Source organism: Syngnathus acus, chromosome 14 (assembly GCF_901709675.1).
Source record: "Syngnathus acus chromosome 14, fSynAcu1.2, whole genome shotgun sequence".
NCBI classification, from domain to species: domain Eukaryota; kingdom Metazoa; phylum Chordata; class Actinopteri; order Syngnathiformes; family Syngnathidae; genus Syngnathus; species Syngnathus acus.
In genome coordinates, this window is record NC_051099.1 from 9397356 (window position 1) to 9517809 (window position 120454).

Consider the following 120454-nt stretch of genomic DNA (forward strand, 5'->3'; position numbering starts at 1 on the left):
TAACAAGATCGTGTTTCGAGCAGGTACGGGATTACGTCTACCAAGTCTGAAGCGCAAACGGAACGCTCGTTGTGTTGCAGTTACAGATTCGTTCTTGATAAACGTTTCCACAATGAAAGCGCGATGCTCACCGGTCCAATTCATGTTAGAAACTGAAACGAAACAAAATAACATTATTCAAAAACGAAACGAATATGAAATTAAACGAAATGAAAGAAAACAAAACAAAATGGCATTATATGTACTTTTCGAAAAAAAAAAGTTTCTTTAAACCTACAAATGTGTCAGATCATTTTACCGGACCCTGTATATATATATAGTATATTGTTCACACAATATACGCAGGTGCGGAGTGGAGAGCAGGCTGTGGGAGGAGACTTCTGCAATCAAACTCACTGGACAGGCGTGGACACGATTTGTCAATGACTTATTTCAATGACGTGTTGCCGTCGCGCCATTGGCGTCTGAGAGTGGCGTAAGGAGACTTTTCAGGGAACTTTTGTCTTTTGTTTTTTTACAGGAAGAGACATTACACCATCAAGGTGAGCTAAATGATCCCGTTTTCTCTCATCTTTTGTTCCTCGAGACTTCAAATGACACCAAGTGTCTGCGAGCGTATACCGTTTGTGGACTTGAAATTTTTTCATGTGCTAAAAAGTGGAGAGCAAACACTCGTCATGCAGGTCGAACCGGGCGAACGTGACAACGCCAACTCAGCCGGTTGCGCTCGTCGTTTGTGGAAATTTACATTGCGCGTTCACTATGCATCAAGAAAAGAACCACAACTCGGACAATGTCTTGGCTGTTAGTAAAAGCATTTTGTTGTGCAGTGCTTTTCGAACCTTTCAAACCAAGAACCACTGAAAATAATATTCGCGTTCACTGTGCATCAAGAAAAGAACTACAACTCAGACAATGTCTTGGCTGGCAGTAATAGCACTTTGTTGTGCAGTGCTTTTCAAAGCTTTTAAACCGAGAACCACTGAAAATAATTCTTCGTTCCCCAAGCGCCGGCGGACCATGTCCTTTTCAAAAGCAAGGCAGGTTTCATTCCTAAAAAGAGATAGTTTTTTTCCATGTATAATACGCCCCCATGTATAATACGCACCCTAAAAATGGCATGTCGATGTTGGGAAAAAGCCTGTACCCATGTATAATACGCACCCAAATTTTGACTCCTACTTAAGTCCATAAACGTAAAATTATTTCAGAAAAAAGATCATCTTTGGGAACAACCGGATGTTATTCTGCCGGTCAGTATCACTGCGCATGCAGTAGCAAACTCGATAGCGAAGAAATATGTGAGACTCTCAACGGGATCACCAATATTTGAGTGATGTTCCAGTTATTTATCACAATTATTTATTATTATAATAATAATATATATAATAATTATTTATTTATTATTCACAATTGTCATGGTGATCTTTCTGGTGATTTCTTAACTACGCTGGATGTATTTTTTTTGTTGGCGTTGATTTCTCCGACTGCCCAGAAAGGCACCACCGCGATCAGTTAGACGAAAATGAAAAGAGAGGAAAGTGACGTGCGGACATGTGAAAAAGGCGGCTCTGCATGGGAGAGAAGTTGAAGAGGAATAAAAACACCCTTGGAAACCAAAACTTGCCCCTCGTCGTGACTCGGAGCCGCAACAAATGTTTCGTTTTTGTGTAGGGTACATTGTGACAGCAAACGAGCAGGTGATCGAGCAAGCGTCTGATACGAGAGCATTGTGTTCGTATGGAGCGTGTTTGAAGTGAACAGCAGAGAAGAAAGGAACAAGGCAAAGTGTTGTAAAATAAAATATTACCTGTAATACGCATTTTGTTATTTGCTGATTGAAACTGCTAATTAAACTGTGAATTGAAACTAATAGGAAGAAAACTGAACTCTCGCTCTTTATATAGCTGACGTGTCTTGCGCATCCGTTCTGCGCTTCCTGTAATGGCGGCCTCCATATGATATATGGGGTCTGCGATGGAGATTAAAAAACAAACAATATTTGACAATAACACACCATCAAGGATTGCACCATCGCATCAAACGATGTGTCGTCAATTATGAATTTTACTGACTAAGTGTGTTGGGCAGGATGGCTGAATGCGATGCGCGATTGACAACAAACAAGAAAGGTGATTTCAAGTTTTATTTCGAGGGAGATTTTCTTAAAAAATTGTTGTACCCATGCATAATGCGCACCCCAGATTTTAGGACAATAAATTAGTTAAATTTTGCGTATTATACATGGAAAAAAACGGTATGTATTTAAAGGGCGTAATATCACTTAGAAGGTTGAGCCCGGGCTTCAAATGAGCAAAGCTTTACACATGCACGCGAGTTAGTAAATACATTCAAAAGCCAAATACAACTGAAAACGTCATGCTTCAGTAAGTCATGAGCTGTTTGACAACTGACAACTGATTTTCCCCAGAGGGGACAATCAATCAATCAATCAATCAATCAATCAATCAATCAATCAATCAATCAATCAATCAATCAAAAAAGTCCTGAACAAAGTAATTGAACTGGATTTGTGTCGTCATGGATGAATGGAGCAGGGTGACCAAATGCAGCTTGGACCAGGGTTTATTGAAGGGAGGAGGGGGGTTAGTGGAGACCAGAGACACAGGCCGGGCAGAGGCTCAGGGACAGTGGGCAGGAAACAGTAGAAAACAAACAGGAAGTAACAGTAGACACCGGGCGGGGTTTGAGTAAACAAGAGGGAGCAGGTGATATGGGGGCACGGTTTAGGAAAAGTTGCCGGCTGGGTCGCATGTGGCATGGGCGCGTGACAATTTGGAAAAACAAAAGAAAAAGCTGAAGTCATTTTATGCAGTTTGAGCATTGACCTTGACCTTTTTGTACGTGCCGTGAGAGGGAACCCACACAACGAATCATTGTCAAATATTAGTCATCTTCACCGACGATGAGTGTGAAATGAGATTCCGTGATTTAATGGTGTCATGAATTGGAGTACTTTGATGTGATATATTATTTTACACGTCTAGTTGGATGCAGCGTTATATAGCGATACGATTGAAGTCCGTGTTTGCTCTTTGTAGTTGTCATCATGCGCTTTGATGTCGTACAGGACCGGTTCAGATTGCTTTTGTCTTATGGTCATATTGGCAGTCACTGTTTTGAATTTGTGAGTCTTGACAGCATGTCATCGTTGGTAGTAACACAAGCGGCCTTTTCCTTAGCATGGCAGAGCCGGCCGAGTTGCTGCTGATCAAGGACCAGTATGAGCTGGCCTTCAACTGCATGAGCCGTGGCCTGTCGCTGGAGGAGGGCGGCGATCACTCCAAGGCGACTGAGTGCTACTGCAAGGGCCGCGTGCACCTGGCACAGGGCCTGGCCGTGCCCACCAGGGGGGAGCGTCACCAGGGGCCCGCCTGGGATCGAGCCCGAGAGCTACAGCGGCGGATGGAGGGCGCCCTGGACACTGTCGGCCACCACCTCTCCGCCATGGATGCCTCGCAGACACCCCCTCCCGCCCAGAGGCGACGGCTGCTCATGGACCTGACCCCCAGTCTCGATCCGGCGCGGCACCTGTACCCCTCCGTCCCCACCGTCCTCCAAGTGCCACCGCTCCCGGAGAGGAACGCGTCGCCCGTGGCGGCCAGGCCCCCGGCCAGGCCCCCGGTGTATTCGACCTGGCCCGCCGACGGCCACCGCAGCCTGGCCAGTGGGCCTGAGAGCGAGAGCGAGCTGCTCCTGATCCCCTCGGGCGTGCAAATGTTCTTCCTGTCCCCCAGCGGGCAGGTGAGCGCCCTGTCGCAGCCCGGGTATCTTCGCATCGTCAGCTTTGCTGCCTGGCCGCCCAATGGTAGTGGGCCCGTCTTCCTGGACGTGAGTGCACCTTCTTTTGCTCCCTTTTCGCTCTTTGGGACTAACACTCGTGACATAGTTGAGTGGACTCAAAATTTCTGTTTTCCTCCTTGCATGAGGGGAAGTGGAGCCCCAAATGTTCTTTGTCATTCTGTGCAGTGACTACATTTATTATTTCTTGCTTTACAAAAGCACTTATCATCCACATACAATGCCACCCTAACCCATCACAGACTCACCGTAGAACTGGTGAGACAAACGAACATAAAAATTGTTGCGTTTTGTTCAAGATTGATTGATTGATTGATTGATTGATTGATTGATTGATTGATTGATTGATTAAAACCTTTATTGTCCCCTCTGGGGAAAATTAGTTGTCAAACAGCTCGTGACATTTAAAAAAGAGGAAGACAAACAGAAAAAACAAAGTTCACAATGCAATAAATAACACACTACTGGTCCAATAACATGCAGTGCAAGCTGGTAGTTTACGAAAGTGCATCATTGTTAGGTCTAAATACCATCAGACATTAAACCATACTGGAAGGAAGAGGAGAAAAGAACCGGAACAGGTTTACTCGCGAGGAGAACGACAGAGAGAGCAAACTCAGTTACAATCTCCATCAATTCTGAGTTCTCACTTCACGTGCTCCTCTATTTAATGTTTTGGTTGCCCTGGTTACAGAGGCGTTGCTACACTAAAAAAAGATTAAAAGATTAAAGTCCCAATGATCGTCACACACACACCTGGGTGTGGTGAAATTTGTCCTCTGCATTTAACCCATCCCCGTGTGATTTTAATCCATCCCCTGGGGGAGAGGGGAGCAGTGAGCAGCAGCGGTGCCGCGCTCGGGAATCAGTTGGTGATCTAACCCCCCAATTCCAACCCTTAATGCTGAGTGCCAAGCAGGGATGCAATGCGTCCCATTTTTATAGTCTTTGGTATGACCCGGCCGGGGTTTGAACCCACAACCTTCCAGTCTCAGGGCGGACACTCTACCACTAGGCCACTGAGCTGGTGGGAGGGGAGATAGTGTCTGTAGCAACGCTTATCAGCTAAGGAATGTAGTGTGGTGTGAATTAGCACTTCATTGTCGGCCCGTGACCCCCGCAGACTTTGTCCTTCTTCCTCAACCAGCTGTTCTTCATGGTTGACTGACTCGTCCTCGAGTGGGATCAGATAACTTGAATTGCCGCTTTCCTGTGATTCCTGTGGAACAATGCAACTAAACCTTTGCTAACTTTATCTACTGGGTAAAGTAACACACAATAATAATAATGAGTGACTTGTCCTCTCCTAAACACTTAAACAAACATTGAGTAAATATGGGATAACTTGTATGCAACTACTTCAAACTGTATATAACACTTAACAAAGAAAAACAGTTCTGACCAACAACAATCTATGAACCAAACCTACAGTTAGATAAAAGGAATGAAGTTCTTTGAACCAAATAAGAACATTTCGCCTATGCAAATAAGCTCGGCTCATTGTTAGTGAAGGCCTCCTACAGGAACAAAAACACACAGATAACATAAGGACAGGAAGGAGACATATGGCTGACAGGGATCAAAAGACATCCCTGTCACTAAAAAGGAAAAACCTAGATGAAAGGAAAGTCATAAACGGTAAAGACAAGGCCTCCAGGTCTGGCAGGCCAAGGCTTCACTTAAATTATTCCAACATTTCCCCCCTTTTTATCACATATTTGCTAAATTTTCACATTACCAAAAACAACCACTTCTCTCGATTGTCAGTTGTCGGATCACAAGTATGAGCACAAATAAGTTTACACCAAAAAGGATAAATGTTGCGACATTATCATTCGGAAACACACAGATCTGGGAAGAAGTCTGTAAACTCAAGTGCAAAAATTGCATCATCATCATCATCGTTATCATCAACATGCTGGCGTTCAGACATTAGGCATACCCGGGCCATCTTGTCGTCCATGGGCGATATTGCTGTAGTGATGAGACGATTAAACAGAGCACGGAGACATGGAATATAACAACATCCACACAAGGTGAGTATAGCAGTAATCGAGGACACAAGGGCTTTATACTTCCCAAAAGCAGTCATCCACTTGTAGTGCTCTTTCATCCTCGTGTTGAGGGATTGCAAGCTTGCAATCGCCTTCGTCAGGCTCCCATCAGGGGCGGTGTCGTTCTGGATGAAGGTGCAGCATTGTTCTCTGAACATTGCGCAGACCCTTCCTTTCTCAGACACCAACATAACAAGAGCATTGCGGTTCTGGATTGACATTAGGGAAGGCGTGGCTAGCTGTCCGTGCACTGCCTCAAGTCCCGCTTGTGTCCGTTTGCCCAATTTCTGCATGTTGCAATGGATGTAATTTATCCTGTCAACGTTCTTGTTCATCGTACACCAGCAGCAAATGGAGGACTCCCATCGCGCTGCAATTTGGTCAATTGATTCTTATTAATCAGGAACTCCTCTGGGGACTCTAATTGCATCAATTTCAGTCAGATCATCGTCGCCTCTCAAATTTAAAGACATTTTGTTTTTTGTTTTTTTTCAATTTCCACCTTTTTCCCAGATCTTGGCATGTCGATACATATACAATTTTGGTTGACTACATTCTCTAAAAGCAATGGTTTCTTTTCTTTCTTTCTTTTTTTTTTTTCAACGGATATTATATAGAACACTGTCGCACATTTCACAATCAGCAGACGTGACAGATTTCACACAATCTTTTGTCAATAGCAACGGTACAACATAAAGAATCGGTCGTAGACCCATACATATGGCATTCATTATTTATCTATTTATTTTTTTTCTTTGCAGCTTGTTTTGCCATTAGCAATCAATTGTTTCTTTTACCAGTTACTCTTATAGTCACCTGAAACAAACTATCCACATTCATTTTAGATATATATTAATTCCATTCTACAGCGGTTGTTGACAAAGTATTATTTCTTTACATAACGTTTTTGCCACTGTTAAGGCATTCAGTGTTTATTTTGAATCCATTTTGAGAATGCATCTATTATGACCAGGCATTATAACCCTGTGGATTGTGTTTAGCACATGTTAAACAAGCTCTACAAATTTTTTTTGTTTATAAATGTTTTGAATATGAATCAAATCCATATGTTGTATAAAGCTGACTGACCTGCCCCATTATCCCACCTCTTGAGCCATGCGACACACACCATGGCTCAATATTGCTGCCCACTTGTATAGGTTTTTTCGTAGGATAGGTCAGTCTTCTGGTCATTTTTAGATGCCATTCTCCACTCTTGCCCCTCTTTTCGTCCATAATCGAATTTCAGTCTATGGACTTTGTCGCTGCACATCTTTAAAAACGTTTCAGTAATTTAATCTGCTTCTTGTGTGTATAAAATTTGAAGCGTCTTTTACACTACAGCTATGCGGTTCCGTCTGCAAGCTTGTTACCTCTTAACACCTTATCAGTCTCGTGTGTGTGCCCTGCACACGTGCATCTAGCTATTTTTCGTGGCAATTGTACTGCTTCCACAACTAGCTTAGTTGTGGTTTCTTGTAGTGTCTTTAGTTACTTTTCAATCATTTTCTCATCGTTCATCACAAGAATCTTAGAAATTTGAATAAAAATCAAAATGAATGTTTTATTTTACTCAATTGTATGATTTAGAGAATCCATATGTAGTAAAGTGTTGTATTACTACATATGATTTCATCATCATTTAATTTGACACACCTTTCAAAATGCTTCTCAGTGTCCCAGTGCACACGTTTTGCGTGTGTAACTGGTTGTCTCAACCCGTGTTCCTCATCCTAATTTTTCCTTCCTCAAGGTGTCAAACCAATCAAGACAAAAAGATAAAAACCAACAAAATAACCATCAGTAAATTAATATAATAGTTAATTGTTGTTGTTTCTTAACTTCAACTCAATCGCTCTCATTCTCAAATGTAAAAACTTGTATAGTCTTGACACAACCAATCGACTATTCACTTTAAATTTAGCTTCGAAATGTCGTTATTTCATAATTTTTCTTCATCCAATTCCAGAAAGCAAGTTCTTTCCATCTCTCAAATTTTTTTTCATCAAGGCTAGGCCTTAATGCAGTATGGACCAGTTTCTGCCCATAAACAAATTGCTTGCTTTTTCTTTACTTCCTATTTTTACAAAATCGGTTTTGTTTTGCGGTGCAAATCAGATAGACTACAGTCTAAGAAATTCTTTTGTGCACCTATATTAGCCAATTTCATCCTTTTAACACATAACACTTACAGCACACAGACAACACAAAAACAGCAGAGACACAGCTCACAAACAATACCAACAAACAACGCTGCGCAAACGTCATCCTCTCTTTTGACGTTTTGGTTATACTTTTTTTCATTTTTTTCTTTTTCATCAGTGCCTTTTATCCTTCATGCAAATACTGTCACATCTTCCTTAAGCATCACCCTGCTTCAAATATTCAAACATTCTCTGAGAAACTCGCACTTTCCCTGCTTCGCCCGCAGCCATAGCACCCCCGTGCGAGGGGGGGGGCGCGGCATCAATGTTGATTGGTCACAGGCTGGCCATTTCCTGCAACAACCATGATGCCGGCCCACCACCCACACGAGCATAGCAAAGGCCCAAGCGCACAGCCCCGCCCCACGACTACGCGCGAGCGCAGGCGTGCTTATCAGTCTCACCCTCTCAAAGGGCAGGCCAACTTTGCTGTTGCCCCCTTTATCATGTTCACATTCGACATCTTTCACTGTCTTCTACACAACATTTGCTGTCTCTTATTCTCATCCTATCAAACCACCGTTCTAGTCACTTTCTGCCACACACGTCTTATTTTCTCTACTTCCACACACTGCTCATCTTAGTTTCTCCAACCAACTTAAACACATCATCGTCTACTTCTCAATTTCCCTATTATCGCTCAACAGCCTCCTGAACATTCTCCATTACTGATTTCTTCCATAGGACACACATCTCACTCACACTCATACACACAACATTCATGAGGATCCTCTGCGCGCACACGCACACACACACACCAGCACAAAAAGATGACGCACAACATATAGAACACACATCGATCCCATTAACACACCTTTTTGTTCGTCTTACTTTTCTGATCTATTCTCTATTTCACTTTTAGAAGCTATTTGTAATTCTTTTCCATCTATTTAGCAAATTTTAACTTCAGTGTTTCTTTATCTTTATCCTAAATATCTCCTGTATACTTAAACTACTTTCTCTTTAATTTTTTGCAGCCAGGTTCCCACTTCATTACATGGAAATCTGATTTGATTTGATTTCGGCCTAGTCATAACTGTCTTTGTTCATTTGTGCAGTCACGTGCCATGTGACCGTTTTCCCCGCAACTCCAGCATTCTATTGGAGGTTGCACAACTCCTCTTCCTCGGCCTCTAAAGCCTTCTCCGTTGGACTTTGCTCATCAGATGCCTTCTTTAATTTCTTTACGATTTATTTTTGTTGTTTCGTTTATGGCACCTCTAAGTCCTAATAATTTGTTTGTTTCTAGTTGTCTCTCAAATTTGCAATTCTTTATCTGTTTATCTAAATTTGTAAGTCGGTCGGGATCCTGCCTTTCAATTATTTTCCAATCTTTTCATTTTAGAGTATCACGGATATTGGTTTTACTCTTCCCGTTCCCCATTTTAATCAATTTGGTCCCAACTGTAAAACCATAGGGGTTTCTAAAGTCGGGTGTTTCCAGTGGGATAACGAAAAGATCCTGTGGTGATTCTCACTTCTACCAGCGTTCTGGTGGAGAATCCTTGCCTATTGCGTCCACAGAACCACGTTATGTGTTCCCCACTGCTTTAATATGGAATACTATATCTAGTGATACGTATTCCCATTCACACTCTCAATCACACAGTTTTAGACGGACGTCTCCGTTCTGTACTTTTACTGTTACTGTTAGACGGAATTTACATTTTCAGCTTTTCTGTGGCTCCGCAACCTACTACTTGGACATCACTGTCCTACGCGGAATTTCAGTTATGCAGGGTCTGTGGACTTCCGTAGTCCTACTTACACACCTAGGTTTTTACAGGGCATGACGAGCCCTCGGCCGCACCACACTTTTTTACAAAAAAAAACCTCACCCTCTGGTTCTCTTCACCTCTGCACCTCGGATTGCCTTCAACCTTCAGATCCCAGCTGACGGAGCGGACAGCCAGCCCTTAAAAAGGATTCTAGGACCCCACCTAGGGAGGTCCTGCCGCGCGCGGTCTTTCTGGATCTCCGCTGCCGCCCGCTGGGATCCTCAGGTGTATTGGCATCCGGCTCGAAGGACCAAAATGTTAGGTCTAAATACCATCAGACATTAAACCATACTGGAAGGAAGAGGAGAAAAGAACCGGAACAGGTTTATTCGCGAGGAGAACGATAGAGAGAGCAAACTCAGTTACAATCTCCATCAATTCTGAGTTCTCACTTCACGTGCTCCTCTATTTAATGTTTTGGTTGCCCTGGTTACAGAGGCGTTGCTACACTAAAGGGAGGGGAGATAGTGTCTGTAGCAACGCTTATCAGCTAAGGAATGTAGTGTGGTGTGAATTAGCACTTCATTGTCGGCCCGTAACCCCCGCAGACTTTGTCCTTCTTCCTCAACCAGCTGTTCTTCATGGTTGACTGACTCGTCCTCGAGTGGGATCAGATAACTTGAATTGCCGCTTTCCTGTGATTCCTGTGGAACAATGCAACTAAACCTTTGCTAACTTTATCTACTGGGTAAAGTAACACACAATAATAATAATGAGTGACTTGTCCTCTCCTAAACACTTAAACAAACATTGAGTAAATATGGGATAACTTGTATGCAACTACTTCAAACTGTATATAACACTTAACAAAGAAAAACAGTTCTGACCAACAACAATCTATGAACCAAACCTACAGTTAGATAAAAGGAATGAAGTTCTTTGAACCAAATAAGAACATTTCGCCTATGCAAATAAGCTCGGCTCATTGTTAGTGAAGGCCTCCTACAGGAACAAAAACACACAGATAACATAAGGACAGGAAGGAGACATATGGCTGACAGGGATCAAAAGACATCCCTGTCACTAAAAAGGAAAAACCTAGATGAAAGGAAAGTCATAAACAGTAAAGACAAGGCCTCCAGGTCTGGCAGGCCAAGGCTTCACTTAAATTATTCCAACAATCATGTAAGATAAAGATAAAAAGTCTCTAGCTCCAGGTCTCCCCGTGCCTGCGGGCCTGATTGTAGAGTTGGAGTGCAGCTGGAATAAACGACTGTCCAAATCTCTTTGTGCTCTGACGGGGGAGGACAAATCTGTTGCTGAATTTGCTCCTCATCCCCGTCAACTCGATGTGCAGTGGATGGGAGGGATTGGCCAACATGTCCGTCGTTGAGCAAGGAAAACAAAGATGTGGAGTAATAGTTGGTTCTTTATTTGCAAGATCTTGGGTTGCTTCACGGCAGTCAGTACACAGTGCACTTCAGCAGATGAAAACAACAAGGTCAGACTCCAGATCAGATTTTATACTGCCCGCAAGCAGGAATACAGAAGGGAAGAAAAGGGAGGGGAAAAGAAGGAAAAACATATCCTCATAAGAATGTCTTATCTACTGAATGTTTTGTATCAATGTGTCATGACATTAATGAGCTCTGCCTTATGTGTAATGGAAAAGTTACCAAGCTGTGTGTGCAGTGTCTGTGCTCTGATGGAGCAATAATGTTTGTATAAATTAAAAAGAGTATTTAGACATTGCTGTTGCTCCCTCTTCAAAACTTAGGTTCGCATAACATGCATATCAAATGCAAAAGTAACTTTAAGTACTTAACTGTTTAACTCCTTAACTTTGCGATGACGCGTATGAAGACTGACTGTTTTCTATATTCTCTTCCCCTGGGGCTTGCCTCCAAATCATCCACCTAAAAGGACAATGGTTTGTCGACAAATTTCAATCCTAAAAACAGACTTCAGGGTAACAGGAACTGTGGTAAAAAAATCAGTTTTATTCGAGAAAATAACTAGGCCCATAACAAATGTATCTGCCCCCAAAGCCGTCGCCGCGTCCACATCCCCCTCCACGAGGGTCTCCTCTTCCTCTGCTGCCGAATCCACCGCCACCATGGCCGTCATAGCCACCATAGCCACCATAGCCACCACTGCTGCCGCCTTCTCCCTTGGGCCTGGCATATTCGAGCCTCATTCTGCGACCCTTAAGCTCTGTGTTCTTCATTTTTTCTCTGACTTTCTTCGCATCTTTTTCTATTCATCTTCTAAACCAGGGGTCTCAAACTCAATTTACATGGGAGCCGCTGGAGGCAGAGTGTGGGTGAGGCTGGGCTGCATCAGGATTTCCACAAGAAAAGCACTGATAAAACATTCCAATGTTCTCAAATATCTTTATTTTTTAACACAAAATAATGAATTAAATGAATAAAGAAAAAAAAAGAATAAAAAAATAAATCAATCTGTAATAAATGAATAAAATAATAATGATCATACAGCAGATACAGACTGAAGAAACCACATACTGGCTAGAAAAGCGCTGATAAAACATTCCAATGTTCTCAAATATCTTTATTTTTAACACAAAATAATGAATTAAATAAATAAATTTTCCTGCTTTAGCAATCATCTCACGTAGCTAGCTTCGACTGCTGCATTATTCTCTGTGGTTGCTTTCTTAAAGAAATCTTGTTGCCTCAGCAGATGTGTTTTAAGACTGGCAACCCTTCGCAAACATGGACTGCAAGGCCTTTACAGTGGTGCTAAAGGCTAGATTTATATTTTTCACCACTATCTTTATGGAGGAAGGTTAGGGTTAGGGTCCCTGTTCATTTTAGACCTTAAAACACAAGATAGTTAGAATGTTCGTTTAGTTCAAGTAACAACATTGTCATATCATGCCTGGAAAAAGACAGCAAGTTAGAAAATCCTTACCTTCTCCATCAGACTTTGCCTTTTTGGCAGGAGGCGTGTTCTTGCCGCCAGCCTTCCTCTTCGCAGCTTGTTTTGCAGTCTTTGGAGGGGGGGTCCTCTTCATTGCATGCCCATCCGCCAGGCAAATAGTGCCGTATAATTGACACAAAGAAGAGCCAAAACAAGATCAAGACGGACATTACTGAAGAAAGGAATCTGTTATACACAAACCTTCATTATGGGGGACAAGAGAAATGCATTAGATGCCGCTTTCCAGTTAAAGGCAGTCGATTTGGCTCTTACCATGCACTGTAGAGGTTTCTTCCGGTCACTTGGGGGGCACTGGGCTATTGTTGATGACATCTTGTTGTGTCACCCTTTTCTTTATTTATTTCCTGGTCACGTCTACTCTACGCTATATGTGTAGCTCGCTAGTTTGTAATTTAGCCCTTTGTACATGAATAAAATTAGGATGAACAGACCCTCATCATAGGCGGCTCGGTGGCACACTGGTTAGCACGACCGCCTCACAGTTAGGAGGGTGCGGGTTTGATTCCACCTCCGGCCCTCCCTGTGTGGAGTTTGCATGTTCTCCCCGGGCCCGCGTGGGTTTTCTCCGGGCACTCCGGTTTCCTCCCACATCCCAAAAGCATGCTTGGTAGGCCGATTGAGCACTCCAAATTGTCCCTAGGTGCAAGTGCGAATGGTTGTTCGTCTCTGTGTGCCCTGCGATCGGCTGGCAACCAGTTCAGGGTGTCCCCCGCCTACTGCCCGATGACTGCTGGGATAGGCTCCAGCACGCCCACGACACCCGTTGGGACAAGTGGTACTGATAATGGATGGATGGACAGACCCTCATCATGGAAAATGCTAGAAGAAATGCATAAAAGCAACAACGAAAGAGAGACTGAGAAAGTGTGTGGCGAAGTATATCTGACGCTATTCCAATCGGACACTGAGGAGGAAGACTTCGATGGTTTCAGTGCACAGGAGGAAGATGAAGACGGCTCTCAGTGACTTTTACTGATGTGTGTTTTTTTAACCAGCCCTGTTAGTGCTGTGCTACCGTGTTGCTGCTTTGTTACTGCCGCGTCTCAGTGACCTTTAGCGGTATGTTTTTTTTTTTATCCAGCCCTATTAGTGCTGTGTTAGTTCCATGTTGCTACGGTATTACTGCCGCGTCACAGGCAGTGTTAAGAAAGAAATGTTAAGGTATGTTATTAAAACTTTAAAAAGGCTCTCTTGCTTTGTAAATAACTCGCAGGCACATGCGGCTTTTAGTACGGTGCGGCTTATTTATGGAAAAACCCAAATTTACCCCTAATTTTTTGCTCGTGAGGCTTATAATCAGGTGAGGCTTATAGTCCAGATATTACGGTATGAACATACTCAAGATTTGTTTTACTACAAATAAAGGGTGGTAAAGCACAAGGCTTCCCTTATCCCGTACGTTTTTGGCATGTAAGATAAAACGATTCACCAGACTCATCTTCCTCGTACTCACTTTTTCCTTTCTTGGCAACTTTGCCATTTTTGACCACTTTTGGTGGCGGAGTCTGTAAAATGTGACAATCAGGCAAGTGGTTAATTCTCTGACAAAATATTCATGACAATTGGAGTGAAAAGTGTTCATACCTCCTCCTCTTCACTTGAATCTTCATCCATTTCTTTGGGAGGTGGAGGGGCTTTTTTCTTCTGGTTTGCTTGTTTATTTGCTGCCTAAAATTAGAAAAAAATAATATCAAGTTTCCTTCTAAGTCAGGGGTGTCAAACTCCTTTCCTCAGGGGCCGCATTCCTACATGTTTTCCAAGTTTCCCTCGTTAAACACACCTGATTCAATTAGTCAGGCTCGTGCAGAATAATAATAATCATCCATCCATCCACCTTCTTCCGCTTATCCGGGGTCGGGTCGCGGGGGCAGCAGCTTTAGAAGGGACTCCCAGACTTCCCTCTCCCCAGCCACTTCATCCAGCTCATCCCAGGGTATCCCAAGACGTTCCCAGGCCAGCTGAGAGACAGTCCCTCCGGCGCGTCCTGGGTCGTCCAAGGGGTCTCCTGCCGGTAGGACATGCCCAGAACACCTTGCCAGGGAGGCGTCCAGGAGGCATCCTGATGAAATGCCCGAGCCACCTCATCTGGCTCCTCTCAACGTGGAGGAGCAGCGGCTCTATTCCGAGTCTCTCCCGGATGACCGAGCTTCTCACCCTATCTCTAAGGGAGAACCCGGACACCCTACGGAGCAAACTCATTTCGGCCGCTTGTATCCGGGATCTCGTTCTTTCGGTCACGACTCATAGCTCGTGACCATAGGTGAGGGTAGGAGCGTAGATCGACCGGTAAATTGAGAGCTTTGCCTTTTGGCTCAGCTCTCTCTTCACCATAACGGACCGGTACAGAGTCCGCATTACAGCCGACGCTGCACCGATCTGCCTGTCGACTTTACGGTCCATCCTGCCCTCGCTCGTGAACAAGACCCCAAGATACTCCTCCACTTGGGGCAGGATCTGATCCCTGATCCGGAGAGGGCATTCCACCCTTTTCCGACCGAGAACCATGGACTTCAATTTGGAGGTGCTGACCCTCATCCCAACCGCTTCACACTCGGCTGCGAACCGCTCCAGTGAGAGCTGGAGATCACGGCTTGAAGAAGCCAACAGCACCACGTCGTCTGCAAAAAGCAGAGACGCAATGCTGAGGTTCCCAAACCGGACACCCTCAACGCCTTGGCTGCGCCTAGAAATTCTGTCCATAAAAGTTATGAACAGAACCGGTGACAAAGGACAGCCTTGGCAGAGTCCAACCCTCACTGGGAACGAATCCGACTTACTGCCGGAAATGTGGACCAAACTTTGGCATCGATGATACAGGGACCGAACCGCCCTTATCAGTTGGCCCGGCACCCCGTACTCCCGAAACACCCTCCACAGAACTTCCCGAGGGACACGGTCGAACACCTTCTCCAAGTCCACAAAACACATGTGGACTGGTTGAGCGAATTCCCATGCCCCCTCGAGGATCCTGCCGTGGGTATAGAGCTGGTCCACTGTTCCATGGCTAGGACGAAAGCCACACTGCTCCTCCTGAATCCAAGGTTCGACCTCCCGACGGACCCGCCTCTCCAGCACCCCTGAATAGACCTTACCAGGAAGGCTGAGGAGTGTGATTCCTCTGTAGTTGGAACACACCCTCTGGTCCCCCTTCTTAAAGAGGGGACCCACCACCCCAGTCTGCCAATCCAGAGGCACCATCCCCGATGTCCACGCAATGCTGCAGGGGCGTGTCAGCCAGGACAGCCCCACAACATCCAGAGCCTTTAAGAACTCCGGGCGGATCTCATCCACCCCTGGGGCCTTGCCCCCGAGGAGTTTTTTTTAACTGCCAGAGTGACTTCGACCCCAGAGATTGGAGAGTCCACCTCAGAGTCTCCAGGCCCTGCTTCCACAATGGAAGGCGTGTTGGTGGAATTGAGGAGGTCTTCGAAGTATTCTCCCCACGACTCACGACGTCCCGAGTCGAGGTCAGCACCACGCTATCTTCACTGTAAACAGTGTTGATGGTGCACTGTTTCCCCCTCCTGAGACGCCGGATGGTGGACCAGAATTTCCTCGAAGCCGTCCGGAAGTCATTCTCAGTGGCCTCGCCAAACTCCTCCCACGCCCGGGTTTTTGCCTCAGCAACCGCCGAAGCCGCGTTCCGCTTGGCCATCTGGTACCTGTCGGCTGCCTCTGGAGTCCCACAGGCCAAAACGGCCCGATAGGACTCATTCTTCAGCTTGACGAAGAATGAGAAGATGCCTGACCCAATCCCCTTACCGCCGGTGTCCACCAGCGGGTTCGAGGATTGCCGCCACGACAGGCACCGACCACCTTACGGCCACAGCTCCGGTCGGCTGCCTCAACAATGGAGGCATGGAATATGGTCCACTCTGACTCAATGTCCCCCGCCTCCTCCGGGACGTGGGAAAAGCTCTGCCGGAGGTGGGAGTTGAAGCTCTTTCTGACAGGGGATTCTGCCAGACGTTCACAGCAGACCCTCACAGTACGTTTGGGTCTGCCAGGTCGGACCGGCATCTTCCCCCACCATCGGAGCCAACCCACCACCAGGTGGTGATCAGTTGACAGTTTCGCCCCTCTCTTCACCCGAGTGTCCACAACATGCGGCCGCAAATCCGATGACACGACTGCAAAGTTGATCATCGAACTGCGGCCTAGAATGTCCTGGTGCCAGGTGCACACCCTTATGTTTGAACGTGGTGTTCATTATTGACAATCCGTGTCGAGCTTCAGAAGTCCAACAATAGAACACCGCTTGGGTTCGGATCAGGGGGGCTGTTACTCCCAATTACGCCCTTCCAGGTCTCACTGTCATTGCCCATGTGAGCATTGAAGTTACCAAGCAGAACGATGGAGTCCTGTCCAGCACTTCTTCCAAGAAGTCCAAAGTACTCTGAGCTGCTGTTTGCTGCATAGACACAAACACCAGTCAAGACTCATCCCCCCACCCGAAGCCGGAGGGAGGCTACCCTCCCGTTCACCAGGGTGAACCCCAATGTGCAGGCGCCCAGCCGGGGAGCAATAAGTAGGCCCACGCCTGCTCGACGCCTCTCACCGTGGGCAACTCCAGAGTGGAAGAGAGTCCAGCCCCTCTTGAGAGGGCTTGTACCAGAACCCAAACTGTGTATGGAGACAAGTCCGACTATGTCTAGTCTGTACTTTTCTGCCTCGCACACCAGCTCGGGCTCCTTTCCAGCCAGAGAGGTGACATTCCATGTCCCAAGAGCCAGCTTCTGCAGCTGGGGATCGGACCGCCAAGGTTCCCGCCCTTGGCCGCCGCCCAGCTCACTACGCACCCGACCCCTTTGGCCCCTCCCACGGGTGGTTTCCGTTTCGGGCTGTGCCCGGCCCGGCCCCATGGGCGAAGGCCTGGCCACCAGACGCTCGCCTTCGAGCCCCACCTCCAGGCCTGGCTCCAGAGGGGGGCCCCGGTGACCCGCGTCCGGGCGAGGGAAAATTAAGTCCATATATTGTATTCTTCATAAGGGGTCTTTTGAGCCGTGCTTCATCTGGCCCATCACCTAGGACCCTTTTGCCATGAGTGACCCTACCAGGGGCATGAAGCCCCAGACAACATGGCTCCTAGGATCATAGGGACACGCAAACCCCTCCACCACGATAAGGTGACAACTCACGAATAATAATAATAATAATTATAATAAATTATATTTATTTTGCATTTTACATTGCATAGAATCTCAAAGTTCTGCAGAAATGCTTTTTTAAAAAGAAATGTCTTAAGACCGTTTTTAAAAGTGTCAACCGACTGTGGTGCTCGCATGTGGACTGGGAGGGCATTCCACAGTTCGGGGAAGACAGAGCAGAAAGCCCGGTCTCCTATGGAGCGGAGGTTTGTTTTGGAGGTTTTGAGGAGGTAGGTGTTTGATGAGCGGAGACTCCGTGTGGAAGACTGGAGAGTGACCAGTTCCTTAAGGTAAGGGGGTGCGTTGCCGTGGATGCATTGAGTTAACAAGGAGATTTTATATTCAGTCCGAAAGGAAATGGGAAGCAAAATGTAGTGATTGGAGGATGGGTGTGATATGATATTTGCGCACTCTCATCAGGATCCTAGGGGCGCTGTTTTGGATATATTGGAGCTTTTGAAGGCTCTTGCCAGGGATCCTGATGAGAAGTGCGTTGCAGTAGTCGAGCCTGGAGGAGACAAAGTCATGGACCAATTTTCCCGCATCCTGCAGTGACAGGGTGGGGCGGAGTTTGGCTATGTTTCTGAGGTGAAAGAATGATTTTTTTCAGATATGTTTGATGTGGGCCTTGTAATTGAGGTGGGGGTCCATTCGCACGCCAAGGTTGGTGATGACGGATGACAGCGGGATGTCCTGACCAGCGAAAGTGATGGTTGTTATTGGGGATGATTGGACCTGGTGTGGAGTGCCGATGAGGATGGCTTCTGTTTTACAGCTGTTTAATTGTTTAATTTAGTTTTCTCTCATCCACGCCTTTATTTCCCCCAGGCAGATGGTGAGTGCAGTGGAGGTTGAATGAGGTGTTTGGTTCAGTTTTATGTGTGTCATCAGCATAGCAATGGTAGGAAAAACCATGCTTGCTGATGGCACGGCCGAGGGGTAACATGTACAGGGTGAAGAGGGTGGGACCGAGTACAGATCCTTGGGGGACATCGCAGGTGACAGGCTGGGTCCAGGAATATGAATTAAACAGGTTAAATGCACTTGTTTTGATCCATCCCGGAGGGTGCCGCGGCAATTTTGCCACTTGCTGTCGCCCCAAGATAACATCATAGCCCCCAGGCTCAGGTCACAAGCGATGTATGATGATTACATGTACATGATGATTGGTGCAACAATGGGACAATCATAGACAGTCACTGTTCCCCGGACGTTGAGTACATATCTGGAAAGTGCCGTCCTTTTTTCCTCCCGAAAGAGCTAACCGTTGTGATAGGCACGGCTGTGTATATATTGTCAACGAGCATCAGAGGGCTCTCCCCGACGGTGTTCACATCATTGCAGAGGACTTTAACAAAGCCAACCTAAAGACTGTACTGCCGAGTTTCCATCAGTATGTAAAATGTGCCACAAAGGGAGAGAACACTCTGGATCATGTCTACACCAACATCAAGGATGCTTACAGAGCCATACCCCTCCCCCACCTCAGACAGTCAGACCATCTTTCCCTGCTGCTCTCCCCAGCCTACACCCCCTTCAGACACAGGCCCATAATAAAGACTGTTACGACCTGGCCTGACGATGCACTCACCAAACTCCGAGACTGTTTCCTACAGACAGATTGGGACTTATTTGGACACCATAAGATGGATATACACACAGAAACGGTTCTGGACTATATTCAGTTCTGCATTGGAAATGTGACTGTGGAAAAAAAACATCCGGGTTTTTCCAAATCAGAAACCCTGGATGACCAGTCAGGTCCGCACATTCCTCAGGGCCCACGCCGCCGCCTTCAGGTCAGGAGACAGCTCGGTACAGTGCAGCCAGAGCTGACCCGAGGAGTGGAGTGAAAAGAGCGAAAACAGACCACAGGATGCAGAGAGTCCCATTTGTCTAACAACAATGCATGGAAGGTGTGGCAGGGGATTTATGACATCACCAACTACAGCGGTGGTGATACGTCATCAGCAGACCTGAGTGCACCACTGGCAGAGGAGCTAAACTGCTTCTTTGCTCGGTTTGATTCATCCCAGCAGCACTCATCTGTCCTTGCCCTGCCCCCACCCCGTCCCGGTTCCTGAATCACCCCACTCACTGTCCAGGTGTACAACGTTGAAAAAGTGCTCCTTGCTTTTCAGGCTCCTGCAGAACGTGAGGATGAACTGATCATTTGAATCAGGTGTGTTTAACGAGGGAAACTTGGAAAACATGTAGGAATGCGGCCCCCGAGGACTGGAGTTTGAGACCCCTGCATTAAACAGTTCCTTAAGGGTCGTTATGCTATTCAGGCTATGATGCTATCAACAAACATTTGATATTTAAAAGTGCACAGAAATACATATCAGATCATGAAGTTATAAAAACCTATGTCATCACCATATATATAAAAATGTCTAGTTATGTCTTCTTTATTGGTTTGGTGTACAGGTATAATTAGATGCTTAAAATTTTTCTTTTATTGATTTAATATGTGAATATACTTGTCTGCTTATGTACTTTATTCAATGAGGTTTGAGCTTATCTGTTTTTGTAGCTAGGCAGGATTTTTGTAATTCGACCCCATTCCTTCAAGTGCTTTGAGAGATTGGTTCTTCAGCACATCAAAGACTATCTAGCAGAGGGCGCCATCGCCATAGTGCTACACTCTGCACTGAACCACCTGGAGCAGCAGCGGAGCTACGTCCGGATGCTCTTTGTGGATTACAGTTCCACATTTAACACAATAATTCCGGACAGACTCACCACAAAACTGGTCACTCTTGGCCTCCCCCCTCTCACATGTGCCTGGATTAAGGACTTTCTTTCCAACCGACCCCAGACTGTGAGACTTGGCCCCACCTCTCCTCCACTCGCATGCTGCGCATCGGCTCCCCTCAGGGCTGTGTGCTGAGCCCCTTCCTCTACTGCAGCGGTGGCCAACCCGCGGCTCGCGAGCCGCATGCGACTCTTTGGCTGGTTTCATGCGGCTCTTTTACGTTCATATCAACATTTGTGTTTATTTTTCGTGCGTATTTGCTTCGCTTGAGTTCAATATGATATTTTGGTCAAACGCGCATGCGCGTGAGGTGAAATCCCGCAAAGGAGGAGGGACAAACAGAGCGATTGGTTTTGCTGGCTTTTTAATGAATGGCGACTGTGACTACGGGGCCCATTAGGTCCAGAAAAGCTTAAAGTTGTTTTTTGTTGAACGCTATGGCAAGCCATTCTGCCTGATATGTCGGACGTCATTGGCGCATTTAAAAGCTTCAAATGGTCAGCGCCACTTCAGCTCACTTCATGCCAATATCGATAAGGACTTTGCAAAAGGGACTGAATTTCACAAGCACAAGTTTGGAGACTTTGAAAAGTCAGGCAGAAAAATAGGTACAGTTTTTCAAAAAAATTAGGAAGCACTCAGAGACTGTCACACTTGCATTGTTTCAACTGGCTTGGAACATTGCACGGGCTAAAAAGCCATACAATGAAGTGGAGTTCGTTAAAATATGCCTCAGTGACGTTATTGAAATCTTGTCTCCTGAAAACGACAAACTAAAACGAATGGTCTGTCCCGCCACACATAGTAAGTGAAAAAACGTATTATGTTTTTGTTTGTGGAGTTTGTCTGTGTGAGACAATGCACACAATGTTCATTGTTGAAAATGTGGTCTTTGGTCTGTGGTTTTAGTACTGTAGGAGTCAATTTGTCATTATCATGTTGGTGCGTGACATAATAATGTCACACAATAAATTTGGCTGAGCAGAGGGGTGTGTGTGTGGGGGGGGGTGTTCATGTGTGCTCATGTGTATGATGTGGCTCTTTGCAATGACACAGTAAAAAATGTGGCTCTTAGTCTCTGACTGGTTGGCCAGCCCTGCTCTACTGCCTCTACAACCATGACTGCAGACCGGCCCACAAAGACAACCTTATTGTGAAGTTCACTGACGATACCACAGTGGTCGGTCTCATCTCCAAGGATGATGAGGCTGCCTACAGAGAGGAGGTCCTGAGGTTGGCGGCCCGGTGCTCAGAGAACAACCTTGCCCTGAACACCAAACAACTAGAGAAATGATCGTCGACTTCAGGAAGCACAATACTGTCATAGTCCCCCTACACATAAACGGCAAGCGCGTTGAAAGGGTCCACACTTTCAAATATCTCGGCATCCTCATCTCAGACAACACCTCCAGGTCAGAGAACATCACCTCCATCACCAAGAAGGCTCAGCAGCAGCTACACTTCCTGAGAATTGTCAGGAAGCACAACCTCAACTCCAACCTGCTTTTGAAAGGAGAGCGTTTGGTCAAATATTACCCCGAGATTAGTTACAGTATCGCTCTGAGTTATCTATACAGTGCCTTTCGAAAGTATTCGGCCCCCTTGAACCTTTCAACATTTCGCCACATTTCAGGCTTCAAACATAAAGATATAAAATTTAAATTTTTTGTCAAGAATCAACAACAAGTGGGACACAATCGTGAAGTGGAACGAAATTTATTGGATAATTTAAACTTTTTTAACAAATAAAAAACTGAAAAGTGGGGCGTGCAATATTATTCGGCCCCCTTGCGCTAATACTTCGTAGCGCCACCTTTTGCTGCAATTACAGCTGCAAGTCGCTTGGGGTATGTCTCTATCAGTTTTGCACATCGAGAGACTGGAATTCTTGCCCATTCTTCCTTGCAAAACAGCTCGAGCTCAGTGAGGTTGGATGGAGAGCGTTTGTGAACAGCAGTCTTCAGCTCTTTCCACAGATTCTCGATTGGATTCAGGTCTGGACTTTGACTTGGCCATTCTAACACCTGGATACGTCTATTTGTGAACCATTCCATTGTAGATTTGGCTTTATGTTTTGTAAGTCTCCGTCCCAGTCTCAGGTCTTTTGCAGACTCCAACAGGTTTTCTTCCAGAATGGTCCTGTATTTGGCTCCATCCATCTTCCCATCAATTTTAGCCATCTTCCCTGTCCCTGTCCCTGCTGAAGAAAAGCAGGCCCAAACCATGATGCTGCCACCACCGTGTTTGACAGTGGGGATGGCGTGTTCAGGGTGATGGTGAAGCTGTGTTGCTTTTACGCCAAACATATCGTTTTGCATTGTGGCCAAAAAGTTTGATTTTGGTTTCATCTGACCAGAGCACCTTCTTCCACATGTTTGGTGTGTCTCCCAGGTGGCTTGTGGCAAACTTTAAACGAGACTTTTTATGGATATCTTTGAGAAATGGCTTTCTTCTTGCCACTCTTCCATAAAGGCCAGATTTGTGCAATGCACGACTGATTGTTGTCCTATGGACAGACTCTCCCACCTCAGCTGTAGTTATCTGCAGTTCATCCAGAGTGATCATGGGCCTCTTGGCTGCATCTCTGATCAGTCTTCTCCTTGTTTGAGATGAAGGTTTGGAGGGACGGCCGGGTCTTGGTAGATTTGCAGTGGTCTGATACTCCTTCCATTTCAATATAATTGCTTGCACAGTGCTCCTTGAGATGTATAAAGCTTGGGAAATCTTTTTGTATCCAAATCCGGCTTTAAACTTCTCCACAACAGTATCTCGGACCTGCCTGGTGTGTTCCTTTGTCTTCATGGTTCTCTCTGCGCTTTAAACAGAACCCTGAGACTATCAAAGAGCAGGTGCATTTATACGGAGACTTGATTACAGGTGCATTCTATTTATCATTCTATTTATCATCATCAGTCATTTAGGACAACATTGGATCATTCAAAGATCCTCACTGAACTTCTGGAGTGAGTTTGCTGCACTGAAAGTAAAGGGGCCGAATAAAATTGCACGCCCCACTTTTCAGTTTTTTATTTGTTAAAAAAGTTTAAATTATCCAATAAATTTCGTTCCACTTCACGATTGTGTCCCACTTGTTGTTGATTCTTGACAAAAAATTAAAATTGTATATCTTTGTTTGAAGCCTGAAATGTGGCGAAATGTTGAAAGTTTCAAGGGGGCCGAATACTTTCGCAAGGCACTGTATATCTATATATATATCTATATATATATAGATATAGATATATATAGATATATAGATTGATTGAACACTTATTGATCCCCGGGGGTGGGGAAAGTCAGGCCCCAGCAGTATTCATACCACAGAGCAGGTACCGTTTTTTTCCATGTATAATGCGCAAAATTTAACTACCGTTTTTTCCCATGTATAATGCGCAAAATTTAACTAATTTATTGTCCTAAAATCTGGGGTGCGCATTATACATGGGTACAATTTTCTTTTTTTTTTTCTTTTTCTTTTTATTTATTTTTTTTTTTTTGACACGTCAGCTATATAAAGAGCGAGAGTTCTTTTCTCTACCTAAATGCGTATTACAGGTAATATTTTATTTCACAACACTTTGCCTTGTTCCTTTCTTCTCTGCTGTTCACTTCAAACACGCTCCATATGAACACAATGCTCTCGTATCAGACGCTTGCTCGATCACCTGCTCGTTTGCTGTCACAATGTACCCTACACAAATCCGAAACATTTGTTGTGGCTCCGAGTCACGACGAGGGGCAAGTTTTGGTTTCCAAGGGTGTTTTTATTCCTCTTCAACTTCTCTCCCATACAGAGCCGCCTTTTTCACATGTCCGCACGTCACTTTCCTCTCTTTTCATTTTAACCTAACTGCGCAGTGATACTGACCGGCAGAATAACATCCGGTTGTTCCCAAAGATGATCTTTTTTCTGAAATAATTTTACGTTTACGGACTTAAGTAACCCGGCCGGGTCATACCAAAGACTATAAAAATGGGACCCATTGCCTCCCTGCTTGGCACTCAGCATTAAGGGTTGGAATTGGGGGGTTAGATCAGTGGTCCCCAACCTTTTTTGCGCCACGGACCGGTTACATGTCAGAAATATTTTCGCGGACCGGCATTTATATAAATAAATAATACATTTATATATATAAATAAATAAATAATACATTTATAATAAATATATAAATACGATGAAATAAAAAGATACGACTGACATAAAAACAAGTACAAATGACAAAAATAAAACTCACCATTACGTTGAATTAGTGGGAGCACTGAGTTTGTTTCTCAGAAACGAGCCGGTCCCATCTAGACGTAATCGGAGACAATGACACCCGAAGTGATTAAGGTTTGTCTTTTATTGCAGGATGCTTGAAGCAGTTTCGAATGCTTCATTGCCTGGTTAGTTAGCCTGTCGCCACATATTAGCTTTGCGGGCTCGACTGGGGAAACATGTCACGTGACCGGGACGAGTGTCTTGACCTGAATTAATTGATCGTCGATAATTTTTTTTTTTTTCTGTGCAGCTTGGCGGCCCGGTACCAAGTGACCCACGGACCGGTACCGGTCCGCGGCCCGGTGGTTGGGGACCACTGGGTTAGATCACCAAATGATTCCCGAGCGCGGCGCCGCTGCTGCTCACTGCTCCCCTCTCCCCCAGGGGATGGATCAAAATCACACGGGGATGGGTCAAATGCAGAGGGCAAATTTCACCACACCCAGATGCGTGTGTGACGATCATTGGGACTTAAAAAAAAAAAGAAAAAAGTCAAAATTTGGGTGCGTATTATACATGGGTACAGGCTTTTTTCCAGCATTGACATGCCATTTTTAGGGTGCGTATTATACATGGGGGCGCATTATACATGGAAAAAAACGGTATATAAAAGACACACAGATGGCATGAGCGCAACTCAACTCAATAGGCTCTTATAAGGCTGCCACACAACAGCGCCACAAAGAAAGCCAGTAAGTGCGAAAGTTAAAAGCCATCAAAGCAAAGCAACAAGACACAGGAAAAAAAAGTAACAGGCCCCCCCCCCCCCCAACACCAAAGAACACCCCAAAACACACAAAATATCCTCCACGGGGTCCATAAACAGGTGTAAGGGCAGCCAAGTTCAACGGCGCCCAATGGTCGTGAATCGGTAAAACATCATAAAATAGGCAAACGTGTGAGCAACGTCCTGGGCACCCAGTCGGGGTACGTGCAGATGGTCATCATGGGGCTGGCACGGCGAAGGTTGTTGGTTCAGACGAGCACGAGGGAGCGGACTCCTCACGGTCGCGGCAGTGAGGCCAAGGCGAGGGACCCGGTCAGCACCGGTCGGATGAGCAGGAAGCCGTCTTAGAGTCACGCCGGTCCCGACCGATGTGCGCAGCCATCCCGGACCCAGGGAAAAAAAATATCCGATCCGAAGAGATCTGCACACGCTGAGGTGCGGTCGAAGGCACTAGCATCGCCGAATGGACAAATTTTGCACTGTTGGGCATCTCTAATCTCGTTATACCATGTATAATGACAATAAAAGGCATTCTGATTCTGATCATGGCTCAGCAGTTTTCTGAGCCGGGATCGCTCGTTGCCGGAGACCCGTCAACCCGTCATGTTGGTCAACAGCAACCCCCCCCCACCCCCCGACCGCTCGAGGGCGCCTCTGCGCCAGCACTAATTTGCGTGTGCGTTTGGTTGTGCAGGTTTGCGGCTGGCTGCACCCGCTCACCCCGAACACGCCGGTGCTGCTGGCCCAGTCGGGCGTCTTTATGCTGCCGGATACGCTGGCGCCGATGCCCGGCGCTTACATCGGCGTGGTGCTGTCGGCGCGGCTGCCCGTTGCCGACCGAGAAATGTTCCGGGACCTGGTGGCGCAGCTGGCCGACTTCCGGGTGCAGGTGAGTGCGTCCGAAGTGCCCGCCCATTTGCGGGCGGCCGTCATCTTGTATTGACAAAATTACTCGGATGACTCCAGACGATCCGATTTTGTTCCAACAGAGTCTGGAAGGCGCCGAAGTCATCGACTTGAGCGGCACCGTCCCCCTGGGTTGTCTGGCTGAGAACTGGACCAAAGCGACTCTTCCTACTTGGAGCGAGAAGATGGGCCAGGGAATCGCTTCAGGTGAGCGTCAGAATCGGGTCAATTTTTGTTGTTTGTCAAAACAACTGAAATAAAAGAAAACATTGTTTGTCTCCCTATTTTAGTTTGTTGTTTGCATCCAAGTCATGACTTGTAAAGTGAAATTGCTCGCAAGTGACCCAAAAGGCCACTCGGTCCCAAAATGGCTAACTCTCTGTGCCTTTTGTGGCTGGCGTTTCGGGACTGACTTTTCTGTGGCTTTACTCTGTTTCATGAACCAGCACCGGGGGCCGGATTTTTGGGAAAAGCACCGTTCATTTGGGCCCTTTCTTCTCCAGGGGCGACGCGCTTCGGACACGAGGTGGTCAGAGGTGCTGAAGCCACCACCAGGGCCATTCAGAAGGGGGCGCTGAAGATTCGGGAACACCTGACACCCGAGGAGACGCCCTCCGAAGTCAACCCGCACGTCAACAAGGGCCTGCAGGTGGCCAAGCAGGCCACGGGGGGCGCTCTGCGCGTCAGCCAGTACTTGGGTGAGCTGTGGGAAGGACTCACCCGGCGGCAAGCAGTCGTGAGACGCCACCACGTTGCCGTGATGCTTTGCGCTCATTTCCACAGTGGATGGTGTGAGCACGTTGACCGAACATCTGGCGGAGAAGGTGGCCCCTCAGGTGAAAAAGCACGGCGCCAAGCTGATCCCCGAGTCCATGAAGAGCAAAGAGGGCGAGCCGTCCAACCTGGAGGGAGCCAGATTTGTGGCCTCCAGAAGCATGCAAGGTGACAGTTGTTCGGGTCAGCTGGGCTCGGCTGGCGGCGGTCACCCCGTGGGCGTAGAGACCACCTCCACCGCAGCCTCACAAAATGTCTCTACACCCTAATGTGGTCTGGACGTCCTCGCTTCAGGCTTCACCGCTGTGTGGACCAGCCTGGAGACGGGAGCCAAGCTCATCAGCCAGAGTGTCTCGTCAGAAACAGTCAACACGGTGACGTACAAGTGAGTTGACATCGGTCTTTGTACACCGCTCTTCCTGATCTTGTTCTGCCGGCCTCGCTTCCGATCGGTGGGCTTCGGCAAGCTATTGAGCAAGTTCATACTGAAATATACCCCCCGAGTGCAATAGCCCCTCCCGTTGTGGCTCGGCTATCCGTCTCAATGTAATGAGATAAATGCTCATCGTCAAGTCAAATCGCGGACGACGTCGTTTTGACTTTTGTTTGTACATTTGTCCTCCTCGCGGCTAAGGTATGGCAACGATGCGGGCCAGGCCACTGACACGGCACTGCGCTCAGTGACCAACGTGGGCGTGACGGCGTACAATGTGGACAACTTGGGCCTGAAGGCCATTTTGAAGACCACGGGCATTGAGATGGCTAAAGGCATGGCGAAGAGCTCCAAAGGGAAAGAGACGGCGGGGGAGGACATAACGTCTGGGACGCCGTCGTCGTCAACGCAGGGAGCCTCCAACGATGACAAGCAAGTGCAGAAAGACATAAAGAAGACTTGATCGAGTCCACAGCTGCCGCTTCCACTTCGTCTCTGAGCACACTTTGCTCCTTTGTTGGATTCTTTCGGGAAATTCAACTTGTTTTAAACACATAACTGGAACAATGCTGTTGTTTTCTCTTGCTGTGCCATGTCTTTGACTCGGGACATTCTATGTCAGGGGTCTCAAACTCCAGTCCTCGGGGGCCGAATTCCTACATGTTTTCCAAGTTTCCCTCGTTAAACACACCTGATTATCAGGCTCCTGCAGAACGTGAGGATGAACTGATCATTTGAATCAGGTGTGTTTAACGAGGAAACTTGGAAAACATGTAGGAATGTGGCCCCCGAGGACTGGAGTTTGAGACCCCTGTTCTATGTTGACCTGCTTAATAGGACAACATTGTTCTTTGAAATAGTTTTGCGCAATATCATAAAAAGGGGATATTAATTGTTATTGTAGCTGCTACCATTTGCAAATGGGTCTTTGAAATCAATTATGTGCCTTTAATATTTGAGCACGGTTGCCTATGTAATGATACACTTTATCGGCAAGCTTCCTTTTTCACGATGGTGTTGCCAAAGCTCCACTCGCCGCCAATACGGTTAGTTTACTTCACGTATGTTCCACTATTCATGATTTAGTGACGTGAAATGTTTGAGATGTACTATTAAACATCGAAATAAGTAACAAACGGGCCGAATCTGTATCCCTTTAAAGCGCGGCTACTTTACGAACCAGCTAGGGGGGGGGGGGGGTAACCCTCTTAACATATATCCACTCTTTGTTGGAGTCAAGAGGAGGAGGAGGAAGAGGAGGAAGTGAACGAGGGGAGTCATGTTTGTTCAATAGTTCCCCTTTCTCCCCTTTTGACGTCACCTGCCGCCGGTGGAGGCAGAGATCGTGGCGAGTTTGACGGGGGCGGGCGTCCGGTCGCCTGCCCGATTAGCCGCTTTGTTCGTGTCAGCACTTTGGAGTCATCACCATCCTCCTTCCCAAGAGCTTATCGTCTGGCCGCTGACATGAGCGACAGGCTGGGAGACCTCAGCCCCAAGCAGGTTGAAGCACTGCGACAGGTAAAACGTCCTGCTATTATTATTTTTAATGATGATGAACACGCTGAAGCGGCAAGTAAGACATGAAATTAAATAAATTTTGTATTCTGTTCATTTTTTTAAATGAAAAAATAAGCTGAAGCACTGAACCAGGAAATATACTAAATGATTATTTGTTATCGACCTAAATACTGATATCCATTTTGTTATATTTAAACCAAAATGGACCTAACTCACTGCACCAGGTAATACGATAAATGCTAATAGAATCGAAAATATACAGTAGTTAAAAAATGAATCCTTTTCATTTAAGTTTTTTTTTTATAGTATCGTTGTTTTACCTCAGCATTCATTACAAATGCTATTTTGCAGGCGTTTGTAAAACATGGCCAAAAACGTGATGGGGAAAAAAAGTCTTATGCAATCAGAAAATCCTGCAAATTGGTTTTGGCATCTATCTATCTATCTATCTATCTATCTATCTATCTATCTATCTATCTATCTATCTATCTATCTATCTATCTATCTATCTATCTATCTATCTATCTATCTATCTATCTCATGTGAGTCATTTGCAACACAATTTGTCGGTTAACAGCGCCATCGTGGATGTTTTGCAAGATTTTCAAAATGATCTTTTTGTTGCTTAACACCGGGACACTCAAGTGTGCAAAGTAATTAGTCACCCATGCTGTCACAAGCTTCGACCAAGCACGAGTGAGAACTGGTTTTGGATTTGCCCCGGGGCCTCGCGTCGAGTAATGAAAGCTATCGAAATGTGATGACGTCAAATATGCTTTTCCTCACGTGTCCACTTGTCACGCTTTCTTCTCAGTTCCGGGAGAGGATTCAAGACGTTCTTGCTCAACTTCCTGCCCAGCATGACCACTTTCTGCTCCGCTGGCTTCGAGGTGAGCACTCCAGATTGAAGATATCACACGGGTACAACATTGTTTCAAATGCTCCCAAATATGTTTTCAAAAATCAAATGAACTTTGCCGGCCGGCCAAAGGAGCCGATGGAAGCTTGCGCACGAACCCGTAGCTTTGCTCTTTCCTGAACACTGTCTTGAAATTCAGAACTTGCTTTGAGTCCTAACGCTCACCTTGTTCAAAGTCTCTGAACCGGTTTCTCCTCGGGGCCCATTTCTATGTGACGTCACCTTAAAAGAGCTCACAGAGAAGCGAACCTTTTGCATTGCTGCAGTTGAGTTGAATTTCTTATCCTGATTAGCGGCGCAGCGCACGGAGGTTTACCCTGAGGACTCGCCGTGCTTCGGGCTAATCCGCTAGCTAATCGCATTAAAAGTCGCACTCCACCAACAAAAGGGGCGAAGCAAATGTGAAATTTTCAAAACTGTAACTCTGTTGAATTCCCCTTATTCTTTCTCTCTGTATTCTGCACCATCATGGCAGCGTGTCATTCAACGTCAGCCGCCGTGTGAGCATGTGACGCGGCGGAGGGCTCGTGCGCTTGCTTCCATGTTGGATCGAATTCGTTCCGAGAAGTGATATGAGTGCAGCGACTGTTTCAAGTACATAATGTTCATTTCGTACTTGTTGCGCGCTCGCCTGCGTTTCTTGTTTTCTGATTTGCGAAAGGTTTATTGCAGTTGAAGCGCCAAAGTCAAACACAACCCAATCAAGGATGCAGCTGTTACTAAAATACAAGATGTATATTTGTACATATTCATGTGATTTTTTTAAAAACACTCTTAACATTGATACTACAGATGTGAAAATCAAAAGTTAACCACTGATTAGCAACTTTTATAGTCTGGATTTTTCTTTCCTTTTGTTAGCCAGAAACTTCAACGTGCAGAAGTCGGAGGCCATGTTGCGAAAGGTAACATGCACGCTCCTCTCCACACCGCCACTTTTATTTCCCTGTGTGTAGGTGTGATGTTATTGCGACAATGACACTAACAAGTTAAGATGACCAAATAACTCGGCTACTTTTTAGTGTTGTGCTAACAAGAGCGGCAAATGGACAGCAGAACATGCCGTTGTCGTGATCTCATTTGCTCCGTTATCGTGTGTGTGTGTGTGTGTGTGTGTGTGTGTGTGTGTGCGTGTGCGTGTGTGTGTGGTTACTAGTGTGTCTGTGCACTGATAACACAACGACTCCACTTCCTGTTGACGAGGCGATCTTTCCTCATCTCTCAAATGCAATACTGACAGGCCGGCCACTTCATTAGGTATATCCTCATCCTACCGTTCCGCAGTGCCACTTTTTTTGCATCCGATACGTATGACTGCAGTCATGGTGATCTTTGGATCTCCCGTCCGATGAAGCGCTTGGTCGAATTGGTCTCGCGAGGCGCGGTGTACCTAATGCAATGGCCCATGGATGTCTGTTAACGGTCGCGTGCCTTGTCCTTCCAGCACATCGAGTTCAGGAAGCGAATGGAGGTGGACAGCATCATCAGTGACTGGCGGCCTCCCGAGGTGACCAAACAGTAGCAGCGAGCGAGCGCAACAACAACAAATGCGAGCAAAATAACTCCAGCAGCCCAAATAAGGCCCCGGATGGGAAAGGAAGCAAACTCGTCACGCGTTTCTTGCGCGCAGGTGATCGAAAAGTACCTGTCGGGCGGCATGTGCGGCTACGACCGCGACGGCAGCCCAGTGTGGTACGACGTGATTGGGCCCATGGACCCCAAAGGTCTGTTCCTGTCCGCCTCCAAGCAGGACTTCATCCGCTCCAAGATCCGTGACTGCGAGATGCTGCAGCGAGAGTGCCTGGCGCAGTCGCGAAAGGCGAGTGTGCTGTGGCAACGAGGCGTAAGGCTAACGGCTAACGGCGCGTGTGTTGCCATACAGTTGGGCAAGACGGTGGAGTCCATCACAATGATCTATGACATGGAGGGCTTGGGACTCAAGCACCTATGGAAGCCTGCCATCCAAACCTACGGAGAGGTGAGGCTCCTCGTTTGGGAGCACGCTTGAACCGTCACGCTCATACTCTCTCTCGCCGGTGCGTGTTGTGCTCTTTTCAGATCCTACAGATGTTTGAGGACAACTATCCAGAGGGCCTCAAGAAGCTTTTTGTCATTAAGGGTAAATCGGGACAAGGAGTCGTCACTGCGCTGGCCTCCTTTCCCAACTGCTAATGCTCGCGGAACCAATTGCGCTCCCGTAGCTCCCAAACTCTTCCCGGTGGCCTACAACCTTGTCAAGCATTTCCTGAGTGAGATCACGCGGCAGAAGATCTTCATCCTGGGCGGTGAGACGCGTGCACACAGTCCGAGACGCCTCGCAACATGACTCCCTGTGTGCTCCGCCGCAGCCGACTGGCAGCAAGTGCTCCTGGGGCACATCGACGCCGAGCAGCTGCCCGTCGTTTACGGCGGCAAACTGACGGACCCCGATGGAGACCCTCGCTGTCGGACCCGGGTGAGTTTGGATCCATCTGCCTGCTGCCTTAGGCTTGGGCTCGGTCATTAGATGAGCGCCCTCGGCTTGTTTCGCGTAGATTAGGTGTGGCCGGCAAACGCTCCCCCCCATCACTGCTGGTTTTTTTTTTTTTTTTATTGGCTTGACCCAACCCAACAGTTTGCAACGTGAAACTCAGCGATCTTGATGTCAAACGCCCTCAACTGGTGACCCAAAATAACCTCCACATCGTCAATCTTGGATGAGAATAGAATCGAATGCCTTTATCGTCAGTGTACAACAGGTACACGTATACAACGAGTTCACAAACTGTCAAAGAACAGAACAAGTCTTCCCGACACGAGGGAATTGCACAAGAGCAAAACGAGCAATCTGCACCCGCTTCCTGGCGTAGATGCGTAACAGCTTGAGTTAGCGGTTTGAAGGGGCTCGGCGCTCTCAGCTTGCTTGTACCTCGCAGCTCGCTCACAGCTTGCGCGTGCCGAGACCGTCGACATCGCCGCTCACGCTGCTGCTCTTTCACTGTCTCTGTAGATAATGAGTTGGGCCCGCGACAAGTGAGGCACGGACGGCGGAAGGCTCGCACTTTTCTTTTTTTCTATTGTAACCTCGCCTGATGTGTTGTTACCGTGTGACACCAACCTCGATGAGTCATCACCTTTTGAGAATAGTCTTCATTCAATCTTATCCTTTCGCACAATTACAGCTGATTTGTTTTTGATCATTTGGTTGTTTTCATTTCAATTGCTGAACATGGACTACTCTTTTGTTGGACACAGTTATGGCTGCGCTAAATGAAGGGGTTCTCGCTCTCTCGGTCGTCCTCAGATGAGCTTCCATAGTAGAAGCTATACATTGCGCATTAATAATGACTGTGGGGCGCAGCTCCTCACAGCATCCCCAATGCAACCCTTAATGCTGAGTGTCAAGCAGGGAGGCATCGGGTTCCATTTTATAATCTTTTGGTATAACTCGGCCGGGGATCGAACCCACGACCTCCCAGTATCAGGGCAGACACTCATACCACAAGGCCCACTGAGCTGGTATAAGCTCCCTTCAAGTCAATGTAGTTCCTGGGCACCAACATTCCACAAGATGGCGCCTCAGCAATCCTTTTTTTTTTTTTTTTTGGTCGTCACACATTCACCCAGTCATATGCGGGAATCGAACAAGACAGGCAAGTGCACCCCTACACCATCAGTTACTCCCCACCTCGGCAAAACTTGCTGACTGTGTCTCGATTACAGATGATTAGTTTTTGGTCATTTGATTGGTTTTATTTCAATTGCTGAACACGGACTACTCTTTCCATGGCTGCACTAAATGAAGCGGCTCCCCTCACTTCAATGTAGTTCCTTGGCAACAAGATGCCGCCACGGCAGTACTTGTTGACTGTCTCGAGATGAAGAAAAAATACACATCGTGTAGAATGTAAAGTGAAGACGTGTTTAAATTTGCACTGAATAATTTGCACTTTGTTACCCCCCCCTTTGGTAAAAGATTGTCTTGTTTTAGTGGCACACTAATTGTTAGGCAAACCAAGCCAGTAAAAATGCATACAAATGGCGATTTCTTCATGTGAGTAAAACTTTCTCTTTATACTCCCTTGCCCCTTTCCCACCACGACCACCACCACCATAAAAGATACACTTGCCGATTTTGCAGATCTTTTTTCTCTCCTGCAGATCAACCACGTGGGTCCGGTCCCGCCCTCCTACTACGTGCGGGATCATGTGTCAGTGGAATACGATCAGTGTTTGACTGTCAGTCGTGGGTCCACGCGACAACTGGATTATGAGATTCTCTTTCCGGGATGCGTCCTCAGGTCGGACGTTTCAACCGCATCAGCCAATAATGACGTTTTGAAAAATTCCGCCCCCAAAATCAGCACTAATTTGGATTTATATACTTGATTGTTGTCCTATTGGTGATACGGTGCATGTTTTATACTGGACAGACCCATTTGCATACGTTTTTTACTGTACCGTTTTTCGTTGTATCAAAAAACATCTTTAAATTTGCTTTGTGTTTTCACGTAACGCCAGGTGGCAGTTTTGCAGTGAGGGTGCCGACATTGGCTTCGGCGTCTTCCTGAAGGCCAGAACGGACGAGTGGAAAAAGGCGGCCGAGATGGAGACAGTGGTGCCGAGTCAGCGCTACAATGCTCACCTGGTGCCTGAAGACGGCTCGCTGACATGCGAGCACCCCGGCGTGTGTGAGTGCAGACAACTTTCGTGGCATCATAAAAGTTAACCAAAGTCATTTGAAGTGATTTCACAATTCCAAATGCTGCCCCCGTTGTGTAATTGTGTGTGCAGACGTGCTGCGATTCGACAACACGTACAGCATCTTCCAAGCCAAGAGGATCAGCTTCACGGTCGAGGTTTTGCTGCCAGACCGCTTGAAGACACAACAGGCCGCTGCGACGTCCAATCAAAATAAAGACTCAACAGAAAGCACCTAATCGAAACCAAGAATATCACAACGGAGGAAAGGGGTATTGGACCAGCACACCCGAACAAACAGTAATAACAATATTATAATAAAATGTAACGAGAATACGGTATTTGTTTGATTTGCAAATTTTCATTTTGGTTTGTTTGTTTTGCTACACATTTTACTGAGTCCAAGAGATTTGTTCAAAGTAGTAGTAGTATCCTAATTTTAAATAAGAAATTAAAATGGTGTCCAATTTTTTTGACAAAATGTTCAGTGAACTTTGTTTTGGTTGATTAGTGTCCGTATTTGGTTACGTCATCAACGTTTACAAGGAATGCGCGATGTTTTTTTTTTTTTTTCTTCAAACCACTAAGTTGTGTTGAACTGGTCGCTTTCGGAGCAACAAATAAACGGCTTTGCCTGGAACTTTTATTTTTCTAGCTATTTGCACTTTCACTTGACTAATTGGCACTACGTCTCCATGTCTCCCAAAAGACGGCAGCGCCTCCTTGTGGCAGCACCAGCGCTACACAGCGGCCGTTTCTATGGAAACCAGGTGGCACAAACTTTCTCTTCCTTCTGGTTGGCGATTTTAAAAAATGAACAAAGATCATTCCAAATATGACATGGCACGCCTGCGCATTGAACTGGAGCAAGAACGAAAAATGAAGTGAGTTATTTTTTACCGTTTGATTTCCCCCTGTGTTTGTACCCAAAGAGACTTTTTGCGATTTTACAAAATGAGCAAAGATTAAGATTAATGTCCCAATGATCGTCACACACACACCTGGGTGTGGTGAAATTTGTCCTCTGCATTTAACCCATCCCCGTGTGATTTTAATCCATCCCCTGGGGGAGAGGGGAGCAGTGAGCAGCAGCGGTGCCGCGCCCGGGAATCAGTTGGTGATCTAACCCCCCAATTCCAACCCTTAATGCTGAGTGCCAAGCAGGGAGGCAATGGGTCCCATTTTTATAGTCTTTGGTATGACCCGGCCGGGGTTTGAACCCACAACCTTCCAGTCTCAGGGCGGACACTCTACCACTAGGCCACTGAGCTGGTCATTCCAAATATGACATGGTACGCCATCGCATTGAACTGGGGCAACAACGAGAACTAGCGAGTTATTTTTTACTATTTGATTAACACCGGTGTTTGTAACCCCCCCAGAGGCATGCTGGAAGAGTCGGTACGGGACCTGCGGTGCACCACGAGGGAACTTCAAGACAGACTTCACGGTGTCGACGGGGAAGGTAACAAGTAAAAATGCTTCTTGAGGTCAATTTGCGACGATATTTAGTGGCTCTGCGTTTGTTTGGGCGAGACAACGAGTGGAAGACCAGATATGAAACTCAGACTGAGCTCAACGCACAGCTACAAAGGCAACTCGCTCTCGTCCACGAGAGGCTGCAAGACCTGCGTGGGAACCCAGTGGGTGAGATGACACTGTCTTCGAACGAGGATGGATGTAAATATGTTGATCTTGCACTCTGCGTGTCAGAGTAGTTGGGCGACGTCGCCACTTCTTGGGATTAGGACTGTAACGATTTTTGATTGACATTAACAAATGGTTTTGGGATTACGCTGTTACTTTATGCGCGATCCCGTGAAGTCCACTTTATTCATTATACAATTAATGTTTTCGAGCCCTGTCACAAATGGTGAAAGTGCGCGAATAGTTGACGCTCTCTACCAAAAATTGTTTGTAATCGAACGTGACAAGATGGCACCGGTGTTGTATGTCTAGTTGCTCCCATGTTATCTTGCTCCCCGTATCGAGTTACGACTGTTATGGTAAAGCGATTTTGTGTTTCGCGACTGGAGATTCGTCACAAGCGATTTGGAAGTTGCCTGACTGCAAAACTGTTCAAATTCTCAATAAAAAAAACGCTGAACGAAACGTCTCATTTGCATTTCCGACTGGCTGCAACACATAGCAAACACTAAAAAATATATATATAAAATAGAAAAGTCATAAGCGGAATTTGAACCCGTGACGCAAAGAAATGAAGTACAGCGTACTGATCACCGCCCTAACCACTGTGCCAATGTGGCACACAATAAAATCAATAGAATTTTTTTTATATAACCTAGACTAAATTACCCGGCGAGGGTACGCGTTGATCTGATGCCTTGTGTATACCCGCCCATGTTAACTGGCTCCTCGGAACCAACTTGACATGGTCGCGTTCCAAAGCTTCACGCCAACCTCGCAGCAGGGCATCATGCATTTATGACATGATCAACTTTCTAGACACATAAGGAATGGGTCCAAGTACTAAAGCAGCGGTGTTATATTGATCGGCTTTGCGTATTAATAGGAGTGTGGAGAGAACAAAATATCACAAATGGTTGTCTGTCATGCGACGCGCGGAGGGTGAACGAAAGTTTACCGCTGAAAAGGTGGTAACTTGCACAACCCCTCAGCCAAGGATGAATTATTGTTCTGTTATATTTGACATCAGAGCACTCTTTACACAATGTTGACTTTCAAAAGTCCTTAGAGGCATCTGAATACACGCGCGCCCAATGTTCAAATTTGTTTGCGCCACCATGTCAGGGATGATGTCAATGAATGGATTTTGAAATAGTAGTGTAAGGACCGTTAAAATGTGATGAATAATTTGAGACAAACAACTGTAAAGTCAATAAAGGTGAATTTTACTTTTGTATATCCCAACGCTCACCCTCCGCGCGTCGCATGACAGACAACCATTTGTGAAATTTTGTTCTCTCCACACTCATTACCGTTTTTTCCCGTGTATAATACGCAAAATTTAACTAATTTATTGTCCTAAAATCTGGGGTGCGCATTATACATGGGTACAAATTTAAAAAAAAAAAAAAAATTTTAAATTTTTTTTTATTTTTATTTTTATTTTTTTAAGAAAATCATGGTACAACAAAACCAACAGCAGGACTGACCGACAAAGACGTGGAACAAAAAGACAGGGTGACATTACCAAAGACAGGAACAGAAACCAGACATCATGACAGTAACACATGCAATGATCCGACGGTGAGCGAGGGGCAGACAGGACTTAAATACAAAACACGTTACAAGAACAATAGTGTGTTTGTACTGTGCTCTGGTCATTTCGTCAAAGAAGGGATAATAGTCCTCTTCTCTTCTTGACTGACAATGAATGTGATAGTTTAATACATACAATCAGCAAATAACAAAATGCGTATTACAGGTAATATTTTATTTCACAACACTTTGCCTTGTTCCTTTCGTCTCTGCTGTTCACTTCAAACACGCTCCATACGAACGCAATGCTCTCGTATCAGACGCTTGCTCGATCACCTGCTCGTTTGCTGTCACAATGTACCCTACACAAATCCGAAACATTTGTTGCGGCTCCGAGTCACGACGAGGGGCAAGTTTTGGTTTCCAAGGGTGTTTTTATTCCTCTTCAACGTCTCTCCCATACAGAGCCGCCTTTTTCACATGTCCGCACGTCACTTTCCTCTCTTTTCATCTGATCGCGGTGGTGCCTTTATGGACAGTCGGAGAAATCAACGCCAACAAAAAAAAATACATCCAGCCTAGTTAAGACCATACCAAAGACTATAAAAATGGGACCCATTGCCTCCCTGCGTGTGTGACGATCATTGGGACTTAAAAAAAAAAAAAAAAAAAAGTTTTTGGGTGCGTATTATACATGGGTACAGGCTTTTTTCCAGCATCAACATGCCATTTTTAGGGTGCGTATTATACATGGGGGCGCATTATACACGGAAAAAAACGGTAATACGCAAAGCCGATCAATATAACACCGCTGCTTTAGTACTTGGACCCATTCCTTATGTGTCTAGAAAGTTGATCATGTCATAAATACATGATGCCCTGCTGCGTGATGCTTTGGAACGCGACCATGTCAAGTTGGTTCCGGGGAGCCAGTTAACATGGGCGGGTATACACAAGGCATCAGATTAACGCATACCCTCGCCGGGTAATTTAGTTTTGGCTATATTGAAAATAATCTATTAAAGTTGATGCGTGGCACGATGGCACAGCGGTTAAGGCGGTCCTCACTACGCTGCACTTTAGTTCATTGCGTCACGGGTTTGAATCCCCCTTATTTTTTTATTTTATTTTAGTGTTTGCTATGTGTTGCAGCCAGTCGGAAATGCAAACGAGATGTTTCGTTCAGCGTTTTTATTGAGAATTTGAACCAGGAATGCACATAAGAGGCGGCAGTCAGAAATGTGAAGGGGGCATGTTCTTTTTTTTTTTTTTTTTTTTACACATTTTTAACACTGTTAGTGTTTTCTTCACGGCAGTTAGCTGTGTGTCCAGATCTCAACCTGGAGAAGTGGATTGCACTCTGTCAGGCCTCTACACTAAAACCTGTCCAGCTTGGGTGTCCCACCTGAAGATTAAAGCTTCTGCTGGTATTGCTCTTAGCGTCACTGAGGCACGCAAACCCCCTGACCACAATAAGGTGGCAATCTCTCAGGGGGGGGAAACATATAATATGAATGTTATATTAACTATTATTTGAGTTGTCGTTAATCATTAGTTATATCACGGGTCATTACGACGAGTTTGGTGGAGTTTTTACTGCTTCTTCCAACTCCTACCGCGCTGACTGTAACTTGACACTCTCTGGCTGCGTCTTGCCTCATTTGCATACTCACAGTGATTGGATGTTTACGGAGGGGCGCGGAGTCCTGACAGCAGGCTGTGTGAGGACACACACTGCACCGACATTAAAGTCAAAAAGTCAAAGTCCCAATGATCGTCACACACACCTGGGTGTGGTGAAATTTGTCCTCTGCATTTAACCCATCCCCGTGTGATTTTAATCCATCCCCTGGGGGAGAGGGGAGCAGTGAGCAGCAGCGGTGCCGCGCTCGGGAATCAGTTGGTGATCTAACCCCCCAATTCCAACCCTTAATGCTGAGTGCCAAGCAGGGAGGCAATGGGTCCCATTTTTATAGTCTTTGGTATGACCCGGCCGGGGTTTGAACCCACAACCTTCCAGTCTCAGGGCGGACACTCTACCACTAGGCCACTGAGATGGTAGAAGAGAGGGGGCTGATTAACGTGTGTTTCTATCAGCGGATTTTTCACTTCTAAAAGTTTGATTCGGGGGGCAGGACATCTGTTTGAGGGGGCGTTGCCCCCTCTTGCCCCTGCGTAGAGCCGGCACTGATTTGAACAGTTTTGCAGTCAGGCAAGTTCCAAGTCGCTTGTGACGAATCTCCAGTCGTGAAACACAAAATCGCTTTACCATAACAGTCGTAACTCGAGACGGGGAGCAAGATAACATGGGAGCAACTTGACATGTAACACCAAAGCACCAAAAATGAAGAGGACCATAGAGCAACAGCGCCATACGTCGAGCGTGTCCACAGTCTATGTGGTTACCTTAACAACTGTCTTCGTCGTTTAAATCAGTGGTCCCCAACCTTTTTTGCGCCACGGACCGGTTACATGTCAGAAATATTTTCGCGGACCGGCATTTATATAAATAAATAACACATTTATATAAATAAATAAATAATACATTTATAATAAATATATAAATACGATGAAATAAAATGATACGACTGACATAAAAACAAGTACAAATGACAAAAATAAAACTCACCATTACGTTGAATTAGTGGGAGCACTGAGTTTGTTTCTCAGAAACGAGCCGGTCCCATCTAGACGTAATCAGAGACAATGACACCCGAAGTGATTAAGGTTTGTCTTTTATTGCAGGATGCTTGAAGCAGTTTTGAATGCTTCATTGCCTGGTTAGTTAGCCTGTCGCCACATATTAGCTTTGCGGGCTCGACTGGGGAAACATGTCACGTGACCGGGACGAGTGTCTTGACCTGAATTAATTGATCGTCGATAATTTTTTTTTTTTTTCTGTGCGGCTTGGCGGCCCGGTACCAAGTGACCCACGGACCGGTACCGGTCCGCGGCCCGGTGGTTGGGGACCACTGGTTTAAATTATTCAACACAAACATTTTAAAACAGACTCATCAATGATATCAGAACTATTTTTTTATCCACCTTACTACTACACCCCGTTTGGTGCGACTCCACTTTCGATGACAGTTGCAGACTTCGACAATCTGAATGCTGCAAGCACATTCACACAAAGTTCAATGCGAGCGTTGGGTCGTGCTTGGTGCATGAAATGCAAAGAAGCATATCCAGGTGTTTATTCTTTCTTCTTCAAACGTGACAGAACAAAGGAATACGTGGAAACAGCTCGTCCTTGGATCTAATGAGCTGTACCTAATGAAGTGACTAGTGCGCACGTAAGATTTTCTTTGTATGTGTGCTAGAATTTGTGTCGTTTTCCCCAGACCGCCTGGCCTCTATCCGATCCTACGATGACATGCCACCCGTGAGTGTTGCCTTTCTTCATCCCGCCAGCGGAGGGCGTCAGACGCACAATAAAGGACAGAGAATTTAGGGAGCCACTCTTTTGTCTTCTCAGGAATCGCTACGGCATCGCCTCAAGTTGCTCACCGATGAGAAGTCAGGCCTGCAGAGTCAACTGGCTGACTGTCGCGTTAGCATTGAACTAGAGTCAAAGGTTAGTGGGACCGAGTTGATGCATTCCATCCAACTGCTTAGTACAATCTCTGCACGTTTTTTTTGGGGGGGGGGCAATCAGGCATTCCATAAAACTAATGATGAGAGGCGAGCATACCTCTCGGAAATTGCCAAGGTAAGCGACCTCCTCCGCCCGCATGTTGTTGACAACCAAGCTGCCGTGTGGAATATGTTCTTCTGCAGTTGTCCTCCACTGTTGACGACCAGCGGAGGGAGTACTCCAAGCAGCCACAGAGGGCCCCGGAGAGCAAGCTCAGGTATGACACCAACCTAGGGATGAAAAATTCACTCGTTGACTTTTTGCGATTGCACTAAAGCAGGGGTGTCCAAACTTTTTGCAAGGAGGGCCAGATTTAGTAACGTGAAGGGGCCCGGGGGCTTCTCTTCCGGGAGGGGGGGTGCTAACGGGACGTCAAACGCTGCGCGTTCGCTTCTCTCCCGGGGGGGTTGCTAATGGGACGTCAAACGCTGCGTGTTCGCTTCTCTTCCGGGGGGGTTGCTAATGGGACGTCAAACGCTGCGCGTTCGCTTCTCTTCCGGGGGGGGGGGGGGGGTTGCTAATGGGACGTCAAACGCTGCGCGTTCGCTTCTCTTCCGGGGGGGGGGGGGGGGGTTGGGGTGCTAATGGGACGTCAAACGCTGCGCGTTCGCTTCTCTTCCGGGGGGGTGCTAATGGGACGTCAAACGCTTTGTGTGGCGGGCTCCATCTAGTGTGGAAACTGAGTGCAACAGAGTTGAGCTCAAGCTTCTTGTGCGGGCCATATTCAATTATGTTTTCAGAATTTGCTGCGGGCCAATAAAAAACTGCGGCCCGCGGGCCGTAGTTTGGACACCCCTGCACTAAAGCCACTGTCTGATGTAAAAGTATCACTTTGTCGTCTTGCGGCATCCCTCTGCCAAGGAGCTTTGTTGACGTGAGTCGAGTCGAGTTACATGTCCGCCATCTTGTGGCATCTATAGGACATTGCGAACCTTTTTTTGGTTGCACACATTTTTGGCTTGGTTTTGCACAAATTGCGCAATGCCCAAATCAAATTGATTGAAACTCCTAATTTCATCAATCTGATTGATTTTGAATGAAATGTAACACCAGCCGGTAGCTAACCTTTCCCAATGCTGTGCGCGTGCAGAGCCAAGCAGCCGAGCAGGAAGTCCGAGACTGACGCCAAGAAGGGAAAAGATCTGGAGTGTGACGGGGGAGGTGCTAGGGGCGAGGTGAGGAAAAGCCTCCTCGGGAACAGGTTGCCCACCCTCAAGCATCACGTGAAACGCTGACTGAGGTGGAACCAGAAAACTTTAACGCACACATGCGGCGTCAGAAGATACGACTAAATTAACCCCCCGTCCATATTGCAATTCCGATTCTATCAGTCAAGGTCATCTTCGCATGATTTTTTTTTTTCAACAAGCATAAAAAATAAAATAATCTGGATTAGTCAGAAGGGAAGAGAAGTTTCTCAACGCCGAGTTGGTAAAATGCCAGGGCGTATTTGGACATTCTGTCTACGTGTGTTGCTGTACCATTTGCGAACACCGCCACCTAATCCATCTAGCCTGTCAATAGTATTTTGCATTGTGTTAGCATGAAGCTCGCAGCCATTCCAAGTTGCGGCCTGGTTTGTAATACACGATGTGTATCTCTCTCTGGTTCTGTGTTTAGTTTGATGGTTGACTAATAAAGTGAGAAGAATTGGCCACTGTCTGGCAAATCTATCTCTTTCGCTTTCTCTCTCTTCTCTCTGTCGTGTGTGTGTGCGCGCTGAATGGGAATCACGACACGAGTGACGTGCCTGAAGAGGAGGAGAAGGAGGGGTGGAACCTGCAGCTGCTACTTAGTTGGTGTGGCGCTCTGCTTCTGGTTCTTTCCGTCATCACCGCACATAGGCAGACGCGCTCGCGCGCAGTGTGAGCGGTCGGGCTCGGCCGGCCAAAAACCTTTGCTTACTTTCTGCTTTTTAGGGGGACAATCGTCCAGACTGGAGGTGACGGAGGACCTCGGCTCTCGTGTCGGTAAGTCATTCACACTGAGTATTATGGGAAGGCTGCTTTTGATTCTCTCCATCAAGCCCCGCGCGTGCACACTGGCTGCCAGTGCACCCAGATTAGACTTAATCTGTGTTTAGGGCTCTAATCTGGGACGCGTACCTGCTCGCCTCTTGCTTTGCTATGCTTTCTCAACTTTTGTGTGTATGTGTGTGGCAGAAGGTAGCGCAGCGGCGGTGGCGGCGCCGCCGGGCCACGTTGTGGACATGGAGCACTTTGACGAGCGCACTCAGCGGGCTGGCGCGGGATCCGCTGCCGGGACGGACGCCCGCCTCAATGGGGTCCGCAGCCCCGCGCACAGTGCGCACTGCAGCTTGCTGCTGCGGCGCGCACCGCGCAGCCTCCAGGCCCTGAGTGCCGAAAAGCGCGCTAAGAAGGTGCGCTTCTTCCGGAACGGCGACCGCTTCTTCCACGGCATCGTGTACGCCGTGTCGTTCGACCGCTTTCGCACTTTTGAGGCGCTGCTGGCCGACTTGACGCGCGCCCTCTCGGACAATGTCAACCTGCCGCAGGGCGTGCGCGCCATCTACACGCTGGACGGATCAGGACGCGTGGGCAGCCTCGAGCAACTGGTGGAAGGTAAACCGGGAGAAGGCTGCGTAGTGAAATATGAGACGGATGAAAAACCAGTCCATGCCGCCGTGTTTTCCCACAAACGCAATTAATAATTGCAGTGCGAGAACAATGATTAAAAAAAAAAAAAAATTAGATTTGACTTTTTTTGTTTTGATGTCTTTGTTTTCAAATACCTCATGCTCAGATTTTAATTTGATGCTTCTAATGGGCCAATTTTCTTTCAATCAATGAAAGTTTGTAAAAATGCCTTACGGTCATTCAATGACCAAATTGCGATCCGAAACCTAACTATCTAAAATCCACAATTGCTCTTGTTTCACCGCTATGCGGCGTCCTACTCACCACTTACCGCCCCCCTACAGGCGAAAGCTACGTCTGCAGCTCCATGGAGGCTTACAAAAAAGTGAACTACAGCAAAAACGTCAACCCCAACTGGTCAGTGAACGTCAAGGGCTCGGGTGTGGCCCGGACCCGCAGCAGGCCGCCCGAGAGCCGCGAAAACAAGGACTTTGTTCGCCCCAAGCTGGTGACGGTGGTGCGTGGCGGCGGCATGAAACCCCGCAAGGCTGTCAGGGTCCTGCTCAACAAGAAGACGGCGCACTCGTACGAGCAAGTGCTCAGTGACATCACCGACGCCGTCAAACTGGACTCCGGAGTGGTCAAGAAGATCTACACGCTGGAGGGGAAGCTGGTGAGTCAAACGGCAACGAGGCAAAAGGCCGTGGATGTGCGGGACGGGCTCTGAGGCGTATGTTCTTTATCTTCTGCCAAGAACCAAAGATACTGCCAAGGAATTGTGAAGGAAATGTTTCAGAACTTCGTGAGCGGTCGCTTAAATGTGTTGAAATTCATTCATTTGTGCATCCATCGCTTTTGTGAATGGAGAGTGTGTGTCTCCACCCCCCCATCAGCATTGTTGTGAACCCCCAGGCCGCACAAGTCTGAGTCACACGCCTTTCGAGGTTTACCCACCTTCATTCGAGTCAATGTCTAGAAAAATAGCGCAAACAATGCTTTGTCGGGTTCTGACTGGTTCCGATGGTCTGGCTGATAGGTCTCGCACCACCTGTCGCTTTGGTGGGTACTTGTTCATTTGCCTTCATCTGGACGCTTGTTGTTTGCTTTGCTGACAAATCAGACTCTATTTTAGCAAACGTTGTCCAATACAACGTGATTCTCCTTCATGTGTGGCTCTCGCGATCTCCAAGATCTCCAATATCAAAGATGCAGTGTCGTGTATCTATGCATATATCTGAGGACGGGACCGTTTGTCTCTTGTTCTGTGTCGCCGATGGGCGTTATCGCATCCAGTCTGACCTCTCGCAATCCATTTAACGATCGTCCACGATTAACCCAGCGGGGTGTCGCTCCAGATTCCTGATCAGATCTGCGCTTCTGAAAAATAACAACAAAAAATCTCTCTGAGAATCCTCCTACACAAAATCTAAAGTCGTCTGCTGGCTCTGCCGTTGCCACAGGTTACAGTTGTCTGGGAGCTAGCACAACAAACCCCCCTCCTCTCTTGGTGTGAGTCAGGCTGTTTCAGCCTGGCTATTTTTAGCCGCTCCATCGACCGGGGCCACTTGGCACGCCAACGCCGGACCGCTCGTCCCGGGTGCACTGACCTCCCCCACCACCACAAATTTAGAGCATAAAGGTTACGAAAGCACAAATAGGAGATTATTTTCAAACTCGGTGAAATGTGTGTAATCCATGCCATAAACACGGCTAAAATTGCCTGTCTTGTGGCAAAGACAAAAAGTGGTCTAGTTTGCTACTTCTACCGCATGTCATCAGTCAGACGTTTGACGGATCAATGACGCCTTATTGAACATCAACCGCGTGTCAGGAGAGTTACCGGCATTGGGTTACGTCCCGGGCGCGTCATAAGTAGGTTTTGAGGTCGGCGGTCATGACGCGGCCTCCCGGAAGAACCGACGAGTCCGAAGAGAGAAGGAGAGATGACGTTCCGACACCAAAGCGGCTCGCTCATCTCTTTGCCGTCATTAACATTTTTAATGAGGACATACAAGTGCACATACGCATGCGCAGTCATTCTTGCACAGCTCCACTGGCGGTAAACAAGCCTAGCAAATGTCCTCTGCTTTAAGCATCTTCCAAATATTCTATTGCCCAGTCAAATTGGTTCTATTGTTGACCCTCAAAATCACTTCAACATGGCTGACTCGTGCATTTTTTTAAACATATTTCTCATACATATGTCCCCCTCCACACCCAGGTCACCGCTCACCTCATCCTGAGGCTCCGGTGTCCCATTTTTGTGTGTAACCCGAGCAAGATGTGATCTGGTAGCTCTTCTTCCTCGGCTACCTCGTGCCACAGTTGCCGTGCAACGACCGTTGTGTTTTACTGTACTGCCGTGCTTGCGTGTGTCAGGCTGGTTGTGATCAAGAGGTTGGACAAACTCTAAGTAGCTTAGAAAGAAAGCCCAGCCACGGCTCCTTTCTTAATACTGTGCTAAGCTGTTTGCGCAGAACGATGCGAGGCCTCAGTGGTCGGCCTTGACTGGCACAGCAGTCCAGCTCTGCCCAATCGTCACACTCTAAATGGCTACGAAGGGCACGTCGGTTCCAGGCCCTCACTCCCATGTCCAGACTTGCTTTGTCACTTTGTAGCTTGTTGTAAGGCAGTGACATCATTTTTTACATCAACAAACAGTGAGAGCAAAAGAAAAAAAAAAAAAAAACACCGCTCCTCTCCAGACTCTTCATTACGACTGTCGCTTCCTAGCTGGTGCTCGCCCCTCAACCGTCTTTCAATTTCCTCTTTGAAAGTCCCCTTTTGCACTTGGATTTTATTTGACTCGGCTACACAATGTCTGCTCGTTTTTTGTTGTCATTTGATTGGCACCGAGGCACTTGATGAAATGCTAAGATAACACCAGAAGAAAACCATCTAAATTGTAAAAGTCAAAAAGGACCAATTGCAGCGCTTCCATTTGAAGCCTGATTCAGCACCGCGGCCAGAACAGCTCAGCGAGGAAGTTGCGAGCGAGCGCTGAGGCTGCTTCTGGTGGCTCGCTGCTGTCCGACACCGCCACCTGGTGGGTTCGTGGTGCCAAGCCAGTTAAGGACAAAAGTATTGGGACGCCAGCGAATGCGTTTCTTGAGCAAAATCTTTCAAACCGTTCTCCGTGTGATGCCTTTCCTTTAAACTTTTCAAAATCCCGTCGCACTGCAGCTTTCTTTCTTACCAACCATTATTTCACACAACTACGCTGGGACATAGTCCCGTTTCGAATTATATTTCATATTGAGATTTTGTTTTACGGTGTATATTTTGGTAAAGGTGCCTCTCCTCGCAGGTGACATGCCTGCAAGACTTTTTTGGCGACGAGGACGTGTTTGTGGCATGCGGCCCCGAAAAGCTGCGTTTCCAAGATGACCTGATGCTGGATGAGACGGGTGAGATTTTTCTCTTGCAATATTTATTTATATGTAACTACCATGTTTATATTGTGGCTCCTTTCGGCTTTTCCCCGAAGGGGTCGCCACAGCGAAACACCCGTTTTTCTCCAGATGATTCGCATGAGAAGTGTTTGGCACAGTTTTTACGCCGAATGACCTTCCTGAAGCAACCCTCTCCATTTACCTGGGCTTGGGATTGGCACAGGGGAGACACTGACATGTGCCCCCCTATGGCTGCATATGGTTCCCTGACCGGGAAGTGAACCCAGGGCGGTGAAATTCATTCTAACCACTGGACTATAAGGGAAAATATCATGTCTATATTAATAATATGTATTTAGTTTAACTTGAATCGCAAATGGAAAAAAACTTGAAAGAATATGAATTTAGAATGTGCCTTGGTCATGTTTTGCGCCTAACGTTGTACATAATGAAACTTTTATTCTTGTCAAGAATATCTTGAGAAAATTTGACTGTGCAGGATGTTGTGTCCAAACGCGAATCTTCGTTTTCAGTGTGCTTTGCCTCCATGTCGTGCTGCCAGTGCTTTGACAGCGCAAACAGCGCGGTTCATCATCTTCCCTTTCTCCTCTAAACGAACGAACGCACGCGCTCACTCTCATGATCGGTCATTATTGCACGTACCACTAGAGCAGAGGCGTAGCCAGGAATTTTTCCAGTAGGGGCGCACGCCCACAGGAAAAGAAATCGAACATCACCCACGCCGTTCGCTGATCGCTAAAACAACGTCCGGGAGGCAAACGGTGAATGGATAATCGCGCACATAGAATAGCGCAAGCACATTCGCGCAAGACCGAACGAAAAAAACGGCATGAAAATGAAGAATCGAAAAAGCTCGATTTTTTTTTTTTTTTTTTTCAACCGGGGCGCAGGGAGTCCTAACCGGGGCGCCGCCCCGGCTCGCCCCGGCTTGGCTACGCCTCTGCACTAGAGGGAGACAAAGGGCCCCTACCACCGCACTTGGGGAATCACTGTCACCGCTCCAGTTTTCCTTTACACTGGAATTAGCCCGCGCTCCGTTTTGTGTACGACACGCGAGTGTGTGTGTGTCTCTCTGTCCTCCGCTGCTGTAATAAGTCCTTTTGCATTCTCAACTGGTTCTGTGGCAGAGTGGCGCGTCATGCGGCCGATGAGCTACAGCAAGATGTCCTCCATTCGAAGTTCCCCCAAGGCTTTGATCCAGCACGGCAAGTCACCCGCGTCTGGTAAGAAAACCAAGACATTCAAACGCAATTATTGTTAGAAACAAATGATCAGAACGTTTTTCAAAAAGATTCCATGTCTTTCTTGCATTGCAATTAGGCCAAATGTTAGTTGTCTTTGCATCGCGCTGAAAGAATCTAATGTATTGAATGAATGAATGAATGAATGAATGAATGAATGAATGAATGAATGAATGAATGAATGAATGGTGGCAGTGATGTACATGCGCACTGAAATATTTTGGGGAAACAAGGAAACATGTTGCCTATTGCATTAGACGCTTTTGTGAAACAGACGTCAGCCACGATGTCATCAAATAGACACGTGCTGATGACCATTACGGCACGACAACGGCAGACTAGCGCGGTTGTTTGCATTTCCTGAACAGTGTTGGCAAGCACGCTGCCTCTGCATATTCAGAGTGCGCGCGCATTTGAGTCGCAAAGATTTTACGGAGGGGAAAGGTCACGAGAGTGACTCATAAGATGCACCATCTGATGTGGCTGGCGGCTCATGTGAACGTGCGGTCGCCATGGCAGCACATGACAGCGAGGCGTCCATATATGTCAATAACTTCCTGGCTTGCGTCATTTCTGGGAAACCTTCCTTCTAACCCTTCCTCCTCCTCCTCCTCCTGCTGCTGCTGCCGCTGCCTTGTGTTCCTGGTGCTCCTGCCGTTGATGTTCTCGTGGCTCTGGTTGACTGTTTTTGTCAGTGCGCTACTAATGTGGTCAAATGTGACAAATACGTCATTCCTGGAACTGCTTTCCCATCAAGCTCCACTTGGTTTGTTTTGCCTGTACTGACACTCGCTCGGTGCCGCATTCACGCAAACGACAACATTCTCGTAACGTGTGAGTAAAAAAAATCTTTCCATTCTACTCCGGCGCTCCAGGGGGCAGTAATGGCTCGTATTCCGACGTTGAGTTGTACCTTGCATTGCAGCCGCAAATCATCTCGTCTTGTTTGATTGATTTACAGTTCAATTATAATTGCCACTGACATTGTTGTCAGTGCGTCCTTTTGGTGATAAAAAGCCCTGCTGCTAAATGAGGCTTTCGAGCCTGGATCAAGGCTCTCCATTTGGGTTTTCTTCATATTTCCTGAGCACACGTAAATGATATGAGTAACTTGCTCCTATTTTTGTTTTGACATACGCACGCACGCACAACTTTCGAGCCTGGATCAAGGCTCTCCATTTGGGCTTTCAACATATTTCCTGACCACACGTAAAAGATATGAGTAACGCCTGTGTTTTGACATACGTACGTACGCAATGGAACCGAACTCAGGGTGTCTACTCTGCACACAAGACAGGCAAGCGTACCCCACACCATCAGGGACTCCCAGCAACTTGCTCCTAAATTCAAGTTTCCTCTTTGCCATGACATCATCACTCGCACACTTCCCGCCAGCCCGATGAATGGCCCATTAGTGTGTTCTGCTCTTGTTAGGAAGTTCAGTTGTGACAACAAATGTGGACATAACTTCCTATTCTTGTCGAAGCTCCGTCCTTCCCTCGCTCGCGCTCTTTCCTGGACGGGTGCTCTGCGCAAGCAGCTCACCCTACCTGCCCCGCCCATTATCCCCCCCCCTCGCTCCTTTTTGGCGTCAGTGTAGTACAGCACCGCTGCCGTCTTCCCATTCAATACTTGAGTAGCCAGGCCGCTGCTCATCTTCTTCCTCGTCCACTCGCGCTGAGCTCTTCGTCTAGGTCATGCCGGGGGAAGAAGGTAGGCCGCCCTACAAATACGGGTTCTGCTGCTAAGCTGCGACAATATTTCCAGTCGGATGCGTTGTGTAACGCTCTACGTGTGTGCGCGATCGGGTTTCCTCAATGGGAGAGCTTGTTGTGTCATCAAACGATCGCCTTGTGCAACGTCTAATTGAGTCTGCTGTGGACGGCCGCTGGTGAAGTATGCAGACAGAGTTGGGGTGATCGCAGCTGGGGGGGTGTAAAAAGAATACGATCTCTATCTGCGTGCGCTCCGCTGATGTACATAACGGCCGACAGAAAGAGAAAAGGTACGGATGGTGCCTGCATAATAAGCGTTAGCAAGCCTCAGTTAGGGTCTCCATCCAAGATTAGCATCAAGCGTTAGCGGGCTTTGATGCTAGTGTGAGCCTTTTACATCAGCCTCGCGAGATAGAAGTCCGCTTTCAAATCTGACTTGAGTTCTCGAGTCTGGATTAGCGTTTCGACGACGCGTTTCGACGACGCTGGCTTTAAGTGCTGGGCTTGGGCTGTGAAAAAAAGTGGCTCTGTGAGCTTTGCTTGTCTGTATTTGGGTTGCCAATGAAAGTTTGCAGTCTGAATTGCATTTGAAAAGAGACAGCTTCAAGACCTGTTCGGATGGCATATTAGGGTGCGAGACAAGGCTTGGAGCCTGGGTTGCGATAGTTACCTGGCGGAGCCAAAAAGCCGTCCCCGTCTTTGTGGACACGTACAGAAGTGCCTTCTTGCGGTGTCAATTTGATCGCCGTCTCCCCGGATTGAATGAATAGCTCGTCTTTAATGAGGTCACGTGGGGCTCCTGGCATGAGCACGATGGCATGGAGGAAGCCACTGGCCAATATTCATCAGATGGCCTTCACGGGATGTGCGACTCGTACCATTCGCAGTGTGACGCTCATACTGACGTCTTGCTCACATGCGTTATCGCTGAGCACATTGCTAATACCTACTAGCATAAAAGTGTAAACATGTAAGTTTTGCTTTAGTTTCCTGTAGAGATGCACCGATCCGATATCTGGATCGGATATCGGCCCCGATATCAACAAAATTGATGGATCGGGTATAGAGATGCACCGATCCGACTTTTTCAGTTTCGATACCGATACCGATGCCGTGGTTTTGCGTATCGGTCGATACCCGATACCGATCCGATATTATGGTTGACTTAACAAGCTACATACCTCTACATGTGGAACAGAAAAGACTAAAGGCAATGGCATCAGGCATGACTACACAGTTCATTCCTAAGACAAAATGTAACAAGATAAAGCAGATTCATGCAATGAACTATTTATTTGTAACATAAATTGTGCAACAGCAGCAATAAAGTGTATCAGCATTTAAATTCAAGTAAATTAGGATACAAACTTCTTAAAAAAAAAAATACAAATGTTGCAGCTGAAACTGCACTGGGCAAATATAGAAAGGGTGATCAAGCACACAGTAACCAAATATTAAAATAAATAGTAAACATGTAAACATTAGGTGCCGTTCCACATCACTCATGACCTGTTGATGCTAAATGCTCATTTAAGCAGCAATGAGAAGTGCTCCCTGTAAACAAGCTCCGCTTAGTACTAGTACTATAACTGGCAGTACTACCACCACCCCTGGCAACATTAGCTTTGCGGACATTACAAACTGCCGTCGAGCTAGTTGGCGTGTTCAGTTTAAAGTACCTCCACACAGCTGACTCTTTCGTTCGCTCCATGTTTGCGTTTGTTTAGAAAACTCTCGTGGATGCGGCACACGTGCTGCTGACGTATGACGTAGCCGCGTCCCGCGGCACACGTGCTGCTGACGTATGACGTAGCCCGCGTCCCAATAGATTAAGGAAAGGATCGGCTCACAGATCGGCTGCATTTTCCGATACCCGATCCATCAATTTTGTTGATATCGGGACCGATATCCGATCCAGATATCGGATCGGTGCATCTCTAATCGGGTATCGGAAAATGCAGCCGATCTGTGAGCCGATCCTTTCCTTAATCTATTGGGACGCGGGCTACGTCATACGTCAGCAGCACGTGTGCCGCGGCTACGTCATACGTCAGCAGCACGTGTGCCGCATGCCACGATAGTTTTCTAAACAAACGCAAACATGGAGCGAACGAAAGAGTCAGCTGTGTGGAGGTACTTTAAACTGAACACGCCAACTAGCTCGACGGCAGTTTGTAATGTCCGCAAAGCTAATGTTGCCAGGGGTGGTGGTAGTACTGCCAGTTATAGTACTAGTACTAAGCGGAGCTTGTTTTCAGGGAGCACTTCTCATTGCTGCTTAAATGAGCATTTAGAGCATCAACAGGTCATGAGTGATGTGAAACGGCACCTAATGTTTACATGTTTACTATTTATTTTAATATTTGGTTACTGTGTGCTTGATCACCCTTTCTATATTTGCCCAGTGCAGTTTCAGCTGCAACATTTGTATTTTTTTTTTTAAAGAAGTTTGTATCCTAATTTACTTGAATTTAAATGCTGATACACTTTATTGCTGCTGTTGCACAATTTTTGTTACAAATAAATAGTTCATTGCATGAATCTGCTTTATCTTGTTACATTTTGTCTTAGGAATGAACTGTGTAGTCATGCCTGATGCCATTGCCTTTAGTCTTTTCTGTTCCACATGTAGAGGTATGTAGCTTGTTAAGTCAACCATAATATCGGATCGGTATCGGGTATCGACCGATACGCAAAGCCACAGCATCGGTATCGGTATCGAAACTGAAAAAGTCGGATCGGTGCATCTCTAGTTTCCTGCCAGCGTTTGGCATTGCCATACATAGATGGCGGCTTCCAGTTGTAGCGTTTGGAAGGCTTGCGCTTTGTGGCCACATTAATGTTGTAGCTCTTCAAGTCGCACAAACAATCACCTGGTTACACTCTTGCTCCATTTTCTCCAGTGAACGGGACGCCGGTCAGTCAGCAGTCTACGCCGCAGACGGCCAAGTCCCCCAGCCCCTTCTCGACCAGCCCGGCGAGCCTCGTCCAACAGTGGGTAAGCGGAGTGCTGGGTCACGCGCGCTTACGACCCCCACACCCAACCCGCACCGTGAACCGTGTATTCAAAACAAAGACATGGGACAATAGGACCCTTTGAGCAACTGATATTTGAACACCAATGGTGCAGCCATACATTAGGCGCTCAATTTCTGTTGTCGCCAGGAAGCAGAGAGACGCTTGGGAAACTGTGACTTATTTATAAATAAATAACGTCTTCAACATATACAGTGGTACCTCTACTTACGAACGTAGTTGGTTCCATGATCGGGTTTGTAAGAAGAAATGTTTGTAAGTAGAAGCAATGTTTTGCATAGGAATCAATGCAAAAGCAAATAATGCATGCCAAACTATCCCAAAAGTCACACTTTTTGCCCTATTACTCTGTGTAAAACACGGAAAACCTAAACAGTTTAATTTTTGCTTTTTCAAACCTTTATAACAAAAAATAACTGTCACTTTATTCTTGACCTCCTACCTTTGCTTGAGGAAGAGCAAACCTGTTCTAATTTTTAACACTTGCTAAAAGTACCTCTGAGAAGACACAGAAAAATTCAGGCTAATAAATTCTTGTATGCTTCCATGTACTCCTTGCAATGTGTTCACGTACTCGTCATTACTTTTTGGTGCAATTAAGGAGTCTTCCGACTGTGTGAGTGTTCATTGAACGCACTTTGCGCACAACGCAAGTGAGAACTTAAAAAAAGAAAAGGAACCTAGCTTCTAAAGATGGAAATTGACAAACACAAACGTGTGTTCTTCATGTTTTTATTGAAAACAAGCTGGTACTGGTACTGTCTGGTGCACAGCAACGACTTCTGCCTTTCACTCAATGCATGTGCACTCCTGCGGCAAGGGATACCTACTTTGGCACAACACTGGTCGTACCCCGTCGCAAGCTCGATATGCATGCCTTCGCCTTTATGATTTCGAGTTACATATTGATAGTCTTCGGAGACATACTATTTTGACACTGTTAACGCGCCGAGACGAACAGGGAATGTCCGAGCAAAAGAGACAAGGCAGGAAGAGGGGGAGTGGCTGGTGCGTCAGTTCGGAAGTTGAAAATTGGTTCATAAGTAGACGCAAAAAAATCATGAGGCTCCGGTTCGTATCTCGAGATGTGCGAAGTATATGGTAGAGGTACCACTGTATGTGCGCTTCCCTTAGATACAACCCAATACAACTTTAGTGATACAGGTACAAACACAATACAACTTTAGTGATATAGGTACAATCATCTTGCATACAGCACCAATTTGGTATTAGTACGTTTGTGAGACAAGATGACTGTTTGAGTATCTCAACTTTTAGCCAATCGCCATTCGCGTGTGACTAAACAACGCTCTATGTTAACAGGATGCGGACAAAGACGAGCATAGGCCAACTACATCTTAGAGCGACGTCACACAGCACACCCATGAATATTCTTCTCTTTTCTGTTTTTCTTGTAGTCGTCAATCACAGCGCCAGATCCCTTTACTAACGAGTGTGTATTTGTGGCCAATGTCGTGGCAAGATGAGCTCTTGTGTTTATTTGGTTCTTTGATTGTGCACAAGATGCATCTCGCATGTGTTGTCTCATGTAGCAAAAGGCTAGACAGGAAGTTGCCGGTAGACAACCACTCATTTGAAATCGGGAGAGAGGTGAAGAATGTGTCCAAAGGCAGTCATGCACCCGGATTGATTGATGGCACCCCCCCACGTGCCACTTGAACTGGGCTTGGAATCAAATCATTCCAGATTTGAAAAGTCGTTTGTTTCTTACATCTTAAAGGTGTCATGTATTGATCGCAACACACCACACAACTGTAGACTGGTTGATTTATGGCATCTGATTTATAGTTTAACTCAGTTATGTAGACCGGATCTTTGACAGTTCTGGCCCCCGCTTTGTCATTGAATGGAACCATAAATCCGTCAGTCTGAAAAGTTGGTTGCACTCACTTGAGTCCGTCAACGGATGAAGGTGTGGAGCTCTGGATTTTCTGGCCCCCAAAGGTGAGATATAGTACATTTTATGCCATTTGCAAATCAACAATGCCTTCTCTTCAGCTCAAGGAAAACTTTCAAATGTTGGAACACTTAGCAGGATTTATCAGTAAAGGCCAAATGATAAAATGTTTTCCAAGCTCGCCCGCCACAAACACCACAAAACAAAATATGGTTGTCAACAAAGCATTTGCGCTTTTGTTGGGGTGCCATCAATCAGTCCGCGGCATTCCTGCTCATCTGACAGCAAACGCAGTGATGGCATTTACTTGTTGCAATGACTTATTCATTGTGTCCCGAATGTTGGCAGTCCTTCCTTTGTCGCTGCGCACGATGCTGAGTGGCCATTTCCCAACAAATAGAGTTGCATGTTCTATCTTGTCCTCTTTGAATTCTTTTTTTTTTTTTTTTTTTGCCATTTTCATTTGGCTTTCATCTCCATTTGTTTCTCATTAAAATGTCCTTTCATTGACACGCCTTTTTGTTTTGTGTTTCATTTCATGGACGTTGTCACACACGTTAGATCTGGACATCTTCGCATATGTCACAGAGTAGTATTTGGGATAAAGGACATGTCGTCTCCTCATGCTTGGGTGGCCTGAATCTTTCCCCGCGCGGCCTGGCATTTGCATGTTTTGCTTTGTTTCTCTTCCGGCGTCGGGTCCCGTCACGGCTAGGGCTGTGGACTCGGTCGGATTTTTGCACCGAGTCCAAGTCCGAGTCCTGCCTCTTGACCACGAGTCAGAGTCTGAGTCCGAGTCCGGCTGTCCATTTTATCTGTTAATTCATGTGACTGCTTAGTCTTTATTCAAGGCTAATTTAGATCAAAATCTAAATAATTACAACAGTTTTGTGATGGCTTTTTGGTTTATTAAACATATAAACAAAATACAATAAACAGATACTTTCAAGTTTCAATTCAACGACTTGAGTTTGTTCTTAGGAACAAAATCGCCTCAACCAAGTCAGCCTTCATTGTGCCGCGCTGATCAGACATGATGAACCTGAGCCCGGAAAACAGGCGCTCTACGCTGACTTGGCTGATTGGCATTGCTGTTAGTGTCCGAGTCGCTGCCTTGAGGCCGGACGGATAACGATCAGCTGTAACAAATAGGCTCTCTTTCATTCGACCAAGTGCCAACATTGCCCCAATTTCTTCATCTATGTCGGTTGGCGAGGTGGCGGCCGACAAACGCTGGCGGCGCTCAATGCTGTCAAGTTCTTTTTCAAACTCATCCTTCTCCGTCGATGTGGAGCCATCAACCTCGGCCTTCATCGACGGCCCCTCCAGGTGCTGGTGGGTACGAGACCGGATTCGCCTCACAACGGCACGGAGGCCATTCTTGGCGCGCTCCATCTGCTCTTCGCTGAGGAGAATGCGGTAACGCGCATCGACGAAGACGGCTGCCAGAAAAAAATCATTGTCGAAGAGCTTGTCCACTCGTTGCTCCATTGAATTGGCGATTGGTGAAGCCAGAGGGGGCTGCTTGCGCAACGCTGCCTTCAAGGCCGACCACTCCTTGAGAAAGCTGCCGGGTGTGATTGAGGCCGACTGGAGCTTGACCGTGACATCGTATGGCATCTTGAGGATCGTGGCCAAGGTCTCAAGCTTCTTCCATTCTGACTCGTTAAGGTGAAGTTCCGGAGAAGCAGCCGCCAAGTCCTGGACATGCTCTCGTAGATGAAGGAGCCGTTTTGTCATGAGGTAGGTGCTTCCCCAACGGGTGGGCACATCGACGACAGGGAGAAGACCTCCTCGACGACGGAGGACAGCAAGCAGATTGGGGGTCCGCAGTCTCTTCACCACCCGTCGGACTTTATCCAGTAGTTTCATGACATGCTCCGCCTTCAATCCGTCACGAATTGCCAGTTGCAGCGTGTGAATAGCACAGCGCATGTGATGAATCATTCGAAAATCGGCATCCTGAATCCCAGCGAACTTCTCAAGCTGGACCTCGTCGTCCAGATTGACGCCCCCCTCGTCCTCATCCATTTCGTTTTCAGTATCATCAGCATCTTCGTCGTCCTCATTGATGAGCCGCACGGCTTTGCTCATGGTCGCTGCGTTATCGACGATGGAGAGGACATGCAGGTCAAAATCCTTGATGACGGCGTTGATGACATTCTTGACCGCCTCACTGTCATGCCCCCCGTCGGTGTCCTTGATGGCAAGAGTCTTGATTTTAATCTCCCCGTCGCGGAAGTACTGGACGTTGATGCCCATGTAGTTCCGCATGAGCCTGGTGGCGGCGTCTGCCTTGATGAATACGCATTCCTGGCTCAGCTCCGACTTGATTTCCTCCTTCAACCTGTCGGCCTCAGCCACCACCATGTGGCGGATCTGATCTCTGTCTAGGCTGACAGAGAGCTGATTAGCAGCAGGCCCTAGCAGTGTCCGCATAGCCGACTGCTGGAATGTGACGAGCGAGAGGCCATCATGAACAATCAGAGAAATGACCGCCTTTTGAAACTCCTCACGGTCCACCATGTATTGGATCGTCTTGCGCGTCACTTTCGCTGTCACAAACCTGAGAAAAAAATAAAATCATTAGTGAAATGGCCAAAGTAATAATGTATCTGACGATCTGCAATTTTCGTTTTGAGTTTTGATCGATACATTTTTCATCATTTGTAAAAATGTAAAAAAACATTTCAGACTATACTTACTTCATCATCGATGTCTGAGCCATCTGCGATGGACCAGGCGTCGCTGTCGTTTTTGGCTTTTTGTTCTCCTCTTCCACCTTTGGACAGATTTGAGTTTGAATTCAGGAATTTTTGTTATGTTCGACTATAGTAATCTCAACACAGTATTATACCGGAAATCAATTGTAATCCACTTATCAAAAGCTTACCTTCGCGAATGCCTCTGGGTGCTTCCTCTTGAGATGGCGCTTCAGGTTGGCCTGCTGATTTGCGCCAGCAGAACCCATCGATAAACAAGCATTACATGTATCGTTTACGATGCACACGGCCTTCTCTTCTTGCACATCAAAATACGTCCACACATGACTCTTTCTGGATGCCATGATTATCCGAGGGACAAAATAGCATTCAGAACGAACGCAACTGCTTTCACACTGGCTGGTTCGGCTTATATAGGATCCCTTGCTGAGAGCGCGGACGTAAAAGTGAGGCGACGTTCCAATTGGACGTCGGATCGCTAACATTTTCCCTGCCTGTTGGAATAATTTAAGTAAAGCCTTTTCATTTACCTGTTATGACTTTCCTGTTATTTAAATTCTTCCACTTTAGTGACAGAGATGTCTTTTGTTCCCTGTCAGCCATCTGTCTCCGAGTCCTTACTGTCCTTTTGTTATGTGTGTGTTTTTGTTCCTGTAAGAGGCCTTCACCAACAATGAGCAGAGCATATTTGCATAGGCGAAGTGTTCTGATTTGGTTCATAGATTGTTGTTGGTCAGAACTGTTTTTCTTTGTCAAGCGTTATATACAGTTTGAAGTAGTTGCGTACAAGTTATCCCATATTTACTCAATGTTTGTTTAAGTGTTTAGGACAAGTTACTTATTGTTATTGTGTGTTAATTTACTATGTAGATAAAGTCTAGCAAAGGTTTAGTTGCATTGTTCCACAGGAAAGCGGCAATTCAAGTTATCTTTTTGAATTTATCTACACTGTTTTTGCCATTATTCACATGTCCTGAGTGTTGTTAGTCACCTAAATGTTGAACAGAGGGTGTGTTTTTACCGAAGTCAAATTCCTTGTTTGGCACGCTCAAACATGGCGAATAAAAACTCTTGAATCTCTTATCTGATCTCACTCGCGGACAAGTCAGCCAACAATGGGAGACGAACAGCTGGTTGAGTGCTAATTTACACCACACTGCATTCTTTAGCTAATCAGCGTTGCTACAGACACAATCTCCCCTCCCTTTAGTGTAGCAACGCCTCTGTAACCGTAGCAGAGCTGTGGACAGTATTCCTACGCGCATTCTCAGCAGCATGATGAAAATAAAATTGAACGTATTTTTTTTATTGTCGGACTCGGTGGACTCGGTCAAAATCAGCACCGAGTCCGAGTCCGGCAAAAATGACCGAGTCCGACCGAGTCCCCGAGTCCGAGCCGAGTCCACAGCCCTGGTCACGGCGTCCATTTTTTGCGACGAGAGTGCAACGGGACGTGTTTGCCGTCTAGACAGAAATCAAAGAAACCGCACTTGATTGCTTCAATCCTTTAATGACTCGTCTTCTTGTTTGAGTAACAAAACAAAGAGCAAAAACGTTTCAAGGAGAGCAAGAGAACGGCGCTCGACGGATTGACGGCACCCCGGTCGAACTTTGAAAAGACTTTGAGTCGGGCTCCTTTTATACGACCTTTGACGTTGCGCCGTCGTCAATCGGCTCTCGTTATCTCGGGTTCGGGGGCTTACGTTGGCCTTTTCGCGGTCAACAAGGTCAGCGTTTCCTGTTTTCCTTCAGTGGGACGTCACCTCTTACTGCAGCCAGACGTCTTTCAAAGAGACGAGCCCCTGAGATCCCTGACCATACTCAGACATCTCCTCAGCTGCCTCTCAGCAGTTTCCATGGCGACAGTGGCCGTGGTAGGAAGCCAGCGGCCGCATGTGCGATACGATGCGTCCTCGGGAGAGATGAGGAGCAGTAGGAGCAGAAGAAGAGCGGCTTTTACGCCCAAATTGCCTGCCCAACAAGGAAACAAAGGCCTTACATAAGACAAAACGCCGTCAAGGAGTCTTTTATTCCCAGTAGGTCTGAAAAAGATGACTACCGTAATTTTCCATGTATAATACGCCCCCATGTATAATACGCACCCTAAAAATGGCATGTCGATGCTGGAAAAAAACCTGTACCCATGTATAATACGCACCCAAATTTTGACTCTTTAAGTCCGTAAACGTAAAATTATTTCAGAAAAAAGATCATCTTTGGGAACAACCGGATGTTATTCTGCCGGTCAGTATCACTGCGCATGCAGTAGCAAACTCGATAGCGAAGAAATATGTGAGACTCTCAATGGGATCACCAATATTTGAGTGATGTTCCAGTTATTTATCACAATTATTTATTATTATAATAATAATATATATAATATATATATAATAATTATTTATTTATTATTCACAATTGTCATGGTGATCTTTCTGGTGATTTCTTAACTAGGCTGGATGTATTTTTTTTGTTGCCGTTGATTTCTCCGACTGCCCAGAAAGGCACCACCGCGATCAGTTGGGTTAAAATGAAAAGAGAGGAAAGTGACGTGCGGACATGTGAAAAAGGCGGCTCTGTATGGGAGAGAAGTTGAAGAGGAATAAAAACACCCTTGGAAACCAAAACTTGCCCCTCGTCGTAACTCGGAGCCGCATCAAATGTTTCGGATTTGTGTAGGGTACATTGTGACAGCAAACGAGCAGGTGATCGAGCAAGCGTCTGATACGAGAGCATTGTGTTCGTATGGAGCGTGTTTGAAGTGAACAGCAGAGAAGAAAGGAACAAGGCAAAGTGTTGTGAAATAAAATATTACCTGTAATACGCATTTAGGTAGAGAACTGAAGTCTCGCTCTTTATATAGCTGACGTGTCTTGCGCATCCGTTCTGCGCATCTGTAATGGCGGCCTCCGTATGATATCCGTTTTGCGATGGAGATTAAAAAACAAACAATATTTGACAATAACACACCATCAAGGATTGCACCATCGCATCAAACGATGTGTCGTCAATTATGAATTTTACTGACTGTGTTGGGCAGGATGGCTGAATGCGATGCGCGATTGACGTGTCTTGCGCATCCGTTCTGCGCATACTGTCATGGCGGCCTCCGTATGATATCCGGTCTGCGATGGAGATTAAAAAACAAACAATATTTGACAATAACACACCATCAAGGATTGCACCATCGCATCAAACGATGTGTCGTCAATTATGAATTTTACTGACTGTGTTGGGCAGGATGGCTGAATGCGATGCGCGATTGACGTGTCTTGCGCATCCGTTCTGCGCATACTGTCATGGCGGCCTCCGTATGATATCCGGTCTGCGATGGAGATTAAAAAACAAACAATATTTGACAATATCACACCATCAAGGATTGCACCATCGCATCAAACGATGTGTCGTCAATTATGAATTTTACTAAGTGTGTTGGGCAGGATGGCTGAATGCGATGCGCGATTGACAACAAACAAGAAGAAAGGTGATTTCAAGTTTTATTTCGAGGGAGATTTTCTTCAAAAATTGTTGTACCCATGTATAATGCGCACCCCAGATTTTAGGACAATAAATTACCGTAATTTTCGGACTATAAGTCGCTCCGGAGTACAAGTCGCACCAGCCATAAAATGCCCAAAAAAGTGAAAAAAAAACCATATACAAGTCGCTCCGGAGTATAAGTCGCATATTGGGGGGCAATTTATTCGACAAAATCCAACACCAAGAACAGACATGAACGAGCAACAACAGGCTAAACGATACAGTATGCTAACGTGACAAACACAAACGAGGAGATGAGAACGGGCCTGACGTAACATTCAGAGTTATTTAAAAAAACTATTACATAAATAACACGTTTATAAAACCATCTGTGTCACTCCAATTCATTAAATCCATCCATCGATCGTCCTTTGTCAACAATGCCGTGTGCCGTGCCGCAGTTCAAATTATTCCACAGGCCCATACAACGATATATAAATTATATTTTAAATAACTATCACATAAACAACAATATTATCAAACCATTTGTGTCACTCCAAATCATTAAATCCATCGATCAAATTTCTCGTCCTTTACGTCAACAATGCCGCGCGTGAGCAGCTGACGTCAGCCTCGTGGGTCAGTTGCGACTACTTTTATTCCACAGATGGTATAAATATATATACAATATAAATATATTGTAGCGTTAACAAAGTACAAGGGAAGACGTGGGTTTGGTAAACAGCCCTTTATTTAACAAAACAAGAGTTCAACGAGCCAACAACTATGAACTGTAACGATAAAACCATATAGAAGTTGCTACACGAAATAAAATATATATCAAATAACTAAAACAAAAATAACACTTTTTTCCAAACCTTCTGCGTCACTCCTAATCATTAAATCCTTCAAACTCTTCGTCCTCCGTGTCACTTTCAAACAAAGCCGCGACTGATGCCGGTAGTACGTGGGGCCCTTCGTCATCTCCGTCGCTGACGTCAGACTCCTCGTCAGTTTCAGTTGGAATTCTTCCAGTTTTTCTAAATCCTGACAGAATGATTTTGGGTGTAACCGAAGCCCACGCTTTGTCGATCCATCCATTGACGTCCAGGAATGTTGCACGTCGCATTCTCCCGGTTGCCGTGAAGCTGTGTTCTCCGTCCACCATCCACTGCTCCCACAGGTTACGCAGAACTGCTTTAAAGCTCCTATTCACGGAGACGTCAAGTGGCTGAAGTATTTTAGTACAGCCTCCAGGGATGATGGCAGGTATGGAGTTGAGGCTTTTTAATTTCTCTTTTATCTGTGGCGTGATATGCGCTCGCATGCTGTCCATCACAAGCAGAGCTTTGCTCGCTCTAAAGAAGCTCAGATTTTCGCCAATCCCTTACAAGTTTCTCACTAACTCCAAACTTTCTTTCTGCTGCTCGATTACTGTTTTCGGCTGCATATTTTACAACTTGAAGTTTGTAACCTGCAGAATATGAGTTTCTTTTTGGTGCCATTTTTGTTAAGCCCTTCCCAGTTGATGAGTCACGGCCAACGGTGACATTTAGAGCACCCTCATCCAGTTTCGTCTGAAAATAACAGTTTTTTTTTTCAGCTGTAGTTTTTTGTTTTGTTTATTTGGTTGTTTCATCAAAGTCAAAATCTGCTTTATTGTCAATTTCTTCATATGCCAAGACACACAAAGAGATCGAAATTACGTTCCCACTATCCCACGGTGACAAGACATAGTACACAATATGCCTACAAGTAAACAACACAAAAAAATAAAAACAAGAAGGCACAAACAATGAATAAATAAGAGTGATGAATAAATAATAAATAAACAAATAACATAATAAATATAAGAGGAGCAAAAATGGAGCAAGTGTGCATACAGCAGACAGTGGACTTGGATATGGCGCTTTAAAGTTTTAATTGCTTTATTTGATTTTTTTCTCTCTATTTTTCATGTTTTGAATATGTTCAAGATAAAGATATAAAAGCATGTGAGGTGATCAACTATATTAAAAATAACATGTGAAGTGGTCAACTATACTTGTAAGTAAGTGATGTGTTAATGATCAAGTAAAAATTTGTGAAAAAAAACATATAAGTCGCTCCTGAGTATAAGTCGCCCCCCCCACCCAAACTATGAAAAAAAAACGCGACTTATAGTCCGAAAATTACGGTAGTTAAATTTTGCGCATTATACATGGAAAAAGACGGTACCTCATGTCATTGCATCATACAGAACTATTCCATAACAGGCTTTGTTGGGTTATTAGCTTTATTTAAAGAATTCATTTGAATTGAATTTTGAGAACTTTTCTCTTGATTATCGAACCAATACTGTTACCATACCTATTAGGGTTACTTGGCCATTCTTAGCGTAGTGCTGTTTATCGAACCAATACTGTTATGATACCTATTATGGTTATTTGGCCATCCTTAGCGGTCTAATTTCCTCCACAGGGCTCTCGGGGCTCCTCCTCCTCCTCCTCTTTGTCATCCAGTCAAGCGTCCAGCTCGCAAAACAGTGACGAAGCCGTGACTGACGGTGAGGACTCCAGTTTTTCTTCACCCAAAAACATTTGAGTCTCATTGGATTGATTTTTTGTTTGAATTGATCGCCACATCTCCACACCGCAGAGGAAGTTGTCGCGGATGAGGCTCCGGCCTTGGCGGACCAGGCTCCGGCTGAGGCGCCGGCCTCAGTGGACGAGGCTCCCTCCTCGGCGGACGAGGTTCCGGCTCTCCCTTCCTACATATCGGAGCGCTACAAGGTGGGCCGCATGCTGGGCGACGGCAACTTTGCGGTGGTTCACGAGTGCGCCGAGCGCTCCACGGGACGCCATTACGCGCTCAAGATCATCAACAAGGGCAAATGTCGAGGCAAGGTCAGACACCGATCCCAATTTATTTAATCTGGTCTTGACCTTGTAGCATGTCATCAAATAATGATGGCGAGACTCGGGTCCGCTTGCAGGAGCACATGATTCAGAACGAGGTGGCCATCCTGCGGCAAGTCAAGCATCCCAACATCGTCCTTCTCATTGAGGAGGTGGACACGTACAGCGAACTTTACCTGGTCATGGAGCTGGTCAAGGTCGGTGTAGGTGTAGGTTTACTCCTGTAGTGCCTCGCGCGACACAGTTCTTCCGAGCGATGAATTGCAAAGCGATCTTGATGGCCTCGCGGCGTTTGAATATGAAGGCTAGGCAGGGAGCGTTGGCGCGTCGTTCAATAGGTTGTAAAAGGGGAAAAAAACAACCGTTCATAAGGGGCAGCAAATAAAATGAAAACAGCCGGCGACCCAAAATTGCGAAACAGCATATGCCAGCATTGGTGGGACATGGCGCAACACAAGTCCTGCCTGCCCAGTATGGAACCCTAGACCAACATGACAAACATTCTGGCCATCGTGATACGCTTTGTCCTCAGGGCGGAGACCTGTTTGACGCCATCACTTCTGCCAACCGCTACACAGAGAAGGATGCCAGCGGCATGCTCTACAACTTGGCCAACGCCATCAGATACCTCCACAGCCTCAACATTGTGCACCGAGACATCAAGCCAGAAAACCTTCTGGTGAGGTCGTCCCGAGGTCAGCAGATCAATGCATACGAACTCGGCATCACGGCCACGTTGCCACCGGTGTCATTTTCAGGTGTACGAGCATGTGGATGGTAGCAAGAGCCTCAAACTGGGAGACTTTGGTTTGGCCACAGTGGTGGACGGACCTCTTTACACCGTCTGTGGCACGCCGACATATGTAGCGCCTGAAATCATTGTGGAAACTGGGTGAGGTTTTTCAAAGTCAATGTATTTGTGGATGTAATTTGTGGTATCATTTGTACTTTCAAGTCTGTTTGACTCTCCTTTTTATTTCCGATCATCAGTATTTGTGGCTTCCTTTTCAGTTGCTTGAATTGCTTGTGCCTTTTTTGGCTTTAGCATTGTAGCATTGACTTGAAATGTGAGCGAGTGTGTTGTGACAGGTACGGGCTGAAAGTGGACATCTGGGCGGCCGGCGTGATCACTTACATTCTGCTGTGCGGGTTCCCGCCTTTCCGGGGGTAAGTGGCCCGCCGCCGTCGCTGCTCCCTCTGCTGGCGGCTGACATCGCTGCGCTGCTTTGCTTGCAGGAACAGCCAGGATCAGGAGGTGCTCTTTGACCAGATTCTGATGGCCCGGGTGGAGTTTCCTCTGCCGTACTGGGATGGCGTGTCCGACGCGGCCAAGGTGAATGCGCTTTGAGAGACTCTGTGAACAATGGCACCACACCTTTTGTTTCTGGGTGTCAGGCGCTGATCGAATCCATGCTGGAGGTGGAAGTGGACCAGCGGTACACGGCCCTGGAGGTCCTAGAGCATCCTTGGGTCATCGTAAGACCGTTTATCTTGATCTTTGTTCAGATCTTCCCGTCTGTATTTTGGGTTTTTTTGCGCCTCGCATCAACTTTTGGTTTCAACTTTTTTTTCCCCGTCACGTCATGTGTAACTCCGGTCTCGGCGTCATTGACATTTTTGCATTCTGCAAACTCCTTGTTGATTAAAGACTTACTTACCTTCGGGTCTGCTCGCCGGATGCAGGATGAAGGCCTTTGCAAGACTGACCGTCAACTGTCAGTCGCAGGAAAGATCAAGAAGCATTTCAACACCTCGCCAAAGGGCAGCGACAACACGCAGGCGCACATTTGGGTAAGCGGCCTTGGCGCTGTGGAGTGGGCTTCCCAAGTCGCCTTTCAAATTCCCGCTGATGTTTTCAACTAAGTTTGGTTGGTTTGGACGTCGGGTGCCAAACTGGGCTGAGGGGCTAAAGTGGGCTTCCATGGAGGGTCCATGTTCAAAATAGAGTCAGGCATGCAAATAGTGTGTTCTTGTTATTTGTGTGTGTGACTCTGCCGTCGTGTGATTGTGCTCAGTTGGACGGAACCTTTTCTATGCAGAGATCCGGCTCGTTGGACTTCCACCGGCACCCGGCTATGTATTGGATCAGGTGGGCCGGACCTTCGTCTCTCTCTCTCTCTCTCTCTCTCTCTCACACACACACACACACACACACACACACACACACACACACACACACACACACACACACACACACACACACACACACACACACACACACACACACACACACACACACACACACACACACACACCCCCAAAGGACATTTATCAACCAAAGTCTTCAAGGGCTGAAATTAAAGTCATCTTTTCCCCTTCAGGCCTCCCTTGTTGATAAGGAGAGGTCGCTTCTCGGATGAAGACGCCACCCGGATGTGATGACCTCTGCAAATCTATCACAAAAAATGTCCCGCTCAAACGCCAGCCTCCCACGCGACTCTGATGACATCTCCATCAGCTCTGAAGAGGGCGGGAACCCCTTCGAGAAGTTCCTGTAGTGGTGAAAACTTTGACGCAAAAAAAAAAAAAAACTGAACATGAGAGAAATCTTTTTTCCAAGAGGTGAACTTTTTTTGGTTGATTATATTTCATTTATCCACGTCTCATTTGTCATTCCCCTTTGGTGATGGAACATCCCTGGCAATATGGACCAATGAACTTCATCTTGTTTTTTGTTTGTTTGTTTTTTTACCTGCAGCGTGCGTGCGTGCGTGCGTGCACCGTATTTTCCGCACTATTAGGCGCACTTAAAAACTTAAAATTTACTCAAAAAACCACAGTGCGCCTTATAATGCAGAGCGCCTATATATCGATCAATTGATGAATTTGTTGATCCATACTGGTTGTACACAGCGCTCTGCCAAATGTTTCAGTACGTTTTAGTACGACTAGTAAATTACAAGGTCGCATCGCTTCCCAGCATTACGGCAACCGTGGTCAGGGGGTGTCACTGAATAGCTGTTGTACCCGCAAGGCTATTTCATTTCAAAATAGGCTGTTCCGTTAATGTTTTCGAGTACGTTTACGGATCAATATCCAACGGAATCATAAATAAGCAGCACCAATGTGTTAAATCAGTCTTTAGCCGGTTCCGATCACTTTTATGGGAGAGAGTTTGAGTAACGTGATTGTTTACAGGGGGCTTCCACGACACTTTGCTGAGGCTCATGGGAGTCTGCGAGCTGAGGCTCATGGGAGTTTGCGGGTGGCTAATGCTATAATGATAGCTGCTATACGCACGAGGCTATTTCATTTCAAAATAGGCTGCTCCATTAATGTTTCGAGTAAATTTATGGATCGATATGGAAGGGAAACATAGATAAGCAGTACCAATGTGTTAGATCGAACTTTAGTCAGTTCCGATCATTTTATAGGAGATAGTTTGAGAAACGCGATTGTTTACAGAGGGTTTTATATATATATATATATATATATATATATATATATATATCTATCAGAGATGGGGACTCGAGTCACTATGACTTGGGCTCGAGTCGACTCGAGTCGCTGTTTTGATGACTTGTGACTTGACAAAAAAATGAAAAAACTTGAGACTCAACTTGGAAGTTAAAGACTCGGGACTTGACTTGACTTGAGACACGATGACTTGAATGACTTCAGTGTTATTTAGTTTATGTTTTCAGTTTGAATATAAAATTAATAATACATTTAAAAAAATATTATCGATAACACGGTAGGAGCGCAGGCTGAGAATGGCGTTGTCATGATTGGATCACTACCCTGTCAATCAATCAGTCGTGCCCTGTCGACCTACCGAACGTGTTTATTGGAGAATCACGCCCCTTTATATCAGACATGCGCAAACATGTGGAGCGGTACCGTGAGCCAACACCTTCGGCTATCGCAATTACTTTTACGACGGCAAAAGACGGACAGCACAGTGCGAGATATGCAACAAAAACATTTCGCACAGCCAGACGACAACTTCAAACTTTGTCCGTCATCTGAAGAGCCATTCTGCCAAGTAAGTGCTTTTCATTTATCTAAATAGGTGTGTGTATAGTATATAGCTTTAATGCAATGAATATGATGATGAAACTGAATTAAGTAAATACGACTTAATATGGAGCAAGTTAATAAATAAAAACTACAGTTAACTTGACTTGGACTTGACTTGACCTATTTAAGCACTTGACTTGGACTTGACTTGACCAAGAAAAAAATGACTTGGGACTTGAGACTTGAAGGGTAAGACTTGAGACTTACTTGAGACTTGCACATGTGTGACTTGGTCCCATCTCATGGGACCAAGTATATATATATATATATATATATATATATATAGGCCCCCTTGAACCTTTCAACATTTCGCCACATTTCAGCCTTCAAACATAAAGATATAAAATTTAAATTTTTTGTCAAGAATCAACAAGTGGGACACAATCGTGAAGTGGAACGAAATTTATTGGATAATTTAAACTTTTTTAACAAATAAAAAACTGAAAAGTGGGGCGTGCAATATTATTCGGCCCCCTTGCGCTAATACTTTGTAGCGCCACCTTTTGCTGCAATTACAGCTGCAAGTCGCTTGGGGTATGTCTCTATCAGTTTTGCACATCGAGAGACTGGAATTCTTGCCTATTCTTCCTTGCAAAACAGCTCGAGCTCAGTGAGGTTGGATGGAGAGCGTTTGTGAACAGCAGTCTTCATCTCTTTCCACAGATTCTCGATTGGATTCAGGTCTGGACTTTGACTTGGCCATTCTAACACCTGGATACGTCTATTTGTGAACCATTCCATTGTAGATTTGGCTTTATGTTTTGTAAGTCTCCGTCCCAGTCTCAGGTCTTTTGCAGACTCCAACAGGTTTTCTTCCAGAATGGTCCTGTATTTGGCTCCATCCATCTTCCCATCAATTTTAGCCGTCTTCCCTGTCCCTGCTGAAGAAAAGCAGGCCCAAACCATGATGCTGCCACCACCGTGTTTGACAGTGGGGATGGCGTGTTCAGGGTGATGGTGAAGCTCTGTTGCTTTTACGCCAAACATATCGTTTTGCATTGTGGCCAAAAAGTTTGATTTTGGTTTCATCTGACCAGAGCACCTTCTTCCACATGTTTGGTGTGTCTCCCAGGTGGCTTGTGGCAAACTTTAAACGAGACTTTTTATGGATATCTTTGAGAAATGGCTTTCTTCTTGCCACTCTTCCATAAAGGCCAGATTTGTGCAATGCACGACTGATTGTTGTCCTATGGACAGACTCTCCCACCTCAGCTGTAGTTATCTGCAGTTCATCCAGAGTGATCATGGGCCTCTTGGCTGCATCTCTGATCAGTCTTCTCCTTGTTTGAGATGAAGGTTTGGAGGGACGGCCGGGTCTTGGTAGATTTGCAGTGGTCTGATACTCCTTCCATTTCAATATAATTGCTTGCACAGTGCTCCTTGAGATGTTTAAAGCTTGGGAAATCTTTTTGTATCCAAATCCGGCTTTAAACTTCTCCACAACAGTATCTCGGACCTGCCTGGTGTGTTCCTTTGTCTTCATGGTTCTCTCTGCGCTTTAAACAGAACCCTGAGACTATCAAAGAGCAGGTGCATTTATACGGAGACTTGATTACACACAGGTGCATTCTATTTATCATCATCAGTCATTTAGGACAACATTGGATCATTCAAAGATCCTCACTGAACTTCTGGAGTGAGTTTGCTGCACTGAAAGTAAAGGGGCCACTTTTCAGTTTTTTATTTGTTAAAAAAGTTTAAATTATCCAATAAATTTCGTTCCACTTCACGATTGTGTCCCACTTGTTGATTCTTGACAAAAAATTAAAATTTTATATCTTTGTTTGAAGCCTGAAATGTGGCGAAATGTTGAAAGTTTCAAGGGGGCCGAATACTTTCGCAAGGCACTGTATATCTATATATCTATAGATATCTATATCTATAGATATATAGATTGATTGAACATTTATTGATCCCCGGGGGTGGGGAAAGTCAGGCCCCAGCAGTATTCATACCACAGAAAGGCACCACCGCGATCAGTTAGGTTAAAATGAAAAGAGAGGAAAGTGACGTGCGGACATGTGAAAAAGGCGGCTCTGTATGGGAGAGAAGTTGAAGAGGAATAAAAACACCCTTGGAAACCAAAACTTGCCCCTGGTCGTGACTCGGAGCCGCAACAAATGTTTCGGATTTGTGTAGGGTACATTGTGACAGCAAACGAGCAGGTGATCGAGCAAGCGTCTGATACGAGAGCATTGTGTTCGTATGGAGCGTGTTTGAAGTGAACAGCAGAGAAGAAAGGAACAAGGCAAAGTGTTGTGAAATAAAATATTACCTGTAATACGCATTTAGGTAGAGAACTGAAGTCTCGCTCTTTATATAGCTGACGTGTCTTGCGCATCCATTCTGCGCATCTGTAATGGCGGCCTCCGTATGATATCCGGTTTGCGATGGAGATTAAAAAACAAACAATATTTGACAATAACACACCATCAAGGATTGCACCATCGCATCAAACGATGTGTCGTCAATTATGAATTTTACTGACTGTGTTGGGCAGGATGGCTGAATGCGATGCGCGATTGACGTGTCTTGCGCATCCGTTCTGCGCATACTGTCATGGCGGCCTCCGTATGATATCCGGTCTGCGATGGAGATTAAAAAACAAACAATATTTGACAATAACACACCATCAAGGATTGCACCATCGCATCAAACGATGTGTCGTCAATTATGAATTTTACTGACAAAGTGTGTTGGGCAGGATGGCTGAATGCGATGTGCGATTGACAACAAACAAGAAGAAAGGCGATTTCAAGTTTTATTTCGAGGGAGATTTTCTTCAAAAATTGTTGTACCCATGTATAATGCGCACCCCAGATTTTAGGACAATAAATTAGTTAAATTTTGTGCATTATACATGGAAAAAGAAGGTATGTGTATATGTATATATGTATATATATATGTGTATGTATGTATATATATGTGTGTATATATATATATGTGTATGTATGTATGTATATATGTGTATATATATATATGTGTATGTATATATATGTGTATATATATATGTGTATGTATGTATGTATATATATGTATATATATGTGTATGTATGTGTATATGTGTATATATATGTGTATGTATGTATATATGTATATATATATGTGTATGTATGTATATATGTATATATATATGTGTATGTATGTATATATGTATATATATATGTGTATGTATGTATATATGTATATCAAAGTCAAAGTCAGCTTTATTGTCAATCCCTTCATATGTCAAGACACACAAAGAAACCGAAATTCCGTTTCCTCCATCCCACGGTGACGAGACATACAAGTAGGCGACACAAAACAAAAACAAGAAGGCACAAACCATAAATAATAAATAATAAATAAAATAAAATGAGCGATGAATAAATAACAGACCAATAACCCATTAAATAAGAGGGGCAAAACCGAGCCAGTGCGCATACAGCAAGAACAGGACGCCACGCTGAAAGGGGGAGCGAGTTCAGGATCCTAACAGCCTGGAGTACGAAGCTGTTGGAAAGTCTGGTGGTGCGGGAGCGCAGGCTCCTGTACCGCCTCCCAGAGGGCAGAAGTTCAAACAAAGAGTGAGCGGGGTGACTCACATCACTCACAATCTTGGTCGCCTTGCGGGTGAGATGGGAGGTGTAAATGTCCTTCAAGGAGGGGAGAGAAGCACCAATAGTCTTACTAGCCGTTTTCACTACGCGCTGCAGGGCCTTCAAGTCGTGGTCAGTGCAGCTGCCACCCCAGACAGCAATACAGCTGGAGAGGACGCTCTCAATGGTGCCGCGGTAAAAAGTAGTCATGACGGCCGGAGGAGCCCCCGCTCGCCTGAGTTTCCGAAGGAAGTACAGGCGGCGCTGGGCCTTCCTCGCCAGCGACGCGGTGTTGGTGGACCAGGAGAGATCCTCACTGATGTGCACCCCCAGGAACCTGGCGCTGCTCACTCTCTCCACCACAGCACCGTCGATGGTCAGCGGCAGGTGTTGGGCGTGACCCTTCCGGAAGTCAACAACAATCTCCTTGGTCTTGTCGACGTTCAGCAGGAGGTTGTTGTCCCTGCACCACGCGGTCAGAAGGTCAACCTCCAGCCTGTATTGAGTCTCGTCTCCCTTGGTGATGAGACCCACCAGAGTCGTGTCGTCAGCAAACTTCACTATGCGGTTGCCGCTGCAGGTGCAGCGCAGTCATGCGTAACTGTGATATGGTCAGAAAGTCCAAGATGGGGGAGGGGGCGGCTTTGAAAGCTCCTTTATGCGAAGAGTAGACCAGGTCCAGGAAGCTGTCGCCACGCGTAGGAAAATCAACATGCTGGTGAAGCCTCGGAAAAACAGACTTCAGATTAGCATGATTAAAATCCCCAGCGAAGATGGTGAAACCGTCAGGGTGCGCCGTCTGTTGGTCACTGACAGCCTGGTACAGTTCACTAAGAGCCGCGACCCTGTCGCCTCCAATGTTGGAAGGCGGGATGTAAACCGCGACCAGCAGAATCGCGGTAAATTCCCTCGGCAGTATATATGTATATATATGTGTATATATATGTATATATATGTATGTATATATGTATGTATATGTATATATATATGTATGTATATATATGTATGTATATATATGTATGTATATATATGTATGTATATATGTATATTAGGGATGCACCGAAAATTCGGCCACCGAAAATTTTCGGCCGAAAATGACCCAAAAGTGCATTTTCGGTTTTTGGCCGAAAGACCTAAATCACCGAAACAACACGGCCGAAACTTGTGATGACGTGAGCAAACAGCGCAGCCAGCACGCGGGAAAACGGGATAAGAGCCAGCATGTCTGCGGTGTGGACTGATTTCACTAGCTCAGAGAAAGACCCACGGATAGCATGCAATGCTGAAATTTCAAGAGGGGGTGCATCTGCAAAAAGTTTCTCCACGTCGGGTTTAATTCATCACCTGAAATCCAAACATCCCGATCGCCATTCTGAATATGAGAAGAAGGCGACACAGAAAAGGAAACTGACACCGAGCACGCCCACTCCGTCTGTGGCGGACGTTTTTGAAAAGGCAAGAAAGTTTGTGCATCCACAATTTTTGGTGGATTTGTTGTTGATAAAGGCTATGGTAACCATTGTTTTGATACACTTTTATGTTGTACACACAGAACAAAATTTAAAAGGCACTTGGCTTATGCACTTTGTGTTTTTATAAGAGAACATATTTAATTTTACAGTCTTTCAGCAGGCCAGTCAGTTATAAGCCTGTAAATTATTATTTAATGTACACATGAGTGGGGTCAAGTTAAACATTTTATTTTATTTTATTTTATTTTTGAATTTTAATTTATATTGTGCATTGTTGTAATGTCAGTGCTAAATAAATATTTTCATACTTTTGTAACTGGTTTATTGCAATGCCTTGATTTTAGTGAGGTTAGTACACATGTAGCCATAAATGCTGTGGTTCTAATAACTGACATAATCATTTCTTTCGGTGTTTCGGTTTTCGGCCTTGGTTTCCTCATTTTTGGTTTTCGGTTTCGGCCAAGAATTTTTATTTCGGTGCATCCCTAATGTATATATATGTATATATATGTATATATATGTATGTATATGTATATATATGTATATATGTATATGTATATATATGTATATATATGTATATGTATATATATGTATATGTATGTATATGTATATATATGTATATGTATGTATATGTATATATATGTATATATATGTATATGTATATATGTATGTATATGTATATATGTATGTATATATATTAGGGATGCACCGAAATAAAAATTCTTGGCCGAAACCGAAAACCAAAAATGAGGAAACCAAGGCCGAAAACCGAAAGAAATGATTATGTCAGTTATTAGAACCACAGCATGATTTTGCGTATGAATTGTTATAAATCAGGATATTGTTCTATATTTTTTATTTAAAAAAATAAAAATATCGATCGTGGAGCACTATATCGTGATGTATCGTGAATGAATCACAGCAGGCTTTAAGATATCGGCAATAATCGTATCGTGGTCCTTTGTATCGATATATCGTATCGTGACAAAACCCGCGATTTACACCCCTACTTGTTAACGATAACCTACTGTGTTCCAGAAGGCGGTTCGAGAAGCGAATCGGTCGAATTCCGAATCTATTTTTCCCATTACAAATAATGGAAAAAAATTTAATCCGTTCCAAGACAAAAAAAACCGCGCCTTTTTTAAGCATTTTTTCATTTGCGCATTTTTGTCCGATCGCGCACCTGCAGCGCACCGTCGAAGGCGCAACCGTAGCGCGTCGCCGACCGCGCAACTGCACCGCTCTGGTCGCATTATTGTGACAGAGCCGTCGCTGAAATTTAGAAAATATTTTTAAAGTCCTGATGTACTTTCCAAAATTTAAGTGGACCTAAGTGCGCAGGGAGTTTAATTTTGTCCGATCGCGCAACTGCAGCGCACCGCCGAACGCGCAACCGTAGCGCGTCGACGACCGCGCAACTGCACCGCGCTGGTCGCATTATTGTGACAGAGCCGTCGCTGAAATTTAGAAAATATTTTTAAAGTCCTGATGTACTTTCCAAAATTTAAGTGGACCTCAGTGCGCAGGGAGCTTAATTTTGTCCGATCGCGCAACCGCAGCGCGCCGGGCGCTCACTGTCGCATTGCTTTAAGAGCGTCTTTGTGTTTTAGGATGGCTTTACTGCTCCCACTTACTTTCTTTGGAGGCATGATTAGGGGTTAATGCAATCCTCAAAATAACGAAAATACAATAACAGTCAGTCGGCATCCGGGCCGCGCGGTCGTGTTTTCTCTGGTCCTCCCGGCTCATCTCGCGAGTTTCGGTCTCCGAATTTTGTTCGACAACCGAAGCAAAAAAATCTCGAATTTTATTTTCGAATTCCGATTTGTTCGAGAACCGGGACGTTCGAAAACGAGGTTTGACTGTATACTATACACACGCACACACACACACACACACGCACACACACAATAGTACTATTTCCCTTTTTCACAGAAATAAGTGTAGACTTTGATCCCCCCTCCCAGAAAAAAGTGATGGCGCTTTTCCTTCAACAGTACATCAGAAAATGGAACAAAGAAGGAAAGTATCGGTGTTGCTAATGTTGCATTAAGACACTGGCGAATGTTTCAGTGCCGCTTCACTGTTGGTGTGTAGCAAACCCATTTTCATGATCACCCACCCGACTTCCCCAGCACACTAAAGGCTTCACCCTGAAGCAGACAAAGGTGTAACCTCGCTGATGTCAAACACATGCAAAACCAGCAGCACTCAAGTGGATTTGCGTCACCTGAAAAAAACATCTTATCTTCATTCTTTCTTCCATTGTTTAGTTTAGTATAACAGACACACAGTTGCTTCTAATAGTGTCTTTTTTTAAAGTTTTTCCGGAATTGACTAGCGACAAAAAAGTCAGCCAAGGAGATCATCTGGTCCAGTTTTGTGTTTTATAGCGAAACATCAAACTTTGCCACCATTCTCCACCCACACGCAATGACTTCAATGTTTCGCAAGTTATCGTCGACCATTTGTTGAGTGTACGAGATTCCAACTAGCAATTAAACAAAATTGGTCGGAGAAGTGAAGCCCAGGGAATCTCCAAATTGAGGCTCAAATGGTTGTTTCAAAGCAAAGATGGCGGACTTTCTGTGTTTTTTCAGCCGCAGTGTCCTGACACTTTTGTGGGTCTATTCATGTTAGAAATGCCTGCCTGATTTCGGAGGGTTTGAATTTTCTAGGTGTTTGGTCAAGCGCTCACCAAAGTGCTGTGTTAGCTGCATTACACTATTAGGCCTGTTGCAATACCAATACATGTACCTCTTTTCAACAGTGATCTATTACTAATAACTTGCTGAGAATAATTAAAATGCTTAAAAAACAAACGCGTCTGCTTTGAATTATTTCATGAATCTTATCGTGTAAAAACTCTTGATTATTAGGAAATAAATCCATCCATTTAATTGAATTAGTCGTTTAAAAATAGTATGCGTGTACTCGACTTCCTCCCCGAGAGCAGTGGTCCCCAACCCCCGGTCTGCGGACCGGTACCGTCCGTGGTTATCGACGATCAGTTAATTCAGGTCAAGACGCTCGTCCCGGTCACGTGACATGTTTCCCCAGTCGGGCCCGCAAAGCTAGCAAAAATGAGTACCGTTTTTTTCCATGTATAATGCGCAAAATTTAACTAATTTATTGTCCTAAAATCTGGGGTGCGCATTATACATGGATACAATTTTTTTTTTTTTTAATCCGGATATCATACGGAGGCCGCCATGACAGATGCGCTTTCTTCTCTGCTGTTCACTTCAAACACGCTCCATACGAACACAATGCTCTCGTATCAGACGCTTATCTGTATTTTATACAGCTCCCCCTTTCAGCGTAGCGTCCTGTTCTTGCTGTATGCGCACTGGCTCGGTTTTGCCCCTCTTATTTAATGGGTTATTGGTCTGTTATTTATTCATCGCTCGTTTTATTTTATTTATTATTTATTATTTATGGTTTGTGCCTTCTTGTTTTTGTTTTGTGTCGCCTACTTGTATGTCTCGTCACCGTGGGATGGAGGAAACGGAATTTCGGTTTCTTTGTGTGTCTTGACATATGAAGGGATTGACAATAAAGCTGACTTTGACTTTGACTTTGACTTTGCTCGATCACCTGCTCGTTTGCTGTCACAATGTACCCTACACAAATCCGAAACATTTCTTCGCTATTGAGTTTGCTAGCGCATGCGCAGTGATACTGACCGGCAGAATAACATCCGGTTGTTCCCAAAGATGATCTTTTTTCTGAAATAATTTTACGTTTACGGACTTAAGTAGGAGTCAAAATTTGGGTGCGTATTATACATGGGTACAGGCTTTTTTCCAGCATCAACATGCCATTTTTAGGGTACGTATTATACATGGGGGCGCATTATACATGGAAAAAACGGTAAGAATTTATTTTGAAAAATATAAATAAAATGGCGATTCTCTCCCAATTACATCCATCGGTTCAGGTCAAGACGCTCGTCTCGGTCACGTGACATGTCACCTCAGTCGAGCCTGCGAAGCAAGCAAATATGAGCAAGAAACAGAGATGTTTGGAAAGCTTCTTTGGAAAGGGAAAAAAGCTCAATGAGGAGACGGAAGAAGAGGCTCCGAGTTCTAAGAAAAGGAAAGCTGCGTTTAAAAGAAAATTTCTGGAGTCCTACTTAAAATATGGATTTATCGCCACAGGTGACTCTGACGCGCCAAGCCCACTCTACAGAATATGTGGCGACAGGCTAGCTAACAAGGCAATGAAGCCTTCAAAACTGCTTCGGCACATGGAGACCAAGCATCCTGTATTAAAAGACAAACCTTAACCACTTCGGGTGTCATTGTCTCCGATTACGCCTCGATGGGACCGGCTCGTGTCTGAGAAACAAGCTCAGTGCTCCCATTAATTCAACGTAATGGTGCGTTTTATTTTTATGTCGTTTATACTTGGTTTTATGCCAGTCGTATCATTTTATCTCACCGTATTCATATATTTATAATAAATGTATTATTTATTTATATAAATGTATTATTTATTTATATAAAGGCCGGTCCGCGAAAATATTTCTGAGTACGTAACCGGTCCGTGGCGCAAAAAAGGTTGGAGGTTGTATCGATATGATATCGTATCGTGACAAAACCCGCGATTTACACCCCTAGTTTTGAGGGCTTCATTGCCTCGTTAGCTAGCCTGTCGCCACATATTATGCAGAGTGGGCTTGGCGCGTCATAGTCTTTTAAATGCAGCTTTCCTTTTCTTAGAAGTCGTAGCCTCTTCTTCCGTCTCCTCATTGGGCTTTTTTCCCTTTCCGAAGAAGCTTTCCAAACATCTCTGTTTCTTGCTCATTTTTGCTTGCTTCGCGGGCTCAACTGAGGTGACATGTCACGTGACCGAGACGAGCGTCTTGACCTGAACCGACGGATGTAATTGGGAGAGAATCGCCAATTTTTTTATATTTTTCAAAATAAATACTTACTCATTTTTGCTAGCTTTGCGGGCTCGACTGGGCAAACATGTCACGTGACCGGGACGAGCGTCTTGACCTGAATTGATCGTCGATTAAAACATTTTATTTTATTTTTTTCTGTGTGGCTTGGCGGCCCGGTACAAAGTGACCCACGGACCGGTACCGGTCCGCGGCCCGGTGGTTGGGGACCACTGCTCTAGAGGACGCTCACATGAAGCTGACTGATGTGAAGAAGAAAAAAAAAAGACAGACCTATTCTGTTTTCTGCCGTTCATTATACACTGGCGACAAAGATAATATAATAGAATGGAATAGAATATGTGCCAAATATTCTTCAGATTTTTGGTTCATATAAAGTATACTGTTATGTGGGTAGTTTTCCATAATTACAATAATAGGATAAAATTAATGTAATGATCGTAATAATAGCGGTACTGGTAGCCGGACGTGACGTATTCAAGCAAATGCGTAAAACGTCACCGCGCACAGTTGAAAATGCGTCTGGACGTACGTCGTAGGACTGTTTCCCTCCGCGCCGACAGAACTAGTCGGCTCGCTAGCAATACATTTTCCAACCTTCTTGCTCCTCCCCCCATTAATTAATTGATTAATTAATTAATACGCGGTTTTTACAAAAAAGAAGCTGGAGGTGGAGAAACTACCCCGTCGCCGAAGGCAAGTCGCGTCCGAGGAAGGCCTTTCGTTCTGCCACTCTTGTTTTGCAAGCTAGCCAGAGTTAGCTAAACGGCTAACGCTACTTTCGCCACTAGAAAGTTTTCACGGGCAGTCTCTTGGCGCACCTCGGGGCTTGCCAAGGACGTACTGAAATTCCGAAAGCGACGTTGTGTGACCCCCACGTAAGACAAAAGTCACTTTTTTGACATGGGTGCGATGAGTTGGGTGGGCGAGCTAACGTGCTAGTGGAAAGAATGGTACGGCATGCTAATGGCCACTGGGTGTGACGTCAACGGCTTTTAATCAGCTTTATTACATGAAAACACTCGCCGGCCAGTCAAACGAGTTATTTTAGCCATATATCTGGACTCATTGAAATAGAATAGTAAAGACAGAGCAAGTTGGATCATGCTAAGCGTGAAGGGTTCACGCTTTCAGTTGGAAGTCTTCACGTTTGTTATTTAGGTTGTGGATGATCCGCATGAGTCTGGTAACTATCGGACCTTTTAAATGGCATGCCGATGATATGCGTGTTTTTTTTTCTCTTCACATTCTATCAAAAATCTTAATCTCAAATTACGAGTCAAAAGTTTGTGTGGCAGGTTAGGCCGATACCAGGTAATTAAAAAATATTGCCTTGGTTTAAAAGCAACGTTACTTCTAATTGACAGTGCAGAAACTGCACACACTGATTCAGATTCCAAGACCGGTTTTGTTTGTTACATGATTCGGCAAAACAGCAAAAATGGTGAATGTTTTGCAAAGTTAGAGGTCTTGTTTGCAAATGTATTTTTGACACACAATTGGCATGCTTTCACAGAGGACTTGTGAAATCCAAAAATATGTGCAGTTGAGATGCTGGCTGAAGAGCATTGGGTCAGTTGAAAGTTAAACAAGGTCTAAATGATTCATTGATGATCCAAATAGTTGGATACTCGAGTTGTTAAAATGTTATCATATTACATCGCGTGCAAATGGATGCAGTACCATTTCTAGCAGGATCACTGCTGTAAAAGGCCTCTGGTCGGACCCCGTTTTGTAGCGTTGGTGTGTCTCCGTTGACTAGTCATGTGATGACAAAAAATAGAACACTACGGCGGGAGTGTTTAGGAAACAAAATATGATGACTGGTCTTTTGTTTGTGTGCAGTGAACACGTGCTGGCCCGCTAGCAGGGTAAGATGTTCAACAAGTCGTTCGGGACCCCCTTCGGCGGAGGCTCGGGGGGGTTCGGCACTTCGTCCACCTTCGGGCAGCAAAGTAAGTCTGTCCACCTTTCGTCAACTCGAAGGTTTGCCGCGGTCGGACATTTGGACGAACGGGCTCACTATGAGCATTCATGTGGCGCTCTGACGGACGGTGGGGTTGGGGAGGGGCGATTCCTGTCGGGCCCATGGGCGCATATTTTTTGTTGTTGTCTTTTTTGTTTTTGTTCTGGGCATGATGGGCGACGTCAGCGTGTGCTCTATGTGTGCAGACGCGGGCTTTGGGACCACGGGGGGGTTCGGTACGTCTGCGTTTGGGGCGACCACCAACACCGGAGGGCTCTTTGGCACCGCGCAGAATAAACCTGGTTGGTGGACTCACTTGTCGCGCCGCCTTGCCGCCCGTGCATGGAGCCTCACGCCCGCCCGCCTCCTCTTCCTCCATCCAGGTGGCCTGTTTGGCTCCAGCACATTCAGCCAGCCGCCAACGTCATCCACCAGCACCAGTTTTGGCTTTGGTGCTCCAAGCGCCACGTCCTCCGGCCTTTTTGGTAACACGGCGGCCGGGAACACCGCAGCCGGCGGGCTCTTCTCGCAGCAGAGCAATGCTTTCAGCGCCAACAAGCCTGCGTCCTTCGGAAGTGAGTGGTCTCTGTCGCCAAATCGGCCTTTGTGCTTTTCGTGGGCTCACGGCACGTGTGTGCCCGAACGCAGGCTTCGGGACCGGCACGAGCAGTGGCGGGCTCTTTGGCTCCACCAACACCCCCTCCAACCCTTTTGGAGGCACCGCATCCCTGTTCGGAGGCTCGGGCTTCTCGGCGACGCAGCAGCCCGGAACCACGGTCAAGTTTAACGTGAGTAAATGGAGCTGAAAGGTGGACTCAGGATGCCTTTTCTCTTCACATGTAGCGGGGTTACGGAACCAAAATGTTGGCACCAAAGTAGAGATGCACCGATCCGATATCTGGATCGGATATCGGCCCCGATATCAACAAAATTGATGGATCGGGTATCGGAAAATGCAGCCGATCTGTGAGCCGATCCTTTCCTTAATCTATTGGGACGCGGGCTACGTCATACGTCAGCAGCACGTGTGCCGCGGGACGCGGGCTACGTCATACGTCAGCAGCACGTGTGCCGCATGCCACGAGAGTTTTCTAAACAAACGCAAACATGGAGCGAACGAAAGAGTCAGCTGTGTGGAGGTACTTTAAACTGAACACGCCAACTAGCTCGACGGCAGTTTGTAATGTCTGCAAAGCTAATGTTGCCAGGGGTGGTGGTAGTACTGCCAGTTATAGTACTAGTACTAAGCGGAGCTTGTTTTCAGGGAGCACTTCTCATTGCTGCTTAAATGAGCATTTAGAGCATCAACAGGTCATGAGTGATGTGGAACGGCACCTAATGTTTACATGTTTACTATTTATTTTAATATTTGGTTACTGTGTGCTTGATCACCCTTTCTATATTTGCCCAGTGCAGTTTCAGCTGCAACATTTGTATATATATTTTTTTTAAGAAGTTTGTATCCTAATTTACTTGAATTTAAATGCTAATACACTTTATTGCTGCTGTTGCACAATTTTTGTTGCAAATAAATAGTTCATTGCATTAATCTGCTTTATCTTGTTACATTTTGTCTTAGGAATGAACTGTGTAGTCATGCCTGATGCCATTGCCTTTAGTCTTTTCTGTTCCACATGTAGAGGTATGTAGCTTGTTAAGTCAACCATAATATCGGATCGGTATCGGGTATCGACCGATACGCAAAGCCACGGTATCGGTATCGAAACTGAAAAAGTCGGATCGGTGCATCTCTACACCAAAGTCACTCTCCTGCTTGATGGTTTTCCCAAAAAGCTGGTTTTGTTTGTTGATGTGATAGAATTTCCCCAGACTTAGCTAACAAAAGCTGACTAAATGGACAAAGGTGGACGCAGCCTGTGAAAAAATGGTTTCTTTTCTCTAACGTGGTTCTTTGTAAGCATACAACACAATATTGTGCGAGTTGTCAAGGCTCAGTCGGCGTGGTCTCAAACGGCCGACAATGTGGGGGTGGTCTACGCCACTCGAATGCTAGCCCGACATAAGTGTCCACCAGTGCCATCTTTTTACTTGATCTCGCACTCAGGCTCCAACAGGGAATGACACCATGGTGAAAGCCGGCGTGACCACCAACATCAACACCAAGCATCAGTGCATCACCGCCATGAAGGAGTATGAGAACAAATCCCTGGAGGTGAGCGAGCGAGCCAAGCAGATGCCAGTGGTCGTCCAGCTCGGTTTCTGACGGTTTTGCTTTTGTATTTGCGCCGCCGCAGGAGTTGAGGCTGGAGGACTACCAGGCGGGACGCAAGGGCGCCGCCAACCAAATGCCTACTGCCGCGGGCGGCCTGTTTGGCGGCGTTGCCGCTGCCCCCGCGTCTGCCCCCCCCGCCGGCCTGTTTGGCTCGGCGGCGTCCAACAACAACTTTGCGTTTGGACAGAACAAGAGCACCTTTGGTCAAGGTGAGTTGAGCGTCGGTGGGCGATGGGGACTCGCCCAGTGCTCACGCTAGCTGTCTTTACCCCCTTCAGCCTCAACGGGTGGCTTCAGCGGCACCACGGGGGGCCTCTTTAGCCAACCAAACCAGCAGCAGGCTGGCAGCCTCTTCAAGCCCTTCGGTCAGACCACCACCACGCAGAGTGGCGGCTTTTCCTTCGGCAACACCAACACCATGGGCCAAGCCAGTACCAGTACCATGGTGAGAAGTTCAAATGCTCATGTCATCCGCCACCTCTTTTTTTTTTTTTTTTTTTCCCTTCCGTGTTTTGGGGCCCAGTCAGAAGCAGCCCTGGCCCTCCATATCCGTGGTATCAACCAATGGAATGATTATTTCATATTTTTCACCGTCCTACAGTGGACACCACTTTTGTCTGGTGGTGTTGCAATCTGGTGGCGCATCCCTATTCTCGACGATGAGATTAGGGATGCGACCCATGCAGAGGACGCACGCAACCTACGCGTGCGCCCATGTCGTTGGCTTTTGGGCCAGGGCTGACGATCAAGCATTCGTAACAGAGCATCAGAAGTCAAAGTTTGGGTTGTGATTTACGTCCCGTGAGTTATGCTTCCTTTTTCTTGGGGGCACGTGTATGTACATTTGTACACTGCTCACCTCCGAATTTCTTCCACCATGTCCCAGGGTTTGTTTGGCAACACGGCTGCATCACAATCAGGCGGCTTGTTTGGCACTGCCCAGACGAGCGCCTCCACCGGCTTCGGCGCCGCCGGCGGACTCTTTGGCCAAGCCGGCACCGGCTTTGGGAGTGTGGGCGCTCAGGTGAGAGCCGCTGGCGGAAAAGCCCGGGAGCGCGACGACCCACTGCTGACGTGCGTGGCATTGCCTCTTGCAGCCCAGCATTTTTGGAAACAAAGCTGGCGGCTTTGGCACCACCACGACCAGTGCCCCGTCCTTTGGCACTGGCACGGGAATCTTTGGCAACAAGCCTGCGCTAACGCTGGGAACCGGAGCCAACCCGTCAACATTTGGTAAGAGCGGTCTGGAGTTGCGGGCCAACCCGAGCTTGGCGCCGGCCGGCATGTCACGCGTTTGTCGTCGCTGTCTGCAGGCTTTGGCACCAACCCCGCGGGAGGTAATCTCTTTGGCAACAAGTCGACCGCCGGAGGCCTCGGAACTGGACTGGGGAACACCTTTGGGGCAGGTACTGGCACGTCCGCCTCAAATGACCAAAATGAGGCAGTCACGCGTCAGATGTTCATTTAGGCTCACGTTTGCTTGGTGGCTTTTGTCATTTTTATTGGTATTTTTATTATGTTGATCGTGAAATCAAATGAATTGCAGCAGAACCTCGCTTTTGCTTTGCTGTCTGTATTTCTGCTAACTTATTCATTTGTTTATAATGCAATGTTATGTTATGCCTATTCTGTCAGTACGGTGAGACGTTGCGGTGTTAATGGCTGGGACGCGCCCTCACATGAGTGAGCGTCACTTGCCCAGCGTGTGCCCCGCCGTTCTCCGCTTAACCGCTGTCGTTTTTCACGTGTTCAAATAACTGTCGCTGTGTTTGCGGAGCAGTGGGCGCTGGGACCACGTCTCTGTTTGGGAATAACCAGAGCAAATTGGGCTCCACTCTGGGCACGATGGGAACGTTTGGGACCGGCGGCTTCAACGGCGGCACCGGCACGTTGGGCTTTGGCGCGCCTCAGCAGCCTGTCGGTCAGCAGCGATGCTCCTAATTTCAAACCGGAGAGAAAACTGCGTGGCTCCCATTTGTTGATTTTATTTATTTATTTTTTGTTTTTGGCCCCTCAAGCGCTGACGGATCCCAACGCGGCCACTGCTCAACAAGCCATGCTGCAGCAGCAGTTCAGCGTGCTGGCGTACTCTCCTTATGGAGACTCGCCGCTCTTCAGGAACCCTCTGTCTGACCCAAAGAAGAAGGAAGAGGTGAGTGAGCGGACGGTGAGCCGATCCCGAGGCCGCCCATGCAAAATGGAGATTTTGGCGCTGGTTTGACCGCACCTCGACAAGATGGGCCTTCTATTGTAGCAAAAGGAAGCCCTGGCTTTTTCATTTAGGAAGAGGAGTAGCACACAGTAGCAACAGAAAAAAAAGCAGGAATGGCCTGGCGGGAGCTTGGAGAGTTTGATCTGTAAATAATTCACTCGCCAGCTTCAAGTTTACCCGAGACGCTTTTGTGTGACGTTACCTTGACGCTATTCTCAAATAGAACATTTTGCCATTTGAATCGCCTCACTGTGGCAACAAAAGTACTCTTACTACACTTTGGCGAGCATAGTAGTAATTTAAGACTTTCTGCCACGATCGCAACAAAGCTATATGTCGCACCTCACAGAAGCGGTTTCTATCGCCGCCGGGAATGCAAGCTGATTTTGTGGCCCAATAAAGGCAAAAAAATAAAGTTGCAGCCTCACAAATATCCTCCTATGTTTGTATCGTCGTAAAAGCGCCTGCAGCCAACTCCAAACCCGCTTTCACGTTTTCACTTGTGGGCTTTCGCATTTTGCGGCCACTTGGCAGGTGTTCGAGGGTAAGTCGCCATTTTGAGTTGCGTCCGGTTCGGGCGCTTGCCCTCCGATGCTCTCGTTTTGCGACAGACAAACACGCCCAAATGCGCTTTCTTTTCTTCCCTTCCGCCGCAGCGTCTGAAACCGACAAACCCCACGGCCCAGAAAGCTCTGACTACACCCACGCACTACAAGCTGACCCCCCGACCGGCCACCAGGGTGCGTCCCAAAGCTTTGACTTCATCAGGTGGTTCCAAGTCGCAGCTTTTTGACGGCTTGGACGACGACGAGCCCTCTCTGGCCAACGGAGCCTTCATTCCCAGGTGGCTGTTGCTGCGGCAGCCGGTTGTTTGCTCCGGCCCGGCGTTGGCACTGTGCTACATGTGCTTTTGCGTCTGCAGGAAGAGCATCAAGAAGCTGGTGCTGAAAAACTTGAACAGCAGCCAGTACAGCAGCCCCGTTGGTAAAGACGCAGACGACCTCGCCTCTCTGTCGGCGTACCCTCTGAATGGACACAGGTGTTCAACTTGAGCACAAACTCGCTCTACACTCTACACATGCGACCATGCCAAGTGAAAAGCTGCCACTATTCCGCTATTTGATCAAGTCGATTCTTTGGATAAGTGAATTAATCAATGACTTGTTGCACCTCAAATTGTGGATGGATAATGTTCAACCAACTCAAGTCAGTTGTTGAATTTTTGCATGCTTCATGTAACATACGACACACGCGCTGTCGACGGAGAGGCCGCACCGAGTGGTGCTACGCCAATGCTGTGCCGCTCGAAATTATTCCGCTATGGCCGACAGACCTGACAGCGTGTTCACGTCGGCCCGGCTTCACGCTCCGACCCAGTTGTCTGCTTAACGACCCGCGGGCTTGTCTGCAGCCAAACGGAGGACGATGAGCCGAGGCCAGCGCCGGCCGGTGATGACCTGGAGGTCACGCATTTCTACGTCAACCCCATCGCGAAGCCTGTACCACAGGGCCGCACCCCCTGCGTCCTGCAGGACACCATCTGCGAGCTCAACATGCACAAGGCCATCAGGAACGGTCTGGAGGTGAGAGCCCTGCTGTTTTGTCGCGCATTTCATGTTTGTCGCTGTGAGTGTTGTTTTTTTGCTTTGGGTGGTGATGTTACTCCTCAATTGCCAGTTGAGCAGTGAGAATGCGTCGACATCCCCAGGCGAAGAGTCTCTGCGAGAGGAGCGAGACGATGTCACGCTGGAAACCAACCCACCTCCTCACCCCGCAGGTGCGATGCGTGAGCCCGTTGGCACCGCCCGAGGTTGGGCTTGGCTCGCCCTACCATTTGGTGTGATGATGACCTGATGTTTTTTGGGTCCAGAAAAAGCGCAATATAAGTTCGATGTATTCCTTCCAGGCATCGTGCTGAGGCGCGCAGGCTATTACACCATCCCCTCCATGGACGAGCTGGCTGACATGGTGGATGACGATGGCGGCGACTGCGTGGTGGAAAATTTCACCATCGGCAGGAAAGGTGAGCTTGCGGGACGTTTGTGACTGTCCGGTCAGATCAAAGCTGTGACGCGACTGATCCTCGCAGGTTATGGCTCCATCTTCTTTCCTGGCGTGGTCAACGTGACTGGACTGGACCTCGACCAGATCGTTCACTTTCGACGCAAAGAAGTCATTGTGTACCCGGACGACAGGAACAAGCCGGCCGAGGGCGAGGGCCTCAACAGGTGAGGTCCCTATGCATGGGCGTACGTCTTGGCAGCGGCCGCCGCTTGCTATGAGTCGCTCGTGTGTCGATGCACGCAGGCGGGCCGAGGTGACTCTGGACGGTGTTTGGCCCAACGACAAGACGAGCTGCACACAAATCCGAAGCCCAGAACGCCTCGCTGACATGAACTACGAAGGCCGGCTAGAGAAGGCGGCACGCAAACAGGGAGCGCGCTTCCTGGAATACAGGCCTGAGACCGGCTCATGGGTCTTTGAGGTGTGTGTGGGTACTGTCTTTGTTACAAGGTTACGAGTGTGTAGGTTTGTAAGGGTTGCGCCAATGTGAAAGTTTGGGTATGGTGAGAATTTAACAGTTAAGGTGTGTGTGTGGGGGGGGGGGGGGTCGAGTTAATGCGTGTGATTGTTTGCGTGGTAAGTGTGGCGTAATTGTGTCGTCATGATGTGATGAGAGCAATATGCAGAGAACAAGCGGTAGGGCGAGATAAGTATTCTTCCTCTTCCCCCCTTTGAACATGTTAAGCATGTTGAACGAGGACATGCATTTGTGGTCTTTGTCTTTTTTTTTTGTTTCTTGCAATATTTCTTTTCTAGCTCATAATGTGTCAATCAGTCAATGGCTTGTTGGGTTGCATGTCCAATTGATTTCTTAACTTTTACTCACTTCCTCCCAGGTGTCTCATTTCTCCAAGTATGGCCTGCAGGAGTCGGACGAAGAAGACGATGTTCCGCTTCAGACCGACCCCAAGAAGCAGAAAGTGATGATGTCACTTCCTCCCTCCAGACTGCCGCAGCCTCCTCCCCCCATCCAGCAGCAGATGGCGGCACAGGTAGCAACCACGGCGTCCGCGCTCCGAGGGCGCTACAAAATGGCAGACTCAATGCTTTCCTCTGGTCTCGTCAGACCTCGGCGGTCGTCACTGACCTGGCGAGCGGCGTGGCCGAGTTGGACAGCGACATGGCCGACGTCACGCAGGGCCTTCCGGCGGAGAGAGCACCAGGGCACGGGGACAACCTTGGGCCGGCGAACGGGCCGGGGGGCGCCGCGGGTGCTGATATTTCATCGACTGGCGTCTCTGTTCCCAGCCACATGGTGTCCTCGTTGGGCATCAACCCCCACACGCTGCAGGTAGGTCTTGGCCACTTATTTGCGCAGCGTTCGCATTCTTTGCTTTTAGTCGTCCGTCTCAACAAAACATGGCAAAAGAAAAGCAAGGAAGAGTTAGGACAGCATCTGCCGCCAACTATGGAGCGGTGTCAAATCAGAAACTGGGGCGGTGGATTTCTGTGGGCGCCCCGTTGCGTTGGGCCTCCACCTACCCTTGGACACTGGCTGGACCGGGCTCACTTGCATTTCACATTTGTACAGGCTGACTTTTAGCCCCAAAATAGAGTGCTGCGAAGAAGCCAGAAACACATGCCATGAGCTTAAGGGGCGTGCATTGGGGTTACCACGAGTAGGTAGCTTTGGCTTGTCCAATCGCTGCTCCATACTGCCGGCGGGGTCGCCGTGCAGTGGCGCCACTACGCAGTGGAGCCATAGAATAAAGGCAACGATAAAAAGTGAAACATCATCACCTGACTATCAAGGACGATAATGTGTGCAAAACAACTCTCCTAACTGGAACTGGACTAAGCATAGACACCGCTATGCCGCTGTCTCTTTAACGCTCCATTTGTCGCAGCTCGCGGTGAGCCGTTTGCTTTCTACTCCTACAGTCAAGAAATTAAATCGATTAGCACATCATCACTTGGAGGGAAAATAAGGCTCACTTGCTGCACAACAAAGCCATGAAAAATAAGCACCCTTTGTTTGTCTTAGATCATGAAGGCGTCTCTTTTAGCCGAGGATGAAGACGAAAGCGACTTTTCTCAGGATCACCTGAAGATCTCCTCGGACTTCTCGCCGTGTCACGTGCAGCCGGGACGACCCTCGGGTAGGAACTTTGAATGTGCGACATTACTGCAATGGCCGCAAGTGTTTTTCACACGCAAGTATGTGAACGTTTTTCGCCCCTGTGGCCAGTGGGCCCTCTCTTCCAGGCTCTCATTTCTTCTGGCCTCCTGTCCCAGCCCCCTGATTCCCCTCGTGGGCTTGCTTCACTCCTGCCGTGGCCCAGAGCGCCCCGCTCATCCCACTGGGCGGTACCCGCCACTGCCTCCTCCTTCATGCTTTCCCCCAAGCAGGCGGAACCCCTGGTGAAGACAGTCGGGGTTCGGCGCTTGGGAGGCCCCGTGCCGCTGGAAGAGTCTATCGCCCAAGGAAAGGCAAGTCCACTGCATGTCACGCCACGTTACGCCACGTCGCGTTACTCTGCTCCCTCCCACCTAAACTTTTGGAAAGTTGCAAAAGTGAAGACTGAAGTTGAATGTAGCTTGGCTCTCAGCAGGGTCTCATTTTGTCTTAACTAACAACCAGTTCAAAAGTGCAGCAATTCATCAAGAACTAGTTGATTGTGAAATGCATTGACAATTGTTTTTCTCATTGATGAAGCGCTTGGATACACGATCTAACTTCAAATGCTCCAAATACTTTGAGTTACAACTTCGCAACAATGTTCTCTGACTTCTTTAGTCCTTTTTCGGAGCAGACTATTTGCTTTCTTTTCATTTGAGCTTAGGGTGTATTCAGACCTGACTGTTTGGTCTGTTTTAAACGGGCCAGGGTTTGATTGGAAGGCTGGTGTGAATACACGCAAATGAATCCTGGTGCGCATTAAAGAAACTTTTTCAAGTGGTCTCTGTTCGCTTCCAAACGAGCTTTGGTGCGGTTCGCTGCAGGTGTGAATACAAACAGCAAAGACCCGCACCAACAGCACAATATGCAGAGCAGGAACACAGCGCGTAGGACTCGTGTGTTTTCCCTCCATTTCCAGGTCTGTGCTCCATGTGCCGCCCTGGTCATTGCTGTCCAATTGGAGCACAGATCGTCACAAGCGTGGATGTGTATACTTCACTTGCAAAATACACAGTCTGAATAGGAACCGCACCAAACGAAAAAAAAATGAAGTCCGCTTTTGGTCCGGACCAAACAAGCGGACTAAAGGACTTTTCTGGTCTAAATACACCCTAAGACATTTGCAAACATTTGTTTTGTATTTTCTGACAGATGAATGGACCGGTAATTTAAGTTAGTTTGAAATGTTCTGTTTTTGAATAAAGGCACAGATGTTTTGAATCTGATTGAACCAAAAAAGTAAGCAGCGGCTTACCCTCCTATCGTCCTTTGGGTCAATTTGACCCCATTTGATGTTTATCATTAAAAGAAATAGTTTATTTTTTTTTATTATATTTCATGACTTCCTAAATTGATGGGGACAACTGATTCAGCATGATTTTTTTCAAGATTATATTTTTTCAATATACTGAACACGTATTACATGTATTGGTCGTCCTTTGGGGTCAATTTGAGCTGTTAAAACGTCTGTCAGTGAGATTTCCCGCATACGTGGATGCGCGTGTGACCTACTGTACTCCGTAGAACTGATTTATCACACTGTGGACGGTGGGGTATTCCACAAGGACATTGGTAGTTTAAGCAAAATCTGGGTGGCACAAACGTATAAACCAGGGGTGCTCAATACGTCCATCGCAATCGCCAAGCTACTACTGGTTGATCGCATGACGTTTAAAAAAAAAATATAAAAAAAAAAAAAAAAAAATTGCTGTATGCTAGAATCCAGCCCATCGCTTGATTGACATACAGGCCTGTCGGGAGGCAATCACAGTGAACCGCACATGCGCAATAGACGGTGACTACAACCCCTCACCGCAGCATGTTTAACGGCCGCGCACACACAAACCGACAAAGTTTATAAGCTAATCAACGCACGCACTCGCTTTTTTCTTTTAAACAACAGAAAGTTTATGACCATCAAAAATGAGTGGGGTTGCTGGACCAAATAAGAAGCCAAAAACGTATCACTTTCATACGGAATGGGAGTTGGACTTTTTTCTCACAATGTCATTTTCTAAGTGCGTGAAAACTACGTAGGCTCTCTCTTTAATTTGATTTTCTACATTATCCGTGGCACGAATCCATTTTGCTCATTTGCAGGGCAACTTGCTGATGGACACCGGTTTGTACGTGGGCCGCTCCTTCCGCGTGGGCTGGGGTCCTGGCTGGATGCTGGCCCACTGCGGCCATTCGTTGAGCTCCCCGCCGGCCGAGCAGCTTGGCCACCCGCCCGCAAACACCATGGACTTCAGTCTCCGGCCAAAACCCGGCGGCAGCATACCGTAAGATGCCAACAAGATAGAATGAAAACCAAGCCGAGGTTATGACGGCGAACTGGAGTGGCGTCGTTTTGTCACTTAACAAACCATGCATTGTAATTGCAGGCTTACGGAGAGCGCCTACAAGGTGCTCTTGGAGCAGCTGGTGGCCCCAGGAGAGAAGATGAGTGAGGAGCAGAGCGGAGAGATACTGCAGCGCCCCCTGGAAATCTGTCTGAAGCACAGCACCATCGACACAGACGCCTCCACTTGCCCTCACGTCCGCCCGCGGCCCGGTGCGGCGGCTCTGCACGATTACGTCAATTGGATCTCCGAGCTGAGCGATGAGCGGGCGCATGCTGACCGTAAGACAGCCGCATGAATGCCGTGCGCTTCCGCCGTCGCGTCTGCAAACGCAGTCGTCCGATATGTGGCGGTTGGAAATTGTCCTCAAAACGCGCCTCGTGGGGTGAAATTGGAATGAAGAGCTTTGTCGGCGTCTGAGCCAAAGGATGTGCTATCTTCCTCGCCCACTCGGAATGCATTTGCGTTTCGGAACCGACCGCACGGCCGAGTCGAAAGTTGCGCCCGGCACGGGCCTGACCTTCTCCCACCTGTTAATTGCCATGCTTTGTGTCCTCAGCATTGCTGGCCTACTGGTGTGAGGTGTGGACCCTGTGCGAGGCTCTCTGGGGTCGGCAGCCGCACGCCGAGGTCCCGGAGGGCGACTACGAACAGCAGCTGGAGAGGCGCCGCGCCTTCTCCGCCTGGCTGTCCAACCACACCGCCCGGCGGGTGGAGAAGGAAGTGGCACTGGCGGGCAAAGGGCGCCGCACGGAGGCAGTCTTCAGCTACCTGACGGGAAACCGCATCAGTGAGGCCTGTCGTCTGGCGCAGGAGGAGGGTGAGCGCGCCGATAGCTCGTCGACCGAAGTTGTCCCGCGGTGACTAAAACGGAGATTTGAAAGGAAGGCGGAGGGCCCGGACACGCCGCACTAAACCAGTATGCTGCGAGACCACTTGTGGGAAACCGTTGATTAGTTTTCAAGAAAAACGAGAAACAACTAGTGCGATGTCAGAGTCAAGAAAAATTGACTTTTCTCAATGGACAATTTATTGATTGCCAGATTAATTGACAACTCTTCTCAGATTGAATTTACCGTATTTTTCGGACTAAAAGTCGCATCAGCCATAAAATGCACCGTAAAGGGGAAAAAACTTATATACAAACCGGATTCGGTTGAAGTTGGGAAATTGTGTAAAATGTAAATAAAAACAAAATACAATGATTTGAAAATCCTTTTCAACCTATATTCAATTGAATACACTACAAAGAAAACATATTTAATGCTCAAACTCATAAACTTTATCTTATTTTTCAAATAATAATTAACTTAGAATTTCATGGCTGCAACACGTGCAGTAGAAGTTGGGAAAGGGCATGTTTACCACGTCGTTACATCACCTTTCCTTTTAACAACACTCAAACGTTTTGGAAGAGAGGAGACTAATTCTCTTAGCTTCTCGTGTGGAATTCTTTCCCATTCTTGCTTGATGAACCGCATCAGTTCTTCAACAGTCTAGGGTCTTCCCTGTCGTATTTTACGCTTCATAATGCGCCACACATTTTCAATGGGAGACAGGTCTGGACTGCAAGCGGGCCAGGGGAGAACCTGGACTCTTTTACTTCAAAGCTGTGCAGAATGTGGCTTGGCATTATCTTGCTGAAATAAACAGCGGCGTCCATGAAAAAGACGTCGCTTAGATGGCAGCATATGTTGCTCCAAAATCTGTATGTACTTTTCAGCATTTGTTGCCTTCACAGAAATGTAAGTCACCAATGCCATGGAAACTAGGCTTTTGAACTTTGCGTTGCTAACAGTCCGGATGGTCCGCTTCCTCTTTGGTCCGGAGGACACGACGTCCAGTGTTTCCAAAAACAATTTGATAAGTGGACTCATCAGACCACAAAACACTTTTCCATTGTGCATCAGTCCATTTTTACATGAGCTCGGGCCCAGAGAACCCGGCGGCGTTTCTGGATGTTGTTCATAAACGGATTTTGCTTTGCATGCTAGTTTTAACCCGCACTTACTAATGTAGTGACGATCTATATTTACTGACAGTGGTTTTCTGAAGTTTTCCTGAGCCCATTTGGTGATATCCTTTACACACTCATGTCGGTTTTTTAAGGCACTGCCGTCTGAGGGATCGAAGGTCATGGTCATTCAGTCTTTGTTTCCGGCCGTGGCGCTTACGTGCAGTGATTTCACCAGATTCTCGGAACCTTTTGATGATATTATGGACCGTAGATGTTGAAATCCTTAAATTCCTTGCAATTTTGCTTGAAATGTTCTTAAATTATTCAACTATTTTCTCACGCAGTTGTGGACTTTCTTGTGAATGACTGAGCATGTTTGGGGAGGCTCCTTTTATACCCAATCATGGTACCCACCTGTTCCCAGTTAGCCTGATCACATGTGGGATGTTCCAAATAGGTGTTTGATGAGCTTTTCTCAGCTTTCTCAGTATTTTTTGCCACCTTTCCCAACTTCTACTGGACGTTTTGCAGCCATGAAATTCCAAGTTAACTAGAAAATGCAATTTCTGGAGAAATTGCGTGTGAAGGCGAAGACCATGAATGGGAATTTAAAAAAAATTTGCGCCAAAATGTTTTTGAAATTTGGAAAAAAACGAAAACTACAGGTTCAAGAGGTTCACTTTGGAGTTCAAAAGTTGAAACGGGTTGAATCTGACAAAAATTGTAAAAGTTAGAGCAAATGTTATATTTAGGTCACTTTAAGGCACTTGCTGAAATAAGGTCAATTCCGGTTTATTTGGGGCACTTCCGATTTAGCTGAAGTCACTTCCGGTTTATTTGGGGTCACTTCCGGTTTAAAAAGGTCCCTTCCGGTTTATTTGGGTCACTTCCGGTGTGATTAGGCGCACTTCCGGTTTACCTGAGGTCACTTCCGGTTTATTTGGGGACACTTCCGGTTTAAAAAGGTCACTTCCGATTTATTTGGGTCACTTCCGGTTTGATTAGGGGCACTTCCAGTTTAGCTGGGGTTGCTTCCGGTTTATTTGGGGTCACTTCCGGTTTAAAAAGGTCACTTCCGATTTATTTGGGTCACTTCCGGTTTGATTAGGGGCACTTCCAGTTTAGCTGGGGTCGCTTCCGGTTTATTTGGGGTCACTTCCGGTTTAAAAAGGTCACTTCCGGTTTATTTGGGTCACTTCCGGTTTTATTTGGCGCACTTCCGGTCTGATTTATGGCACTTCCGGTTTGATCTGGGTTCATTGGGGGCACTTCAGGGTCAATCCAAGATGGCCGCCGCACTGGAAGTGGGGGTCAAGGGTTGAATTGTGTAAGCATAGTGGAAGTGGGGGTGAAGGGGGTGAATATGGTAAGCATAAGGTGAACAAAGTGAATAAAGTTGGAATGAGTTGAATCGGTTGAAAAATGTAGAAATTAGAAGAGAAAAACAAAAAATTGCTGATAAGATGAAAATGATAAGTGGGAAAAATAAAAAGGGAAATAAATGAGAAAACTGATGCAGTTGCCAAATGCGGGTATCAAACCCACGACGCGCAGGTTAAGGGTCTGTTGCTCGACCAACTGAGCTAACCAGTTAATGTGGGGCTCATGTTGAATGTGCCATTAAGACAAGTCTCCCAATGTGAAAATCGAACCCTCTACGGGAAAACTGCTCGCGCTGAGTCGCATGCTCTACCAACTGAGCGAATCAGGTTCCTTCTTTTCGAATGGTGGAATTTGCTCAATGTGATGAATGTTCATGTTAAATGTGCCATTAAGAATGAATGCGTAATTTTATACCACAAATGTACTAATTATGCAAAAACGGTAAATGTTTAGAATGAAAAAAGCTGCAGCAAGTGTCACGTGAATTTGTGTAATGACAAGACACGTGAGAATCGAACCCGCTACGGGGAAACGGCTCGTGTTAAGAGTCTGATGCTCGACCAACTGAGCCAATCAGGTTCCTTCTGTTGAAATGGTGGAATTTGCTTAATGAGATGAATGTTCATGTTGAATGTGCCATTAAGAATGAATGCGGAATTTTATGCCATAAATTAACTAATTATGCAAAAACGGGAAATGTTTAGAACGAAAAAAACGGTAGCAAGCGTCGTGTGAATTTGTGTAATGACAAGACGCCCAATGTGAGAATCGAACCCATGACAGGAAAATGGCTCGTGTTGAATGTGCCATTAAGAATGAATGGGGAATTTTAAGCCACAAATTTGCTAATTACGCAAAAACGGTAAATGTTATGAACAAAAAAAATGGTAGCAAACGTTAAGTGAATTTTTGGAACGTGTGAAAGTTGGAACGGGGTGAATCGGTTAAAGCATGTGGGACTCGTTAGGTGCCAAAAAAGTGGGAGGAATAAGTTGTTTAATAATAATAACTAGAAAATGCAATTTCTGGAGAAATTGCGTGTGAAGGCGAAGACTTTGAATAACGTCTTGGGGAATGCTGCCGAATGATGTTGAAACGAGTTGAATTACTTGAGAAATGTAGAAAATAGAAGTGTAAAATGAAATTTTGGAGAATTTGTGGTGAATTTCAAATTTTTGGTAAGTGGGAAGTTGTGGAATAGGTAGGAAAATGATGAACAGTTGAAAGTTGGAACGGGTTGAATCGGTTGAAAAATGTAGAAATTAGAGTTGAAAAACGAAATTTTGGAGAATTTGGCAAAAATTTCAAAATTGAAAATTTTGAAATTTTGGTAAGTGGAAAGTTGTGGAATAGGTAGGAAAAAGATGAACAGTTGGAAGTTGGAACGGGATGAATCGGTTAAAAAATGTAGAAGTTAGAGCAAATGTTGAATGCCTCAGAGAATGAATGGAAATTTGAAAAAAAAAATTGCGCCCAAAATTATTGAAATTTGGAACAAAATGAAAACTACAGGTTCAAGAGGTTCACTTTGGAGTTCAAAAGCTGAAACGGGTTGAACGGGACAAAAATTTAGAGCAAATGTTAAATTTAGGTCCCTTCTGGTTTCATTTAGGGCACTTCTTGTAAAAACAAGGTCACTTCCGGTTTGTTTGGACCACTTCCGGTTTAATTTAGTGCACTTCCGGTTTAGCTGAGGGCACTTCCGGTTTATTTGGGGTCACTTCCGGTTTAAAAAGGTCACTTCCGTTTTGATTTGGGTCTCTTCCGGTTTGATTTGGGGTCACTTCCGGCTTACCTGAGGTCACTTCCGGTTTGATTTAAGGCACTTCCGGTTTATTCTGGGTTCATTGGGAGCACTTCAGGGTCAATCCAAGATGGCCGCAACACTGGAAGTGGGGGTCAAGGGATGAATTGTGTAAGCATAGTGGAAGTGGGGGTGAATATGGTAAGCATAAGGTGGACAAAGTGAATAAAGTTGGAATGGGTTGAATCGGTTGAAAAATGTAGAAATTAGAAGGGAAACACTAAATTTTGGGAACATTTGGTGTGAATTTAAAAATTGAAAATTTGGAAATTTTGGTAAGTGGGAAGGTGCGGAATAGGTATGCAAAAAATGAACAGTTGAAAGTTGGAACGAGTTGAATCGGTTGAAGTATGTCGAAATTAGAAGTGAAAAACTAAATTTTGTGAAATTTTGCAAAGTTTTGTGCAAATTTTAAAAGTGAAAACGTGAAATTTTTGAATTTGGCAAGTTTGTGTATGTCCCCAAGGTCATTTGAATGTGTTGAATTATGTGAATTTCAAACTGGAACAACGTAAATGTAAAATGTTGAATCTGCCATTAAGAATGAATGGGGAAAAATTTGCCGGAAATTTGTGAATTTTGTGAAAACGGAAAATGTTTTGAATGAAAAAAATGTAAACAACGGTGTCATGAATATTTGGAATAAGTGAAAAGTGGAACGGAGTGAATCGGTATGTGGAAGTAGTTAAGGGACAAAAAAGTAGGCAGAATAAGTAGAAAAATAATGATAATAAAGGACAGGAATAACAATAGTGTGAAGGTCTTCACCTTCACACTAACTAGAATTTGCAATTCCTGAAGGAATTGCGTGTGAAGGTGAAGAAGTTGAATAAATACTTGGGGAATGCTGCAGAATGATGTTGAAACGAGTTGAATCGGTTGAAAAGTGCAGAAATTAGAGGTGAAAAACAGAACTTTGGAGAATTTGGTTGAATTTCAAATTTGAAAGTTTGGAATTTTTGATAAGTGGGAAGTTGTGGAATAGGTGGGCAAAAGATGAAGAGTTGAAAGTTGGAATGGGTTGGATCGATACAGAAATGTAGAAATTAGAGTAGAAAAACGAAATTTTGGAGAATTTGGTCGAGTTTCAAATTTGAAAATTTGGAATTACAATTGAAAGTTGGAATGGGTTGAATCGGTTGAAAAATGTAGAAATTAGAGTAGAAAAACGAAATTTGGGAGAATTTGGTCGAATTTCAAATTTGAAAATTTGGAATTACAATTGAAAGTTGGAATGGGTTGAATCGGTTGAAAAATGTAGAATAATGTAGATAATAAAGGACGGGAATAACAATAGTGTGAAGGTCTTCACCTTCACACTAATAATAAAGTAGAATAACAATCGTGTGAAGGCCTTCGCCTTCACACTAATAATAATAATAAAGTAGAATAACAATAGTGTGAAGGCCTTTGCCTTCACACTAAATAATAATAAAGGACAGGAATAACAATAGTGTGAAGGTCTTCACCTTCACACTAACAATAGAGAATGGAGTAGAATAACGTGTGAAGGCCATCGCCTTCACACAATAAAGTGAATGGTGTAGAATAACATACATGTGAAGGCCATCACCTTCACACAATAAAGGACAAGAATAACAATTGTGTGAAGGTCTTCACCTTCACACTAATAAAGGACAGGAATAACAATAGTGTGAAGGTCTTCACCTTCACACTAATAATAAAGGACAGGAATAACAATAGTGTGAAGCACCTTCACACTGATAATAATAAAGGACAGGAATAACAACAGTGGGAAGGTCTTCAGCTTCACACTAATAATAAAGGACAGGAATAACAATAGTGTGAAGGTCTTCACCTTCACACTAATAATAATAAAGGACAGGAATAACAATAGTGTGAAGGTCTTCATCTTCACACTAATAATAAAGTGAATGGTGTAGAATAACATGTGTGAAGGCCATCGCCTTCACACAATCATAATAGAGAATGGTGTAGAACAGGGGTGCCCAAACTTTTTCAGCTCGCGAGCTACTTTTGAAATGACCAAGTAACAAAGATCTACCCACTAAAAAAAAAATTTTTATATACCGTTTTTTTCCATGTATAATGCGCCCCCATGTATAATACGCACCCTAAAAATGGCATGTCGATGCTGGAAAAAAGCCTGTACCCATGTATAATACGCACCCAAATTTTGACTTTTTTTTTTTGTTTTTTTTTAAATATTTTTTTATTTTTATTTTAAAGTCCCAATGATCGTCACACACGCGTCTGGGTGTGGTGAAATTTGTCCTCTGCATTTGACCCATCCCCGTGTGATTTTGATCCATCCCCTGGGGGAGAGGGGAGCAGTGAGCGGCGCCGCGCTCTGGAATCATTTGGTGATCTAACCCCCCAATTCCAACCCTTAATGCTGAGTGCCAAGCAGGGAGGCAATGGGTCCCATTTTTATAGTCTTTGGTATGACCCGGCCGGGTTACTTAAGTCCGTAAACATAAAATTATTTCAGAAAAAAGATCATCTTTGGGAACAACCGGATGTTATTCTGCCGGTCAGTATCACTGCGCGTGCAGTAGCAAACTCGATAGCGAAGAAATATGTGAGACTCTCAACGGGATCACCAATATTTGAGTGATGTTCCAGTTATTTATCACAATTATTTATTATTATAATAATAATATATATAATATATATAATAATTTATTTATTATTCACAATTGTCATGCTGATCTTTCTGGTGATTTCTTAACTAGGCTGGATGTATTTTTTTTGTTGGCGTTGATTTCTCCGACTGCCCAGAAAGGCACCACCGCGATCAGTTAGGTTAAAATGAAAGGAGAGGAAAGTGACGTTGTAAAGAACCATCCGTGACTAGATTTTCTTCAAAAATTGTTGTACCATGATTTTCTTCACAAAAAAAAAAAAAAAATTAAAAAAGAAATAAAATTTAAAAAAATTGTACCCATGTATAATGCGCACCCCAGATTTTAGGACAATAAATGAGTTAAATTTTGCGCATTATACATGGAAAAAAACGGTATTTTTTCATTTGCGCACTTATGTCCGATCACGCATCTGCAGCGCACCGCCGAACGCGCAACCGTAGCGCGTCGCCCACCGCGCAACTGCACCGCGCTGATCGCATTATTGTGACAGAGCCGTCGCTGAAATTTAGAAAATATTTTTAAAGTCCTGATGTACTTTCCAGAATTTAAGTGGACCTAAGTGCGCAGGGAGCTGAATTTTGTCCAATTGCGCAACTGCAGCGCACCGCCGAACGCGCAACCGTAGCGCGTCACCGACCGCGCAACTGCACCTCGCTGGTCGCATTGTTGTGACAGAGCAGTCGCTGAAATCTAGAAAATATTTTTAGTCCTGATGTACTTTCCAAAATTTAAGTGGACCTCAGTGCGCAGGGAGCTTAATTTGATCCGATCGCGCAACCGCAGCGCGCTGGGCGCTCACTGTCGCTTTGCTTTAAGAGCGTCTTTGTGTTTTAGGATGGCTTTACTGCTCCCACTTGCTTTCTTTGGAGGCATGGTTAGGGCTTAATACAATCCTCAAAGTAACGAAAATACAATAACTACGGAGTCAGTCGGCATCCGGGCCGCGCGGTCGGGTCTTCTCGGATCCTCCCGGCTCATTTCGCGAGGTTCGACCTCCGAATTCTGTTCAACAACCGATGCAAAAAAATCTCGAATTTTTTGTTCAAATACCGATTTGTTCGAGAACCGGGACAATCGGAAACTGAGGTTTGACTGTAAAATAAATAGATGCAGCTCACTGACAAGTGCCGCTATTCGAGCTAATTTTAGAACAGTCCTGAGGGCGACTGATGCAGTCCTCACGGGCGACCTGGTGCCCGCGGGCACCGTGTTGGTGACCCCCGGTGTAGAAGAACATGTGTGAAGGCCATCGCCTTCACACAATAATAATAATAATAATAATAGAGAATGGTGTAGAATAACATATGTGTGAAGGCCATCGCCTTCACACAATAATAATAGAGAATGGAGTAGAAGGCCATCGCCTTCACACAATTATTATTTGGCTAAAAACAATTAAGTTTATCAGTTTGAACATTAAATATGTTCTCTTTGTAGTGTATTCAATTGAATAGGGGTTGAGAAGGATTTTCAAATAGTTGTATTTTGTTTTTATTTACATTTCACACAATTTCCCAACTTCAACCGAATCCGGTTTGTATGTATAAACTATATGTCAAATTATAATATAAACAACAATTTTATTGAACCATCTGTGTCACTCCAAATCATTAAATCCATCAAAATCTTCATCCTCTGTGTCACTTTAAAAAATAAAAAAAAACAGCTGTTGTCTCTGGAACTCCATGCGCCGCTGACGTCAGCCTCGTCGTCAGTTTTGGCCCCAATTATTCCACAGATCTACGTATATATTATAGTCTCTCCCCATCAGTGACGTGCGGTGAGGTTCATGACTGGGGAGGCACTGACGTCAGAATTCCCCCCCAGGGAGGCACTGACGTCAAAATAAACTATATATCAAATAACTATAACATAAATAACAAGTTTATCGAACCATCTGTGTCACTCCAAATCATTAGATCTCCTGACTCCGGAAGTTAGTGAATGGAACTCATTGTCAGTGAGGCTCCAATTATTCCACAGCCATAGTGCGCCTTCCTGTGTTTTAAAGTAAAAATAACATGTGAAGTGATCAACTATACTAGTAAGTAAGTAATGTGTTAATGATCAAGTAAAAATTTGTGAATAATTACACATACAAGTCGCTCCTGAGTATAAGTCGCCCCCCCACCCAAACGATGAAAAAAACACGCGACTTATAGTCCGAAAAATACGGTGATCATTGTTTCAAGACTTTGTATATGCTAAAAATTTTCCATATTCTGGCAGTTTGCACCAAGTAGTCTCGCATTTAATTAGTCTATTTAAGTGGACCGATTTGCGTTAACAAAAAATCTGACATTGGAAAGCAAATTTATTTATTTTTTCCCCCAATCTTTAACGTTTCTTGTGAACAGAGTATCTTTCGACGTGCCGGCTATTTGAAAACAAGCGGGCAAATTGAAAGACAAACTCCCGGTGCTCACTCAAGTCAATAAAATGTGGCCAAAGAGGGCAGCTGAGAAATACGTCCTCAAATGAACACTGCTTTTGGATTGTGCGTCAGCAGAGTCGATCTTTTGATGAATGAAAGCAGCCTTTGACCGTCTGGGCATGTTCAGCAAAGTTGCGGGCGGCCTGTCTTTTGCATCCAAAGTATTGAAATGTAGTCTGCAGGTCCCAGCCCGCGACGGCGCCAATCATTGCCGCTTTCTTTTGCCTCCAGGAGACCACCGCCTGGCCCTGCTGTTGTCGCAGGCCGCCGGCTCGCAGTACGGCCGCGACTTGCTGGCCCTGCAGCTGGCCGACTGGAACCGCACGCAATCTGACGGCTACCTGACGGAAGAACGTCTGCGAATCTTCACCCTGCTCGCCGGAAAGCCTGTAGGTGGCCCGCGCTCATTTGCATCGCCGAGGGGCCCCGCTTCCTGCTTTGCGCTCACTGCACAACCGGCCGGCCGGCCGGCCTGCTCAACGATCCTGCCTTGTTTTTAAATGGACACATTTGTGTGCGCGCAGGTGTGGCAGACGTCAGAGTCGGCAGTGAACGCCTGCTCGCAGCTGGACTGGAAGCGCTGTGTGGCCGTTCACCTCTGGTTCATGCTGCCGCCCACCGGCTCTGTGGCCGACGCCCTCACTAAGTACCAGGACGCCTTCAGGGTGAGCTGCCGTTTTGAAGCTACAATCGTACCCGCAGACGGTTGACGGGAAAGCCGCGTTGGCAATGAGAAAGCCGCGTGTACAGTTTTATTGGAAGAGGGCGGGGCAAGGCAATTTCAAATGAATGGATTTTAAATTGGGCCTTGTTTATTTTATTGCCGTGTCCCGCAGGGATCATGCGAGGGAGGCAAATATGCCTGCGCCCCCCTGCCTCCGTATCTGGAGGAGGAGAAGCGGCAGCTGCTGATGGACCACCGCCACAAAGAGGAGGAGAAGCCTCTCTATGATGTCTGCTTCCACCTGCTCAAGCTCTACAGTGACAGGTGCCCGGCTTGTTGCGCAAAATGCCCATGTCGCTTGCGCACTTGGAGTCGGCACTCGACCAGATCGATGGCTCAAATTGTGGCCACTGCATGGATGATGGCCGTTTTGTTGATTTGTCGACATAAAGCCAAACATCTTCATGAACAATATCATTGAGGCTAAAGAGCACTTGCAAGAAAATAAGCATAATACATTCCAAGATTGTCACTCCCTCGAGTGAGTTACGGATATAATAAGGTCTTTGTTTCTTTTCCTCTTTTTGTCATGCATTTGCATTTTGGCATCAGAAGAAAAATGCATTCATCGAAACAACCAGTTTGCCTCCCAATTGTTTTGCAGTGTGTGTAAGGATGCTGAAAAGTGTTTTTGACTGCCCTCAGACACTACAGCCTGCAGCAGATGCTGGAACCTCTGAGCGCTACGTGGGAGCGTCTGGACTTCCGTCTGAGTTGGCACCTCTGGGGCGTCCTGCAGGCGCTGCATTTCAGCCACCTGAGCGCTGCGTGCCAGGGCATGCTGCACGCTAGCTACGCGGCGCAGCTGGAGAGCACCGGCCTCTGGCACCTGGCCGTCCTCGTTCTGCTGCACATCCCCGACCATGCGTATGTATACACCGCCCCGTGTTGATAGTGATAAATTGATTAGGTTCTCTAAACAGTGACTCAATTACAGTCAAACCTCGGATTTCAAACGTCCCGGTTCTCGAACAAATCGGAATTCGAACAAACAATTCGAGATTGTTTTGCTTCGGTTGTCGAACAAAATTCGGAGGTCGAATCTCGCGAGATGAGCCGAAAGAACCCGAGAAAACCCGACTGCGCGGCCCGGATGCCGACTGACTCAATTCGTTATTGTATTTTCGTTACTTTGAGGATTGTATTACCGTTTTTTTCCATGTATAATGCGCCCCTATGTATAATAGGCACCCTAAAAATGGCATGTTGATGCTGGAAAAAAACTCTGTACCCATGTATAATACGCACCCAAATTTTGACTCCTACATAAGTCCGTAAACGTAAAATTATTTCAGAAAAAAGATCATCTTTGGGAACAACCAGATGTTATTCTGCCGGTCAGTATCACTGCGCATGCGCTAGCAAACTCAATAGCGAAGAAATGTTTCGGATTTGTGTAGGGTACGTTGTGACCGCAAACGAGCAGGTGATCGAGCAAGCGTCTGATACGAGAGCATTGTGTTCGTATGGAGCGTGTTTGAAGTGAACAGCAGAGAAGAAAGCGCATCTGTAATGGAGGCCTCCGTATGATATCCGGATAAAAAAATAAAATAAAATAAAAATAAAAAAAATAAAAAAAAATTTACCCATGTATAATGCGCACCCCAGATTTTAGGACAATAAATTAGTTAAATTTTGCGCATTTTATACATGGAAAAAACGGTTTAATCATGCCTCCAAAGAAAGCAAGTGGGAGCAGTAAAGCCATCCTAAAACACAAAGACGCTCTTAAAGCAATGCGACAGTGAGCGCCCGGTTGCGCGATCGGACCAAATTACCGTGATTTCCCATGCATAATGCGCAAAATTTAACTAATTTATTGTCCTATAATCTGGGGTGCGCATTATGCATGGGTACAACAATTTTTGAAGAAAATCTCCCTCGAAATAAAACTTGAAATCACCTTCTTGTTTGTTGTCAATCGCGCATCGCATTCAGCCATCCTGCCCAACACACTTAGTCAGTAAAATTCACAATTGACGACAAATCGTTTGATGCGATGGTGCAATCCTTGATGGTGTGTTATTGTCAAATATTGTTTGTTTTTTAATCTCCATCGCAGACCGGATATCATACGGAGGCAGTATCACTGCGCATGCGCACTATGGATCCGATGCGCAGAACGGATGCGCAAGACACGTCAGCTATTTAAAGAGGGAGAGTTCAGTTTAATGAGCAGTTTCATCAAAATGGTTAAGAGAGCAAGTTATAGTATAGCATTTCAAAAGAAAGTCATTGAAGTGGCAGAAGAATTAGGCAATAGGACAGCTGCGCGCCAATTTGATGTCAATGAATCAAACATAAGACTCTGGAGGAAGAAAAAAAATCAATTTGATACAGCGAAGGCTTCAGCAAGGGCACCTGGAAGAGGAAAGAAAGCGGTTGTTCCCAAAGATGATCTTTTTTCTGAAATAATTTTACGTTTACGTCAAAATTTGGGTGCGTATTATACATGGGTACAGGCTTTTTTCCAGCATCGACATGCCATTTTTAGGGTGCGTATTATGCATGGGGGCGTATTATACATGGAAAATTACATGCTCCCTGCGCACTCAGGTCCACTTTAATTTTGGAAAGTACATCAGGACTTTGAAAATATTTTCTAAATTTCAGCGACGGCTCTGTCACAATAATGCGACCAGCGCGGTGCAGTTGCGCGGTCGGCGGTGCGCTGCACTTGCGCAATCGGACAAAGTTGCGCAAATGAAAAATGCTTAAAAAAGGTGGGGTTGTTTTTTAGTCTTGGAACGGATTACATTTTTTTCCATTATTTGTAATGGGAAAATTAGATTCGGAATTCAGACCGATTCACTTCTCGAACCGCCTTCTGTAACGGATTGTGGTCGAAAACCGAGGTTTGACTGTATCTTAACTATAGGTGACGAATTAGATAAGTGGCGCTTAATTGCTGCCGCTTGTTCCCCTTCAAAGTGGCTCTGATTTGACCAGAGTCAAGTTCAGATGTTCAAATCAGCTTTTCCAGTTTGTGGACCTAATCGCCCATCTTCTTAGGCTGTATGAAAGCGGAGGCCTTGGCTCTCAAAAAAACCAAAACAAACAAAGAAAAAAAAACAGGAAAAAAACGCTTTGTCAAATCATAGCACTTGATCTCCTAAACTCGTACAGAAAAAATGGGACACGCTCCAACCAAAACAAATCCGATTATTATCATTATTATTTTTTGCCCGCAATCGTGAAAAGGTGCGCTCGACATATCCCCCAGAATGCAAAAATGTCAGGCGTCATTTCAAAAGCCTTTCGAAAGCCCAAAAATTCAGCAAAGCCTTCTTGAACTCTTCCTGGAATCAAATCATATGACTCGGTACTGCCTCTGTCTCTTTTCTCCTTCTCCTCCTCTCCTTCTTCAGCCAGCGTGAGCGTGCGGTGAGGGCCCTGCTGAGCCTGCATTGCCCCCTGCAGGAGACGGACGAGTCGCTCCGCCGGGAGCGCTTCCTGACCGTCCGGCTGCTGGTCCCTGAGCACTGGATCCACGAGGCCAAGAGCGTCCGCGCCCGCCACTGCGGCGACAAGCACCGGGAGGCACTGCACCTCTATCGAGCCGGCGACTGGAGCCGGTGTCACCGGCTGCTCGTCACACACCTGGCCCCAGGTATGACATCTGCTGGCATTTTGACATCCATGGCCTTTGTAATCATCATGAAATAGGAATCGTGTTGGATTCCCATTGTGCTCTTCTCTAAGATGCACGATTTGAGCGCTCACGTGCCCACGCTCAATTCCATACGTAGCTGCAGAAATTGAAGTGGAATCAGTCCCGAGCGCGTTCCATTGAGTCGGCAAGCGCACTTTTCGCGACACACTTTTGCGATCAAAGGGAAACACCTTTTTTTTCTCTCCCCCCTTTTGTCCACCTTTTCTCCTGATTTCCTAGATTGCATCATCAACGACAACCATGACTACCTGCTGGGGTATCTGAAGGGGCTGGCGCTGCCCGAGCACAGCGCCACCATCCGGGATTGGGACACTGCTGGCAAGGTTTACCTGGACTACATCCAGGTCACCGGCATCATGCGGGACGTTGGGCAGGTTGGTTGAGTTTGGTGCGCACACGCGCGACGACGGCAGCTGACGTTGCTTACCTTCCAGATGGAGAGCGACCACGGCTACGAGCTGGAGCGTCTCCACGCTCAAGTGACGTCTCTATGCGGCAGGATCCAGCTCCTGCCCTGCGGGGGCGCGAGAGACCTTTTGGCACAGTCAGGTACCAAAGAGAGATGCTTTTATTTGCAATTACGACATTCTGTGAAAGTTAGGCTACCTTTCATGTCAATGTTTGCGTTAAACGTTTCTGCTCAGAGAATGTTAACTTTATCTTGCAAAGGATTTAATCACAACTTTCATCTTCAGTGTTGACACCCCCCCACCACACGCACGCACGCACACACACACACGCGCGCGTGCATTCTCTAATTTTCAGCCCCTAAAATGACATCAATGCAATTCGGAATGTCACCTTTTTCTTTGAAAATTACATCTTGCGTCTTTTTTCAGGAGGGGGTGTGACATTTCCTTTCCATGTAAAATGCCAACTTATTCTGGAAAGGACATCTCTCATTCAAACTTTTTTTAATGCGACATTCTGACAGATGATGGAAAGTAACCCCAATATTGCCAAGATTCCACCTTTAAGCTTGGGCGGGGTCAAATTGGAAAATTTTTTGGAGTGCATTTTAAATAGTAATGTAGACATATTTTTTTCACAGAATAGTTCTAAGTTCTTGAATGGTTGTAAACTTCCAAGATTACAAGGAAGAGTAGGTGTCCTTTTTCCTAAAACGTTTCTCTTGAGAAGCGGTGTGAATTTGGTGCGAGTGTGTTGGTTTGAGCATGTGTGTCCCGCTGTCGTCCTCAGAGATGGCCAAGTGCGTGGTGAACATCCTGCGCGTGGTGCTGAGTTTGCAGCGCGGGGCAGGGACACCGCCGCAGCACCTGGTGCCGCATGTTGCCTGTCTGCCCATGCCCGAGGACTACGCCTTGGAAGAGCTGCGCGGCCTCACCGCCTCCTACCTGCGCCAGCTCGTCGTTGGACAGTGAGCGGTGCCGGCAAATCTGTTCAGAACACTTTGCGTGCGCCGCTCGTAGCCCAGTGTGGCCGTCGACCATGAGAGGCCCTGTATGTGTCCATCTTGACCATGTTTGATGGAACAAAGTGGATGAATGTCCAATGGTCTATTTTTGTAGATTTTTCCTGTTTCTTTGGAGTGTTTGTAAGCACGTATTAAAACTTTTTTTTTTTGTTGAATGTTCTCGCTCAATTTTTTTAAAACATTAGCCAAATTAAAATAACTTTCTGCCTGCTTGATCATTTTTGGACAAAAATGGGCCACTTATTCCTGGTGTCATTTGTGTGTACAAAAGTCTTGTTAGGAACAAAGTACTGTCTTGCCAATACAAATTATTTGTTTGACTGGAGCCATGCTTTTCCTGAAGCATCCCTTCTGAAAAGGCTGACCTAAACCAAATAGTACCAAAACTACGTATTTGTGTACCTTTCCAACGATGGAAGAGCGTGTCGTTAAACAATCTCCTCGAGGGGACTAGTCTGCTGCAAAATTCGAGACTCCTCCTTGTTATGGTTGATAGCGTGTCGAATCTTGTGAAAGCCACTCTGGTCAAATTTTCTTTTTTCTTAAATTGCCAACAGGGTACCTGAAAGCGTGAGTGTTAAGGTGCTTTGTCTGCAGTGGCTCTTGTGGAGGGGTGCGGTGAGGGGATTTCAACAGCACATTCACAGTCAGAGTTTCAAAGTTGAGCTTTAAAGGTGAACTTGGGGGTCTCATCTTTCACAGTAGTTTCAAAATTTTGTTGGAAATTACAGGTGTGAGAATGGACATTCCAAAATTTGATTTAAAAATTTGAGGATTTGATTCCAAAACTCCCATATCTAAATTCAGATTGCAACCTGCTCAGCTACAGACAGCAGCTGCACTTAACCAGTCTGCTTTTCAAAGGAGCATTTAGGCTTGCAAAGCGGGCACATACTTAATCTCCAAGCGGTCACCATTGTTGACATCTAATTTTTGTACTGAATTTCATCACTTAAAAATCAGGACGCTGTGTTGAAGCCAAACACTCTTTTGAAGCCCTGACTGCCTAAAAACCCAAAATGTGCACACTTTTTCACTGGGTCAATTCTTCAACTCAGCTTTGGGACAGCATATTTTGGTATTGCAATACAATAAAATGCTCTATTTTTACACTAAACGTGGATGTTTTGTGCATTTCTTTTCTCCTTTGTCTTAATTCAAATCCAACTATTTCTTTCCACCCCCATCCTTAATTTCTTATCTTTATTTCCCTAGCTTTCTTTACCTTTATCTTCATAGAGATAAATAACCTGTTCTATTGGAGCCAATTTTGAATGAAAAGTTTATTTGAACGAGTCTTAAAATTAGTGATTGTGCCACCGACTGGCCAATTTCTGTTCACGCCAATACGCATGAAAGGGTGTACGCAGGCTAGTGAATGAGCGCAGTTGACTGGAACATGTGCGCTGCTGGCCAGGAGAAAAGGTTTGACAAGGAGACTCTTCGTTACATAAACAAATATGGCAACAATTATCTTTGCATATGCCAAACAACATAAGAAGCTTGCCAGAAGGAACATCATGTATAGTATCATATACTAATATACCAAAAGACATTTGTTATTTCAAAGTGCACAAAAATGCATATCAGATCATGAAGTTATAAAAACATTTGTCATTACCACTTAGTCCATCACATATAAAAAAATAAGTATGTCTTTATTGATTTATTGTGTAGGTACAATTATATGCTTAAAATGTTTCTTTTATCGATTTAATGTGTGAATATAATTGTCTGCTTATGTACTTTATTCAATAAGGTGTGAGCATATCTGTTTTTGTAGCTAGGCAGGACTTTTTGGACCTCGTTTTCTTCACTTCCATCGTGGTCCAATCATCAGGGCTTGGTTCACTATGCATCCAAGAATGATGAAGTTGCTCCCACTTTATTCCCCTTTCCTTAATCCTATTGAGGAATTTTTCTCTGCTTGGAGGTGGAGTGTATGAGCATCATGCTCAAGACCAGAGATCCCTGTTCCATGCAATGGACGCTACATGTTTAGACATTACAGGCGATCAGTGTAGGGCAGTGGTTCTTAACCGGGGGTGCTCGCACCCCCGAGGAAGCATTCTCGCACCCTGGGGGAAATTTAAAATTTTTCGGGGATAATGGTCGGGTAACCGAAAAAAGTGAAACATTCTGGAAATCAAGAAGTCATTGTGTTAATTGGCATTAGGGATAATGCTAATTAAGCCTTATAGCTGTAAAGTAAACCAATTATTATTATAATAATTATTTAGGGTTAGGGTTAGGGGTGCGAGAACTGGTTGGTGAATTGAATGGGGTGCGAACAAGGAAAAAGGTTAAGAACCACTGGTGTAGGGGATGGTTGCGGCATTCATGGCGTTTCTTCCCGCGGTGCATTGCAAGGGAAAATATACGTTGCAATGTTGTCGAGAATCTGTGGCCAGACAGACAGCAACGTATGAACGGCCAGGAGGGTGAGGATGGCCAGGACATTCGTCATGAGAGAGGGGCGGGGGAGCGGGAGGGGGAGGACAGCGACCAGTAAAGAGTTGCTATAGTGTTTTCTGTAAGCTGCAGATTTATTTACAGTACACTATAGCCCACATCAATTTGCCTGTTTTTTGTTTGTCTTGATATTGCAGTATATGTGTGCTGTGTATATTTTTATTTTCCTTTGTTGGATTTGGTCCACAATTTAGGGAGCGCTATCTGCGCCTCACGGCAAAAGCCATTGCCAATCACCTGTTATCCAATTCGCTCACTGCGTGCTCGTTTAATTTCTTCAGATTTAGGAAAATGCAAAGACACTGAAGCAGAAATTAGACATACACAGGTTGGTTGAGTTCAATCATAATTCTTGTTAAGAAAGCTCTGTTTTCAGGAAAGTACAATACAGCGCTGGGCCCTTCAAGAGCAGAAAGTCTCCATTCAGAAAAGGCAACGTTCAAGGTTCTTTGGTCAGCTTATATTCAGTTGGTGTGGGGCGCGTTTGATGGGTGATGAGTCGTTGGGGTGGGGCGAGTTCGCAGTAGAGTTTGATTCCATGGGAGTGGGTGCTGGTTATGGACGATTCGGTGTGTGTGTGGGGGCTGCCGTCTTCCATCCTGTCTTTCGGCCTTGGGGATCATCTTTGGCCGAGTCCTTGGCTGTCTCCTTCTGGCACCAGCTGGTTTTATCTCAAAGTGACCTTCCTGTAAACATTCTGCTCCATTCCTACACTGTCGCACCTCATCCATTCGTCATTCTTTCAATTTTGTCATTTTGTACGGAATTACGTGAGCTTTTGGCTGTCACATCATTAATCTATTACTGTTCCCTGACTATGCAAAGTTAGTTCTTTTGATACTCCATGTCTTTGCTCACATCATTATATTCTTAGTTTAATCATACTTCCCACCATATCTATTCTTTGTTAGGCAAAACATTTCCCTCTGTGCAGAGCGTTCAGTAGTAATCGAAAAGCTGGCGTCTCACATTTAGGCGACATATGACGTTTAGTCAAAACACAAGATATAATCAAGTACTGAACGGTCAAGACGACTCTGGCCGTGTCCATGATTTAGAGAGAAAACATCAGGCATGCATTACACAGTTCCTTAAGGGTCATTAAGCTATTTAAGCAACATATCAAAAGACATTTATTTTGCAGTGCACAGAAATACATATTGAATTATGAAGTTGTAGCAACCTCTGTTATTATCTTATATCAAAGAATGTCTAGTTATGTCTGCTTTATTGGTTGATTCCATGAATATACTTGTCTGCTTATATACTTTATCCAAAGAGATGTGAGCGTATCTGTTATTGTGGCTAGACGGGTTTTGTGTCTTTTGACCCTATTCCTTCACCTTCAACAATACTATATTGTATGGAAGTTACATAATTCACAGTATTTGAGTGAATAAAAATGGTTGGTATGACTGTATTTTGTGTGTGAAGCCAAAGCTTTGAGGCTACTTGAGATCTTACTGTGAAACTTTTTTTCCTTCAGTTTTATACACTATTGTATTCTGTTAGATAGTGAAAACATCTTCACATTTTGATTTGTAGTGCTCACACAATGCCAAAAGGACAATGAATTTTGGGGGCACTGACGAGAAAAAAAAAATCATTTTGACACGGGTGAACTGTTTTGGGAGAGATATGAGCTTTTGCTGGTGAACCGTGGTGTTTTGCTGAACCATCTAGTTTAGTTTTGCAAAACGTACTTAAGAGTGTTGAAATAAGCCTAGGCAATTGAGAAGGAACTTTGCCATTTGGGTGGCACTGTTTACATGGGAAAGGAATCAGGTCTGAAGCATGGGTGAACAGTTTTGGGAGATATATGTGCTTTTGCAGGTTAGCTGTGGTGTGGTGTTGAACCTGCGTGAAGCTGGCCCCCCATTTGCGTGGGGTGGGGGGCCAGCTTCACGCAGGTTGTGCTGAACTGTAAGAGTGTTATGCCAAATGATCTTAGAGTTTTGAGAATGTAATTTCTGTTTCAAGAAATTAGCCAAATCAATAGAGAAAAACTGTAATAAGGTGCGCCTTTTGCGTGGATCGAATTCCAAAATCTACAAATGTTGTCGTGCAGTTGCTGCCACGCAGGGACGTAATATGTAGACCCGATGAACCAATCAGAAGACCACGTTTTTCGTAGATCGGGATAGTTAACCAATCAGAGGACTGTACATAATAAGTAGCGTACATACCTCCGCCGGAACTGATAAACACTATCTATCGGTTTGTGCAAAGGAAACAGCATTAGGACCCCGTAAAATGGCATCAACAAGGAGACACGCTTACGAGGCACAATTCAAGCTTTCTTGAAAGGCGGGATCATTGCCAAAGAGCAACGTGACAACAAGACAATGACGAGAGGGAACTTGTCATGTTTAATGGTGAACTTTCCCAATTGTTTAATTCAGATACAGAAGATGAGGACTTTGATATAGATTGGTAGGTACAGTGGAGCCTCGGTTTTCAAACGTCCCGGTTCTCGAACAAATCGGTATTCGAACAAAAAATTCGAGATTTTTTTGCTTCGGATGTCGGACGAAATTCGGTTGTCGAACCTCGCGAGATGAGCCGAGAGGACCCGCATGCCAACTGACTCCGTTCGTTATTACGTTCTCGTTACCCTGAGGATTGCATCAACTATAATCATGCCTCCAAAGGAAGCAAGTGGGAGCAGTAAAGCCACCCTAAAACACAAAGACGCTCCTAAAGCAATGAGACAGTGAGCGCCCGGCGCGCTGCGGTTGCGCGATCAGACCAAATTAAGCTCCCTACGCACTGATATCCACTTAAATTTTGGAAAGTCCATTAGGACTTTAAAAATATTTTCTAAATTTTAGCGACCGCTCTGTTACAATAAAGCGACCAGCGCGGTGCCGTTGCGCGGTCGGCGGTGCGCTACGGTTGCGCGTTCGGCGGTGCGCTGCAGTTGCGCGATCGGACAAGATTAAGCTCCCTGCGGACTGATGTCCACTTACATTTTGGAAAGTACATCAGGTATAACTGCAACTGAGGCAGTATTTCAGCTCAAAGTATTTTTGTTCTTACCTATTAATGGTGATCAATGAGGCGGAACATTGTTCTGTGTCGTTTCACACGGACCCGTTTTAGTAACGGACCACCGGCGAAAATCTCCGCTAGGAAAAGCCAGTTTTTTCTAAGCTGTTGACTCGCCAAGTTATAGTTAAGTTTCATAAGCCTTACTAACCACCTCTCACGCCTGTATATGCAGCTAATAAGGTAATGAGGGTGACGTTTTTGTGTTGTTTCATTGCGGAAGTTTGCACCTTGTTTATCTGTAGCATTGAAGCTTACGGCTAATATAAAGTTAAAGAAAAAAGAAAAGTTAAAGTCCCAATGATCGTCACACACACAAAATCTGGCTGGGGTGAAGATTCCGAGATGTTATGTTCCATCAAGCTTCAAGGTCCAACACTACGAGTTACACCATTTCTGGAGGAAGTGCTGGAGAGCGCTCCTTCTGGGGACTCCATCGTTCTACAGGGTGACTTCAATGCTCACGTGGGCAATGACAGTGAGACCTGGAAGGGCGTGATTGGGAGGAACGGCCCCCCCGATCTGAACCCGAGCGGTGTTCTATTATTGGACTTCTGTGCTCGACACAGATTTTCTATAATGAACACCATGTTCAAGCATAAGGGTGTCCATGTGTGCACTTGGCACCAGGACACCCTAGGCCGCAGTTCGATGATCGACTTTGTAGTCGTGTCATCGGACTTGCGGCCGCATGTTTTGGACACTTGGGCGAAGAGAGGGGCGGAGCTGTCAACTGATCACCACCTGGTTGTGGGTTGGCTCCGATGGTGGGGGAAGATGCCGGTCCGACCTGGCAGACCCAAACGCTCTGTGAGGGTCTGCTGGGAACGTCGTGGCGGCAATCCCCGAACCCGCTGGTGGACACCGGCGGTAAGGGATGCCGCCAAGCTGAAGAAGGAGTCCTATCGGGCCGTTTTGGCCTGCGGGACTCCGGAGGCAGCTGACAGGTACCGGATGGCCAAGCGGAACGCGGCTTCGACGGTTGCTGAGGCAAAAACCCGGGCGTGGGAGGAGTTTGGCGAGGCCATGGAGAATGACTTCTGGACGGCTTCGAGGAAATTCTGGTCCACCATCCGGCGTCTCAGGAGGGGGAAGCAGTGCAACGTCAACACTGTTTACAGTGGAGATGGCGTGCTGCTGACCTCGACTCGGGACGTCGTGTGTTGGTGGGGAGAATACTTCGAAGACCTCCTCAATTCCACCTACACGCCTTCCATTGTGGAAGCAGGGCCTGGGGACTCTGAGGCGGACTCTCCAATCTCTGGGGTCGAAGTCACTGAGGTAGTTAAAAAACTCCTCGGTGGCAAAGCCCCGGGGGTGGATGAGATCCGCCCGGATTTCTTAAGGGCTCTGGATGTTGTGGGGCGGTCATGGCTGACACGTCTCTACAACATTGCGTGGACATCGGGGACAGTGCCTCTGGATTGGCAGACTGGGGTGGTGGTTCCCCTCTTTAAGAAGGGGGACCGGAGGGTGTGTTCCAATTACAGGGGAATTACACTCCTCAGCCTCCCTGGTAAGGTCTATTCAGGGGTGCTGGAGAGGAGGGTCCGTCGGGAGGTCGAACCTCGGATTCAGGAGGAACAGTGTGGCTTTTGTCCTGACCGTGGAACAGTGGACCAGCTCTTCACCCTCAGCAGGATCCTCGAGGGTGCATGGGAGTTCGCCCAACCAGTCCACATCTGTTTTGTGGACTTGGAGAAGGCGTTCGACCGTGTCCCTCGGGAGGTTCTGTGGGGGGTGCTTTGGGAGTACGGGGTACCGAGCCAACTGATAAGGGCGGTTAGGTCCCTGTATCACCGATGCCAGAGTTTGGTCCGCATTTCCGGCAGTAAGTCGGATTCGTTCCCAGTGAGGGTTGGACTCCGCCAAGGCTGCCCTTTGTCACCGATTCTGTTCATAATTTTTATGGACAGAATTTCTAGGCGCAGCCGAGGCGTTGAGGGGGTCCGGTTTGGGGACCTCAGCATCGCGTCTCTGCTTTTTGCAGACGACGTGGTGCTGTTGGCTTCTTCATGCCGTGATCTCCAGCTCTCACTGGAGCGGCTCGCAGCCAAGTGTGAAGCGGTCGGGATGAGGGTCAGCACCTCCAAATCCGAGTCCATGGTCCTCAATCGGAAAAGGGTGGAATGCCCTCTCCGGATCGGGGATGAGATCCTGCCCCAAGTGGAGGAGTTTAAGTATCTTGGGGTCTTGTTCACGAGTGAGGGGAGGATGGAGCGCGAGATTGACAGGCGGATCGGTGCAGCGTCGGCAGTAATGCGGATTCTGTACCGGTCCGTTGTGGTAAAGAGAGAGCTGAGCCAAAAGGCAAAGCTCTCAATTTACCGGTCGATTTACGCTCCTACCCTCACCTATGGTCACGAGCTATGGGTCGTGACCGAAAGAACGAGATCCCGGATACAAGTGGCCGAAATGAGTTTTCTCCGCAGGATGTCCGGGCTCTCCCTGAGAGATAGGGTGTGAAGTTTGGTCATCCGGGAGAGACTCGGAGTAGAGTCGCTACTCCTCCACGTTGAGAGGAGCCAGATGAGGTGGCTAGGGCATCTCATCAGGATGCCTCCTGGACGCCTCCCTGGGGAGGTGTTCCGGGCATGTCCCAACGGTAGGAGACCCCGGGGACGACCCAGGACGCGCTGGAGAGACTATGTCTCTCGGCTGGCCTGGGAACGCCTTGGGATCCCCCGGGAGGAGCTGGATGAAGTGGCTGGGGAGAGGGAAGTCTGGGAGTCCCTCCTGAAGCTGCTGCCCCCGCGACCCGACCCCGGATAAGCGGAAGAAGATGGATGGAAGTCTCACACGGTCCCTCTGCTTTAGGTGACCAGAATGTTATCAATAACAACAGTTCAAGATAAAAATTGCTCGTGATTGTTGAGCCGTTGGGGGCTTGGCACGCCCACTGGTGGAGGGTGAGCACAATTCTCACCCCCTTCGCAGCTCTGCTCCGTCCAGGGAGAACTTGGAAATATCTGCCGCGTGGTCGTTGTCTTCAGTGGCTCAGGGTGGACTACTTGGCCACCAAGGGGGGAGAGGATTATTCTGCCTCCGTTTGAACTGGGGGCGGGGACGCTGTCGATGGCGGATCTGGTTCCTTGCAGGAACCCTTCACTGGGGCGCACTGGGACAGATGATACCACGTATCTCCAGCAATTCTGAGTCCTTACTTCACGTGCTCCTCTTTTTAATGTTTTGGTTGCCCTGGTTACAGAGGCGTTGCTACACTAAAGGGAGGGGAGATTGTGTCTGTAGCAACGCTGATTAGCTAAGGAATGTAGTGTGGTGTGAATTAGCACTTCATTGTCGGCCCGTGACCCCCGCAGAATTTGTCCTCTTTCCTCAACCAGCTGTCTTCCCCCATGGTTGGCTGACTCGTCCTCGAGTGTGATCAGATAACTTGAATTGCCGCTTTCCTGTGGAACAATGCAACTAAACCTTTGCTAACTTTATCTACTTGGTAAATTAACACACAATAATAATGAGTAACTTGTCCTAAACACTTCAACACACATTAAGTAAATGAATGTGAGGTAACTGGTATGCAGTTCCTTAAACAAACATTGAGTAAATATGGGATAACTTGTATGCAACTACTTCAAACTGTATATAACACTTAACAAAGAAAACCAGTTCTGATCAACAACAATCTATGAACCAAACCTACGGTTAACTAAAAGGAATGAAGTTTCTTTGAACCAAATAAGAACAATTCGCCTATGCAAATAAGCTCTGCTCATTGTTAGTGAAGGCCTCTTACAGGAACAAAAACACACAGACAACATAAGGACAGGAAGGATACATATGGCTGACAGGGATCAAAAGACATCCCTGTCACTAAAGAGGAAGAACCTAGATAAAAGGAAAATCATAAACTCGTAAAGACAAGGCCTCCAGGTCTGGCAGGCCAAGGCTTCACTTAAATTATTCCAACATTTCCCTCCTGTTTATCACATATTTGCTCAATTTTTACATTACCAAAAACAACCACTTCTCTCGATTTTCAGTTGTCGGATCACAAGTATGAGCACAAATAAGTTTACACCAAAAAGGATAAATGTTGCGACATCATCATTCGGAAACACACAGATCTGGGAAAAAGTCTGTAAACTCAAGTGCAAAAATTGCATCATCATCATCGTTATCATCAACATGCTGGCGTTCAGACATTAGGCATACCCGGGCCATCTTGTCTTCCATGGGCGATATTGCTGTAGTGATGAGACGATTAAACAGAGCACGCAGACATGCAATACAACAACATCCACACAAGGTGAGTATAGCAGTAATTGAGGACACAAGGGCTTTATACTTCCCAAAAGCAGTCATGCACTTGTAGTGCTCTTTCATCCTCGTGTTGAGGGATTGCAAGCTTGCAATCGCCTTCGTCAGGCTCCCATCAGGGGCGGTGTCGTTCTGGATGAAGGTGCAGCATTGTTCCCTGAACATTGCGCAGACCCTTCCTTTCTCAGACAACAACATAACAAGAGCATTGCGGTTCTGGATTGACATTAGGGAAGGCGTGGCTAGCTGTTCGTGCACTGCCTCAAGTTCCGCTTGTGTCCGTTTGCCCAATTTCTGCATGTTGCAATGGATGTAATTTATCCTGTCAACGTTCTTGTTCATCGTACACCAGCAGCAAATGGAGGACTCCCATCCCGCTGCAATTTGGTCAATTAATTCTTATCAATCAGGAACTCATCTGGGGACTCAAATTGCATCAATTTCAGTCAGATCATTGTCGCCTCTCAAATTTAAAAACATTTTGTTTTTTTCCAGCTTTTTCCCAGATCTTGGCATGTCGAAACATATACAATTTTGGTTGACTACATTCTCTAAAAGCAATGGTTTCTTTTCTTTTTTTTTTTTCTCTCAACGGATATCACCGTAATTTTCCATGTATAATACGCCCCATGTATAATACGCACCCTAAAAATGGCATGTCAATGCTGGAAAAAAGCCTGTACCCATGTATAATACGCACCCAAATTTTGCCTCTTACTTAAGTCCGTAAACGTAAAATTATTTCAGAAAAAAGATCATCTTTGGGAACAACCGGATGTTATTCTGCCGGTCAGTATCACTGCGCATGCAGTAGCAAACTCGATAGCGAAGAAATATGTGAGACTCTCAACGGGATCACCAATATTTGAGTGATGTTCCAGTTATTTATCACAATTATTTATTATTATAATAATAATACATATAATATATATAATAATTATTTATTTATTATTCACAATTGTCATGGTGATCTTTCTGGTGATTTCTTAACTAGGCTGGATGTATTTTTTTTGTTGGCGTTGATTTCTCCGACTGCCCAGAAAGGCACCACCGCGATCAGTTAGGTTAAAATGAAGAGAGAGGAAAGTGACGTGCGGACATGTGAAAAAGGCGGCTCTGTATGGGAGAGAAGTTGAAGAGGAATAAAAACACCCTTAGAAACCAAAAATTGCCCCTCGTCGTGACTCGGAGCCGCAACAAATGTTTCGGATTTGTGTAGGGTACATTGTGACAGCAAACGAGCAGGTGATCGAGCAAGCGTCTGATACGAGAGCATTGTGTTCGTATGGAGCGTGTTTGAAGTGAACAGCAGAGAAGAAAGGAACACGGCAAAGTGTTGTGAAATAAAACATTACCTGTTATACGCATTTAGGTAGAGAACTGAAGTCTCGCTCTTTATATAGCTGACGTGTCTTGCGCATCCGTTCTGCGCATCTGTAATGGCGGCCTCCGTATGATATCCGGTTTGCGATGGAGATTAAAAAACAAACAATATTTGACAATAACACACCATCAAGGATTGCACCATCGCATCAAACGATGTGTCGTCAATTATGAATTTTACTGACTAAGTGTGTTGGGCAGGATGGCTGAATGCGATGCGCGATTGACAACAAACATAGGTAGAGAACTGAACTCTCGCTCTTTATATAGCTGACGTGTCTTGCGCATCCGTTCTGCGCATCTGTAATGGCGGCCTCCGTATGATATCCGGTTTGCGATGGAGATTAAAAAACAAACAATATTTGACAATAACACACCATCAAGGATTGCACCATCGCATCAAACGATGTGTCGTCAATTATGAATTTTACTGACTAAGTGTGTTGGGCAGGATGGCTGAATGCGATGCGCGATTGACAACAAACATAGGTAGAGAACTGAACTCTCGCTCTTTATATAGCTGATGTGTCTTGCGCATCCGTTCTGCGCATCTGTAATGGCGGCCTCCGTATGATATCCGGTTTGCGATGGAGATTAAAAAACAAACAATATTTGACAATAACACACCATCAAGGATTGCACCATCGCATCAAACGATGTGTCGTCAATTATGAATTTTACTGACTGTGTTGGGCAGGATGGCTGAATGCGATGCGCGATTGACAACAAACATAGGTAGAGAACTGAACTCTCGCTCTTTATATAGCTGATGTGTCTTGCGCATCCGTTCTGCGCATCTGTAATGGCGGCCTCCGTATGATATCCGGTTTGCGATGGAGATTAAAAAACAAACAATATTTGACAATAACACACCATCGAGGATTGCACCATCGCATCAAACGATGTGTCGTCAATTATGAATTTTACTGACTAAGTGTGTTGGGCAGGATGGCTGAATGCGATGCGCGATTGACAACAAACAAGAAGCAAGGTGATTTCAAGTTTTATTTCGAGGGAGATTTTCTTCAAAAATTGTTGTACCCATGTATAATGCACACCCCAGATTTTAGGACAATAAATTAGTTAAGTTTTGCGCATTATACATGGAAAAAGACGGTATATATATATATATATATATCGAGGGGAGCAGTGAGCAGCAGCGGTGCCGCGCTCGGGAATCATTTGCCTGCCTGCCTGCCTGCCTGCCTGCCTGCCTGCCTGCCTGCCTGCCTGCCTGCCTGCCTGCCTGCCTGCCTGCCTGCCTGCCTGCCTGCCTGCCTGCCTGCCTGCCTGCCTGCCTGCCTGCGTTGCAATTAGACAAATGAGATGAGCTCATTGTCTGTTTCCTGGGTCGTCCCCGGGCCCCCCTGTCTGCGGGACATGCACAGAACACCTCACTACGAATGTGTCCAGGAAGCATCTTCACCAGGCATCTTCTTAAAATTTGAATTTAATATTGTTTTCTGGGCGGCTCGGTGGCGCACTGGGTAGCACGTCCGCCTCACAGTTAGGAGGGTGCGGGTTCGATTCCACCTCCGGCCCTCCCTGTGTGGAGTTTGCATGTTCTCCCCGGGCCCGCGTGGGTTTTCTCCGGGC

At 46.0% G+C, this 120454-nt stretch overlaps 5 protein-coding genes and 1 long non-coding RNA gene across 20 annotated transcripts; 5 read left to right on the forward strand and 1 right to left on the reverse strand.

The window, feature by feature from the left end:
• The first annotated feature begins 373 nt into the window (after nucleotides 1-373).
• sparta (spartin a) lies at nucleotides 374-28378 on the forward strand. The gene is made up of 8 exons (XM_037270251.1): nucleotides 374-542; nucleotides 3204-3852; nucleotides 26347-26541; nucleotides 26642-26765; nucleotides 27062-27256; nucleotides 27342-27500; nucleotides 27627-27717; nucleotides 27967-28378. The coding sequence occupies exons 2-8, from the start codon at nucleotides 3205-3207 to the stop codon at nucleotides 28226-28228; spliced, it is 1674 nt and encodes a 557-aa protein (XP_037126146.1). The 5' UTR covers nucleotides 374-542; nucleotide 3204; the 3' UTR covers nucleotides 28229-28378.
• A 636-nt stretch (nucleotides 28379-29014) lies between these two features.
• Nucleotides 29015-35704, forward strand: LOC119133943 (SEC14-like protein 2). 2 transcript variants are annotated; one of them, XM_037270278.1, is made up of 13 exons: nucleotides 29091-29283; nucleotides 30098-30173; nucleotides 31064-31107; nucleotides 31647-31709; nucleotides 31833-32021; nucleotides 32085-32180; nucleotides 32261-32321; nucleotides 32404-32487; nucleotides 32551-32657; nucleotides 34343-34482; nucleotides 34703-34872; nucleotides 34976-35154; nucleotides 35592-35704. In XM_037270278.1, the coding sequence occupies exons 1-12, from the start codon at nucleotides 29230-29232 to the stop codon at nucleotides 35119-35121; spliced, it is 1230 nt and encodes a 409-aa protein (XP_037126173.1). In that variant the 5' UTR covers nucleotides 29091-29229; the 3' UTR covers nucleotides 35122-35154; nucleotides 35592-35704. The 2 variants fall into 2 exon arrangements, with proteins under 2 accessions (XP_037126174.1, XP_037126173.1); XM_037270279.1 differs by lacking the exon at nucleotides 35592-35704 and having other exon boundaries at nucleotides 29015-29283; nucleotides 34976-35518.
• Nucleotides 35632-43994, forward strand: ccdc169 (coiled-coil domain containing 169). Of its 8 annotated transcripts, none has more exons than XR_005100219.1 (9): nucleotides 35632-35766; nucleotides 36265-36347; nucleotides 36419-36562; nucleotides 41410-41450; nucleotides 41544-41777; nucleotides 41846-41919; nucleotides 42793-42877; nucleotides 43445-43501; nucleotides 43622-43721. XR_005100219.1 is itself a non-coding variant. In XM_037270296.1 (9 exons), the coding sequence occupies exons 1-8, from the start codon at nucleotides 35696-35698 to the stop codon at nucleotides 43646-43648; spliced, it is 759 nt and encodes a 252-aa protein (XP_037126191.1). In that variant the 5' UTR covers nucleotides 35632-35695; the 3' UTR covers nucleotides 43649-43672; nucleotides 43865-43994. The 8 variants fall into 8 exon arrangements, 7 of the variants coding, with proteins under 7 accessions (XP_037126191.1, XP_037126188.1, XP_037126193.1 ...); XM_037270296.1 differs by lacking the exon at nucleotides 43445-43501 and adding an exon at nucleotides 43865-43994 and having other exon boundaries at nucleotides 43622-43672; XM_037270293.1 differs by having other exon boundaries at nucleotides 41544-41919; nucleotides 43622-43679.
• dclk1a (doublecortin-like kinase 1a) lies at nucleotides 43817-67394 on the forward strand. Of its 6 annotated transcripts, none has more exons than XM_037270221.1 (16): nucleotides 43817-44284; nucleotides 44644-44972; nucleotides 47607-47706; nucleotides 48840-48935; nucleotides 53572-53666; nucleotides 64283-64367; nucleotides 64460-64707; nucleotides 64797-64916; nucleotides 65252-65398; nucleotides 65478-65611; nucleotides 65809-65886; nucleotides 65956-66052; nucleotides 66115-66195; nucleotides 66403-66510; nucleotides 66735-66808; nucleotides 67041-67394. In XM_037270221.1, exons 1-16 carry the CDS (start codon nucleotides 43852-43854, stop codon nucleotides 67096-67098), a joined length of 2283 nt encoding a protein of 760 aa, XP_037126116.1. In that variant the 5' UTR covers nucleotides 43817-43851; the 3' UTR covers nucleotides 67099-67394. The 6 variants fall into 6 exon arrangements, 5 of the variants coding, with proteins under 5 accessions (XP_037126116.1, XP_037126118.1, XP_037126117.1 ...); XM_037270223.1 differs by having other exon boundaries at nucleotides 66115-66171; XM_037270222.1 differs by having other exon boundaries at nucleotides 53572-53645.
• Nucleotides 67395-79209: 11815 nt separating this feature from the next.
• On the forward strand, nucleotides 79210-108794 carry nup98 (nucleoporin 98 and 96 precursor). Of its 2 annotated transcripts, none has more exons than XM_037270137.1 (35): nucleotides 79210-79579; nucleotides 80547-80656; nucleotides 80874-80969; nucleotides 81051-81242; nucleotides 81316-81455; nucleotides 82733-82840; nucleotides 82923-83109; nucleotides 83179-83345; nucleotides 83787-83924; nucleotides 83998-84133; nucleotides 84214-84306; nucleotides 84681-84821; nucleotides 84919-85052; nucleotides 85769-85956; nucleotides 86035-86151; nucleotides 86524-86695; nucleotides 86790-86889; nucleotides 87019-87135; nucleotides 87202-87340; nucleotides 87420-87597; nucleotides 88013-88168; nucleotides 88243-88467; nucleotides 89161-89275; nucleotides 89365-89606; nucleotides 91396-91577; nucleotides 91680-91918; nucleotides 92197-92457; nucleotides 102077-102234; nucleotides 102370-102510; nucleotides 102682-102833; nucleotides 103215-103436; nucleotides 105938-106179; nucleotides 106462-106616; nucleotides 106677-106791; nucleotides 107443-108794. In XM_037270137.1, exons 2-35 carry the CDS (start codon nucleotides 80578-80580, stop codon nucleotides 107622-107624), a joined length of 5409 nt encoding a protein of 1802 aa, XP_037126032.1. In that variant the 5' UTR covers nucleotides 79210-79579; nucleotides 80547-80577; the 3' UTR covers nucleotides 107625-108794. The 2 variants fall into 2 exon arrangements, with proteins under 2 accessions (XP_037126032.1, XP_037126033.1); XM_037270138.1 differs by having other exon boundaries at nucleotides 79210-79397.
• A 1383-nt stretch (nucleotides 108795-110177) lies between these two features.
• Nucleotides 110178-111644, reverse strand: LOC119133989. The gene is made up of 2 exons (XR_005100245.1): nucleotides 111493-111644; nucleotides 110178-110316 (listed from the first exon to the last, which is right to left on the reverse strand). It is a non-coding gene; the product is annotated as an uncharacterized LOC119133989 (long non-coding RNA).
• Between the last annotated feature and the right edge of the window lie 8810 nt (nucleotides 111645-120454).

Coding starts and splice junctions, on each gene's coding strand:
- LOC119133943 (XM_037270279.1), top strand. CDS start 29,230: ATGAGCGACAGGCTGGGAGACCTCAGCCCCAAGCAGGTTGAAGCACTG. Junction 32,658..34,342: donor ACCCTCGCTGTCGGACCCGG/GTGAGTTTGGAT, acceptor TCTCTCCTGCAG/ATCAACCACGTGGGTCCGGT. Junction 34,483..34,702: donor TTTCCGGGATGCGTCCTCAG/GTCGGACGTTTC, acceptor ACGTAACGCCAG/GTGGCAGTTTTGCAGTGAGG.
- ccdc169 (XM_037270293.1), top strand. CDS start 35,696: ATGAACAAAGATCATTCCAAATATGACATGGCACGCCTGCGCATTGAA. Junction 36,348..36,418: donor TCACGGTGTCGACGGGGAAG/GTAACAAGTAAA, acceptor TGTTTGGGCGAG/ACAACGAGTGGAAGACCAGA. Junction 41,451..41,543: donor CCTACGATGACATGCCACCC/GTGAGTGTTGCC, acceptor TTGTCTTCTCAG/GAATCGCTACGGCATCGCCT.
- nup98 (XM_037270137.1), top strand. CDS start 80,578: ATGTTCAACAAGTCGTTCGGGACCCCCTTCGGCGGAGGCTCGGGGGGG. Junction 87,341..87,419: donor GAGGGCGAGGGCCTCAACAG/GTGAGGTCCCTA, acceptor CGATGCACGCAG/GCGGGCCGAGGTGACTCTGG. Junction 88,169..88,242: donor AGCAGCAGATGGCGGCACAG/GTAGCAACCACG, acceptor TGGTCTCGTCAG/ACCTCGGCGGTCGTCACTGA.
- sparta (XM_037270251.1), top strand. CDS start 3,205: ATGGCAGAGCCGGCCGAGTTGCTGCTGATCAAGGACCAGTATGAGCTG. Junction 3,853..26,346: donor GTGGGCCCGTCTTCCTGGAC/GTGAGTGCACCT, acceptor TTGGTTGTGCAG/GTTTGCGGCTGGCTGCACCC. Junction 27,257..27,341: donor GCGCGTCAGCCAGTACTTGG/GTGAGCTGTGGG, acceptor TCATTTCCACAG/TGGATGGTGTGAGCACGTTG.
- dclk1a (XM_037270221.1), top strand. CDS start 43,852: ATGTGTGTGGCAGAAGGTAGCGCAGCGGCGGTGGCGGCGCCGCCGGGC. Junction 47,707..48,839: donor CCTGATGCTGGATGAGACGG/GTGAGATTTTTC, acceptor GTTCTGTGGCAG/AGTGGCGCGTCATGCGGCCG. Junction 64,917..65,251: donor TGGTCATGGAGCTGGTCAAG/GTCGGTGTAGGT, acceptor CTTTGTCCTCAG/GGCGGAGACCTGTTTGACGC.